General features: G+C 46.6%; 2 protein-coding genes and 2 pseudogenes across 3 annotated transcripts; 3 read left to right on the plus strand and 1 right to left on the minus strand.

Moving 5' to 3' along the window:
* Positions 1 to 3,789: 3,789 nt before the first annotated feature.
* Positions 3,790 to 8,573, minus strand: Ap-2alpha (adaptor protein complex 2, subunit alpha). Its single transcript, XM_077686739.1, has one exon. It carries the CDS (start codon positions 8,187 to 8,189, stop codon positions 5,373 to 5,375), a length of 2,817 nt encoding a protein of 938 aa, XP_077542865.1. The 5' UTR covers positions 8,190 to 8,573; the 3' UTR covers positions 3,790 to 5,372.
* A 184-nt stretch (positions 8,574 to 8,757) lies between these two features.
* LOC144155371 (zinc finger protein 341-like) lies at positions 8,758 to 69,444 on the plus strand. 2 transcript variants are annotated; one of them, XM_077686750.1, is made up of 12 exons: positions 8,758 to 8,922; positions 13,900 to 13,980; positions 14,988 to 15,211; positions 22,919 to 23,131; positions 36,436 to 36,573; positions 43,324 to 43,542; positions 45,039 to 45,203; positions 52,967 to 53,077; positions 53,181 to 53,297; positions 56,241 to 56,482; positions 57,190 to 57,406; positions 64,207 to 69,444. In XM_077686750.1, the coding sequence occupies exons 1-12, from the start codon at positions 8,892 to 8,894 to the stop codon at positions 64,945 to 64,947; spliced, it is 2,499 nt and encodes an 832-aa protein (XP_077542876.1). In that variant the 5' UTR covers positions 8,758 to 8,891; the 3' UTR covers positions 64,948 to 69,444. The 2 variants fall into 2 exon arrangements, with proteins under 2 accessions (XP_077542876.1, XP_077542877.1); XM_077686751.1 differs by lacking the exon at positions 22,919 to 23,131 and having other exon boundaries at positions 8,759 to 8,922.
* A 46,813-nt stretch (positions 69,445 to 116,257) lies between these two features.
* On the plus strand, positions 116,258 to 118,206 carry LOC144172302 (serine/threonine-protein phosphatase PP1-beta catalytic subunit pseudogene; annotated as a pseudogene).
* Positions 118,207 to 142,102: 23,896 nt separating this feature from the next.
* Positions 142,103 to 143,545, plus strand: LOC144161112 (serine/threonine-protein phosphatase PP1-beta catalytic subunit pseudogene; annotated as a pseudogene).
* Positions 143,546 to 144,179: the final 634 nt, after the last annotated feature.

A 144,179-nucleotide genomic window follows, 5' to 3' on the forward strand; every position in this document is an offset into this window, starting at 1 on the left:
CGTGGGGGCGTATTTCTTCAAAAGCAATAATACGATATTCAAACTGTTTCCTCTGATGCACCAAACGCTTCAAAGCAGTCTTATTGCAATCGAAAAGCAAGCTGCCTGAACATTGCGGCGGGTTTGCATCCTGCATTATGAAATCGAGTTCTAAATCACAGTACACTCTGATGCAGTGGAGTTGCTGGAGCTTCGAGTTCGGCTGCCGTGTAATATATCTGCCTTTTCTGTTTAGCTTTGTTCCTTTGTGAGGCTTTTTTTAGCAAGACAGACTATTTTGCCTGAATTCTTGTACTTGCATTAGTCGCCTAGCTTTTTCCAAACTTGCCCTGCTAAAAGTCGTTCTATTATAAAAGCATCAGTGTGAATGAACCGGATTAGTATTTCAGTGAACCCATTGATATTTCCAGAGGTTTCCTTTTTTTGTGTGGTTGTTTGTTTTGGGTGAAGCATGCCAAACTTTACGAGCAAAATGTATATGTCTGCTGTGTCCACAGGAAGAACTTAGTGGCCATAGGTGGAAATACCAGCTATAAAAGTGGATTAGTAAACATGCTGGGTTTTGAGTGTTCTATCAGCTTCTCAATGTTTTCTCAAGGTGTGATCTGAATGTGTGTACAATCGTTACTATGTGCTGTGGCATAGTCACTGAAGTTCTAATTAAGGTCAAAGCATTTGCACTGTAACCCACTGGACACGGGCACCTAGCTGAATGCCTACCTTTACTTGTCCACATTTCAGTGCCTTTGGCACTACAGTGACCACTAGAGTGACATTATTTCCTCATGCTAACATCGTTGCCACAGCTACTATGTTCTAATGAAAGGAGGTTGACATTGTTGCTATGGCCATGTTATTTTTGAAGAAAAATAAAGTAGACGTTCACAAGTGCATCAAGCACAACAGAAGTTGACAAATTTGACTTAATGTGCACTTATTTGTACAGTGTGTGCCACCTTTTCAGTGTCTATGCCACAGCACATGGCATAGACATTGTGTTGTCTTCCCTTGTCCCGTTTGTTAGTGCTGTTCTATTGAGTGTGCACCAACTAGACCAAATCACTGTCTACATATATCCTACACATCATTTTTGGGGTAAAACTCCACATATTAGCCCTATATTAGCTCCTTGAGATCAGCACTGACATGGACATATTGCTGTGTATATAGACAGACTCAGAAGAATAAAGACACTTCTAGAAATGATTTCAATGGGTTTTAACGTTTTGGTTGGGGAACGACTGTCCCTAACCGAAACGTTATAGGGGCCGTGAAGACAAAATACAACTTTAATTTGAAAGAATTAGCCTTTGGTAACTTGGTCAACTCAATTTCAACCCTGAAAGATGAAGATGGCTTCTGTTTTTAACCAAAAAGAAACCAGAAATTCCTTCAGTTAATCAACAGGTAAAAGTAAGTTGAGATTGTTCACGCCGCTCCAGGTGGTCATTTACTTTGTTGCTGGAAAACTCAACATTCCTAGTGTTTATCTTTGATCACAATTACATGAAACAGTCTGCAAATGCGTAGATAAATGTATAATCATTGTTCTTGCTTTCTGCTGTTTGTCTGTAATCGGTGGCTGTCGCAACAGCCGGTGCGACACCCTTGCTTTGTGGGGAACAAGAGGCACCGAGAAAAAGTGATGTGCAATATGCATGCAAATGCATCGCCCCGGAAGTATTAAATCTGCACTGAGCACCCAGGCCTTCCAGTAGCTAAACCTAGAAGCCCCAGATTAATGCACAGAAATGGCCTTTCGTCTCGGTAATTTCGTAGGCACAAGCTGGAAAATGGACACAGGTAAGTCACCGACTGTGGAGTAAGGATGTGTTGAGTTGGCTCAAAAGCCAATCTTTGGCGGCTTGACCCCACACTCTCTGAACGCTGCATATCACTTTGCCGAAGAACTTGGTTTCAGACAACATCCCTATTATGTGACCACAGATGCATTAGTGGGCAGGAATTTTCGGGGATAAATTGGGTTGCACCCTGTTTTGATCAGTACTTACCCCGTTAAGATATTTATCAAAATTGCGTCCAACCCAACTTTTTCCTGAAAATTCCTGACCACTGACGCATCTGTGGTCACATAATAGGGATGTTGTCTGAAACCAAGTTCTTCGGCAAAGTGAAAGTTAATCAATAAAGTTTGGCAGTAATTTCTAATCAAGCCCAAAAACGCCACTGTAGGGATTCAGTTTGGGAGCTGTTTGTTTCAAACACCAACTACAGAAATTGCTTCAAAGTGAGAGCAAGTGAGAATTACCAGAACGTGGCTACAGACCGCAGAAGAAGTCATCAGGCATCCTTGCACAAGCCCATAGCAAATGCCCCGCAGATGCTTTTACCAGCATACTGAAGTGGCTCTCAGTTGCACCTTGGGGAAGGTGACCAGTCAAAAACAATGCCGACGTTACAAATTGAACATCTTTTTTGTGATGTTATCCCTTCTTGTTTACATTACCAGTTTCTACAGGTATCAGTTTTTTGCATCTTAAAATATATTAATGATGTTAAACAATATCATGTTCATGAAGACAAAACTTAATATGAGCACAATTTTCCCCGATTTGCTACTTTCAAAATAGAGCCTCATTTTTGCCCCAAAAAATTTTGCAAATTTTAAAGCCTGAAAACGAAGGGTTTTATGCATTTTGTTTGTGGCGAGATTGGTATGATGATGTTCTATCTGGCTCGTCCTGTATGTCTGTTGTCAGCTTTAGTCAGCTGGCTGTAATGCAAGCTTTTCCCCCTCGCACGCTCTTCCTGATAGCTCCGAGTCCTCATCAAAGGGAAATCAGCATGACGCATGCAGCCTGGGGGAATGGTAGGCTGGTGTACAAAGACACAATGACAAGGTTGGTGCAAAGGAAAAGAGCAAAATGATAATCCGGTATGCACAACGCCACCGTGGCATTGAGAAAACCGGGGGGCCAGCACCTTGGTGGCCAAAATCCACTTTCTTCGTGGTACAGGCTAAGCAGCAGCTTTGGTGCTCTGTGGCATACACAGTGGGTAGTCCGTGATTTATGCATGTTTCGCATCAAATAATTTTTGTCGTGTTGGGCAACCCCGGTGCAAGGAATGCGACATTGCAGGGCTTGTTCACTCGAGCAGTGTCTCATAGCTTGGGAGTTGTTGTGCAGCACAATAGAACAAGGCTGCCCAGAAAAATACTGCTTGCCGGAAAACTGCTTTCTGGCAATCTGGGCTTTATGGTAAGCTGTTAAAATTGCACACATTACAAACAAGACAATGTGCCAAGAATTTGTCACTGTGGGCATTTTCAACTTTGATCCTGCCACATTTGAGTTCAATGAAGCAAGACAGGTGACTGTTTCCACCCTCTTGGCGCAGTTCGCCAAACTTTGGTTCTCAATTGCTAACATGAACATAAGTGAAGTATGCATTCAGGCGAATGCATATCTCACTTTTGTGGTGACAAACCAGGTGTCAAAAAGCAAAGACAGTACCACCACGTTAGCCCCAAGTTGGCAAGCCTACATCAGTTATCCAAGCTGCATGCTTCAAGACCTAGAGCTACGTTCCTTGCATTAAAGAAAGCTGCTAGATTTTTTGACCGGAGCCAGGGCAAAAATATCACTTGATGGTTACAATGTTTGGTTGACTGCTAGTGGATGAACTGGGCAGTTCTTTACATGGAACAGCAAGCCCTTCAGCGATCATGCTGTTCTGATGTGCCACATGCCAAACAAGGCAGCCTGCATACTCTTGCTGCAAGCTGTGCCTTGCATTGCGCAGAATAAATTGGGGCTGAAGGTCCAGTTTACTCATGACATACTTGCTAAGCATTTATTGGCTTGTCAGATTCACAAGGGATCTAGTTGAAAATCACATAAAATGAGTTTCCATTTACACCACAACAGCGACAAATGCCAACAGCAGGCTGCCAAGCCAAATGCCCGCACTGAAAAAAAAAATTGTGCCGTTTTACAAGAGTGCCAAGCTGAATAAGCTGAATGCACCTCACTACCTGCAATTGGCCCAACTGCAGTATGCCACTAACATGTGCTGCCCCCCCAAAAAACAACACTGCAGCTGACTGGGAGCAGCGTATACAACACTACATCCATGCACAAGTCGCACGATCACACAGTTTTAAACATACGCAACAAGCATATCTTGTTGCCACACATGGGCAAGGACCACTTGAAACACTGGTTAATTGGGAGGGAAATCAAATTAGGTTCCCAGTGCACTTCCAAGCTGGGCTGTGTACAAAGCAGAGTTCGGGAAAGTCCGGAGAAGCAGTCACTACAGTGGCCTGGTGTAGCAGTACTCAAGCACACATCGATAGCCAGGCAGTTACACTGGGAAATGTGCGCAGTGTAGTTCAAGAAATTTTGCCGAAGTGAATGTTCAATACAACTCCTATGAGAAGCACTTTGCAATGCAAGCATTCACACACATGGCACAACCTGTGCGTCTCACTTATGCCCCTGACAGCTGAACATGAGCAATACCTGAATATGGCTACACTAAGGTGTTTGGAATACATCTAGAGGAAGTCTGAATGTAGTGGCTTCTACAGATCCTGAGGGGGGGAAAAACAGAAAGAAAAAAAGCAAACATGGTACGCTGGAATGTTAGGGGGCCATTCAGGGGAAAAAAAAAAAAAAAAAAAAAACATGCCAATAGTCAAATGTCCGGTACAAAAGCTACAACATAGTCACAATGCCAGATCAAAAACCAACTTCCTCAATTTCGGCACTTGACACAAGACCTGCTTGCAGTTTCTCTTGCACAGCAAGGATCACAAAGTACAGCTCATTACAGCGGCCAGACAGCGCAGCCTACAACTACAACTACCGCACTACAAATGAACAAACAAGATTCGTTTCGAGGAAAGCATGTGACAGAACACAAGAACCAAGGACATGTTCCTAGTACAGGAAAACTAATGGTGACCATCACATGCGAAAGACCGCATCAAAATACAAATTATCACAATTGACCATAGGGTAGCACGGACAACACAAAAAACTGTGAATCTCAAGGTAGTGAGCTACTCAACTGGTTACAAATGAAAGAGAATGCCAGTGTGCTGGCTTGCTCTTGATGTGACTAGCATGAGAAATCTTGCCACAGCGTTGCTCGGCAAGCTCACATAGCCCACACTTGGCATCCCCTCTTCCTCAACTCTCGAACCTCACAAGGCTGAAGGACAACGCAAGTAACTCAAGGTAAGAAAACTGCTTCTGCCCATGCCACACACAGAACAGACAGTGACTGACAAAATCTAGACAAATCCAGACAAAAGAAACGCCAACACCAAGCTATATACCTTAAGTACATTTTCTGTAAACAGCAGAGAAAGAAACTGGGAGCAGCAGCCTCCACGACTGGCTTTAGAAGTGCTCCTGCAGCAGGTCAACTAGGACCTTGGACACTCCGTCCTTGCTGCTCCGAATGGTGAGCCGGTACATCTGAGCTTGCCGGTTGGGCTCGAGCCGTAGCAAGGAGCCAATCTGGACTCCACGCGTGTGGATGATTCCGGCGCAGACAAAGTTGTCGGGGTTCGGGTCGATGCCATCCAGGAGCTGCATGCCAAAGCCAGACAGCTTGCTGCGGATGCTCTCGTTCTCCATAGGGAAGCGTGCTTTGAAGATCTTCTGCTCTTCTTGTCCAGGGATGCTCAGGTTCTTCCAGCGGGAGAAGAACGATTCAGAGTTCATTATTGTAGGCTCCAAGAACTTGTTAAGGAACACGGGCAGCCGTAGGGTGAACTTCTGCTGCACACCACAGTAGACAAACTGTACCACCAGCCCCGGGGCTTCTGCAAAGTCCTGAACGCACTCTACGTTTACCATCTGTTCAACTTGTGCTCCTGCTTCAATGGCTGGCTCAACAGGCTTCACTTGGATGCTGAGTGCCACATTGTCACTTGTCACATTGGGTAGAAAGCTCTGGAATTGGGACGCCGTTTTGTTGCCATAGAAGAGCCCCACACGTCCCAGGTTTTGTCGGAATTCAGCTTTGACGCCGATTTGCAGAAGGTCATTTTCAAACAGGATGCCATTGTGCTTGCAGACAAATTTTTTTAGGCCCTCTTCACTGGAAACTACCACAGCCGTGCTGCCTGGGCCTCCCAGCATCTGGTCTTCAAATACATCGACTAAGCAAGCAGTGGTGCCATTGGTTGGTGCCTGTGGAGCCGTCTGGTCCAGAGACAGACCCAGAAGGTCCATTACCGGCGCCGTTGTTCCATTCGCAGGAGTAGTGCCATCCACCAGCAACGGTGCAGCCCGAAGGTTTTCCTTGTTACTCGCATTAATGCCTTCCGACATTCCTGGCTTCTTGCGCTTGAGAATGGCCAGGATCGAAGACTCTCGTTCAGGAAATGGGGGCATCTCCTCCAGCACGGTTGCCAGCACGTCTGGTGAAGCAATCTGGCTCAGGCTCAAGTATTCCACAGCACGCTGCTGCAACTCCGAGTCGGCGCAGCGTATGTTGCTGTTGCTGCGCAGGATGTTCTGTATCTCAGGCTTGATCTCTGGGAACAGATTGATGAACTTGACGTAAGTTGTGAGCAAGAGTGCTCGGGTGCTCGCAGAACAGAGGTGGTACTTGGAGTGCAGCAGCTGAAACTGGATCAGCGGACTGGAACGTTGATCACCGGCAATCAAGTTTCCAAACTCGCCAAGAATATAGCCGGCTACCTTGACCATGTTTTCATGGCAGGCGGGTGCTTGGAGAGCCTCGAAGACGGTTTTTGCCGCGTAACCCTGCACATCTTCCCGGTTGATAACGATCTGGATGACGCGATACCAGACTTCCTCACTGACGTAGTCACCTGCAATGCGGATGAGGTTGAGGATGACGTCGACGTACCAAGTGTAGTCCGAGGCATATTTCTCTGCCAGAATGGCCACCTTGAGGACCATCTCCTCGCGGATGGAGTAATCGGCGGTCTCGAGATAGGCCAGCATCTCGGCCACGATCTCCTCGGCATTGGACTTGTCACACATGGCATAGAGCAGGTCCACAGCTCGTTGGCGCACGCTCACGTCGCGCTCCGTCTTCAGGGCGTTGACTACCGTCTCCTGGTGCTTCTTCACGGCCTCGTGGGAGAACTCCGAAGTGGCCAGCAGGCAGAGGCTTTCTAGGGCCAGGTACCTCAGATTAGTCTCACGATGCTGTAAAAACTGCCCTAGCTGGTTGCAGGCTCGCACGAGTAGGTTCGGCTCGATGACGGCGCCCAGCCTGTCCATGTGGATGATCAGCGAGATGGCTTCGAAGAGCACCGCGTTCTTGGCGTTGGAGTGCTGCACTTTCTTGGACTTTGGCGGCTCTTGGGCCTTGTTGAGTATGGTTTCGAGGCATTCGTTGAGGCGGCCGCGGACGCCCGGGTCATCGGGGGGCGGGTAGTTCTGCAGCAGGCGTAGCAGCTTCATGCTCAGCCAGGGTGCCGGCACGAAGTAGTAGGTGTAGTCCTGCAAGTCCGTGTACGAGGCCGTCACGATGCGGCTGAGCCGCGACACGGCCAGCGAGACGCAGCCCTTGTACTCGTCGGGGTTCTTCTTGACCAGAGCGTCGATGAGGCTGACGGCGGCAGTGACGACGCCCATGTGCTGGTCGTTGAGCAGGTGGATGATGCGCGACGTCCACTCGCCGCTCGGCGTGATGTCCGGCAGCGTGCGCAGCAGCCGCAGCAGGCACAGCGCTGCGCTCTGCTTCACCACGTCGATGGTGTCTCCCGACACCAGCAGCTTGGGGATCTCGGCGCCGAACGTCTCGGCCATCTCTCGGCTGCCGATGTTGGCGATGCACTGCAGGGCCAGGTTCACGTGGATCGGGTTGCGGGCGCACAGGTCGTTCTTGATGCTCTGGATGATGAGCCGCATCAGCTCGCTGTTCTCGTTCAGCAGCACGGAGATGAACAGGTAGCCTATCTGCTTCTCCGAGTACTTGTTTGAGCTGAGGAGGTTTACCGCCTCCATGTGGCCGAAGTCAATGTCGTGGCCGAGAAGGAAGATGAACAAGAGCTTGCAGACGTACTTTTTCTTCTGGTAGCCATCTAGAGTCTTGTCCCCTTTGAACTTGGAGCGAATGTTGGCAAGCTCCTTGTTGATGCGTTTGATCTCCGCCTCCTTGCTCTTGCAGTTTCGGATATCCGATATGAACACCGCCAGGCCGCGGATGCCGTCCCCTCGCACTGCGGGCATTTTGGCGTTCAATGAACCGGTCGGCTCGTAGTCGGCTCACCTTGCTGGCTCGCACACGTGCGCAGCTTCTCGGGACCCGCAAACGGCGCAGTTCTCGACGAAAACGCACTAAGCGCGAAGGTAACGCAAGAAACCCTTGTGATGGGGCTCCGCGGAACAGCCCCTCGGAAACGCTGCGGCGATCAGGGTTGTCTGTACTGCCCGGGTTTATACGTGCCCCCTGAATTGCCTGAATCACACTCGTCTCGCAGGAGACAATTACTGCCTCAAAGCGAACCCGGAATGGCTGATGGAAACATTTCTTGTCCCTTAAAACTATTAATTTACCTGTACGGGCATATCGTGGTACTCCGGAACTTCTTTTTTGCCCTATGTGCTGCCGAATCTGGGACCAACCCAAAATTTTACGCGCCAAACAAAATAAATCGGATCACGTTGTTTAATAAAATTAATGTGCTCTTTGTCAAAATAAGAAAGATAAATACGTTTTTTATTTCAGAAAAACGTCAAAATAATAGTCAAAAATTTAGTGTCGTTGTTGCATTACACATACGCAACTCTCTATGAGTTGTTTACGGTGGCTAAATCGACTGAACGTTGTAAACGAAACGGTATCTGCGCTATCTGCGTTAGCTGCGTTTCGTGTGTAATGGTATCAGCTTCGTTTTTACCAGCCAGTTTTAAAAACTGCGCCGACGGCTCATGGCACAGCTGTTGATTGATGCTCTGACAGGTAACTGCATTGCTCGATTTCATCCTCCTTGTATAACCTACCCTGCATTGAACCAATGAGGACTTCACATAGCGTTGTGCCTGCATGCCCAACTTTACTATTCTCTACTTGTGTGAGCTTTCTTTGTGGCTGATGGTCGCTAAATTGAAAGGGTTATGACACTGATTTTAGTTATACTGTGTAAACAGATATATTTTTATGCTTCTTGTGTGCCAAGTAGCGCTCTGGGGGATCACACGCGTGGTGCAAGCAAGTGATCGCAACCCGTGCGATCAGAGTTGCATTGCCGGAAATATTGCCGAATATCTTTCCCCTGAACGTTTAGTTTTCACTTGCAAGTTATGTAACTTGATTCGGAAAACCCCAGATGGTGCTTCAAAAAAGAGTGTCTGTCGCTTTTTGCATTTCTTTCTTACCCCACAGGCTAGGCACGCCCACACGCAGTGTTAACATGCTTGTGCGGCTCGAAAAGTATTCGCTTTTTTCTTATATGTTTTCTATAAGACATCAGACCGGACACACAATAGCTGAAAGTCGCTTTCTAGTTGTCCTGCAACGCCCGGACAGCTCTTTTGAAGTACTTGCTAGAGACCTTGTAAAGGGGCATGAAAGGGCGCATGCCTGCGATCGTCAGTCGTACCGCTTTCATTAAGCATACAGATGCCCCTGTGAGACGTCTCATTTTATTATGTGTAATTAAAGTATAGGGGGCTAATTCAACATGTTTTGAAAAGCATGACTTCGTGTAGCGCAAGAAACGAACAAGCACAGAAAGAGGTGGCAGGTGCAAGCGCTAGACGGAGTAGCACGAAGCGCTTGTGCCTGTCATCTGTCTCTGTGCTTGTCCATTTTTTGCGCTACACGAAGTCATGGATCACCGATACCAACTAGCCCAAGCCCAAACTCTGTTTTGAAATGTTAACGCTGCCAACACAGAGTCAGCAAGTTCGGTGCCTCAAAAAGTGGCAGAGGCTTGACAGCATAGGCGCCGGACTGGTCGAATTTTTCTTTTTTTAAAGCGTGCTTTCATACGACGTTGCACAGTGTATAACCAAAGGTAGCAATCCGTATGTTAAACACGCAAAACATGAACATCCCCAAAAAACAACAGTCGCTATAATAGTAGTACTCCGTATGTTTCCTGTACTGCGATTTGCGGTATCACAAACCGTAGACGGTGAAACGTGATTGGCGGAGTTTGCTTGATCGTTTGTTACAAAAAAGAAAATGACAGGGTCAACACATTTATTGCATTTAAACATGCAATAAATGTATCTGGCAACTTCTGTTTAACACACGTTCCTGAAGACACAAGCTTCGGTTAGTAAACAAGCTTCGGTTATAAAATTGGGTGCCTCAGGGCTTCAGTTCGATTACAGTAGAACCCCGTTGATACGTTCCTGGTTCATACGATTTCCTGGTTACTACGCTCTCATTTTCTCCCTCGCGTTTTTTTTTTTTTTTTTTTTTTTTTTTTTTTTTTATCAACGAGGTTCTACTGTATACAGACAACAGGCAGTGGCAAAGTCAGAGATTATTAGCAGAATTGGCTCACTGTTGGGGCGGCTGTTTAGACATGTTTGCCGGCACATGCCACACCATGGAAGAGCGGTCAAACTAGGTGTATTGGGGGCCCCAAACATGGAGGTGTAGAACCACCACCTTGCGACGGCTGGACAATCTGTAAATCGTTTCTTATTCTTTCCGTGAAGCAGCACTGTCCGGCGGACACTATACTCAGGCCAGGAGCACGCGGAAAGTTTAGCGAGCAGGGAAGGGCAGGGAAGAGCAACAGGAAAGCTGCTGTTTGGCCATTATTGGCTGACGTGACAGGCAATGTTGTACAGGTGGCGTTGATCAAGCTTATTGATGGCCATCTATGTAAATGCTTTCTACACCTTCTTCCAGGTGGCAGCACCACATGGTAAGGGTGGGGCATGTATATGGCTTCCCAGTCCAGGGCCCCTATTCTCTATTTTACCCGAGTGCCTGATTGGCCTTCAGTCGTGTCACAAAAGGGCTGAAAGCCAATGAAAAAGTCTTTTTGGTGCCCAGCACCTGGGCTATGGGGGATGCTGTAGTAGAAAGCTGTCGGTGGAATCACGCCATATTTGCGCTGCTGAGCACGAGGTCGCAGTGGCCGCTTTTCTGATGGAGGCGAAAAGCAAAAACGCCCGTGCGTACGAGATTTCGGCGCACGTTAAAGATCCCCAGGTGGTCAAAATTAATCCGGAGCCCTCCACTACGGTGCGCCTCATCGCCTGCATTGCATCAGCGCATTAAATCCTACAATCAATCAATCAATCACGCCATATGAGGTAATCTGGTGAGCACCTAATGTTGTGTACAGGGGTGTTTTTGCAAAATGTGGGCAGTGTGGGAAAGGGACATGGTGTAACAAAACACCAGTAACAAGCACTGCACCGTCCTCCCTTTTTACACGTCCTATAATGACATGAACCGTAGCAGAGGGCCCCCCAACACAACTCTCATGTCAGTTGTCGACAATTATGGAGGAGATGCACCCCCTCTCGCAGCTCCTATGTTAGCTATGGATTGTTTCTGAGGGAGCGGGCATGTTTCCTCTTGTGACTTCTATGTCCATTATGGATGCATCTACCTAAATGGCTGGTAAGTAAAGTGTAAAAGCAAGTTTCCTATATCTGTGGATCAGAGAGTTTTGAATACAAATATATCGCTCAGAGCAGCAGTAGTTGCTTATTAGCACAGAAAATGCCTAAAGCGTTAAACGGGTGTTGACGCCCCATACACTTTCCCGTACCAAACTTTGTGACATCATAAACCATGAAAACGTTATGAAACGGGGTTGGTGGAGCTTGCTTACGCATTTTTTGAATCAAACATTGAGGCAGCAGGGATGTGCAAATGTAAAATAAGTGTATGCGGGAACTTTTGATAGTCGCGCGTTTTTGAAAAGACACAAACCATAGCAAGCACACATCATAAAATATGATGCCTTAGCCCATGCGGTGGGCTGTGTTTCAGTTTCGGTTTCATTGAAATGTGTCGTTTTGCATGCAAGCGCGGTCAAAGGATGCATGTGTGTAGTTGATTGCGACAGCCTACCGCACCTGCTAACCATTAGCACATGTATACATGAAACAGCCAGCGACCAGAGCAGATATTATTAGCGTTATCGAACATAAACGAGACTGCCGTGAAATTGTTTGATCCACTGCAAATGTATCTTCAACACCTGCTCCTAGATGGCACCATATCCCTGGCATTCCCAGGAAAACTTTCCCGGCATGATCCTTCCCCGCCAATAAAGAGTGGGGGCTTGGTGGCTGATTTTGCTGTACGCTGCCACACCAAGATGGCATCAAATACGCCCTTCCTGATTGGCTGTGACGAAATCGAAAGCCAGTGAGGACAAGGTTTCAGGAAGATGGCAGTGATTGAGTAATACCAGACTCGGCTCGCTCTGGCTGCTTTTTTACTGATAAACGTCGCGAAAAAATGTAGGGGAAATGGCAGAGTAATGCCAGCTATTATTATTTATTTTTCAAGAAACAGGCACTGTTGGCTGTTGAACAAAATCTGAGAAAGCTATGGAACGCGTGATCTTTCAGTTGAAACACAAAGTTACTCACCTGTTAGTGTCTCTTTAAAGTCTGAGCTTTCCATTCATTTACAGGTTGTAAGAATGGAAAGCTTGCTAAAGTGCCTTTGTCCTCTCTCCCTTTCTACTGTTCTGTGCGGAACAAATTTATTCCCATGTGTTATTATAAAATGTCTGCACACACTACACCAAGTGGTCCAAAGTAATCGCGCTGTCTGCTGCGGTGTGTCTCGTAGCCTAGATATAGCTTCCATTCTAGCTACCTGTTTGATTACTTAAATTGCAACAGCTATAGCGCTCTTCTTTTATGTGACTTGCTGCTTTACAAAATACAATTTTTCGATAATAAAGCACACAATGGCAGGATAGGTTTGTGCCGGCAAAAGCTGGTACTTCAATCTGCTTGAACTGAATAACTACGAATCTTATTTTTATATATGCCCAGATTGCTAGATACCCTCCTGGTGTTTTCATCTGTGTCATGTGGCAGAAAAATGTTATTAACTGGTCCACTTCTCTTGCTGCCATTCAAATTTTCATAACCTCATTACCAAAATACATATTGTCTTGTACCGGTAGGTAATTTTCACAGAGTAGTAGTAGTCTCATCTAACGTTATTTTTCTTTTTTAAATTGTTTCTGTGCACTAAAAATCGAATCAGCTTACAGCATAAACTGTAGCTTATCAATTCAACCAACCTCTTCGCACTAAGTGTATAAAATTGTCTTGGGGGCAATAATATGTTTATTTTGGTGTCATTGAATTTGACTTTTATGTAAAAAAACCAATTAAATCAGTAAATAAAACACAGAGATTGAGTTGTTAAACTGGAAGCAAGAGTAATAGTTTGTTGGTCTTGGCTTAGTTACCACAACTTTGGTTGCTGTCTGTTTTTTTTTTTTAATTCTACGCGTAAAGGAGTGTGGCGGGGCCACATAAATTCATCTGAAATAATATTGACGGCAAGCTTTTCATATACAGGGAGTTTGGACAGCGAGAGGATATTCAGATATTTTCAAGGAACTGCCCATTGAACTAGTGGTGTTTTAAAGCTGCTTGATTCATTCAATTTTGTAACCACTGTCATATCCTAGTTATCTGTCGTCAAGTTGAATAAAAATAGTCCAAGGGCACTGATGCATTGAAATGAAAAAGAAAATGGTGACAGTTGTCACGAAACAGCTCACTACCGCCAAGCCCATGCCATGCGGTTTCGGGAAGTGTTTCAAAACGAATGTATTTCATGTGCAACATAAATTGAGAATGGGTATTTACTATTCCTTCCAACCGCTTAGTGGCTAGAAAGTTGGCCACAAAAGAAAGAATACACATCCCAACTGCATGGCATTTTATCGACACAACTACCGCTACAAAAGGTTCTTAAATATTTCAGGGAACGTTTTGGATGCCCAGACAGTACTGGCTGTGCAACAGCTTCTTGAGACAAGCCAGCCTGGAAGTCACCATGAAAAAGGTGAGCGCAGCGAGCCTTCTTATTCATTTGCTTAGTTACGATCAATTTGCTGAGTCTTGAAACGGCCGTTTCAAACCTAATTCCGAGTGATGCAAAGCATAAATTTTGCCAGGGCTTATGGCATATAAAACTGATATACTTGACTCGTGAGTGCTTTTCAGGTTTCCTCACTGAATATTTATTTGTGCCATTATGTATTTACAAGGCCTGCGGGTAGGTGCAGAGGGAATGGGAGTCGCAGTCCTGTATCACTAATCTGCCCCTCACTTATCTGGCTTATCAATCGTAGTGCAACTGACAGAGAGGGCAACAAAGAAGGGATAGCGACAAGGCATACATTGACTCTAAACTAAAGTTTAGTGAAGTGAAAGATTTGCAAACACGCCGATGGGAATTTTCCCCTTTTTACGCCAAGCCATACAGACACACCTGGTTGCAGGACAAATGATGCTTCTATTTAAGCACTGAAAGTACAGCCTTGTGGTGCTAAAAAAGGCTTGGTGGCTATTCACATTGACGGACACACCCCTCCGTGAGACCATGTCAGTACGTATTTTGTAATGTGTGGTCGCAACGGAAGGTTGCACAGCCTCTGTTGTGAGCTCTTGTTCAAGTCGCATAGGTGAAATAATTGGAACTGACTGGTAGAATGCCTTAGTGCTGTGAAAGTTTAGTAATAATAATCAGGCTTAATTGGGTCACAGACATTATTAATGTATGTGTTTGTCAAGATAGAGTTCCACTTTTCCTTACGACCTGTTACACCTTGTTTGAAGGAATATGAAATGTATAGCTGGTGCATTGTAGCCCAATTTTAATTTTTTTGATGGAGGTGGGAAACAAAAACGCTCCTGGTTATGAAATTTTTGTGCATGTTTAAGATCCCAGAATAGTGTCAGTTGGTCTGTAACCCCCTCCACTGTGGCGCACCTCGTAGCCTAGGCGTGTACCGCCTTGGCGTGTTTGAACTTGGAGGCATGTCTAAGTGTGGCGTGTGGTGTGCGCAGTGGAAGTGGTTCCGGCTGCTGGTGAGGAGAGCGACGAGGAAGGAGAAGAAGACACATTCCGATGTGGCAAGTGCAAGCAAAAGTTCACCGCGCTGGCTGCCTACTTCGCCCACAAGAAGGAGCCCTGCACAGGCAAGCTGCCCACCAGTCTGTGGCAGCGGCCCGCTCGTGGCGCCTCGATCAGCGTGGGAACCATTGAGCGGCTGGCAGCTGCTTCTCAAACGGTGAGCACCGGGCGGGCTGCTGAGTGCTTGCTGCGGGCATTTTCCAGCACATGGGGCGTCCAAGATGTGCTGTGAGGACGAGCCATTTAGGAACACAGTGCTACTCGTGGGACAGAGTAGCAGGGAGGGGAGGCAGCATGCCCAGTTCAAATTTATTCGCAGCGCTTATGACGGGGAGAATGCATTGGCTTGTGCAAATAACTGCCATTAACACTTTCCTGTCTATGCCTATTCAAATCAATAGTATACTATCGACGCTTTCAAGTTCAAATTTTGACGTTTTCCCATTCGAATTTGGCACTTTCCGAGTTCGCTGTGAGAGCTGGCATCATCTGCTGAGCAGTAAAGACACTTATATCCTTGTTGTTTTGTTTTTGTGAGAGCCGCTATTTTTTAAAGCACCGCCGGTGTCATGAGACGGGCACTCAGTTGATACGGAGATCGTGTTACGGAGAACGCGCTACGTCATCGCGGAAACACCGCACTTTTAGCAGTTTGAACGATTTTGCATGCAACTTTTTGGATAACATTAGCAGAACTGACTCCGGGGACAACTTTTCGTCATCAGATTTCAGCAACGAAAGCGACAGTGCGCCAAACCGGCCCAGAACCCGAAATCCCATGTTCAACACAAGCCCCAGAAAATGCAAAAGTGTCAAAACTGTAAATTCTGCTACGGACAAAAAAGAGTGGAGAAGAAAACCAATGTCTTCTGCAATGCATGGGTAACCAGTCTACATTTCGAGGAACTGTTTTGTGCAGTGGCACGAAACCCACTCGGGCTAACATTCTTTTTGTAAGTCAAGACATTTTACACTTAGGCATTTGATATTTTCAGGAGTTTTGCACTGGTAGTATATGTACAAAATGTATATCTTAAATTTTTATGCGTTTTTTTCTGTATGGAGCAACACCAACCTTTTGCTTATTTATTTGTCCCAGAACTTTTCTGTACAGCTTTCTTTCTTTTATGTTCAAATAAATATTCCTGTTTGAAACAATTACTATTACAAAGGAAATTTGCTCTTCTACAATTCGATACGAAACGCTTATTATCTGTTGCATATTTTTTGTGACAAGGAAAAAATTGTTTGGTAGACTACCCAAAATCACCACTTTTCCCGTGGGCAGGAAAGTGTTAAATGAAAAGAACAAAGACTATAGGGGTGTGTGCCGAAACTATATGCGGTATTTGCCGCAAAGTTATTGTGGAAAAGGTGCCATCGGAATGCCGTTCTTAATTTTTACCTTTTGAAACTTCCTTGGTAAAGTAATTTTTTTGGTCTTCAAGGTGGAAATTATAAGGTGTAGCCCCCCCTTTTTTTTTTTCATGATAATCCTTGCATAGTAAATCAAAGCCAAACATTAAAGCCATACTAACTTGTTTTAAAGGCCGGCTATAGTTCAAAACCTACCTGCCTGTGTGCTCTGCAGGGGGGGGGGCTAGGGGCTAGTTTCTGCTTAAAGTATTTATTTAGTTTTCAGGTATATTTGGATCAGCACCAGAGTGCTGATCCTTGTTTATTTATTCCTGCAGCGCGAGTTTTTTTCTTGTGCCTGCACCTGCAGGTGGGCCCTTAGGAACTTGTGCCACTGTGGGAAACAGAGCAAGCAGGTAGTCAGGTTATGCTGCCTGCCACTATCCACATTAGTGTGTGTCAGCAGACAAGCGAAAAATTCTTTTGCGTTGAAAATTGCATTGTACGTGCATTTGTAGCATCGCGAGATACCGCGCCTAAATGTGTCCCACTTGTCCCTGCGCCTTGGGAATTCTTTTGCTTTTGCACTGGCTCTGCTGCTGAAGTCTTCTTGCCTGTTCTGTGGTGTACATCGAGCGTGCACCAGCGTGCTTAACTTCTCCTACTGAGTGGCAGCAGTGTCACTTCCAAGTTCTTGGGTGCTTCCTGTTTCGCGCTGGTGAATTTCTCCTCGGGAGGAAGTGGTTCACCACAGGTGCATAGCCAGGATTTTTTTCCAGGGGGTTTTGGGTGGGGGCTAAGGTTGCATATGCCCATTCGGTAGTTTACAAGTTCATGTAAGGCCTCTCATGATATGGGTGTTGATTATTATGGTTTTTTAATGCCAGGTGAAGTTGTAGACCGGATGAAAATCAGGTGCACATGCACGGCAGTGATACAGGACGTAATGCATGCACGGGCACCTTGTGCAGGTATTACCTTACATGGCAATAGTTCCATGTGACTACCTGCTTTATATCGATGTATTTATTATAATGAGTGTGACATCCACAATAAAATGACGTAGGACATAAGAACGAGGTTTTTTTACTTGGTTTTGTTCAAAATGCAGTATATAAAATCAAAATTTTGTGCGTACAAGCATTCTATGTCTGTACAGCAGCTTCGAGTGTAAGGCCAATTGACCCCCTTATGTGCTGTCCACATCACGACTCTGCACTTGCGTGACGTGTAGCACAAGTCATCTATTAAAAAATTCCTCAGGGCACTTAAGTCTGCTTATGTGTTTTGAAGGCCAAGGCCTTGTGATACTTGTTAGCATGGTATTTGCTTCTCTTTCATTGCTTTTGTTTCTTTATCTTTTGGCACACTTCGACCGGCTTTTTTTCTGCTACACAGTGTTTGCGTCTGTTTCTTCATCTTTTAGCACGAATTACTTTGAAATTGAAATTGCTTTATTTCCATACAGTATACATAATTTTATGGTGGATTTGTCGGGAAAAAAGTTGCTCTAGGCAGCTTGACAAGCTCTTAAAATCCATGAACAGGTCCTGCGTGGCTGGTGGGACCTGTTCTGCTCACGTGCCATCACATTCAGGTGTCATATGGCATGCACTATTCTTCAACTTTTGCATTTCCAGTTCACAGTTTTGCAAATTTTGTGAAGCGAGCACGTTATCCCCTCGACGCTTCTGATTCCGGTTCAATCCCCCAAATGGGCATGTGCTACAAAGAAAGGAACAACAGCAACAACTTTTGTTCTTCATGGACCAGATTTAGGGGAAATCCCCAAGGTGGAGTAAGTTTCTGCGAAGGAAAGTTTAACATCCACCTAAATGCAGCCATACGGCTACAAAGGAAAGCTATATACAGCTTCCTGAGAAACTTCGCAGTTGAAGAAAAATTCGTCCTGGTCCAGGACTTTTGTTCTACAACTTGCAACGTGCCGGGACAGCACATCAAAAGTTAGAACTAAAAAAAAGTCTGAAGGCACATACGTGCACGTCAACTTTCGACGTGTTCCCACTGTGAATAATTATACACTGCTTATAGAGTGCACCTTGTAAGCGCATAAAATTTGTATGATCACCATGTAATAAAAAGGAAAGTGCTGGAATATCACAGTCGGTACAGCGTCGGGCTGCTGCTCAAATTTCACTGGGTGACTCAAGTGTTTTTTTTTTTTTATTATTTATTTATTTATTTACCCTTTGCAGCGGCAGCCATTTTCTTGACTGGACAACAAAAACGGCACTTTTTCGCAGAATGGGCGCTTAAGGATTTTGCCTTAAAAACTGCAGGCTAGTAATGATGCATACAAGCAGCGTTATCATAAAAGCAATAATAATCTCTGCATATATCAACCCTAAACATGCACAAAACCAGTGCAGTTAACTCAAAAATTACACGAACATGGCAAAATGAGCCCTCACACGGCGTGGAATAGTTCATCCATGGGTATTTGTCAAACCATGCCAGCTGAAATTTCTGTTTCTGTTTTGAGTCTCAAATGCAGTACAACTAGCAGCTTCTGTCAGGGCTGCTGCTTAGGGAGAAGCTGGTGCTTTGTAACATCATTGGTTTAGTTCACATTTCGGTACAGCTCCCATGTCAACCTGTAATAAGTTCTTTCTTGGTGTCCTGCTGTAGTTGCGTTATTCTCTGTCAAGCTTCCCATGCTTGGTGCATAAGGGCCCTTGGTCTGCCTTATGGCGTGTTCTACCCTGTAACTTGCCTGGGGCAGGCATCCCCTTTAAATCTAGATTGCATCCCTGGATAAGGTAGAGCAAGTTCACTGTTGAATGCCGCTTTCAACTTTAAGTTAAGCAAAAAAATAACGTAAAGACGGCGGTGTCTGACCATGCCCTTGTGGTTAGGCATGTTGTTCTGGGAAAGTTCAGCAAAATCTCACTGATTTAGGAATTTTATCGTTAGATCTGACGAAGGAACTGTAATGTAGTCCTACTATTTTAGTGTAGAACATTGGGAAAGGTCAATTTTTACCGGACGCGGGTGCTCTTGTTTTTCAGTCGAGTACACACTGCCGGTTTTAAAGGAGTACTGACACCAATTTTCGGCGTTAATATTATTGCACAGTTTGCTTCCTTTACTCAACAGAATACCCTGGCTGAAATATGAGCAGCCTGCGACGCGAAGAACATACTTCAATTGGATCTCATTTATCGCGCCGACGAAGCAGAGCGCAGAGCGGCACTCCGCAAATGGACATCAGCGTGACATCAACCCGTAAAAGCCAAAAGAAGTGACGCGACAGCGCTCGTCAAAAACTCGTAACGTCACTTCACGCATGCGGCCCCGCGAGTGGGCGCCGCCGCATTCACAAACGGGTGCACGTACCCCGATCTACAGGCATAACCGCTGCCCAGAAAGGCACTGTTGACAAAAATAAAGTTCCACACACGGGAAAGGTAGCGATAATATAGCCCGGAATCGCAATAGAAGTCGCCATCAGGACTTTTATTGAAAGCGGTCATCGAATTTCCGCCGCAATGGTAGGCCTAGCACCTTCAGGCAGCTCAGCCGTTCAGTGTCGGCAGCGGCGCGGTCAAAACAACGCCCCCACCAGCCTCCGCAGTGTTTTGACGTCTGCACAAAGCGGTGAGGTCACGCCGGGATTCTGTCATATGCGCCTTTCGGGATGAAAGCGCAGGAATTTGAAACAAATAATTTTCAGGCCGTTCAATGTAATTAATTAGCGAGCGCTTAAGTATTTAAAGTGCTGTTCCGGGTTCGCCAGACTGTTAAGCATCGATAAAAGCAAGAAAAGTGGAACATAAAATTTTCCTGTCAGTACTCCTTTAAAGCTAAACGGGTGTTTGAGCTTGGGCAGTTCTTGTATGTATAGGACACATCAAAACTTCATTGTTTTCAAGAGTGACGCAGGGAATCGAAATTATCTTGGGCACCTTCTTTGTTTGCTAGAAAACAGGGAGCATTAGGCAGCTGTACAGAGCCAGCATGAGGTTTGGGCGTGGGTCGGTGCGCAAAATGGGTGAGCGTTTTGTTCCCCGCTGTGCACCAAGAAAAAAATCTGTAATGGCATGGCCCGGCATACTTAAATGGTACGGACCACAGTATTTCAGTATAAAATTGACTGTAATGGCAGAGTTACAGTATAGCCTTGGTTGACAGCAACCGTGATTTTCGAACTGAAGCATGGTTCCAGGCTACTCAGCTAAGACATGCGATATTTAAAAATTGTTTACAGTGATAATTCCTCAGGGTAATGCTTACAATTGTTCAGAAATTCCTCCATGTGACAGAGAAAACGTTTTAGAATATGTTAGTAACAGTTGTAGATGCAGGCAGGGTCACATCATTGCGGACCCAGGGTGGTGGGGGTGGGGCTGAGGTGGGCTGGTGCTCTTGAGGGGGCCTGTGCATGGTCTGTGGCGTATTTTAACTGTGACATTCATTTGTCATGCCAGACTGACTGAGCATTGAAACGCCCACAAAACTTCAAAGACAGCAAAGCAGAGATTAAAAGGAAAATCTCACCAGAAAGGCATGTTCGTTTCCTCACTACCAATATGACGATTCTTCACTTGTGCTTGTGCTAGCTGCTACGACAATTTTAAAATACAGTGTAACAATAAATTTTCATGTCGGAATGAATTGCAGTAAGAAAATTCCCGATAACACACCATGCGACAGCAGCTACCTCACATGGAGTAGCGTCCCTATAAGAGCAAACTACTAAAACTGCAGCGAGAACAAATGTATATTTTTAACTCTTCATGTACTGATGCTAAAACTGTCTTGATAAACTCTGAAAAACCCTCTCTAACTGCGTACACCATAAATATGTTCATATGTTTTGTATTTATAGTTTCCTCATCCTAGGTTGCCTATACCCTTCATAAAAGGATCTCCTTTCCACAACAGTTCAATACATTCACAAGAAGAGGGGAGACTCATCTGCGACTGTGATTGTCTCGGCGACTGCAGTTGTTTCAGTGGTTGTGGTTATCAAACTCGATATTGCATTCAAGAAATGAAGCAAAATGCAAGTTTCCTGGCTCGCATACGCTAAGTTACTTTGACATCGTGTAAATATTTAAAGTTATTCTTAACTACCAGAGAATGCAGGAGTAACCAACACTGGTCAACTTAAGGCATATTGCAACCTCCATCATCACAATACAGCAGTGGTCATGCAAGGATAAATGAGTTGAAGAAAGTGACTTACAATTTGAGCCTCGTTTGTGTGTTGGAATTTCGAGCCTAACCTTCCCCAAAAGCCTATGAGTCCAGAAGTGCTTCTGTCCTTGTGGCATATTGTCATTGTCAGGCCCCTCCATATACACAGCTCTCATTGGCCACCGCCCAGGAAAAAAGCGGCTGCAGATGCAGTGGAGAGGCTTAAGTTGTAACCGAAGCCAGAGATGGCCATCAAGTTTTTATAACCGTCGCAATTGCCGTCTGCCTGTAGCAGGGCCGGGGACTATCGTGCCTTCAGGTTTATTCAAGTCTGAAACTGGCTTGGTGAGCCATAACACGGCCTTTTTGTCCACCCGCAGGTACAGCAAAGCAAATCTATCCAATCACAGGGGCGGAATTGAAGCGACTGTGTCTGCAACACCGCTTGCAGACATGCCGTGTGAACACGCTGGGACCATACAATTACCCCGCACTAACACCACCCTCTGTGCCTCAACAAAGAAAGAGAGAGAGGTGACGTGCAGAGGGGAGAAGAGGTGACGTGCGGAACACCGGCATCCCTTCCTGTGCACCTCATTCACAAAGGCCATCTGCCCCACATGATTCTCACCCAGCGAAACTGCAGATTTTGCCCAATACATAGACCCATCGCTTTCTTCAGTCACCTTGCAGGAGTTTTGAATGTCTGCCGCCGCCACTGTGCTGCATAGACAGGCACAGATTGCGTGTTTCCTTTCGGGCCTTCGTCTTAGTGCTCTTCACACATCAACCGCCGGCGATCTCTGTTTTTCCGCCACCAATTACTGCAGGCAACTCCTTGCTTCCCCCGCCATACTATGACGAGTCAATCTTCTATGCTAAGTTGAATTCACCTGTGGTTTTCCTCTTCGGCTCTTCTGGAGGATAATGACCCAGCCAGCCAATTATTCTACATGTGGCGACATGTCGCCACGCACTTGAGTGTCAGGCAAGGCATAGTATTGGGGAAAATGGAAAGGAACCACCTTTGGCACCCCACACGCTGAGCTTCCCCAAGGGGGCCATCGCTTTCGGGGCTGCACCGCTCCGCAAACATCCTGACTGAGGTGCTTCGTTCTATGTAAGCGCCCAGGCATCGGGCAGGCATTGAGGTGTATCGGCACGCTTGAAGGATATGCATTTTTGTTCACAAGTGCTGTACCAGGCCTAACAGGGAGCGCGGCACCAGCTGGAAAAATTTTCTGGGGAGGGGAAGAGGCTGAAGTCCGGTCAGCCCCCCTGGCTACGCCACTGGCTCACCAGCATGGGTCAAGGCTATTCACGCTGTGACCCTGTTTGTGTGTTGTAGTTGACAACGCTGCGGCAGGCCCTTCCCCGCCATGCCCGCGTCGTCCTCAGTGAGGCGGACCTCTTGTCTCTCTCGGGCTCGCTGGAAGGAGTGCCCCACATTCTCGAGGGCCAGGCTGCCAGCGGTGGTGAGGAGGCCATGGCACAAGATGTCCTGCTCTCGTCAGACTTGTCGGAGGACGCCACCTGCTCGGCGGTTGTCACTGTCTCACAGGTCGGTGTGCCCACGTTGCAGCACTCGCAGCTGTAGATGCTCACGTGTAGGCCACAAGTTCTCTCGTTTTCAAATACGTCTGATTCTTGGTGAGACTTAGTGTGACATGTTGTTCAACCACTTGACATTCAACGACCAATGCCAAAGGTCTTCGCTCATTTTGGTATTGTTTGCAGCTGCTAGTGACACATGCAAAGTTTGGCCGTATGTATCGGATTCCGTCACCAATTAAATGGGCACTAAAGAGGGCGTGGTGAAATTGTTTGAGACTGCTTTTTGTAGAGTGAGTCACGTGGGTCTCTGTTCCATGTGTAAATTTACTTCTGACTTCCAGACTACCTTTAAAATGGAAACGAAACAAGGTTACCGTTCCTTTTCACCAGCCAAGAAATGAAGCATTCAGTGATGTACTACTGCGTGTGGATTTCACACTCGCTTGGTCTTTCTGAAATGAGGTGAAACAAACAAAAAGAAAGTTTCACGTGCTCTTCAATTTTAATTATTTGTATTCACTGGGAAATTCCACGGCCACTGCCCTAAAGGAATTTAGCATATCATATTCATGTTTATGTTTGCGGATGCCATTTAAAGTTGTGAAATGCCAGGGGCTACCATTGCATCGAACAGGGAACACACAGCTGGTGTAGTTTTCATGCAACGACATTTGCTCGGCACAGGGTGGGTGGTGACCTCTGACAGCTTAGTTTTTAACAAAAGAAATGAACATGAAATAACTAACTAGCCAGAACTGCAACTTTACTATGTGACACTGCCGTTTATGTTTTCTGTCCTCCATGTTGCCTTGACAACATGGAGGGGTGGGACTCGTGCACCAATCGCGCTGTTTTTATACAGTGAAAATTTTGCTTCAAACTAAGCCATGCATAGAAAATTGGCTAAAATTGCACCAAACAGCTTCAACATCTGCACCGCAGCAGCGGCTGCGGTCAACAAGCAGATTCATTCACTGAAAAAGAATGCAGCCGTGCACATTCCATGCAACGGTGCCTCCCGCACAGTTTCTCGGTAATTTTTGCACTTATATTACAGGGCTTTTCGCTTCCAGCACTTAGCCAGCGTATGCACGAGGACTTTCGGCCATTGCCTCAATCGAGCTTTCTTTCCTCCATGATTTGGACAGTACAGGCATGGCCTTCTGGATACTTAGAGTGCCAGCCTTATTGCACCAAAGCTACTGTATAAGTCAGAATATAGGGCAAGATTTGTCATTAAAAAGTTTGCCGGAAAGCCAGCCCTCGTCCTATGTACCGGTAATTGGCTTAATTTTTTTTCGCATTTCTCGGCTGCAAGGTAAGGGGGTCGACCTATATTCTGACTTATACGGTAATTGACGGAGCCCGTTGTCTGTGGAGGCACCCAGTTCCCAGGTTTTATTTATGGCTTTGTTGATGCTTGCTCCTATTTCAAGTTGAGTTAACTCGGCGCCATCTGCTACGCAAAGGCATTTCTCTGCTTGCAAAAGCCCACGAATGGGCAAATTCAGGCATTGTGAGCCAGCAATGAAGTCAGATGCTTCATGCGTGGCACTAAGCAGCGTTTTGGTTTGCAGTTTCCATTGGAGTTTACCGCTTGGGGATGTTCCAGTCCTCACCCACCCATAGGAGTTGGTCATTTACTTCCACCCCTGCACCTCGCCATTCCCCTCCCTCTCTCATACATCCTCGCTCCTATCGCAGTTCTCCCCCTCCATTTTTCCATTCCCTTCAGGCTCCTCCCTTTTGCCCCCCTGCCACTACAATCTCGGTTCCATCCTCCTCTTCTCCTTCCTCCCTGTGTCCCACTTTCCCCTCTCCTTTCTCCCACTGTGCACCTCCTTCTCTCACCAATCACTTACCACTACCTCCCAGTGGGTCAGTAACTCAATATCACTGCTTAGCAGGCTCTCTTGTGGCTGATTCGAATGACCGACAGGCAGACTGACCAGTCAAAATCTTCACCTTTAGGTTGCCCAAGAAAGAGCGTCATCTAGGACTGTGGGGTTCCAGTGTCGTCTTACCCACTTATTTCCCTGTTTCATTTCTACCACGTTACATTGTAATCTTTTTAGGAATGGACCTTCACTGCTTGTTTGCATCACCCCTTCATGCAGTGATTGCCTCATTACATTTGTAAAAAGCCTTGACAACTTTTCCTTACAACCGCTGTTGCTGGCTGCCAAGTTTGAAGGCAGACGGTTACAACACCCTCGTAAACACACGGGAACCTGGGAGTGTAGTGCCATCAAAGTTAACGGCAAGATCCCTGGCATGGGGCAGGCGCAGTCAGTAATAATGGAAGCTATGGTACAGGAATATGATTGAGTAGGCTAAGTGCAGGGGCGTAGCCGGGTTTCGTGCCAGGCTGGGGTGCAGTTTAACTATCCTGATGAACCCCTCGAAGTCTCCTGCAGGCGCGGAACCTACAGTATTAAGGACATTTTTGCTCATATAAAGCTGAAAACAAGGGCTACGTCAACATCTAATCCCTGTTCCCGCTCCAGATTCTGTACATGTCAACATATACAGCCCGGCTGAATTTCGCACCGGATACACCGAGCAGCGCCGCGAAGCTGCCGAAAGCCGATCGAGGCAGGTTTTGCTGGCGGAACAGCACAGCCGGGAAATGGCGGAACAGCAGGAAAGGCCTCATGTAGGCATACATGTTGTCTGGACTTTAGCGTGTCATTCCTTGTCTTTACACTGGTACAAAGTATAATCACGTGACAGAGCATGTCACTGTATTTTGTTCAGTAAACTATCAATCCTTGATATGTATATTTTTCTACCAACATGGCATTTCATTGACTATTGCAGTTCAATAATTTCTGCTCTATGAAAAGCATTGGTCTGCCCATCTTGTATTTCCTCTACATCAACAAAAATGTACAATTCTGTTTATTGCGGAGCTTTGTCTTTTTGGCACTATTCCAGTTTCCTTGACCTCCCTCTTCGTTAGAATCAGCATTCTGTATTTGCTTAACCGGAATTTTACTGAAGCCATGTCTGTTCGATTCAACGGATAGAAATAGAATGAAATTTAAGAAACGTGGAACAAGCTCAACATTCAACAGCAGTGCAATAAGGTGTTCTGCTAAGCACAAGTTTACTATTCACGTTAGTAGCACAATAACAAAAAGGCGACTACTTAAGGACGAAGACGCACGTTTGCTAGCTTCACCGCCATAATATACGAATGTGCCGCATGTACAGTCCACTGCGATTCGAAGTTTATCGCGGAAAAGCTACTCTTTCAAATGAAGCAGACCGAACACCAGCTTTAGCAAATCTTCAATGCCAGTTTCATTATCGTTGGCTTAGATAAAAGGCAACCAAGTCCGTGCTTGATAACAACGAATGTAAAGCTGAAACCCAAAGGGTGGCAAGTCAGTCGTGCAAGCCATTGTTGTAGCATGGAACAGGCAACAAGGGAGAGAAGAGGGCGAAATCGTTATTTTCATGGTTCCGAAACGAAACCGTAGGACAGTGGCACGCATGGCCGCTCGATGCTGGCGCCATAACCTTCAAATCGTGCTCGACTGTACTTCATAGCTGATAAGGAAACTTATTAGTCCCTGTCCTAAAGGAAAATCTAAAACACACGAATCTTGATAGTAAACACCTAGTGTTGGCCTCCACTTCCGCCTAACAAACTTTGGGGACCGCGCGCCACTCACGAGCACACTCATGATCACGCTCACGAGTGCGTACCCGCATAACCGCCTGCTCTACAGACGAACAAATCACCCGTGGCCTACCCATAGACCGGCGAACAGGAATTTAGGTGATCATCATTATCATCATCATCATCTAAGCTCCTTAAGGTGGGCTTTACTGTTAGCGTTCAGCATACAAAAATTGCATGTTAAAGTCAGTTATTTCAAGCTGTGTTTGAAAAACAACGCGCAAGGAGCCTTGCCTACATATTTCCCTGTCCCATCTTTTGGTCGACCGCGCCCCCCCCCCCCCCCCTCGAAAAAAATTCCTGGCTACGCGCCTGGCTAAGTGGCATGGCGGCCTCTAGCTGAGGGCACTGCGAGCAAACTTATATATTGGTGGTGAGATGTTTGAGTGGCGCCCCCTGGCTCTGACGTCAGCTTAAAGGAGCCATGAAGAGAAAACACAAGTTTGGTTCATTCAAAAGATTGCCTCGTTAGAATCATACTGACACCACTTTTAACGTAAACTTCGGTCGAATAAGCCACATAATTAGGAAAAAAGGAAATGGCCATGCGACCCACTAGCTCATTTCCCGCAACAGAACCTATGATGTCACACGAGACAGCTCTGCGATTGGCGGAGGGCGGCAAAAGCAAACGAAAATTAGGCAGAGTATAAGCCTGCCGATCGAGCTATTTGCCTTAAATTTAGGGCACATTCTTTTTAAAGCCGTAAGAATGGTGGTAAGTGTAAGTTACGAAAGCACATGTTAACATAGAAGTACCGCTGCGTACTGCTGCTGTTGGTACTGCGCGCACTAGTCTTGTTTAGCTACCCTCCGCGGTGGCTCAGTGGCTAAGGCGTTGCGCTGCTGAGCACGAGGTCGCGGGTTCGATTCCCGGCCGCGGAGGCCGCTTTTCTGATGGAGGCGAAAAGCAAAAACGCCCGTGTGTACGAGATTTCGGCGCACGATAAAGATCCCCAGGTGGTCAAAATTAATCCGGGGCCCTCCACTACGGCGCGCCTCATCGCCTGCGTTGCGTCGGCGCGTTAAACCCTACAATCAATCAATCAATCAATCAATTATTCTTGTTTAGCTGCACAGGACTGCGGGGCTTTAGGGTTGTCTCAGAGGACACTGGCCGATTGATTGACGTGACGGTGTCTTACGTGAACATATTTGTCGAGCGAGCAGTATGTTTCACGAAACGATTTTTTCCCAGAACGAAAAAAAAGGCAGAAAACGACACGCCATGGTATGGTGGCGCCATCTAGGTTGAGTAACGTAAACAAACGCACGAATACCTCGATACCAACTCTGCCGTACAGGGTGGAGACACCCTTTGAACGGTCCCGTGCCGCTGCGATTGGGTCAACGTGCTCAGCGCGTTGTTCGTTTCGTTTCCCACGCGACCCAGCAACGCGAAACAGATACGTTGATTCAAACTTTGCCAGTTAACCGCGTTGCGGCGATACTTTTTTTGATACAATGACTTGCTTCGGCGGCGAGCGAGCGATCCAAAATGGCGGCCCCAGCGTGTACGTGTCTCTACCCTGTACAGCGGACGCGCGAATCAAGGGATCCTAGGCTGCAGAGCGGTCTGTGATGTCATTGCAGCTACGAAAACACACGATTTAGCGGGAAAATCAAAATTTTAACATAAATTGATTAATTTCTCAGTGAATAAAGCAGCGTTTGCATTCGAACAAGCGCTGGGGGCACTACAAAACACGAAATCTTTCGAATAACACAAACTTGTATTTTGTCTTCATGGCTCCTTGACTCTCACCGCTGTCATCTGCTGCACTTGCGCCACTGTCATCCACTTGTGAGGAGCAGCAGTGCCTGTGCTAGAAATCTCCCGCTTTGATGCTTTAGTGCATTGAAAAGCGCATTTCCAGTAATTCAGTTATTTTGCCAGCTTCTGACACCTCTGAATAATTTAAAGCTGTATCCCGCAGAAGTTCCCAACTCACAAGGTGCGAAAGACCAACTTTCTTCAGAGCATCGGTCAGATGATCATGTGTAACCCATCTTTTCTAGCTTATTTGCAAGGTTCAGTGCTCAAAGCTTCTCGATAAGTATTCAAAATGCATAGGCTTCCCTAAAGTATGTTTGAGATGCCCTTATGAAGACTCAACAGTCTGATGCTATGCGCCAAGCAGTGGGCCCCTACACACACACCGCACAGCAGGAAATAAAATGGCTGTCTTCTATTTCTTTCGTTGTTGTTAATTTGTACCAGATGAATATTTTTTCTGTGCTCAACGCATTAATTTTTCTGCACCAGCACAACCGCCTTAGACTTGGGGATGTTTGAGAAGCTCACAAAGTTCGTGTGGATATTTTCTTCAGGCTGTAAAGCATACAGTCATACCTCGGCAAAACTGGGCACCACTCACTCACACTCACACAGAAAAATATATTTTTCCTCAGGCATTCACTCACACTCACCAGTCCCCCTTACCACTCGCACTCACGCTTGCTACGCGCCTTCCACCAACTTGCACCCACTCGCGCTCACACTCACCAGTCGCCGTAACCAATCGCACTCACTCGTGCTCACGCTCACCACTCGCACTCACTCACACTTGCCATTCGCTGTCACCACTCACTCGCGCTTACCACTCGTCGTCTTTCCTCACATGCGAGTGTGTGCAGCAGACCCTCCATGAGTCATGAAACCGAACAGTATTAGTGCGTTACGGCGTCAGAAGGCCATCCAAATCATATTCCTAAATCAACACGCCACCAGCGAATTATTTCTAGGGTGCTCATTGGCAAGAGCTCAGTGACGACGTATTTCTGAAGCTAAATGCAATCCCGCCATTAACAACTATCACAGCGAGCAGCTCCTGCGACGAATAGCCAACAGCGAATACAAACGCAATAGTGGCACTCACACTCGCAAGTGGTGAGCAAGGCTTGTCGCGAGTGGTGAGCGGGGCTCACTGAGTGTGGTGCTCGCACTCACTCGTACTCACACTCGCCGGTCCAAAATGATGGTGAGGCTCACTCACCACTCATGAGTGGTGAGTGGGGAGTGTGAAGTGCACTCGTGAGGGAGCCTGCCGACCTATGCATACAGTACCATCTTTCGGTATGGCTGTGTGCAAAAAGGTGCATATCTGCAGCGTGCGTTGTTTATTCACATGCAAATGCAATGAGAAGGTTTGTGCTATGCCCCCCCCCCGCGAAACAGCGCAGACGACATTGTCCAGAGTACTCGAAGGCGGCTTTTGTGCCCCGAATTTCTATCGTAACCATCTTTATAGGAACAAACTGCATCTCAACCCAAACAGTTATAACATGATTATGGTGTTGAAGGCTTGATATACTCGCTAACAAATGCAATAAATAGTTACGTGCCAGGTTTCAGTATAACAAGAATTGAAACCGATGATTATGTCCAAGCAGCTCTTTATTGTTTTCCAACCCCTTCAGGCGTAAAGGACAAATCCTGGCCTACTCGGGATGGCGCTCGATGAATTGAAGAGAATTACTCTTACTTTCTTGTCATGGACTGAGAAGCCCGCCCACTAACCAGCTCGATTTTACTGTTAAAGTTTCCTCCTCCCCCTCCTCCTCCTCTTCCCACACCCTTGAGTGCAGTTTTATTATAATGCATATCTGAATATACGGAAGAGATGGCTGTGGGAAGTATTCCTCAAAGTCTGTGGGAAGAAGTATTCCTCAAAGTCTGAACAAACATAGTGTTACTGTATTTTTACTGTAGACGTGACTCGTTTGGCTCAATAAGCCTCCATACTGGTTAGAAGCCTGGTATAAAACGTGCACTCGACTGCACACACAGTGGGTTATTTGGAACTCGACCTACAAATTTTTTGCGCCTTGTAGTGCATGTTGGCAAACTTTCATGCCATGACAACATAAAGTGATGTGATACAATACTTTTGAGCTTTCGGCAAGGTTGCAAAAACTGTTTTACCTTACATACGATTACCGGGAATCGTAATACCTTCTGCCAAAGCCGACAACCCCGAAGGCCTGGAATTTGTTTTGGTGTTGCATTCTCGCTTGTCGGTTATTAGACTCTGGCTGTTCTCTTTGTTCGAAAGATTGCTGAATACAGAAGCTGATGCCTAGCTCCAACTCTTCGGGCTCCACACAGGACCAGCTTCGCAAGGAATGGGGCGACACCGGCAATGTTTCTTCCGGAGCGGTATCAAAACCTATACTTCACAACACCTATAAAATCTCGCCTTGAGCTAGTGTATGCGATTTTAAGTCTTTTATTGTGATAAAGAGTTACACATACGCAAAATCTGGCAATGTTCGCATACACAAAATCTGGTGCGGACAAGCATCAAAAGTTAACCGAGCGCAAAGAAACTGCCAGGAGAGCGAGCCCGAGTGAAGCAGATGACAAATGCAAGAATCCCTAAGCCAACGTCACGAAGACGCGCTTCGCAGAGCCGCCCATGGTCGCACTCACCGCCAATAGTAAGGAGTTTCATTCGTAGCTACAATATAAGAAGTTTCACTGCCTCGTATTATAGCCCGAACAAATGGCAGCACCCGTGAATAGGGTGCCTCGATTCCTGCGTGCATCAGAACTGTCGGAACGTCGGATCCGATTGACACGGGCGGCCTTACTGCCTGACGTACCATGTTAAGATTGGCTCGTGGATCGATGGAACTTTGCGGAGGCAGTCAGTGCATTACAGCAATTTTTACTGTTGAGAGCTTGTGACTATGTACGCCTGAACAGTAAAGATTAGCAAACGTAAGTATTTTTTTGTTCAAGGATAGAAATTGGGGCTTCAGGATGCCGTTACATTTTTGCGCATCCGCTTTTTTGTGCTCCGCTGTTACGAGCTGCAAAAGTAAAAGGGCAAGGGTCGACAAGGTGGTTCTAGATGGTATCGGTCATCACCGCTTCGTACATTAAAAGCTCGTTAAAAGAACCACAAGGGGAAGCCATCTCAGTTCGAATAAAGAGAGTTCAAACCATGTAGTAAGATAAAGAGGAGCGCCGACTGTGGCCCAGGAGAAATCATTTGCGGGGTCCGATAATGTCCTCTTCGGCGCCGGCCACCCAGCATTCTCTTTGCTCTCTTCCTCCTTCACACCCCCTCTCGTCGTCGGGTAATCACACGCTGCCACATACGTGACGTCCGCGTATTTCCTATCGGGGAGCGTTTAGTCAGACATAATCAAGGCCGGCTGAAAAATATCTTTCCAACCAGCACATCTAAGATGCAATCACACCACGATGATATCGGCAACACCAAACAAAAAATGAGCAAGTGTAATATCACACACCACAACATGCAATCTAGCCTGATTCCTATTTCAGCACCTGAAATGGACAACTGCCGCCTTCTAGTGAATATAGTATGATGCTGTCAGCGTGATTAAGCAACCCAAGAATATCCAACTCAATCGTCATTTTAACCCACTTCGTAACTTACGGCTCGATGGTTACTTTCACTGTTCGGTCGTGTAATGTTGTCAATGCCGCCAGCGGATAACACCAGATGCATTGCTGAGCAACGTGTTCTGATGTACTGGTTTGTGAAAATAAAGATGTTCTAAAATATAGAGCCAAGACGGATAGTGACCTATATTCCGTCATAAGAAGTGCTTGCATATTTTGTCTTGCGCCTTTAATTATTTTTACACTTGCTGATACCTATGTGCGTGCACATGCTCCTTAATCAATCCTTATCGTATCTTTGCCGTAAGACAACTTCATTTTGTCAGGTACCAGTTACCCAGGAGGTGCTGTCAAGCAAGCCCATCAAGCCATGCATAGTAGGCGGGCGACAGATGCGAAGCAGCACCAATACGTGCCCAGAACAAACGTTGCTGAACCAGATGACAAATTCGTCCGTACCGCGTCCCGCCGTCGCGGACAGGATGAGATCAAGCGCTGGCATGCAGGGAAGGCTGGGTAATTGTGCCCATTCGTAGCGCCATCTACCTGTGCTCCGTAAGTTGGGAACATTAGCGGACCGTGTGAGATAGCCGAGTCGACGCTTCTGTTATATCTATCTTTCTCCATGGTTCGAATTCATTGAAGTGAAGAATAGCAACAGTACAGTGTGACTGGGAAGCACTAGGGCATGTCAACACTTCAGCCATCATGCTTGAAAATGTCCGTGATTTCAATCTGCTTTTAGTCCTTGAAGGCGGCAGCCAGAACTTTTTGCCCTAACGAGCGAAGGTAGCAGATAACCCCCTCTCCGCCTTCCTCAGAGCTGAAGGAGAGGCTAGCGGCATTCCATCCGGCCATGACTTCCGAGCAGATGGTTGCATTAATTCGTGCTCCGTCCTTCTTTTCCTCGTCACTGATAGCAACAGGTTCTGTGTTTCTGACCTAAAAAATGGTGTGCCCATCTGTCCGCGCTCTACTAGAGTATCCTTTTAGTACATCCTAGCACTAAACACCACTGCACTCACGCCCACATTGATGTAGTCTTCAAAGAATAAGTCCTCCAAGACGTAACATACACCAGGGTGACTTCAGATTGGTTTTACCCAACTTTCTGTTTTGGAGGCAATGCAGCCTCGTGTGCAGTCAGCGGGAGCATTTCTCTGGCCTTCTGGCAAGCACTAAGCCGCTGGCGCATTGACGCGTTGTTTGAATTATTCATGGTGGAACCTTCTCGCATTAATTGATGGGCTTTTTTATACATAGACTTCTGTGGAGCTTGGCCGGGCCAAATCGTACAGTTCGAATTATCCATAAATTCGAATGATTGAAGTCCGAAATAAAGAGCTTTTTTTTTATATGTATCAGATAGTGGGTCGCCGTATCTTCGCTAGGACACTGGTTTTCGGCATGCTTAGAGGTTTACGAAGGTGTCACCAGTCCAGAAAGTGTAGTAGCACCGGAAATGTGGCAAACATTTTAATGCAGGTGCGTCGTTTATGCTAGCACAAAATGTGAGCTGGTTTTTTCTGCTCTCACAAATGTTATTGCAGTATACCTATTATATAGAAGCTTAAGGTGAATTTCTGCTGTCGTCACCAAAATCGCCATGATGTTAGTATTGTAATGAAGGGCAATAAGGCCGCAGATGCTGTGGATATGAGTGAAAGTGTGCAGAGACCGTCAAAGATGGTGGCTCGATCTCGCGCGCTTCAGAGGAAAGTGGAATGAAAGCGTGCCATCTTCCATCATCGACAAAGCTGCTGGGGCGTCCTCCAGTGGTGGCTGCATTTGGCACAGCCGCGAGTGCCTAATCTTGAAAGTGATAGTGCCAGGGGCTCGTGGCTTCTTGTGCACTATGATCTCGCTGCTTGTAGCGAGGGGCAGCGTGATGGACAATCTGCTCGCTGCTTCTACGTTCTTCCACACGCCGGAATGAGGTGTTATCGTGTTTGTCATTCCACACGCCAGAGTGAGATGTTATCATGTTCGCCTGTGGGTGCGAGACACCATGCTCGTTAAATTTGTTAGTAAGCAAATGATTACCAGGTTTTACAGCTTATAAAACTATCATCTTTGTTTTGCGTACCTGTCTAGTGAATTCTTTAGCGCAATCGATGCTTTGCCTAACTGCGGCATTTTTTGTTGAAAGGAGCATAACTTTATGGTCTCCTTGAGTTCGTCTGAATGGAAGTTGGCTGCATATGTGACAGAAACTTCTTATAGAATTCACATGGTTGTGTGTTGGTTTTTGGTGACCAAGCTCAACAGAACTGTGCTAGATGAAGGGTGATGGAAAGAATGGTGCAATACCTTTGTGGTGTGAGCCCGGTGTGGACGAGTCTGAGGCCGTATGCATAAATTTTAATTCCACAATTTCATGTGTTCAAGGCTAACTGCTCCATAGAAACGTTTATTCCTCCTCCAGCTATGTAGCAGCAAAGTGCCGTACTTTATTTTTATTTTTTATTTATTTATTTATTTATTTTCATTTTGTGGTGACTCAAAAATATGCATATTAATATATACACTGTCATCAAAATAAAATGCTAGTTAAAAGTCAGCACTGTAATTTGCTTCTTTTCTGCTTTGTGTGTCATCCTTGTGCTGTTCTGTTTGAATATGTAGTTACAAATGGGTGTTATCTTTAATAAAACTGAAATAAAAGAACAGCCAGAAAGCTAACAATCAAGTCGCTTCTGAATCACTCCTTGAATTGACCAACTAGGGGCTGTGAAAGTCGCATGATTGTGCCCAATCATATGGTTTGCACTGTTTTTGTGTTTCTCACCTTGAAGAAGCTGAAGATTGCACATGCCCTAGTTTGAAGTAGAAATTTTGTTAATGTACATTCGTGGGACGTGTTTGCATTGGAAGGGGATTTTATGCCTTTCTTCGCAACCTGTATCAAAGTTGCCTTAAATAGTAAACAAATGGAGTGAGAATGATTTGCACCTTGCAGTAACATTTTTTTTCAATCTGCTCTGGTTAAAGGGGGCACATGGGTTTTTGGGAGCAAAAAATTGCCCAAAAAAGCATTTTTTTAGGTATCACTCTTATCTTGGTATGCACAGTATTTCCACCGATAAGTTAGTACTTGAACAGTACCAGGTACTTACAAGAGCAGTACAGGCTCGATTACTACTAAAAAATAATTTTTCCATAATTTCCCACTTCTTCGCCACGGGTGGCGGTGTCTCAGCAATAGGAAATTCTCAAGAGGTAAATCCCAGCATGTGGTGCAGCTAAACAGTTTTTTTTTTTTAGTGAAGCTGAATGAAGCAATAAGGGGAACAAATTTTGTATTTTATGTTTCAGTAATTGTTTAATTAGCAATGTTTATACTTTGATAGCAGCAGTACTTTAGTCCAAAAGTTAGAATTGATGTAAGCTTGTATGTGATTGTCAAACAAAAAGCTGCTTCCAAAATTGCATTCTTCACAACTTCGAGTATCTATTCATGCCTTGCTGTTGATTCCTTGTTGAATTGTTTTTTTTTTTTCTATTCTCAAGAACAATCATGAAAAGATTTTTTAATTATGTTGGAAGCTAATTTTCTTACATCAAAACTTATTTGATATTTGAAATCAGTTAAAATACTGAACCAGTGCATGAAGTTTCATTGAAATTGGGTTGAAAGCAGAAAAAAATTTTCTAAAGGGCTGTTAAACAGGTTAATGTAAAACTTCGGGTGCCTTTGGTAATAAGGGGCATTGTCCCAGAAATCTCCTCTCACAAAAATTTTTAGAAGCATTCAGTGTTGTTGGAGTCAAAAAAGATACCTTTTATGGCCTCTGTGTTGGGATAGTCTGCTCATCAGGTTACAGAGCAAAGCTCCACTCATCGGGCCCTCCAGTATTCCCTCACGCTGCATTTTCTTTTTCTCCGTGAGACAGGTGCCTTTTACTTTCGGGCACTGCAGCGCTGCTTGCATAGCTCGGGCCTCTGTGCTTCATGCTAGGCTGACTGCAGCGTGCTGCATAGTTTCTTTCAGGAAAGTCCTGTGGAAGGTCTTATAGGTGAGGCCTTCAGAGTTGCATTCCCATAGGAAGTGCAACTTTGTAAATAGTGAAGGTAGTTCTGTGCATGTTGAATAAGGCCAGGGGGGCCAGGGGTTAATGTGTCACGCTTTATTATTCATGTCTTATTTAAAGGCAGCCAAGCTGTCTTTGTAGAGGAAACCCCACGTGTTGATGAAATTTAGTCTGTGAGAATAGCTGCCTTATGCTGTGCCTGGCCTTCTGCACAGGCGACCATGGAAAGCAACCAGGCTGAGCCCAACAGCAGCCCAGCTTCCTCCCTCTCTGTCTACGCTCAGCCACTCGGCACTGGGACGGCAACAGGACTTGCACAGGACTTGGTATCCGTGGAGAAGTTGGCCGCTGGTGTGAGTTGGGAACAGTGGCCTTGGCCTTGTTGCATTAAACCTCCCTTGCATTAGTAGCTAGCAACCAGCACGAAAGTTTAAAAGAGAAGTGCAGGAGTGGAAGTGCTGCTCCATTTGCTCCATGCTGCTCCAATTTACTTCTCTTGCTCCATCCTGCTCCAAAAGGCAGTATTGCTCCGAAATTGCTCCAAAGTGCCGCCACAAGATGTGAGGCAATTTTGAGGTGATGTTCAATGCCAATCGCATTGAGCACGGAGCAGTAGGGACGTATCCATTCAGCTGTCATTCACAACGGGGCGTGCTCCAGCTAACTCCCTAAAGGACCTACCCTGGCGGCGCTGTTTCACTGGACTTGGGAGTGACCTTGGGGTGTGGGTGATGTGCGAACTTTGGCCCAAAATACAACTTCACCACACAGCGTGCTGCACCGTGGTGCATGCGTCAGCACCAGCCGCCATTGCAATCTTTCCGCTTAGTGTAAAGAGCAAAAATTACAGTAGTTTTTATTGTTCAGTCGGACCCACGCCATTTTATCTTATCAAGAGCGTGCTTGCCATTCCAAAGGTTAGATGCCGCTTTGCCCTGTCCACCAGGATGAGGTAAAAGGCAATGCCCTGGCACAAGTGAGAGGGGAAGGTCTGTTAAAGGGACCCTGCAGCACTTACCATCGACTACTAGGGATGTCTTTTGGGGTAAAGTCTATTGTTCCAGCAATCTCCTCCCGCAAGAATTATGAAAATCCGTTCACTATCACCGAAACTACGCACGATAAGAAATCGCGCATAATCGTTTTCTCTCAACTCGACCCCGGACAACGCGACGAAAGCTGCGCGCTCTCTCCCGTAGAGGGGGGCGGCTTGCGGTGTTCTCTTCGGCGGCCTTCAATATATCACAGGCCGGGGAGTTTTCTCCTTTTCTCCGCAACATGGAGGGGCCTATTTCGGGTCTGGTGCCGCAATAAAAGCAAGCATGGGTGCCTGCTCGCAAGCGCGCGCTCGGGCTGTTAGGGCATTTTTGAAGCAATAAAAATGTGTTGCCGAGTGGTCCCGTTGAAAGGGAAGTATTGAGCTCATCACTCAAACTCCACGCGCACTCAAAACACAAAAGAAACGGCAAAACTGTGCCTACAGGTTCAGGCATAGAAGAGGTCCGTACACAGCCCTGACGACGGCGAAATGGGAGAAATTAGCCGCGAAGTTGACCAGTGACAGCCGATCGGACAGCCATGGCCTCAATGGCGTCATTTAGGCCATGCCAGGGGTGCATAATGAGGAGAACTGAAGAGAGCGCGGTTGGTTTTTCCACGTCTTTCACAGCGCTTTGCACGCTAACCGCTTCACGTGCACGTGTAATATTTGGCTCAGGTATTCCTGGCAGTGTAATCTAAACGTCGCGCATGTTTACTTGCACTGCTCAAAGAGTGTTGCAGGGTCCCTTTAAGTTAGCAACTATGTGCAAGTAATCAGCTCCGCAGGTTCTTGCCCAACGCCGCCTGTTTCTTGCCGGTGGGGGGTTTAATGGGATTGGTGGGAGGTGCATCCTCTCCCCCGTGTCTCCCTCCGGAAAGCCTGCTGTTTACGCTCGAAAAAAAAAGTTGATAAACACTGGTACATTCGTTATTTGGATAAACACCGTGCACTTGCACAGTATTTTTGCTTAGTTAGAAGCATGTACCTATATTACTTGGTCAATAGTTCGAATAATATGATAGGATATTTTTTACCTTTGTTTTGTGGCGGTGAACACATAATTATTTTTACTTTCTCTGGAATCTAGTCAGGTTTAGTTTATATTGTCTCTAGTTTCCTTTTAGTTTCTCTTCCCCTTAATTTCTTCCTTTCTTACATTTTTTTTATTCCTCTATAGTCTTGTTAGGTGTAGAATGAAAGTAAACTTTCTATCTCAAGTGCAAGACAGACCATTGGGCCTAGCTCTGGTCTTAATTGTTTCACATGGCTGCACTTGTGTTGTTTCTCACTTGTCTGAAGTCTAGTTAGGTGCAGCTGTTTAAAGCATTGCTTATCTCTATAGTGTTTTCTTGGTGATTGCTCTGTTAGCTGTGATGCTTTTATTCTGGTAACGTATACTTTTCTAACTTGCCGAAAAATTGGCCTGCTCGGTATTAATCGAATCTTGAGTAAAAGCCCCCCCCTTTTTTTTTGTGCATACCAGGAATGAAAAACTGCAAATAAATGATGTTTGGCTCTATAAATCTGCTTCAGAACAGACTTGAACTGCTTCAAAATTCACCTTTTGGTTCTCCAGAGCTGCTCCAGAACTACACTTTTTAGCTGCTCCAAAGCTGCTCCAAAACCGCATTATTCTTGCTCCCTGAGCTGCTCCAAAAGGCTCAAGCTCGCTTCCACCCCTGGAAGTGATAAAGCATGCATGGTATTGCTTGTTTCTTGCCCCAGTAAGGTTCATTTACCACCAGCAAACTTCTGCTTACTACTGGCGCTAATACTGGAAATAAATAAAGAGCTATTGGCGGTGAGCGCGACCACGGGCGGCGCTGCGAATCGCGCCTCCGTGACGTCGGCTTAGGGATTCTCGCATTTGTCGTCTGCTACACTCGGGCTCGCTCTCACTGCTGTTTCTTTGTGCGAGGTCGACGTCTGGTGCTTGTCCGCACCAGATTTTGCGTGTGCGTAACTTTTTATCATTATAATAGACTTAAAATCGCATGCACTAGCTCAAGCGTGAGTTAGTGTATAGTTTTGGGTACTGCTACGGAAGTAAGCATTGCCGGCGTCGCCCCATTCCTTTCTAAACCGGCCCTCTGTAAAGCGCGAGGTGTCTGAGCTACGCATCAGCTTCTTTATTACGCAATCTTTCGAATAAAGGGACAACCAGCTGATAGCAAGTGACAACAGCGAAAGTACAAGACCAAAACAGAATCCAGGCTTTCGGCGCTGTCGACTTCGGCAGAAGGCATTACGATTCCCGATAATTATATGCAAGGTAAAACAGTTTTTGCAACTTTGCCGACTGCTCAAATGTATTGTATCACATCACTTTACGTTTTCGTGGCATGAAATATGCCGATATGCACTATGGGCTGCGAAAACCGTAGGTTGAGTTACACCAGGCTTCTAACCAGTATTCATGTTTATTGATCAAAATGAGTCACGTGTACGGTAAAGATACAGTAACACTATGTTTGTTCAGGCCTGCAGGGATATTTCAGTATATTTAACACAGCCATATCTTCCCAATATTCAGATATGCGTTATAGGAAAGCTGTACTCAAGAGAAAGAGGAGGAGGATAAGGAGGAGGAGAAACTTTATGTACACTAAAATCGAGCTGATTAGTGGACCGGGTCCTCAGTCCAGGACCAGAGAGTAAGAGCAATTTTCTTCCATTCCTAAAACGCCATCCTGGGTAGACCAGGATTTCTTTACGCCTGGAAGGGTTGGAACAAAATAAAGAGCTGCTTGGAAATATTCATCGGTTTCGATTCTTGTAATATATACACGTATACTATTTGTTGCGTTCTTTAGCGAGTATACCAACCCTTCAACACCGTGATCATGTCCTAATCGTTCGGGTTGAGAGTCAGTAAGTTATGATAACGATGGTTACGATATAAATTCGGAGCAAAAAAAGCCACCTTCGAGTACTCTGGACAACGTTGCCTGGGCCGCGTCCGCTGGAGTAGCATAAACCTTCTCATTGCATTTGCATGTAAATAAACAACGCACGCTGTGGATATACTCCTTTTTGCACACAGCCATAACTAAAGCCAATTTGTGAAGAAGGGAATGTATGCCATACAGCCTGAAGAAAATATCCCCACGATCTATGTGAGCCTCCCAAACACCCCCAAACCTACTGATAAGACGCTTGTGACGGTGCAGAAAAATTAATGCGTAGGGCACAAAAAAAAAAACATTCACTGATACAAGTCAACAGCAACGAGAGAAATAGAAGACAGCCGCTTTATTTTCTGCTGTGCGATGGGTGTGTAGGGGCCCGCTGCTTGCTACGTAGCATCAGACTGTTGAGTCTTCATAAAAGCGTCTCAAAAATACTGTAGAGAAGCCTACGCATTTTGAATATTTATCGAAGAGCTCTGAGCGCTGAACCTCGCGAATAAGCTAGAAAGGATGAGTTACACATGATTTTCTGACCGATGCACTGAAAAAAAAATGTTCTCTCTCGCATAGTGTGTTGTAAATTCGTGGGGGATACAGCTTGAAATTATTCATAGCTGTGAGAAGCTGGCAAAATAACTGAATTACTGGAAATACGCTTTACAATGCAATAAAGTATCAAAGCGGGCGCTTTCTAGCACAGGCGCTGCTGCCCCTCACGAGCGGAGTGTAGCAGACGACAGTCGCGCGCGTCCCTAAGCTGACGTCAGAGCCAGGGGGCGCCACTAAAACATCTCACCGCCAATAGGGCAGGGTGTAGCTGAACTATCAGATTTTTTTTGTGTTCATGCAATGTAGTGCAGACTTTTTATCCATACGAAATTGTTTTCAGGAATTAGTACTGTGTTGCGTAGAAGACTGTAGTTCATACCACAAGCTAGCTGCAGCACTGTGGAAGCTACGTTGTTGTCAATAGTGCGCCCACTGAGGGCGACTAACTCGCCGTGAAGGGGCTCCTGAAAGGACATTCCCTTCTCCCCTCTCGGCAAGTGGCACCGCAAGGCCCCGGCGCCTTTTGTCGTTTCCTTCGCGGTGAATTAGGCGCCCTGAGGGGGACAACAATGTAGCCTCCACAGTGCTGCAGCTAGCTTGTGGAATGAACTATAGTCATGGGCTGTTGGAGGTGTCGATAAATAGCTGTCACGTAGTTTTTTTTTTTTTGTCACATTTTCTTTTAGCTTTCAGTGTAAACAAAATAGAGGGACGATGTAGGAACATGTGTGACCAATTGCACCCGCGAAGTGCCGTTTCATCAATCATTATTTTTAGGAGATAAACGTATGATATCCAACAAATAAGTGTTTCGCTACCTGCACAGAGTTGGGTTTTTAAAACTCATCTATAGCAGAATCTCAATATACGAATCACGCGGGACCGCGAAAAATATTCGTATCATCCGAAATTCGTATGAACCAACACAGACCAAAAAATTGAGCACCAAAAAAAAAAATGTTTTCGTTTATTTCTTTTATTACTTTCACGTGAAGAAATCTGTGGTGTTTTTCTGTACTATTGTGTGTAACCTCTTAGTAGTGCATTGAGGCTCTCACACTTTCATTCTGTTTAGCATTTACATGCTCAACCATCATCTTTGACCTACTATATGCTTTATTTTATACACCTGCTAATGTAAATGAATCACCTCTTCAGTGCATCTTGTTCACAACCATTTCAGATGTTTCAGACAGCCATATGCACCTTCAAATGTAAATGCATGAGTTTCAGGGCAGTGCAGACCGCAGTTAAACGGGACACGTGAGTGTATCTTATGCTCAAAAGGTGCCTCCTACAGGCACTCAGAAGCAGCACATGGCTGGCGTATTGACTTTTTGAGTTCCTCCAACCGTGCCGAAGACCAAAAAGGCTAAGCACAGGAGTGCCCCTACACATCAGCCTTAGCAAACATTCTGAAAGGGGCAATTGACACACTCTTGGGTTTCTTTTAATGGGGGACTGCACTGTACAGGTCCGTGCAGAAGTAAACAAAGCATGGGAGCGGTGGCCGAATGGCATTGCAGCGCCGCCTAGCAAGGCTGACAAAAAACAACGCCCGATGTTCTGGAGATGCGTGCATACGGCCCGTCTGCCTCATCTAAAACGGTTAATCAGTGCTCTGCTGGCGTGTCTGACTGGGTGTGACAATTTTTAAAGGATAGGGCTTGGGTGTACAAGGCCGCTCACAGCCATTAGCAGTGACCAAATCTGCCACTGTTGGGTTCGGGGAGGGTACGCACTGAAAAACATGCCTCGTTGCACCTTGTTGAAAACGTGCCTTGTTGCAGAAATTATAAAAAATTGAGTGCTTTTATAATGAATGGGCTTCTTTTTTTTTTTAACAAATTGTAAATATAATGTATACCTGGCTTAAAGAAAAAAATTTGGGTATGTTCGTTGTATATACAGGGCGTTGCAACAGTAACTGAGTCACTTTTAAAGTTTTTTTTTTTTTGTTTTTTTTTTTTTCTTCCCCAGAAAACCACTCATTCATTCGCAATAAACTGAAATTTTGCATGGATGTCTCATTTTATGGTCTATTTTGTTTAACACCAAGATCTGCGATGGCACTGACAGGATTGTTGAGAAACTGAATCAATGCGATTTTCACCTAGTAGAGCCCAACCTCTTTGAGGGGAAAATGAAGGCCGCTTGCCTTCACCGAAGTAAAATGCTTTGTGAAAGGCAAAGCATTTTATCTCAGCAATGATAGGCGGTGCTGCCATTCCACATCGTGGGTGCGTTATGTCTGAAGGAACGAAAAGGTGGGATTGACCTTGACTTCTGTTGGTTCTGCTGATGATGGAAAGCAAAAACATCCGTGTGCATACAATATTTTGGCCCCATTATAGAACTCCAAAATTGTCAAAATTTATCCGTCTGGCTACAATGAAGGTAGCAACGCCAAGTTTCCCGCTCTCCTACCTTCTCCTTGGCCCCTGTAGCCTCACACATCTACCACCCTCCCCCGTGCCGTGAATGCCACTCCGGGTTTGCCCACCAGAGTAGCCAGAGTCTCCTTTCCCGCTTATGAATGCTTCCACTCGTTTCTTTCTCATATGCCTACCTGTTGAGCCTCGGCTGGTGCCGTCTTGGTGCAGGAGGGCGCAGTGATTGAGATGCTGCCCTCGAGGAACCTGATGTCCTCGGAGCTGCAAGTCCAGGTTGACGGCAAGGGCGTTGAGTTCATAGTATCCAACACAGCGGCGGAGCTCAAGGACACCCCACAGCCTGCCGTCCACACTGCCACCATGACTCTCGGCAGGGGCAAGCGGCGCAACCAGGTGGCAGCTGCAGAGACGGCCACTTCACAGAAGGGGGTGAGGGTCTCTCTCTCTCTCTCTCTCTCTCTCTCTCTCTCTCTCTCTCTCTCTCTCTCTCTCTCTCTCTCTCTCTCTCTCTCTCTCTCTCTCTCTCTCTCTCTCTCTCTCTCTCTCTCTCTCTCTCTCTCTCTCTCTCTCTCTCGTGTGTGTGTACGTGCGTGCACGCGTGCATGCTAGTACTAATAGTGTCACTTTGTACAAACTTGGCTTTGTCTGTGCGAAGCCTCAGCAAATGTAGACAAGAGGACAGAATGGTGAGGAGGATTGAGAGAGGGTGGTGGGTGAATTCAGTCCATTAACACAACTCCGTCACTCAACCAGAATCACTCTGACAGCGCAAACCCCACTGCACCAGTTACAATGATTGCCTGCAATTTTTTTTCTTTCTAAACATGTGGTACAGATACATGTAATGCTGACCTTATATAGCAATTAAGCACTGAAAAGGGGGAAAGAAGGGCCGACTTAGAAGGGGGAAGCTGGGGGAACAAAAGATAGCAAAGAGGTATTTGTGGGTGTAAGGCAGGGATGGCGGATATATAAGTGAAGACTCGTTTTGTGTTCAGCCTGTGGTATGAAATGAAGTGGATGGTTGTCACATCCTCCTGGTCTATAGGTGCTTGTATCTGTATTTGCTCCAACTCAACCCATAGGCAGTTACGTTTGTTTGCTGAAGTGCAAAGCTATGAGGCTGTTTGTCCTTGTTGTTCTCGCGTCATTCGGGTTGGAATGCAAAAGCTTTGATTGTAGACTTCACGTAGAGCATAAATTGGTTGTGTGCTCGCATTATTAATCGGGTGTGTGGGAAGCAGTGCTTGGGTAAAATGCGAGGAAGGACGCTCACTATTGAGACATGTGCCACAGTGACTCAGTGGTTAAGACGTGCGGCTAAGCTCAAGGTTTGATGCTGAGCCCAAGGTGGGTTCGATCCCAGCCGTGGTGGCTGCTTTTCTGATGGTGCGGAAAGTGGGAACGCCTGTGTGTTGAGATTTTGGTCAACTAAGGCGGTAAGTTGGGCGAGTTGGTTACTAACTAAGGAATTCATCATACTAGCGAACACACACAGGGACATAGGTAATAGAGACGACGAAACACACAGACGACGAAACTGAGTTGAAGTCTAGCGTGTGTTTCGTCGTCTCTATTACCTTTGTCCCTGTGTGTGTTCGCTAGTATGATGAATTCCTTAGAGACTTTGGTACGCGTTTAAGATACCCAGGGGGTCAAGATTAATTCAGAGCCCTCCATTACGGCATGCCTCATAGCCGAAGTGTAGCTTCGGCACATTAAACCCCCAAAATTTGAATTTTCATTATCGAGACCAGATTATGTCGATTGTAACATAGTGATATTGTCTTATGGAATTATAGCATCCAGGTGCTATAATGATGTGAATTCTGACCCTCATGAAACTTGTTATTGCCGGTTTGAACATCGCACTAAAGCTCTGAACAAAAGGCCTGTGTGTGTTTTTGTTTCCATTTGTATACCAGTTGAAGACGCAGAAGTGCCCGTTTTGCAGCAAGGCCTTCAGCAAAAACTTTGACCTGCAGCAGCACATCCGCTCACACACGGGCGAAAAACCCTTCCAGTGTGTCATCTGCGGCCGGGGCTTTGCCCAGAAGTCCAACGTCAAAAAGCACATGCAGACGCACAAGGTGAGCCTTGCTCAAAGTGGTGCTGCCCTTGCTTTTGTCTTTGTTCTTCATGTACATTAGTAGCCAACAGGGTTAGCCATTCGGTGCTTCCTGGCACTCCTGTGGGACACCCGTAGCTGTCCGGTCCCCACTTTTCGGGGTGCTGTGGTATCCACACTGGTATGGAAATGGGTCCAAGGGAATTTCCATGGGCTGTTTGGCTACCTTATTGCATTAATTGCTGTAGCCCATCGGATCCAGCACCTTTACATGTTAAAAGAATTTGATGTGTAGCATAGACTGAAGAAACCTAGACTGTTTTAGCTGCTGGATAGATTACAACTGCAAATAATGTGTTGTGTTGAAGCAACAAAGTCAGGAAAAAACTGGAACTTTTAGTTTCATGTTGAAATCTATTCTTCCAGGTAAGTTTTTTCTGAAGTCCAGCGGCCTCATTATGATGTTATTACGCCAACACTTACCTTGTTATATCGAGGTTAAATATATATGGTTTCCAACGGGCATTAGGTTACTTACTTATACCGTATGACTTCATTGTATTGAGGTTTTACTGTAGTTGTTGATAACGAAATGGTAAAGAAAATAAATGTAGTAAATGGTTAAGACAAGGTCGCAACACAGTGGAACAAAATTTGGCATACATTGCCATGAAGAAATGCAGGTTTTTCAACATTCTGTGAATAGAAGCAGTATGTTGAGTGGTCCCTCTAGTGATTGAAAAGATAGGCTGGTATGTCAAGTACTCTACTGCAAGCATTGCCAACTAGTAATAACTGTTGATTCCTCACTCCACATGTTAAGTACGCAGGTTCGTTTCCCGGCGGCGGCCGCCGCTTTTCTGATGGAGGCGAAAGCAAAAACGCCCGTGTGTTCGAGATTTCGGCCTGCGTTAAAGATCCCCAGGGAGTCAAAATTAATCCAGAGCCCTCCACTGTGGCATGCCTCATTGCCTGTGTGGCACCGGCACGTTAAACCCCACAATCAATCACTCACTACACGTGTTATATTAACAGGATACTTTTTTTCATCTTATAAATGTTGCAGAAGTTGTGTTCCACTTGAGCTAAAATACACGGAGTTAGCATTCACAACATACATGTTTTGTGCAATGATTTCACGTGTTAAACTTTGTTGCACAGCTTCCGCTTTGTGCGGTAAACGTGGAACTAAATGGTATGCCATGGGCTGGAGCTTGAAATTCGTGTGTCATGCGGCAGAGCCAACTTCTGCTGCCCTATTATTCGTAAATTTCGAATATTCGAAAACTTCAAATGCCTCAGCCAGCAAAACTGCGCTGTGAATTGAATTGAATAGCAAACACTATTCGCAAAGTATTTGAAGTTTCAAATATTTGCATGCCTCTCTTGTAATGACGTCACAATGGTTTGTTTGCAATGCGTTTCCATGCTATATCAGCCTTCGAAGTTTTTATTTTTACCAATTTCGAGGTTTACATCACTTATCAACTTTTGTTGTTTAACTCGTGGGTTTTTAGAGGGTAAGCTTGCCAGTGAACCTTTTAATTTAATCCTGCAGAGTTGCCATTGCGTCACTGTAGCCAATATTGAGTGAATCGTTGTGGAGGAAGATGCAAGGGAAGCTGCACTTTCAAATGCCCTTTTTTCATTATAAATTTCTGCAAATCTAATAACGACTCTGAACATGGCCTACGCATTCTGTGTAGACTTTAATTTGTGGAGGTAATGAGGCAATGTTCAAAATTTACGGCAGTGTTCCTTTCGGCTAAAGGAACACTGAAACGTCAGTGTGATTAATTACCAAAATTGTATTAGCTTTTAATTCCCAGTTTTAGGGTGCATGTTTCTATTAGAAAATGGAGCCAGGTAGCAAATAAAGATCCATTTCCAAAGTTTGCCCTCAGGTACATTAATTATAGTCTTCGGTCTCCTAGTTTGAAACTGAGAGTAGTTGCACGAACAGTGTGGAGCATTAAAGGTAATCTGAAGAGGATCTAGTGTCAACCCAAAGCAGATACACATTGAATAGTTCCCATGAACAAAGTGTTTTTGCCGTACATGATAGAACCAACACAGTACACAAACAAAAATTGCCCAATGCTCTGCCCCACTTGGTAAATGTCAAGAAAGCAAGTGCTGTACAAAACCATACTAACATTCGTTGGAAGAGGATTTGTGGCTAGAGTGGCCTCCTGTGTTCAGCTTGTACCGCTTTGTTTCCTTGAGAGCTTGCCATAGAAAGTTCTACTGGTTGGTTTGTTATTCTATGCAGTTATTTGTACTTACAAGGCTGACCTTGCCCTTTCAATGTTCTTGAGCGCCAGTTCAGTTCTATGTAGCATCTCTACATTTTTATGGCATGAAGGGGAATTGAAAGTGCAAGCAAAAGCAATGGCCAAGGGTCCCCCAGAGATTGCTCCTGTGATCATTGGAAGGGAGTTTTGCAGGGCGATTCCACGAGGACGAACATGCGTGTACACGGCCATTTTTTGTTCTTTCTGGTTTTTTTATGATATATGCGCAAAATATGGAAACCCCCGAAGATCAAGTTTGTTTTCTCCGGAGGTGCGTAGTTCGGGAGAAAAAAATGTTTGAATGTGCCCGGAGTGCAGCAGTGGTTCCGGCAACTGCAGATTTTTTCAAGTTTGCGTCTTTGTGTACGTCAAGGAGTAAAAGGGGTGTGTATAAAATGTTTCGAGCCATAAACTAGACCGGAATGCTAATCAATGTAACGCAAATTCGGCGCCCAGCAGCGAACAAAAAATTTTTTTAAAAATCGTGAAATCGGCCCAGACAATAGTTTGTTACTGTTCTTGACGCCCCCTATCTGAATTTCTTCTTGTCAGAAAAACCTCTAAGTTAGACATTTTGTTGGCCATACGTGTCTGAACGCATCAGCAAAAGATGGTGTGTGTAGAAAATTTATAAGTACGTCAAAAAATTCAATACCTTCGGCTCTTTTTCAGAAATTGCGCAAATTCAAAACTCAATATATAAAAAAACCCATATTTGATTTTCTTCAAAATTGCGGAAACAAGACCCCTTTACTTGGAAAACAAAACTGCAGAAAAACATGTTGCATCATTTTGTTCACAACAAAGTTATGAGGGGCCAAACTTAAGGCTCGCGCGATGCGTCTCGGCGCGCCGCAGTAAGTTCTGGCCGCTGTTGCCGGACGTTGCGCGGGTATACACGAGACGTAATTCGTAGTCCACTGTCACATATCGGAACGGTCAATCTCTTTCCAATATTCCCAAACAAAAACACTATTCTGGAGATTCTATATTTTTCTTTTATTGCCCACCTCTGTTTCCCTAATGTGTTCTTTAACGAGCTAAGTTTCTGAGCCATACCACCTCAAAAGCGCTCCTTTACGGCGCCAGTGTTTTGCGGGATGCAAAACAAAAAATACAAAGGTTCCTCCGATGCGCAGGCGTCCGAAACAGATGGCGCACGGGCGGTTACAAGGGAGGGTATGGATTGACCTTCAGACCCTAATCAGTTCCTCACCACGACGGGCGCATTTCCGCTGGCGGTGCATGGTGCGCAGGCGTCAGCACAGAGTTTCCCACCGCCTTTTTTGAGGCAAACGTGAGAGAACGACCTTAAAAATAACTAACCAGGAAACAAACACCTGCACCACGGCTTACGAGGCCGTAGCAGGCTTTTCGGAGACGCCACGTGCGCGCGAACCTATTTTGCTGCAATGAGAATCAGGTGTGATCGGGTACCTGGCTGCTTGACGTATTACTAAATTCCAGTCTGTTGTCATATTATTGCCGTATATTTATTGTTTAGTCACATATCACAAAGGCGAAGCGTACATTACAGTATTACTAGCTATTTTTCTACGCTTGCGTACGAAAATTGCAGAAGGGGAGGAGCTACTGCCCCGTCCTTTTCTGACCTTCAACTCACTGGTTGATGGGCTCTCAACGGATGCTTCCCTTTGCTTGACGCTTGCCATATTTTTGTTTACTTTTGACTCCTTCCCTTAAAATTTTGTTTTTTTCCATGGGTGGATGCTTTCGTGTGTGCCTAAGTGTTTGCACGTGTATTTGTGCGCGTGTTTGCTTGTTCGACTACCAGCACACTCCTCTCCTGATAGATGTAGCAGGGGAAACCTAGTGGATGTTGTTCATAAAAAAATGTGACCTGTTCACCCACCCACAGTTCATTCCTGTCCGAAACTGAACTGAGCAAGTTGATCGGGGGTGGCTGCTGCCAAGTGCGCGCAAGATATGTACCAAGTTCACAGCTCCGAGAGGAGAGTTTGTGCGAATTACTTGCACGTCCACAAGAAGAAGATACTTCGACAAAGAAACTTCCGCAGCATGAAAGATTTAGACATTGAATCTTTGCGGAAACGTCTGCGCCGTGACATTGATGACAGTGATTAGATCTTCCAGCACTGCTTTCGTCGCCTGACCGAACTTCTGTGTTCTCCTGGTGGTTCTCCTGACGAAGCCGACGATACATTTAGCCAAGAAGATGAAGCAGTCCTCCAAGTGAACAGGTATGTTCAACTTTCCGAAGTTTTACCATTGAAACCGCCTTCTGCTCTACCTCCACGCAGCCGAAAATCCTACGCAAAAAGGAAACGCGCTGAAATTGAAAAGGTTGTCGTTGAAGAAATACATTCAAGTCTAAGCACCGCCTACGGAAACTCGAGCAATCCCGCCCTTCCGAAGGATGACTGCCACATGTGCGCCAGTTAGCTGCGAAACCTTAATGAAGCTTTGGAGGCATCGACATCTTATCAAGAACGCTTGCGCCTGCTGACTCTCCTTCCAGCTGAAGCACCGTCAAAAAAAATCCAGGATATGCTTCCCAATGCTACGAAGTACATGATCATAAAGGCTCAAAAGCTGCGCGGTATGAATGGCGTGTGGTCAACGGCAAACCTGTACACAAGGTCAAGGCTCAGTCCATCAGATGTGCAAACGGCGCTCGAGTAATACACAAGAGATGAGCTCGGGTGCTCGCGGCAGAGCCCAAACAGGAAAGATGTTGTGTCAGTTGTCGTAAACGGTACTCGGGAATACGTGTCAAAGCGCTTCATGACACGCTCGATACGGGAGACTTACAATGTCTACAAAGAAGCCCATCCTGGTGTCATGATGGGTTTGTCGAAGTTTTATTCTTTGCGCCCGAAATGGGTCTTGCACTCACCCCAGCACAAAGTGTGCGTCTGCGTTTATTGTGCAGATGCCGACCTGTCTGCTTTGGCCCTGCAAAACGTTACAGGGATTGACTGAAGGATGAGCACCTTAAAGGAGCTTTGTCTTTGCACCTCACCATCGACGCAGTGTTTCTTGGGCGAGTGCCGGCAATGCCCAATGGCCGACAACCTTACCATGTCAGCTTTGAGCGTATCGGATGAAGAAGAGGTCACGTATGCTGTGTGGGAAAATGGCTCTCTGATAAAAAAGACTGTACCGTCAGCTGCATTCGTGAAGGAACTAGGCAAATGGGTCACCAAGTGGATTTCCCATGACTATACTAGGCGCACCCAGGCCATTGCCATAAACGAAGCAAAAAGATGCGAACGGCGATCAAGCATTGTACTGCACTTCGACTTCGCTGAAAATTGGACAGTTATTCTGCCAAATGAAGTCCAGTCGTACCACTGGCACAAAACACTGGTTTCACTGTTTACCTGCGTTGTAACTACGAGAAAATCAGTTCAGAGCTTCGCAGTAGTCAGCGATGACATGCAACACGATACCGCACATGCATGCTATGCGCTCCACAAGGTGCACGAATGCCTGGAAGAAAGTGCCCCTGTCTACAGCCACGTTGTTTACGTTAGTGACGGTGCAGCCAGCCATTTCAAGAACAAATATCAGCTGTACGAACTTTCCAGAGCAAACTACACGTCTGCGAAGTGGCTGTTCTCTGCTACCGGACACGGAAAAAACTCGTGTGATGGAGTTGGTGGTATTGCAAACATCACGCTTCGTTACACAACCTGAGGGCAGGCAGCACCAACGTCATTCGGTCAGCAGCTGAAATGATTGCTGAGTTGCAAAGCAAGCTAAAGAAGGTGACCCTGATTCACGCAGTTTCGCATGGGAAAGCGCGAAGAACGGAAGCATCTGCCACGTATCCGAGGCATCCAGTCCTGTCACGTGTGGTCCATCACGAAGGAATACCCAAACGAACAGCGCTTAACCGTCAACAGAACCGCTGAAAGTGAGCCCACTGCCATTTACCTGTTTTCAGTTTCGTGTGCTTGACTTTATGAGCGCCCGAGGGAGCTGTGGTGTACATATTACAAACATTTTACTTAAGTTGTATTCCCATACGTGTGCTTTTTTCGGTGTTCCTGACTGTAAATAATTAATCATGGTAGCCTGCCAGCCAATTCCCAAACTCCAGTGTCTTTTTACTTGAATAAATAATCTTGTGAAGAAAAGCTGAAATCCCTTCAGTAATTTAGTCATGCTGTGGCCAAAGCGCCATAATAATAGAAAATTTCGACCCTTCCTACCACTTCTACCCGATCGAACCACCGGAAAAGCGTTTCCTGTTCTTTTGCATCCCTCTTTCTTTTCCCTATAAGAGGAGTGGCGTTCGCAAATGAGCGCTTTTGAGGTGGTATCGGCCGGAAACAATAAGAGGAGTGGCGTTCGCAAATGAGCGCTTTTGAGGTGGTATCGGCCGGAAACACATTAGGGAAACAGAGGCGGGCAAAAAAAAAATATAGAATCTCCAGAATAGTGTTTTTCGTTGGGGAATACTGGAAAGAGATTGACCGTTCCGATATGTGACAGTGGACTGTGAATTACCTCTCGTGTACACCCGCGCAACGTCCGGCAACAGCGGCTGGAACTTACCGCGGCGCGCCGAGACGCATCGCGCGAGCCCCATGTTTGGCCCCTCATAACTTTGTTGTGAACAAAATGATGCAACATGTTTTTCCGCAGTTTTGTTTTCCAAGTAAAGGGGTCTTGTTTCCGCAATTTTGAAGAAAATCGAATATGGGTTTTTTTTTATATTGAGTTTTGAATTTGCGCAATTTCTGAAAAAGAGCCGAAGTTATTGAATTTTTTGACGTACTTATAAATTTTTTGCACACACCATCTTTTGCTGATGTGTTCAGACACGTATGGCCAACAAAATGTCTAACTTAGAAGTTTTTCAGACAAGAAGAAAATCAGATAGGGGGCGTCAAAAACAGTAACAAACTATCGTCTGAGCCGATTTCACGATTTTTTTTTTTTTTTTTTTGTTCGCTGCTGGACGTCGAATTTGCGTTACGTTGATTAGCATTCCGGTGTAGTTTATGGCTCGAAACATTTTATACACACCCCTTTTACTCCTTGATGTACACAAAGACGCAAACTTGAAAAAATCTGCAGTTGCCGGAACCTCCGCGGCGCTCCGGGCACATTCAAACATTTTTTTTCTCCCGAACTACGCACCTCAGGAGAAAACAAACTTGAACTTCGGGGGTTTCCATATTTTGCGCATATATCATAAAAAAACAAGAAAGAACAAAAAATGGTCGTGTTACACGCATGTTCGTTCTCTCGTGGAATCGCCCTGCATTAAATTTCATCAAAGAATATTGCCACGGTCTAATAACAATAGTGAGGAGGGATTAATCCCATAAGAGGACTCAAGATGCTCCTACTTTGTGAATGCGATCCTAGTAAACCTTGCATTTTACAGGCTCAGCTTGACTGTGGCAATGTTTTTGCGATTTCCAGCACATGTTTACCATTCTGTTATTACTCTAGCAGGCGACAGGAATGACCACGTAATTCTTTTTCAAAACAGGTATGGCCCAATGGCTTGTCGTGCACACTGCCCCCGCAGCTTGTCTCAGATGGTTCACAGTCGTCTGTTGACGACCCAAATTCCAAGGAGGAAAGTGCAGGAAACAAGAAGGTGAGAAATTGCAAACCTGCCTGCAATTCCTGTCTCATTTGCCCCTTCTGCTTCTCGAGCTCCTAGCATGGAAAGGAGTTGCAAGTGCACACCCTACTTTCAGATCGTGACTTCTGATGATGTGGCCCTGGTGAACAGCTACAGCTGTCCATTCTGTTCCTTTGTGGGGAAGACTTACTTTGAGCTCAAGAGCCATTTGACATTCCACAAGCAGGAAAAGGTAACTACTAGCATTCTCATCAAAACAGTGCAAACGTATGCAAACTGTGCGTGGGAATCGTCATGGAGGAACTAAATCATTAAGGAGGAACTAAATAGCAAGCCTAGTGTTATACCTGAGCCCCCAGGTCGCTCAGCCTGTGCTCTTCCCTGCGACACGTAGGGCCACATAGGAAAGGGTCACACAGATTAAACAGATTGATGCCTTATTGACTTGACGATCTGACTTGACGATTGGTAAACTTTCCATTTTGCGGAAAGCGGCAGAGAACATTTGAGAAGGAGTTAGAAAAACCGAGATACCAGGCACATTGCTATCCCCGAGTTGCTTTCAGATTATTTGTTGCTTTTCTTATTTGAGGAATGCTTTCACTGCTTTCACAATGTTCACATAGGCTTCAACCAACAGTTTTATGCCTTTTTGCTTCTAGCACTGCTTATGCAGTCGGCCTGGTTATTATCAACAGGTTAAAGGAGCCATGAAGAGAAAATACAACTTCATGTAATTTGAAAGAACTAGGACTCAGTATCTCACTTAGCTCCATTACAGCCACAAAAGATGTTTTTTAACGGAAAAAAAGCAAGAAGTATTTATAAACTTTCAAATTTTGCGCCACAGTGACGTGTTATGAGCAAGAATGACGTCATACGGGCCAACAATAAAACACAATTTTCAGTGCGTTAACTGCACGTTAGCATTCAAGTGTTGCGGTCAAATGAAACTAGAGGCCCATTACAGACGTCCAGTCATGTGTCGTCCCGACAGGCCAGTTAGGCGGCCGCCAATCGCACAAACAAGGTTCCGTGACGTCATAGAAAAGTTGCGGGAAATTGGCTAGGGGGTCGCAGCTGCTTCACACATTTTCTTTAATATCTCCGTTATTTGTTCGGAGATTGCGATGATATTGATATCATTTTTATGGGAACTAAGCAGTCTTTCTAATAAACCCAACTTGTATTTTCTCTTCATGGCTCCTTTAATGAGCTAGAAGTGGGTTGATACGTTGAATAACATTAATACACCAAAACCTGTGTAAATGAACTTTGATGAACTTCTATAATGTGCTTATTATACAGGTGTTTGTTTTTGGCTGCATCAGGCATTTTCAAAGAAGTAGCAAAATCAACTGTATCCTGTTTTTTGTGCAACTCACTTGTTCCAGCAGCCACCAGAGAAGGATAATCACATTAATTAGCATAATTACCTGATATTAGTTAGCCAGCTTTTAGATGCAAAGCATCTCTTGCTCTCGGCTCTGTCGTCCGTCGTCCGTCCGTCGTTTGTCCACAACTCTCCCCCTCTCCCCACCAGCTGTGCGATAGCGCACGCACTTCTCCTCCTCTCCCTCTCTCCACGCCAGCTGTGCGATAGCGCGTGCTCTGCTCCTCCCCTCCCCCTCTCCACGCCAGCTGTGCGATAGCGCGCGCGCTACTCATCACCGCAGCTGCGCGATAAGCGCACATGCACGTCTCCTCTCTCATCTCCTCCTCTCCACTCCATCTGCTCTATATAATAAACCCGGTCCGTGCGCCGCTCCCTCAGTTGCTGCTTCGGTTGAGTCGCGCTGCGCCGTCCGATGAGCTGAATGGACGCCAAAAAATTCTGTCATTTTCCGTTATTTGGATACCCAATCTCATGAACGTTTCGGAGCCTCCGAGATGCTTCGCATCAACTCAGGGTTCCCTCGCGGGAAGGTGGTGTCATTTTTAATTGCTGGTTTTAGGACACATACTTATGCTAGGGAGTTAGAAACAAGTACTAAGCGAAGTTAGTCTAATTGATAAAAATCTCACATCTTTTGGCACATAATTGTTCCCCAGCATCACTAATAACAACATTCTCTATGTGCAGGATTGTGTGGATGGGCTCCAAGCCACTTTCCTCAATGTCAGCGCAGTACCAGTGAAAACACCTGGGCAATCTACACTGCCTGAAAACAAGCAGTCACAGTTTAAATGAAATGTTCATGCCGAATGAGAAAAGTCCTCCCCTCTATTCCTCGCCTTTCTGAACGCCGAAGTCTTGCTGCCAAGACAAGGCAGTCCTGTCCAACTTAAATATTTTGCACTTTTTAGCCACAGCTCCCCTGTCCTCACATATGCCCTAGTTGATGCCAGTGATGCTGATAGCGCCTGTTTAGCCATGCACTGCCTTGCCTGTTACCAATCTTTAACTGTTCTAGCCACCCCGATACCAGAGCCACCCAGATACTGCCTTAGCCCCCCAGAACGTCTAAAAAAATGAGAATAAAATTGCCAGGCCTTTTTTGGTTTCCGAGGAGGCCTAAAGCATGTAATGCTTCGTAATTGACCGCATTTCCACCAAATATGGCACTTCATACTGAAGCATGCTTTTTTTTAACATACTAGTGTTTGTTGTTCTGGTTTCACTTCGTGGGCAAGCTTGGTGTGCTGCTTCTTTCTACATCTTAGCATGCATAGCAGCCACTCGCAAAAAGCGAAAGCACTGTGGCTGAGGAGGTACTGCCATCTGTCTTATCTATGCACAAGCTTGCTCTTTTCTGTGCGACAAAAGAGCTCCATGTCCAGGGTCACCTAAAACCAGCATCCTAGCACGTTGACGTCGGTTTCGGGACGGTTTAGACAAGGTTCCGTGCATTGTTTTATGAGATGCACTTGCACTGAGGTGCTGTGCGAGTAGTTCATAAAAAAACATCGCCTGCCTAAGGAACAGGCAGCTTTATGGCACTGGCAGTGGGCACTCTCGGAACTTGATGTGTGCGATCTCCAGTTCGTTATGAGTGAGCTAGTTAGTAATGGATGTTAACAAGATAAGTTTTGCGTGTTCGATATCGTGACCGATTCGCTGCTCCCAGGTTTGTTATATTTGGGTTCAGCTGCATTCGAAAATTTTTATTGCCTCTTTGGCTCGGTCACTATAAAGATTCCCCGTACTTTCTCTAACCTTTATTCGGCTTTACAGGTGTTCAAGTGCATTGTGGGGAAGTGTGGCAAAACATTCACGGAGTTGGACTCCTTCCTGAGCCATGCCAAGAGCCACGAAAGCAACATGATGTACCGCTGTGGCCACTGTCCACGCACTCTGGCTTCGCTGTACGAACTCAACGTCCACCAGCTCACCCATTCCCTGTGTGTGACCAGCGACAGTCACAGCATCAGTGTCACCATTGGCTCCAACAGCACATCAGCCAAGGCTAACAACAGGCAAGAAACAGCACCCTAGCCATGTAGTCTGTTGTTGCTCGATGTAGCTAGTGTTCTTTTGTAAGTAAATACACATTAGGCAGTGTTGAAATGTGTGCCACACAGTAGACGAGTATGAGCCAGTCCCCCCTTCAACAGCCCGCATGGCTGCCCCTGTTTTATCACCTCGCTTGATGCAGTAGCGTAGCACTTTAGTGAGACTATCTGGTTGCATATCAAAAAGTATAGTGTTGGCCAGCATTGAGACCAGCATTGAGATTATATATTGTCGAAATAAAAGGTGCACCTGGGGGCTACCATTGCTAGCACCCTCAAAAGGGCTCTCATATAAGCTTTCAGCATTTTGGGTAGTGAAAGAAGGGATTTCTTGGCCCCACAAATCAAGCAAGTTTCAGGTGGTTTATGTGTAGTACACATTGAAAATACATATAGCATAGTAGTGTAGGAAAATAAATGAAAAGAGTAAAACAAACATGGTGATGTGACAACTTCGTGCAGGTGTCGCGCATTAAATGAAGGCTCAGCCTGTGATGTGCCATGGTCTGCAAGCTTTACTCAGTGATTGCATCGATGAGTCTGGTTTCATGAAAATTCTATTATGTACCAGTCCGGTGGTTTGTTTCTGTTTTTTTCCCCCCTCTAAGGGGTGGGAACATCTGCCGCAACAGCTGCCGGCATTGCAGAGCGACTGGCTCTCCTCCTTGCAGGCCCCACCAGTGTCCTCACTGCCTCAACCGCTATGCGACACTGGAGGCTCTGGCACATCACCAAGCCACCTGCAGCCACAACTACCCATGCCCAGTCTGCCGCAAGGTCTTCCCCTGTGAGCGCTATTTGAGGCGTCATTTAATTGTTCACCGAGCATCAACGCCTCATGTCTGTTCAGTTTGCCACAAGGGTTTCAAGACGGACCACTACCTCAAGGTGCGTACTGTCAGTGAGACTAAGGTTGCTTTTGCTTTGTGCAAAATAATTGCAAGTGCGAAATAATTGCATAAAAAAAGAGGGTCAAAAATTTCGCTCCACGACTTGGCACGAGGTACAACCAGTGAGCTTCCAAAGAGACGCATTTCTAATTTCAGAAGCTGCACTTTTAATATACTACTGCATTTTATACAAGCCTTTCAGCAATGATCTAATACTCTCAAACAGGGATTTATGGCATGTTGGCTCTGTGCCTTTCCCTGGGCAACTCCTCAAAGCTAGCACAAGGTTTATGAGAACTCTGGAAATTGTGAAATGAAACTGCAAAAATATGCTTTGATGACACAGTTTGACTTTAGCTGAAAGACCTTGTTAGAAAATGTGGTATGGTTTACAGCTTTTACGATAGCAGGGGGCCATTGAACTTTGTTTGGTTAAATTACATTATCCATTGCAAAGGCACTGCTAATGAAGCCACCCAGCTAATGACGGGTATATTTAGTATTATGTAGTATCAATGATTAGAAGGGAATATTTACATTTTGTTTGGCTTTGCATAGACTAAATGCAAAAAAAAATCTGCTTAAGACGAACAGCCTTGCACACACACTTCGGTTGAGACTAACACTTTCGGGGTGACCACCACTGCTGGCAAATCTCAATAGCGTGGCAGTCTTGTGGGGTGCGGCGAGGCATTCACACGACCAGAGGGAAAGAAAAGTTTAAATGAAACAACAGCATGAAGTGAGTTTACGCCACAGAAGGGGGGGGGGGGGGGAGAGAGAGAGAGAGAGAGAGAGAGAGAGAGAGAGAGAGAGCAGCCACTTCTCCCTCCCTTCAACCCGTGGGGCAAGCGCCAAAACAAAGAGAACAAAGAGTGAGGGCGAGTTTTCTGGCCGCTCTGCTCTGGAGGAGAAAGGCGCAAAACTAGGAGGGTAAAAAAAAAGTAAAGCAAGCGACAACAGAGACTACCTATTGTAGCAGCTCTCCTGACCAATGCTGTTTCTCAGCGCGATTGTGTGAGTTCGCGTCGGTTCACTCCCACCGCGTCATCACCGAGAAAGCGAGGAATTCCCTCATTGTCTCTGCTGTGTTGTCACTTGAGGTAGCGGGTGTACACTCTCCGTCGCCGCTTGGACTGGATAAAACCAGGCAAGAACACTTGAAGACAGTCTGCTATCAACGAGAGCGTAAACTTGGGCTTGTTGGGTATGCATTCTTGTAGGCAATGCGCGAGGCAGACACAGGACGAGACAAGAGACCCATCGTCCTCATCCCATCTCTTGTCTCGTCCTGTGTCTGCCTCGCGCTTTGCCTACAAGTCTGCTATCAAGTTGCGCAGTTAAATTAATTTCTTTTTTTTTTTTTGTCTTTTTCCTTTATTTTAGGTCTACGTCATTGACCGTCTTGAAGAATATATTTACATGCACCTGGGCATGTTGCCAAATATTTTTTTGGGAGGGCTTCTCATAACACGGACTTCTGATAAGACGAACAAACCATCATGGCCCCTTAGAGATCGTCTCAATGGGAGTTCGTTGAGTTCGTCTTAACTGTACATGCAGATCTTGTCACACGTGCGTAGACCAGCACCCGTAAGAAGCGAAAATTCTAAAATTAGCAGCACTTGGCGTGACAATGGCGAGGTCTACCCGTGGTACATGAAAAAAATGAAACCGTGAATGAAAAATCATCTGTGCCCTCTTCCTGAAATGCTATCTCAGTGCCATGAAGGCTGAGGGGAGGCTGACTTGTGCACTCAGGAAGTGCATCAAATGAACAAAGACTTCTTGCTGAGGTATACGTGTTGTGTGGATACAATTAAACCTGGATGTAACGAAGTTGACAGAAGTTCGGAATTTTTCATTACATCCAGGTTTTCGTTACATGCAGGTTTCGAGTTAAGGATCGCGGTAATGAAGCAGAAAGGAAGCCAAAATGCTAGAAATCAGTGAAGGTGAACTTGCCCTTCATAGATTTATTTCACAGTGAAAAACTGTGCGAGTTTCGCCTCCTGCTTTCGCGCGAGCTTAGGCTCTACACGGCGCTCCAAAGAAGCAAGGTCACTTACCCCCGTGTTAACAAACGTAACTTAAGTATCACTTTTGCCCTTTCACACTTTTCAGCACCTTAACCTGTTAGAAGAACCAAACGTATGCTGAAAGGGGGCCTTTTTGTGAACGTGATGCTCTTTATCACACTCAAGATCGTTGAGAGGGTGCTAGCTGGGATACTATACCACGTGGCAACATTCTTCTTTCTCGCCAGCAGAGACGGCATTTAAAATTGTGCGTTTTTCGTTTTCTAGCAACCGCACTAGTCACCTACGAACTGATACCACAGATAGAAGTGGAGACGTGCGACTGCATGCCGACAGGATGGCCCAGCACCTCAAAACTTAAGTCTGGAACGGAAACTGCACTCACACGTGGAAACGCACGGTAGTTTGCGGTGTGGGCGAAAAAAAAAGAAAAAGAAAGTGAGGGGTAGTTACTCTTGCCAGCTGGTGTGGTGTCTTGCTAACCGAGCAGGAGCAGCAGTGACTGCTACATTAGCTACGGCATGGTGCTAGCCTCTCCGTTCATCATCATCATCATCAATGCAAATTTCGTGTTTAGACAATTCCAGACGTTTTTATTGCTGCTGGCTCCTTACAGTAGTGCTAGTATTCACTAAATCAGTTCGTTTCTCCGGCCAATTTTTCAGTAAACGTGAAAAAAACAATGACTGATCAGCTCGCCGGCTTCGTTACATCAAAGTTAACCGCGGTGACATTTCGTTACATAGAGGTAGTGTATTAGGCCCATTACTTTATCTAGTCTACATTAACGACCTTCCCTCGGGTATATCATCCTGTGTTCGCCTATTTGCTGATGATCTTGTAATTTACCGTACCATTTCTTCTTACACCGACTGTTGCAGTCTCCAATCTGACCTAAATACTATTAACTCTTGGTGCTTAAGATGGTTGATGCCCCTTAATTTATTCAAAACAAAGCAAATGCCGTTTTCAGGTGGAACCCCCATTTTTCAACTTATACTATAAGTCATAATGCAATAGAGGTAACGAACACGTACAAATATCTTGGTCTTCATTTCAGAAATGATTTAACATGGCACAACCATATTAACGTCATCCTTGCCTCAGCAAACCACTCTTTAGGACTACTCAGGCGTAATCTAAAACAGGCCCCAGCTGATGTAAAAATGCATACGTCACCCTTATTCGTCCAAAAATAGAATATGCCTCTGCAATGTGGGATCCTCATCAAGCATATCTCACAAATAACCTCGAGTCATTACAAAACCGTGCTGCTCGCTTCTTTTTTGATTATTCTACATTTTCAAGCGTCACAGCATTAAAACAGCGGGCTGAACTGGATAAGTTATGCGTTCGTTGCGCATATGCTCACCTGTCCCTTTTCCATAAAATCTACTTCCACCCAACACTTCACAGCGATTTCTTTCAGCCTCCATCAGCTATTTTTATACACAGGGATCATCCCAACAAAGTTAAGTGCCCACTATGTCACTCGTTCTCGTATGCACACTTATTCCTGCCCCACACCGTAACTGACTGGAACGATTTACCCTCACATATAGCAACTCAAACTGACATAACTAAATTTCAATAGTTGCTTTGCCAATTGTGATGATTTGAATTGTATTGTTCCTTGAAATGTATTATTGTGCACTCACTGCTCTTCTCTTTTTTTGCCCTTCATCGCTTTTCTGTATTTAACTGTATTTAACTAGTTCCGTAGAGTAATTTCCTTGTCATCTGTAAGTGCCTTCTTGCGTAAGCGCAATCCGTTTATTTGTTCTAATTATTTTTCATAAAACGCATTGCATTCCTGCCATATTTTGTGGTACTTAAATTTTCTTTTTTCGTTCCTTTCTATCTTTTTTTTTCTTTTTTAATTCTTCTCTGTCATTTTTCTCCCCTTTTTTTTCTAATACTGCTTTCAACATGTGTATTTTTTTTAAGTTTGTGTATGCACCCCTTATGTAATATGGTAATATGAAATAAATAAAAAATAAATAAATAAACACATGGGCTTCAGTGGGGGTGGCAATGGGGAATTGAAAAACTTCGTTAAAACCAGGACTTTGTTACATACAGTTTCGTTACATCCAGGTTTAGCTGTAGTACAAAAAAAATGTAGTTGTCAGTTAGCATTTAACCTGGGCATTCCTTCTCCACTGTATTTCTGTTACATTGTTGAGACCACTTTCTCTTCAGCGCACTCAATTATTGTCACTACACTGCTTCTAGTGTTCGGACTTTTCTTACTTCCATTCTGGCTTGTGTATAACAGAGTGAAACATAGTAGTAGCATTATAACTAGATAGTTTGCATTTGTGGTTAACATTGCAACCACTGATAAGTATACTAGTATCCAAAGTTTTAAATATGTGATACCTTAAAATGGGTGAGCCCAAATCAGCTGATGGGCTGTTCTGGGGGTATTTGTTGGTGGCATTCTCACGCAACTCCAAGGTGGCTACCTCTAACATCCTGTATTTAGCTAGCTTTATAAAAACTAAGCTTCAGGGTACCATTATGGCATAAGTAACATGCTGGTAGCTTTTACAGTGCATTGCCATGTCAGCTTGCCTATTTCAAATGCAGATGCTGAGTGTGCATTTTCCTGACTGCGGGCTGTGTTAACAAGAAATTGCACAGCTTGCACTAGTGAGTGGTGCAAGGCTAGAGAAACAGCAGAGCTGGCCGCCCCTCTCCCTCCATCGGAGACCTGGCTGTTGCACCTCACATGGATTTCCAAACTTGTTGCTGGAAGCTCTCCATGGCTGGCAGGCCCGGATTGTTTTGTCTGCAGCCTTTCACATCTTTCCTAAAGTGGACCGCGTCAGCACGCGCTAAAACTCGTAGCAACCGACTCTTCAGATTTTTTCTCCTAGTGCTGTAAATTTTTTCTATGTTCCGAACTGATTTTATTTTCTTCTCCCTCTTATTCATTGCTGCTGCGCACTTCTTCCCCTTTTCTTTTCTTTTTTTCACCTCACTATGTTCACCCCCATCTGAAGTAGCAAGCCCCGCCGGTTGTGGGGCTAACTCTCTCTCTCTCTCTCTCTCTCTCTCTCTCTCTCTCTCTCTCTCTCTCTCTCTCTCTCTCTCTCTCTCTCTCTCTCTCTCTCTCTCTCTCTCTCTCTCTCTCTCTCTCTCTCTCTCTCTCTCTCTCTCTCTCGCTCTCTCGCTCGCTCGCTCGCTCTCTCTCTCTCTCTCTCTCTCTCTCTCTCTCTCTCTCTCTCTCTCTCTCTCTCTCTCTAGCACACACACACACACACACAGGCAGGCAAACGTTTACATACACTTGGTATTTCTTCTTGGGGTCTTTTTTTTTTTTTCGAACGCCACCAAACCAAGCGCAAGCTTAAGCAGCTCTGCTGTTAAAAGGGTATTCATTACTGAAGAAAGCTGAGCAATTTAAATGTGAATTTGTGGGAATTGAAGAAAATGGTCAAATTTGACGAGGCATTGTGCTACTACGCACAAGCTCACAGTTTCGGTCCCTGACTGTGGCAGCTGTGTTTCCAGTAGAGGCAGAGTACAGAAATTTATGTGTGTAGGCAAAACTGCCAGCACTTTCATGGTTGTGTTAGTTCATCCATAAATTTCCACTATGACATTAATCCTCAAAATTTAGGTGCAGCTTTGCATGTTAAGCACAAATTTTAATGTAGTTTGTAACCTCTTTGGCCATTTGCTAAAATGCCAGATTTCTTCACATTTAAAAAGGCCATGCAGGTGCAGACAAAATACTAGTTTGTTTTATTCGATGGATTTAGTGCCCTCAGCACTTGTCTGGCAGCAAGCAATGCTTAATTCTCTGAGAAATTAAACATTTTAAGCCGAAATTTTAATTATCCTGCTGAATCGTGTGTTTTCATGTCGACAATGACCTATCCAGAGCTGGGCCTTAAAACTAAAGATAGCCTGCTGTCCAGGGCTGCTACCATCTCACAGACAGCCTTTCGGTTATCTTGTTTATCGCCCACTTTCATAGATGGCGCTGCAATACCGCTGAAGTGCCAGTGTTCGCACTTTTTATTTTGCCGGACCTCTATACCTACCGTATTTTTATTAGGGATCATACTAATCGTTTCCTAAAACTTAAGCTGTGACTCGACAAACATGGTCATGTAAGTTACCGTGGCACTTATGTCAGTTGGTCAGTGCTGTCAGACAAGTCCAATGCGCCCGACAGCTGTGTTAGCAGGTTAGGCAGTTTCAGCCAGCAAAGTGCCGCATTAACTGCTTCAGTGTTTGTTTGTAACTTTAATTGTTCACCCCAATACAATTATTGAGTGATTTTTAAGGGGAACGTTTACATATTTGCTGAATAAAAACAGAAACATTTGATTGTGAAAAAACACAAGTAAAAAAATGCTGAACACTAAAAAAAAGTAAAAGCTGGAAGCAGAACCACAACTGCCAAAAAAGTTGCTCTTGCTACAGATTGGTTGAAGTGAAATATTTCACTTGTTTACAAATTATGTTCTGGCTGTAGGAAAGAAGTGAACAAATAAATTGCGTAAAGAAGACCGCAGTAAAATTGTCATGTTGTATTGTCAGCATGCTGTCCCCTCTCCTTGTTGCCCCCTGGCAACCCCAATTTCTGCCAGAACTGCACAGGATTTTTGCGGGTATTGTTGGGGATTTCATTGTGCACTGAAGAATGGAAGTTGCACAAGTGTTTGATCAGGAGATGGGGTGGTCTGGGAACAGTGTTGGTGCGAGACAGACTGCTGTCATTGCCTGCCTCCTCCTTGCCCAGGTTCATGCAGTGGTGCACTCCTCGGAGAAGCCGTTCCTCTGTTCCCAGTGTGGGGCCACCTTCAACCGGCAGGACAAACTGAAGCGGCATTACCTGGTGCACGACTCGGTCAAGCAGTTCAAGTGCCCCTTTGCTGCGGCCTTGGGTTGCCGCAAGGAGTTCAGCCGTGCTGACAAGCTTAAGTCGCACCTGCTGACCCACACTGGGGTCCGACCCTACGAGTGCCGCACTTGCGGCCGCGGCTTCACGCAGAAGCAGCGACTGCACGAGCACGAGAAGCTGCACTCGGATGTTCGCTCGTACCAGTGCTCGTCCTGCCAGCAGAGCTTCCTGAACCGCAAGGCCCTCGACGACCACACGTGTACCGGCGTAGCCCACCACAGTCGGCAGACGTGGTCGGTAGCACTTCGGGGTCGGCGGCGGCGCTTCAACAACTCCCGAGCTGCCAAGGCCCGCACACGGCTGGGGAGGGGCCGACCTGCCGCCAACGGAAACAGCACAGGCGAGCTCGCCACAGGCAAAGGTGCCCAGAAGCAGTCAGGAGCTGCGATGGAGGCGATAGAAGATGTGGAAGATATTCCCACAGCACACATTGAAATTATTTCGGCTACGGGCGACCTGGACACTGCAGTTGCCACACAGGTGTACCGGCCTGTAGAAGAAACGGTGGTGGACAATGGTGTGGAAGGGACGACTATTTTATATGAGGCGGTTGAGGAGCCGTACAGTGAGGTTGCTTAGTGTGAAGCAGAAGACATGTCACCGCGTTGGAGTAGGACCTTGTGGCAGGTGTTGGTAGGCAAGCAGAGTGCTTTTAAGTGACCAAGCATGTAGTACAGAATTTTTAACACGTGTACTCCCCTTACCTTTATGTCTGCTGCAAAGTTCTTGTTCTCTGTTCTCAGAGTAAGAATAGTTCTGTGTGTCTGAACGCTAGAAGGGCTGTGCTAAGTTAGTGACTTTGTGGCTCGACATCCCGGTTGTGAACACATCATGGCCACGCCACACCTTTATTGTATGGTTTTATATTTAGCAAGCATCACTGTACAAATGCTGTGCATGTCTGCCTGTGCTATAGTTGTGGTGGAGTCTGCGTGGCCGTGAAATTTTATTCCTAGGATGCATTGTTTATGTTTAGAAGTACTTTAAAAGGACACTGAAGCGATTTGTTAACATTGCGGGATTACTAGCGCAAATTGTAGTTCGGAGTCCACAGGCCATGTTTCGACCACTCTGAGTGCGTTTACGCAACCTTATTTAGTAGAAAAATCAATTCGAAAATGCTGTCCTCCTCTCTGCAACCCCGCCCATTTTCTGTGGCGTTTTTGTGTGACGTCGGGAGGAGCCGAGCTCGCAATTGGCTGCGCTACTGCACGGCTCCCCGGCCTTCAGGCAGTCAGTCGGCCCAGCGTTTCGTCCGCCGGCCGCTGACGGGTCGTCACATTTCGGTCGCTCAGTTGAAACTAAGCCACGACACGTTTGTGAATGAAAGAATGTGCGTTTCTTTAGTTTGTTAGTTTGTACACTGTATCAAGCTCCAAGTCCAGGTCGCTCCACACAAGCACTGCACAAGCGCACATGCGACGCTTCACTGACTGGTACGCTAGTAAAAAAATCTAAGGCCGCTTGAAGGCGGGAGAAGCCAACGTAGCCAATATAGGTACAAAGGAAATAAAATCAACTGAAACTTTTACCGTACAGCGTAAAACTAGGGAGCAGGAAGCACTCTTTTGCGCTGGGTGAACAAGCACAGCGGTCAGCAGCACGGCTATGCATCTGCAAACGCTTTTCCGTCTAAGAAATGCATTGCTAGACGTGAGATATTGTGGATATTTGGGACGTGAGATATTGTGGATATTTGGGGGACGCTTACTGCACGAGCCCTATACAACAAATAGTCACCTAAGCTGCTTGAAATGCTAAAACTAAATAAAAGTGTAAACTGGTTATACATTATATACCTCATATTTCCAACGCTGGCAGCGCTGGCCCGTGGCCAGGTGGTCTGGAGCACTAGGCATGTTATTTTGCTAGTTGTAAATTCAAATCCCCGAGGATGGGTTTTTTTTTTTTTTTTTTTTTTTGCAAGTTTTATTTTCATTTTCGGTCTATGTTTTCTATACTGAGTTCAACATTTTTGTGACGTAACGTTCACTGCTCTACGAACGAGTTTGCAGAACGCGCGCAGACTGACACTGACACGCAGACTGAGCTGAGCTGACGCACTAGCAAGTTCTCGTTGGCGTGCTGTTGCCATAATCACCAGCTGCTTGCGGGCAATGGGCACAGGCCAGAATCAGCAGACCCTTGGCGAACACGCTTTTTACGATACAGGCACGAGTGAGGCAAGCTCCAAATATGGGGGGAAAGCGCATGGCATTTGAGCGTCGGCGGTGACACGGAGGGCGTTCATCCACTGCGTAGGCCTCGGCTAGTGATTGCTACGATTCCAAGCCGTCCTGGGAGGCTTACATCTCACGCATTTTACAGCCGACAACATGGCAGAAGTGCAGTATGACGATTACTGAGATATCGAGAATGCTTATCAGATAACGTCGAATGTCAAGCATGTTGTTTTACAGAACCGAAACCGAAACTTGTTTGAATGCTAATCGTGGGCATCGTCCAATCACGGTGCACCTCCTCCCGTCGTCATAGCGTTTAGTTGGTGCGGCCGCCGCAGACAGTGCATGGTAATTTTTCTTCTTTCGAGCTTTATAAAATAATTACCGACTTGTCAACTGGATAAATGATGAAAAGTGTGTTAATTTGAGCCAGTCTGCGCAGTGCAAGCAAAAACGGGAGCTTGACAAATTCACTTCAGTGTCCCTTTAAAGTGTGCCTGTCTCATCTCTGCTGAAAAATCCGAGCTGTGGGAAATATCATACTTAGTGAGTGCCTCCCTCCCCCCCCCTCCCCCCCCTTTTTAAATTTCATGTAACCTTGGTTGCATTTCATGCTGTCCTTATTTTGCTACAAAGTCAGAGCTGATGCTAAACTTATGCTCAGCATGCATCATTTTAAAAGGGCTGTGAAGACAAAATACAAGGTCAGTTCGTTCAAAAGATTGCCTCGTTATAATAACTCTCTTAAATAAGCTATATAATGCAGAGAATGGAATAGGCAGGACTCGCCAGCTGCTTCCCCACACGGAATTATGATGCATTACAGCACACTTGTGCAATTCGCTGAGACCTACGGAATAAACCGCAAATTAAACAGGAATTATAACCTTGTAAAATGAGCTGTTTGTGCTTAAAATTTTGCGCGTTTTTTTTTTGTTTGTTTGTTTAATGCAAAAGCATTAGTGGAGAAAGCATTGATTAACTTTGTAGGTTGAAAATCCTTCGTCCTTAGCACAGCAACACCACACAAACTGGCCAATGGCTCAAAGAACAAAAATGGGGTAATTTGCTAGAAAAGGCTATTGGGTAAATTTGGGTCTGTGTGGGGTTTAAACCGGGAAGCCTCCGGTGTGCGAGGCAAGTACGCAACCCCAGCACCACAACAGCTCAATGGTTCTACCCGACTAAAGGTGGATGGACCCTGTCAGTACATTGTGACCTTGTGTATTGGAGACGTGGAGACATGTGCTGAGGCCTGCTTGAGTAATTTGAGCATGCTGTTTACAGCAGCAGCAATTAGGCAAGTGGGGTGATGCCAGTGCGTAGAGCATGCGCCGAGTCATACTAGCTGAGAGAAGAAGATGCAAAAAGAATAGGTTAGACGTGGAGCTAGTGAATGTGTTGTGGTGTTCGACTTGGAACCTGCATTAGAGGTGTGAATTTGAGCATGCTAATTACAGAAATAGCAATGAAGGGATTGGGAAAGTAAGTTCATGCTAAATGTCCACTTTGCTTGGTGATGCCAATGTGGGTGTTTGCTGAGTAGTGACCGAGAGAATAACAAGAATCAAAAGAAAAGGGGTAATGAAAGGACATGTTCTTGAAAGGACACCATGAAAGGACACTTTGGTGACCTTGTAATTTTTTATAGCAGTACGAATGGTGGGGTACTAGTAAACATGGAGTTCCATGTGAACACATAAGCAATGTATGCAGCATACAGAACTACTGCCAGCCAGCGCTGTGTAAACACGCCGCCAGGGAAGCAATTTTTTGTTACTGCACCGGCTGACTGGCACAAGTAACTATGCCACTTACCTTACCCTGCTTGTTGAGACATACTCAGTGTTTCCAGAAACGGTTAATATGAACTGTAACAAACCAAGGCACGCACAGGTCTTGTAAATAAACTGAGCTCAGGAGCAGTGGTCGAGTTGCATCACTGTACCACGTAGGTAGGCCGACGATAACCAACAGACGTCTTTTGGATTGCAGCGTTTGGATGCTACCTGAAGTCAACATGCTATCTGTTTTAGGTAACTGCCTGTATTACATCATGCTGACTTAAAAGAGTACTGACACGAAATTTCAAAGCTCAGATAAATGTGTAAAAAACTTCCTTTGTATATGGAGATACCTCCTCGGAAGTTTAAACCGTAACCGTTCAGGAGATCACATTTTAGACCAATTTTTAATCCTCGAGCGCACAAGAAAGCTCATCCACACCATCGAGCAAGCTCATGACGTCATCTGCGCTTCGACCCAAACAGTCGACGTCTGGGCTCCCGTGACGTATCGAGGCGGCCACGGTGCTGTTGGCGCGCGCTTTTCCGCCTTGTGCATCACGTCACAGTTTTTAAACCTGACGTCACGTGTGATTACAAGCAGTTGGGCCGATCTGGCGCGCACGCGTCCGGACCGGCATCGGTTCTGGTGCGACAGTAGTGACGTCAAATGCGCCTTCCTGTCATTGCGGCTGCCTTGGTGTTCACTTTACCGAAACTGAAAATGACTTGAATAAATGAAGCTGTAAGTAATTATTTATGCTGCGTTCGACAATCTAATGTGCCATTCTATGATTAGTGGGCTCGTAGGCACCTATAGCCGCGAGAAAACCGTAACACAAAAATTTTGTGTCAGTACTCCATTAACATAACTCGAATATGCCAGGAGAGTTGAAATGTTGTCAAATTGTTGAATTTCTCAGTGAATGAAGAACCATTTACTGCCTGGCAAGCACTGAAAGTATTACAGAACAAAATGTTTTGAATACCACAAAGTTGTATGTTGTCTTCATGGCCCCTTAGAAGTGCCAGTGCAGAACTGCTGTGCTCTTTTTCTTTGTTTGCCAGAAAACAGAACTGCTGTGACAATTAAACTGTTTCTGTTAGCACATTTCTCCTTTTAATTAGCTTCAGCAAACATCTGTCTATTGAATGAGCTCTTTTAGAGCACAGTTCTTCAGTACCCATTTGTGCATTTGGCGTTGCTGTCAGCATAACCAAGTGAATGATCTATCGGCTCAGGGGAGGATGAGTGAAAACGGAATGCAGCGGATAACAAATGACTAAAGCATGAGCATGAAAGTGGAGGAGAAAATTGTTGGATAGTGAGAAGGAGTGTGTTTTTATTCATACACTCCTTTCTGCTTGTGCTTTTGCGAAGGCTTGACCAAGCTGTAACTACAGTTATGAGTACAGCGCGCACTGCAGATCAAACGCAGCGGTACGTGCGCAGAGGTTTGTCTGCGGCAGCTAAGATATAGCACCAGAGGTCGCCGTAGCCCCTTCACTGAGCTCTGCCTGTGGCGAATGCTGTGAAACATGTCCTGCGCCCACCCTTTCACAGTCTCTTGATTAGCGAGGCAGTAATGCCACACCACTCAGTTTGCAGTGTACCGCACGTCACATTGTCTTCGCCAGCCACACTGCTCACACCGTTCTCTTAATCATAGTGCAACACCCATCTGTTGGAGATTTCGGCGCACATTAAAGATCCACAGGTGGTCAAAATTAATCCAGAGACCTCCACTACGGCGTGCAAAATTATTTGCCTCTGTATATCGCAAAACTGAAGCACCTGAACAGCTGCACTCAAATTTCACACCACTAAGGAGTATCATAATTGTCACTGAATTTTTTTTTTCTGGCTTCTTAGAACTAATGTGTAGCTAGAAGACAGCATCAAGGTATGGTTGCATTGGCACATGCACTTCAGTGAAGAATTTCCTGGCAAGGTGAGTTTACCTTCTTGAAGCAGGGGTGAGACAGCTGCGCATATTGCGCAGACTTGATACAAATTTGTTTTCCTGCGCCAAGCTGCTCCGAAAGCTTGAAAATTGCAAAAATTGCGCCAATCTGCTCCAAAATAGTCTGAGAGCCAAGGATTTTAACGCTGCGTCAGCTTCAGAGGGGAAAAATGTTTACTGACGGCACATATTTTTCCAGCAACCCCAAGGGGATGCTGTTTGTGAAGGTTTAGTTGATTGATCATTGAATAAGAAACTTGCATAAAATTGTCCCTGAGATAGTTTTTTTCGAAAGTCACAACGTCGGGTTGCACATGTTGTATTCTGTACGTTTTTAAAGTTTTCCCATCGAAAACCATTGCAAAGTCCTGTCATACAAATACTTATGTGTACTGAGTCGTCAAACTACTTGTGCAGGTTCATGAAAAAAACCGCCATTTTCGGAGCGCCGTATCTCCGGAACGACATTACTGGTCGCCGCCATCTTTGTGTGGTGAAAATGTGAAAACGTGGCCGCAGGGCGAAGCAGTTGCTTGTGGTTCAGACAAAGTGCTCTTCGCCGATTTCTACCTTGGTTTTAAATATGGGGGTGGCTGGGTTTGCATTTAGTCGTTTGATCTGTTGCGGGAATCGAAGGACGGGAGTTCAAAAACAACATGGCGCCCTCGAATTATCCGTGTTTCGGCCTTTAGTGTGAGGCCGGTGCGTGCTTGAAGTGAAATTTCAGACTCATTGCGGTGTTTTGAAACGCCGACTTATTGCTGCCTTTGACAGCGAGCTTGCGAGCGGCGGAAATTGGACGATCGACGCTGCAGAAGTGGCGGCGCAGGCTACATCGCCGCAAAATGTTCAGCAGTGTCCGATAGCGGGGCGGGCTATTATTTCACGCTAGAAATAATGGTTCATTTATCTGAAGTGAAATTTAATGCCAAGGGGGAGGTGGCTAAACATATCAACGTTACTCAAATCACGATCGTAGTGAACGTGCACCTTGGTGATTGAAATGGGAGGGCTGGTGGGGTGCGACGACTAGCTGTCACCTCACTTAGCGCAACTTTTGCCGTGGCTCTACACTTGTAAACCCTGTGCGTAAACCCGAGCCTGGGATTACAAAAATAACAATTTTGGCATTCACATGATAATAAAAATTCCTAACGATTGCTTAGTTTTTCAATTCGATATTTTGAACGGAACTCCACGCTATCTATGCATAGAGCCTAAGAATTTAAAAATGGTTTGTAAAAAGGAAGTGCAGTTCGTTCCTTGTGATACTTTGGTAGAAAAAACTTTATGGAAAGGCTGTTTCAGTGTTATGTACGTTCAAAACCGATCAAAAAGTGCACTTGCCAAGTTTCCAAAGTTGCAACAAATTTTATTTTTTAGGCTCCTATAAGGTGACATAATAAATGTCGTTCTTCTGCTCCAAATCAAGGTTCCTCTGCTCCAAAATCGAGATTTCGCTGCTCCAAAAACTGCTCCCAAATCTGATTCAGCTGTCTCAGCCCTGTTGAAGGGATTTAGTAATGGCAGTGCATTGAGCCACTCATGTTCACTTGCTTGGTTTTTCTTAAGCTGTCCTTTGTGAAAACAAGTTGGCATCTATCTTTATATTGCAGTACAGTGAATACAAATACACCACGCATGGCAGCAGCTACTGCTTATTTTACCTGCCGTGGTGGCTCAGTGGCTAAGGTACTGTGCTGCTGAGCCCAAGGACGTGGGTTCAATCTGGCCACAGTGGCCGCTTTTCAGGTGGAGGCGGAAAGCAAAAACGTCCACGCATTACAGAGATCTCCGGGTGGTCAAAATTAATCCACTGTGGCACACTTCATATCGCAGGTGTAGCTCCACTGTGTTAAACCCCAATTTTGAATTTGAATGTTGAATTTGAATGTGTTGCTTATTTTGCAGAAAGCGCCAAAAGCTTTAAAAACAAGTATTGCCGTTCCACACACTTTCCGGCATTAAGATATATGTGATATCACTACCGTAAAGTTCCGAAAGAATGCCCGCCCAAACTACAGAGATATCAAGCGAAAAATACGGCATGGGCAAACTTTCAGGTCAGGCGCAAAAAAAAACTACAAAAAAGTGGCCGCACCGCCAACCAAATAAGTGGAGATATCAAGTAAAAAATTTGAGATGCGTGAACTTTCGGGTTTGTTTGTTTGTTTGTTTGTTTGTTTATTTAGGCAGAGTACAAGTACACCGTGGGAAAACAGAATATTTTCCAATCTTCTGCCAAGGCGAACGGGGCAAAGGCGTTTGAGCCCATTTGATCGAGCCCGATTGATCCAGCCCCATTGGGCCGCCTGACGAGGCCCCGTCCCTGTTGTAGCGCAATGACAGCAGAAGTGCGGAAAGGACAAATAAGTGACCGCATCGACATATGAATAGATTATTTGCGTTTATTTCGTTCACTCATCATCGCTAAAAGCATTGAATCATGTGCCACTGTCAGAGTTGAGCTGCATTGTTCGTCCACCCTGCTCTCCCGAGCTTTTGGTCCCCTCACCAGTTCCATGCTCACAGAGGCCAGGCGCTGGTTGAACTCGCCATCTTTAGAACCGTCAAGGCTTGTGTAGATGCCGCACTGCTTAAAATGATGCCAAGACGGTATTTCCCTGCTCTTCTAATCTTCCCATCCCCTTCTCCTCTTGCCATGCGAGCCGGACAGGTTGTTTCTCTTTTGTTCAAAATCAAGATATCGTCGGTGTTCGCGGCCGTGGGATGTTTCCGCGGATTTTGAAGACGTCGAAGCTAGCGCAATTTTAGGGGGCGGGCGATGTTTGGGGGCTTTTAGTAAATTGAATATTTCACCCCTAAAGGGGGGTGGGCGACGTTTCAGGGGAGGGCCTTCTCTCGGAACTTTACAGTTATAGGGATTGTGCCGTAATGGGATTGATGCAGCTTACCTAAGCATTTTTCTGAAATAAATGGTAAATCAGGGACATGTATATGTAAAACAACTGTATGCAGGAACGTCTGGGCTCAGCGAATAGCCAGAGTCACTGTTATTTGTTCATTGCTATTCGATACTTTGGCTGGGGTTTCATCCAGACTTGAGAATAATTAAGAGTGACTAGTTAGTCAGCAAGAAGTAGTGGTTTGGCTGGTTAGGCAAAAATCAAGACTGCCCTTGCTATGAGTCAGGAATCAGTCATGACACTGGGTTGCTGGAGTAGGGAGACATTTGACAATGCTTATGAGGCCCCAACGAAAATCTTTAAGCGACACCCTGCCGTGGCATGCCGTGGTCGCCCCTTCACTGAGGCTTTCGAACCTGTTGGGTTCAAAATCCTCCACATTTCTCCACTTGCGTTACAAACGCTAGCATGAGGGTCGGGAGGAAAATTAATGGAAGATTCAGTGGTGGATCCCTCTCCCTCACAAACTTGTGGTACGGCCCATTGCACACACCTCGCTCTGACTTGCGAAGCCTGCAACGCAGCGTTTCTCACACTCCGCTCGATCACCATGCCAACCATGCTTTGTGTTATTTGTCGCTATTTTCAGTTTCACCAGTACCGGCATTTTGTAACTACCATTCCCATTCCATACTTTTTTGTGCCTACTCACATTCGTGCCGCTTGTGAGTAGGCTTGTGCCGCTTCACATTCCATTTCAGGCTTATGTGCCATGCTGCTTGCCAAGCAATGAGGCCAGCAGTTGCACAAAGGCACCTGCTCGGCTCCCTGGCCTATAACCAAGTTGGTATCAGTCGCAAGGTTGTGGCTTCCGGTCTCGCACAGGGAGCATGTCTTGCCCACCTTTTTTCTTTGTTCGAACACTTGAAATAATTTATTTCAGTGTGAAAAAAAAAATGATGCTCTACTTCCTGTATGCCTTTTTTGGCATTCTGACATTCTGGCATTTGGTTGTTCTGAACACAGAAAGGCTTTATTTTCTGTGTTCATTAAATGAACTTGTTCAAAACACAAAACATAGAGACTTTGTGGTGGTTCGTCCTCTGTTTATTCCATTCTATGTTCTGGGGACTCTGATATGGTAGGCAGAAAGGTCCCGATATGACATCCCCGATATGGGAAGATCTCGATATGGAATCCCCGAATCAGATAGGGGCCTATAGTGGTCTTGGCTCATCGGCAGCCAATGCCACAGCAGTCCAGGATTACGGGGCCGCTCGCCTTTAAAAAAAGCTAATTTACTAAACTGTATTTCTCCCCCCATTCTCTCTCTCTCTCTTTCTCTCTCTCTCTCTCTCTCTCTCTCTCTCTCTCTCTCTCTCTCTCTCTCTCTATCTATCTATCTATCTATCTATCTATCTATCTATCTATCTATCTATCTATCTATCTATCTATCTATCTATCTATCTATCTCTCTCTCTCTCTCTAATACACCGATACATACAGGTGGCACTAATAACAACCGGTTTCAGCTTTGCATGTGAACGTTAAAAGAAGATTTTATTATAGGCTTGGCTCTAAAGACGGAAATTTTACGTACGCACGTCAAGGTCATGATCCGCTACTGATGCGAGCACTGGAATGATTATGAGGATTATCAAACTGCTTGTCAAGTAGTTTCATGTGTGTATGAATTCCTTTAGTCCTGAAGTGGTTCCTCCTAAGAATATAATTCCACCTAAAACTGGAATGATATGTTTCGAGACCTTTCAAGCAAGTAAAGCACGAGAAGACAGGGCTGAGAGGATGGAGCATGCCCCCTTTATACTGTGTACTCTTATGCCTCGCTATAGAGTATCACCCAGATGGCTGGAATATATATATATATATATATATATATATATATATATATATATATATATATATATATATATATATATATATATATATATATATATATTACACAGCCCTTTCATACAACCGAACTCCCTTTTTCGTCGTTCTGTTTTGTATGTGCACCGCGCAGTGCGTGCCCCACGGGTGCGATGGTCGTGTTCTCATCACTATAGCTCACTAGATTTAGAGCGAAATCTCTATTACTCCAGGTACAAACCCAGAAAACGGCTCGTTCCTCGTGGCGTCAATCTGACTTCCAGCTCAGCCAAGGTCAAGCCAGCTCGTCGTGTGGTTGCGCAGTGAAAGCGCCCAATCACTCGTTCGTTCGAAGGGCAAAGGTGCGGAGAGGGGGATACAGGGTAAGGGTAAGGGCGCGCAAGGAGGCGATGGATGCATTCAAGTTCACTGCGCGTTCGCGCTTAGAGCGCTGACTGCGCCAAGCAGCGCGCCTGTGTTTTGTTTTGCGGTGCGATTGTGTGCGCCATAGAGTTTCTTACTACAGTGAAATCTCGTTGATACGTTTTTCACGGGAACCGGAAAATTAAACGTATTATGCGAAAATCGTATTCCAAACAGGATAAAAACAGGAGGTAAATATGCATACACCGTCAGCAAGTCCATCTTACTGAGCAACGTTGAAGTTGCTGGTCAATTTGTGCGGCACTTTCTTCTTTTCAACGTCCAGAACTACGTTAAAAAGAAGCTAGCGGTATTTTTCGCTTCGCAGGGCGCTGTTTTGTACGACAATTCGTGTCGCGCCTTGAAATCTGTGAATCCAGCCACCGGACGCTTGGAAGTCTTCAGTGTGCAAGAAGAGCGCGCATATGTCAACTTTTCGCGTATACTGACCCTTCGACGTTGACTCCTGGAGCTCTAATTTCCTTGAAGCATGTCAGCAGGACGTCTTCCGGTGCGATTATGACACGTTTCGCTAGATGGTGCAGTGTATCGCCTGACGTATCATCATCATTGCAGCGATGTTTTCGCCGCAAAACTGGCACTGCCGCGGCCCCAGCGACTCCGTACCGTACAGATCGTCCGATTTTTGGCAAAAATGTGATCGTTTTAAACGCACAAAGATGCGTTTTTTCAAAGGCTCATTGGCCGGGAATAAAAGAAAAACGTATTAATCCGAAAAACGTATTATGCTGAATCGTATCAACGAGATTACACTGTATATACACTAGATAGGAATCTGGCGCTAACGCCTATGCGGCTCATATCAAGGCCGTCTGTCATGAGCTGCCATTATATTATAGTGTCTAGAATATATTCTAGGCACGATAATTATATCGTGCGCTCGCCTTAGTTTTGTCACTGGCTTGGATTGAAACGTTTTAGTGGCCGTATATTTGAACACAGTTCAACAAAAACGCAAAGAACGGTGAGTTATTATATACGCGGAAAATAAAAAAAAGGAAGTAAACCGTATTTTGGCAGGAACGGTTCTGGCTACTATGCCAAGCTGGTAGCTAATAACAATGTTAATATTTTGGGAGAAACTCATTGGAGACTCTTATTTTGTTAATTTTACCATTATTTCGAGTAATACGTTGTTTGAAGAGCTTGGAAATGTTTTTGAGCGTGCCTATGAAAACGTCGTCTTCGTGGTGAACGGGTGCACCGACCGTCAGCTACAGTTTAACAAAACTTGTTGCTGTGCGAGTTGGTTCATACTTGAAGAAAAAAGAAAGCGCGGCGTTAAACAGTCGTGGACGAAGGCAAGATAAAACGGATACAGGCGCCCGTATCTGTCGTATCTTGTCTTCGTCGAAGTACGTTTGGTTTCTTTTTTTTTTTTTTTTTTCGTCAGCTACAAGTTTCTTAGCGGTATATTACCCGCTCAGTCATACGTTCCTTCGACTCTGGCATGACCAACGTTAGGTGCGATCACGCACTGCCTGCTTTTTCACCGAACATGCAGTTGCCACGGCTAAGTGCTACCACAGTCGATTTCGGCTACCTCGTAGCTCGTAGACGTGCTAATGCATATTGAAGAAAGCAAATCCCAAAAAACCGCTAAGAATCAAATTGTCATGCCAAGCTCAAGCCAGAAGCGGTGGTCTTCCCATAACCCCCCCGACGACATGGATTCCCAGGTACAGTTTCCTCTCTAGTATACTTACTAAGAAACTTAATGGTGTGCGCGTTCACTGGCCGCTATCGGCGCGAAAACCAGCTTTCAGAGTTTCAGCGTGAACTAAATTCCACTACATTTGCCGCTCACGAGCATTTGACTATGCATTTCCCGTTTTGTACCAAACAACATGCTTACATTGCATGCCAGAGCTCTAAGTTAAAACTGATCGTTTAAAAAAGGAGACATTGCTGGACAATTAAGGTAAATTTTGCTCAGCGCCGGGACTGCTCAGGCCGTTTCTTGTTGAAAGCACGCGGACCAAGGTGCACCCGAAATACTTTTTTTTATATTGCGCAAGAATATATGCGAACAGGCTTCAGCCCTTCAGCCGCTGCCGCTTCACGTTTTACTAGCTCTTTCTCATAAAGTACATATTCCTCCCTTCCTGTTTTATGAACTGGATGGGAAGCGGTCTTGGATGCTTGTGGCTTGCGGGAACACGACTGTGGTTATTGGAACATAAATCCGGCGAAGTACTAAGGGAACGTTTTAAAAGAAATCAGGGTAATAAAGGATGCGAGGTCCGGTTTAATGGCATTGTTTTCCCTTTTTAACAGCGGAGCTGTTGTGGCTGGCCATGATGCGCGGCTCGTAACGCGTAACGCGTTAAAAATACCAAGAAAATTCCGAGCGCTCGTGAGCGCGTGCCTCGCGGTGACCGCCGACCGTCTCCGGCACGTGCAATGGCTTTAGCAAAAAAAAAAAAAAAAAAAACTGGCGAAAACCTCGAGGAGCGCCCCGCGTTGCCTAGCAAGCGACAACGCCACAGCTGGCGCAACACCTGCTCCATGGAACCTCGACGCGACTCCAAGAACGCCGCGCATGCGCCATGCACGTACACGCCGCCGCTGCGCCCCAGCTGTCGTCAAGCGCTATCGCGCATGTAATGTCTGGCATGAGGAACACGACGATATCGATGCGTATGACGATGACTATAGTAACTAGCCCAGTGCAAATCAACGACGGAACATGTAAATAAACAATTTCAAACTTGTACAAATGCGTGATGTGTCCTTCAGTGCTCACGTAGAAAGAAATCCTGCAGCTTCGCTATGGTTCAAACCTTGCGTGACTTAGTGGATGCTTCGCCAGTTTTTTACTCTCCGACTTCCAAAATGCCCTGCATATATTAAAGATTCCCTTTTTTTTGGGGGGGCCAAGGTTACATCGCCAAATTACCCTAAAAAGGGAAATTCCCCGCACGGAACGTCACTGCTGCCATCATGATGATCATCAACAGCACGTTTTGCGGAATACAGATGGTGAGGGGTCCGGGTTGTAGCGTTGAAGCGTAAGGTTAGGCACAGATTTGTACGTTGAAGGTCGCGTTGTGGGTGACGGTTCGTAATAACGTCCTCAGTGCTCTCTCTCTCTCTCTCTCTCTCTCTCTCTCTCTCTCTCTCTCTCTCTCTCTCTCTCTCTCTCTCTCTCTCTCTCTCTCTCTCTCTCTCTCTCTCACTCACTCACTCTCGCTCTCTCGCTCTGTCTCTCTCGCTCTCTCTCTATCTATCTATCTCAGTGCTCTCTCTGTCTCGCTCTCGCTCTCTATCTCTGTCTCTCTCTCTCGCTCTCTCTCCACTGAATGAACAGATTCGTTTTAAACGGCTGGCTTGAAAGTAAAGATCATTGTGGTTCTTTTGGTAGCTTTGGTAGTGAAAATATTGGGGCCAATTGGTTAGTTTGTGATAGAGCTTAATGTATATTTCTTTCCTCACGGTCCCGTCCAAAAACGTCTGTTTGCTTGAAAGCAAATGTGAGGGAATTGATCGCATGAGAAAGTATGGCCGAATGCTCTAATGTACAGCATTGTAGCAGTCTATGAAATTTAGGAGCTCCTTGCTGCATATAAGTAAAAAAAAAAACGGATATTGTCTATATACCTCTTGTACAAATGTGGCCTTCAGGTAAATTGAGAAAGAAACGTGGGTTCTAGCCGCCCCGAAAAGGCTGACATACCTATAGGCGCCATCTTATCTTGATGCCTTTAGCGGTTCCTCTAACTTGCCTAAAATACTGTAGTTCAATTCAAACGAACTAAGTTGCAAGACCAGTCTCACTGTCTGGTTGTTTATGAAGCGCGTACACGTTAACATTCTGTCATCAGGGAGAATATTCGAGGAAAGAATAGATACATCGAGACTCACCACATACGAGTTTTTAGGTACAGATAGATTCGCAATTTCTACGAGAAAGGATAGTGTCTCTTAAAAGGACTGTGGCGACGTGTCTTATTAGCTTTTTGACGCGTAGCCCGGCATTGTCCGGTTCGGTTATTGTACCTATGCCGGATATAATAGACCTTTTCCAAGACCTTCATTTACGCATGCACCTGCAGGCGCTGCCATTACTTTTGGTGGTCAGGACGAACTTTGAACAGATGTAGCATTCGGGGGCCACAGCCTACAGCGCTACGTCATTGCCCGGCCAATCATTGGCATTGCGAAATGTGCTAAACTTCGCAAACAGCGCATCCTAATAGCGACCTTTGTGCATGAAGTTAAAAAAGCGGAACGCGATAGCCATGCAGAGCTAGCCTATTAGCTATCACCATTGGCGCGCCCCGATATTAGCAATGTTGGACAGTGTAACCGGCAATCGTGGTCGAAAGAGCCACCAAATGTGATTTTCGTATTCGCCGCTATACAAGCGCTGTTCTCGAAGTGTAAATGTTCCATTTGACGCTTTGGACACGGAGTAAGATATTTCTCCGTGTCCTTGGGTTACCATGTTTTGTGAATTTTAAGGGACCCTTCAACACTTTTCTCTACTTCTTTCTAAATCTTAAAGGCCTTCAGGACGCTGTCAACTAACACATCCAGTATTTAGAATAATGGGTCGCAAAGTGCCTCAGCCAAAAATTACTGCTCTGCGCCCATCAGATAATGTAGAAACTTGCTCAAAAGATTTTCCTCTCTTTCTCGGTCCTTCGACCGCTAAACTTACGTCATTACCGTGGTGCAGTGCCTATTGACCGGCTTTCCATCAGTTGCAGCAATGAACGCATTCGATAGCCACTTTAAAAGGAAAGCCACAAAAGCAAAGCAGAAACTGAAAAGACAGATGTCTCTACGACCCAACAATTCACTTAAGGACCCGCCGCGGTGGCTCAGTGGCTAAGGCGTTGCGCTGCTGAGCACGAGGTCGCGGGTTCGATTCCCGGCCGCGGCGGCCGCTTTTCTGATGGAGGCGAAAAGCAAAAACGCCCGTGTGTACGAGATTTCGGCGCACGTTAAAGATCCCCAGGTGGTCAAAATTAATCCGGAGCCCTCCACTACGGCGCGCCTCATCGCCTGCGTTGCGTCGGCGCGTTAAACCACAGAATCAATTCACTTAAGGAGAATGAAGCACTTGAAAATTTGGCGTGTCGGCATGAAATTGTAATAAAGACCGCTGACGAACGTGGCGCGATACTAATAATGAACCGAGATGGTGCAATAAAGGAGCAGACCGACAGTTATCGGACACATCATTTTATAAAGCCCTTCAATCTCTGACCCCACTGATAAATATGAAGAAATTGTCAAGAAAGCGTCCAAGCGCTGCTGGAAGCTAAGGAAATCGACAAAACCACGGTCCGTTCTCCCATACCACTCAGCCCAATATCAGGTAGATACCGCATTTTGCCCAAAATTCCCAATACAAACGTTCCTGGTAGCCAAATTGTCTCTAGCACAGGAACGGTGACCGACAATATTTCCCTCTATGTTGACAGCTTAATCAACAAAATTTCTCCTAACTTTACTGAGTGGCTGTCTTCTTGTTACTTACTCTGGACGTGACATCACTGTATACTAATATTCCCCACTTTTATGGCATCCTAGCGCTAGCGGTAATCCACGCATACAGCGAATCACGGGGTTGAGAATTCCACATTGGCGACGTTACTAATATTAATTCTTGAACTTAATAATTTTGGATTTAACGGCAAACACTACATTCAGGTCAGTGTCACGTCAATGGGCTCAAGGATGGGACCAAATTATGCAAATATTTTTATGGCAGTTCTCGAGGAAGAGTTTCTTGCGAGCGTTGAATTAAAGCCATTTTTCACAAGCGTTTTAACGACGACATCTTCTTGATTTGGCCACACGGAAAATATAGCCTCGTGAGGTTTATTACGGAGTTTGACGCAGTCCACCGAAAAATTTTCTTCTCCCATCAATTATCCGCTTCCATTATCAGCTTCTTCGACGTAGCATTTTCTGCCTCGCATAACAGGTTAAAGACCAAGCTTTACCGAAAAGCCACTGACTCTCATCAATATTTTCATGTTCAAAGTAGTCACATTAAGCACTGGAATGCGGGCATACAGTACAGTCGAAGCTATCGCTTCCGCCGGGTATGTTCCAAAGAGGAATATTTTGTTTCCAACTTCAAGGACCTTAAAAACGGTCTCCTTAAAGGAGCCATGAAGAGAAAACACAAGTTTGGTTCATTCGAAAGATTGCCTCGTTAGAACCATAACGACACACGACACCACTTATAACGCAAACTTCGCTCAAATAAGCTACATAATTAGGAAAAAAGGAAATGACCATGCGACCCACCAGCTCATTTTCCGCAACAGAACCTATGATGTCACTCGAGAATGCTCTACGATTGGCGGAGGCCGGCAAAAGCAAACGCATGTTAGGCAGGGCTTACAGTTTGCATAGCGAGCTAAATGCCCGTGAAACATACTGCATGCACATTCTTTTTATGACAAAGAACGGTGGAGTAAACGGTTGAAGTTCCGAACGAACACGCAAGCGTGTATGCCAATGCGTACGAAACTACCGCCAGCCGAACTCGACATCTCGCCGTCGCCACCGTCGCGCAGACGAATTTTCGGGTACAAGGCTCTTCGAGGCCAACGAACCGTCCCAGCACGCACAGCCGCGACCTTGCTTGGTATCGTAATCCCTTCACAGGAGGCTGGCCGTCATACCGCCAACCAGCAAAGGTAAAAATAGAAACAAGGGGAGTAAGGAACACAGAGCAGCAACGAGATAGTGCCACTCGTCGCACAGGTTTCGGTATGGAGGTCGTGTTGGCTTGCTGCTGTCGTTACGAGCTCGTTTACAGTTTACAACCACTGAAAACTTCAGTTTGTTCGAGTACTTTACAACGAAATTTCGTTGCTGTGTTTTGAAATGCCAATGTAGTACGGGCAAATCGTCGAGGGAGTGCGACATCCCCGCCGGTGAGGAGATCTCCTTTCATGTGCTGCCCAACGACGAACCTCGGCGAAGCAAGTGGCTACGTTTTGTGAACTTTGCAAACGGAGGAGAAAGAGAGCTAAAACGAAGTACGAGTGTGCTCGCTTCATTTCCGAGGAAGTGATTACGGCAGGGACCCGGACATGCTGGCGCTCGTCGCCGACTTCGTCAAAAGCGCTCTGACCTTGGGGAAAAAAATTGCCGTACACACCGCGCATTGACGCTCGAATCTTTCTGGTCGGAGCAGAGAGCTCGAGCGAACGGCTTTCCATACACGATACCGGCCAACTGGCATAAGCGATACTGCTACTGAAATTGAAAATACGGCACATACGTACCAGTCTGTATTCGTCCGTCGCGACGGGGCTGACGAGGCAGCGGTGCCGACGGCTGGGCGTTCGTCTGTTGTGGCTATCGCGGAATGGTCGCTTTCCCGTCCACCGCGTATCCCACAACTCTTGCCGCTCGTGCACTTAGAAGCATTGAGCGTTCAAGTGGTGTGAGGTTGTTAAATGCAAGCCCGAGCTCCTCGGCGAGAGTTTTGTTCTCCGGATCAGGCGATTCCATGACTAGGGCTGCGGGTGCACTAGGTTTTACTAGTATTTTTAAAATGGCCGCCCTCTCGGTCGACTCCCGCGTGTGGGTGCTATATGGAGTCGACATACTAAGTATCTATTTCATGGACCGGCTCGTTTGACGCCATTGTTCACGTGACGAAATGTGCAATTTTAGCGGGAGATTTAAAATTTTGGCTTAAATTGCCTTATTTCTCAGTGAATAAAGCATCATTTGCTTCCGGGAAAGCGCTTGGGGTACTATGAAACACCTAATCTTCCGAATAAAACAAACTTTTGTTTTCTCTTCATGGCTCCTTTAAACAAAAATACGCACTCCAATTATTTAATTATTCCATACACCGAGCAAAATATCTGAGCCGCAATGACGTCCTTACCTCTACCAAAATTCGACCGACGGCTTCATAGTACCCTTCTTACTCGCTCAGCGTCTGTACCGAACGTTTCTAGCACACTTTGAAAATGTCCAGAATTTCGATTTTGAGGGGAGTGTCGAAGTCTTCCTGGGGGTGTTGGGGGTGTTGGGAGGGGGTGTATAAATCCCTGCACAACCTAATGGGCCTCCTCGATTACCAGTCCCGGATCATCCGTGGACTGCCCGAGACGAGATTCGGCGCTCGATTTTCCCACGTATTCCTGCAGGACTTCCGGTCCGTCCAGGACCAGTAAATCGAGGATGCCCATTAATTCAAAGTCCCCGACTGGCGTCTATATTTTTTGAACCAGGAACAAAAACCTCCGCGACATCTTCCACGCTCAGCCTTTCGTCAGCTACGGGTTGTGGCCCCTGCCACGGCCGCTCGATGGAAACCGTGCCCCAGCATTAAGCCTCGCTGTCAGGCCTGCCCCCACATGAGGAGAACTAAATTATAAAACAGTCCAGCAGTGTCTCGAACTTGTCTGTGGAAATTAAAGGCAATTTTTACTGCTACCACGTCAATGCAGTTTACTTGCTCGAGTGAAACACCTGCTGCTTGCAATATCGCACTTTCCAGCGAATATAGGTGGCACGACGGGGCACCCAAAATGGAGGACGGGACGATGATCGGGACGTCGCGTAAGCGCGCGCGTCTGGAGGAAAAAGCCGATCCGGGCCCATTAGTGTCTCTTCAGACCATCTTTTCCCTTGCCCATGATCGAGACACGAAGGTGCTTTGTCGAAGGCGAAGCAGTTTATAAATCCAGTCACACAGTGTTTTGCGGCATCAGGGAGGCCACCGATGACATGCTGAGCATCGATGGATTGTGCCTGCAACCGAATGGCGTCACCAGCCAACCGCACTGCGTGAACGCTTGTTGGCACTTCAGGTTCGGTAAAGGATGCTACACTTCCATCCATGCTCGTAAAATTGTTCAAGCACACTCTGCGAATATTTATTAGGCGCCAAGCAGAGCTCGGTAGACGCAACCGAGCACAGCGTTTTGTTATTGCCACCTGCGCAATTGTGTCGGGTTAAGTGCGAATAATCCGAGTAAATTATAATTTTGTGGGCTGTTTTTACAAGGAAAGTTCCAACGGCGTTTATGCAGGTAACAGGTAATAATAAAAATACCGAAACTAAATATGAAACACTGACGCCTCTACGGCAGGTCCTGTTACATCAGCCGTTGTGCTTTCAGCGCGCTGTCGGAAACGACGATGTCGCAGCAACAAATTTATTTATTTATAACAAATACCTACATGGCCCATTCCTGTGGGGGGCTTGAGAAAAAAAAAACAAGTTCAAAACAGTAATCACACAAATGCTAAAAAGAGAACGAAGCACAAACAACCCAACAAATTTGTACAAAATGCAACTGGAATGCAGCATTTATTAAAAGAAACCAGCACGTTAATAAAAGAGCAATGACGTTATCCTTTTGGTTCTTGGCTTTACTTTCTTCTCGTGCGTGCACATATAGAATGTTATGTAGCGGCACGGCGCCTTTCTTCAACCACGGTTTCAGTGGCTGCAGACCATCTATTAATAAACGACACACTCAACTTGCACGAAAAACACACCATCAATAACTAGAGAGCGAACTAAACTTACGGATATAGCTCCAGAAGAAGTCAGCTTTCGTGAAGTGACTACTGCAAACCCCTGTTAGGATCGGCCAACACAGGAATTCCTCGCAAGCAAGGTGTGCGTGGATGAATCACCCAGAGGCACGAGGAGGCAAGAAACCCTGGCGCCAACGGCGGCGGTTTCAAGTGGCGCTTCTATATCCTCGGTTCACCGGACGCTGCGGGCCACTTCTTTCCTTCATACACGTATGAAAGAAGGGTCCACCGAAAGGAAGCTGCGGTTTCAAGTGCCCAAGCTCTTCGGTTTCCAACCGTCGGCGAGAGCAGGAGGTCACTCGTCTTCACGTGCTGGGAGCCGAGTTGAAATTCCGTTCTCACGGGGCCTCCAAAATGAAGACTTGAGCGAAGTGGTGCAACTCCTGCACAAGACACGATCGATGACGTGGATATTCACCCTTTCCATCGACCGAGTGGTCCTTGTGCATCAGCCACGCCTCATGTCGTGGGCGGTACATCAAGTGTCGTCCACTGCCCACCTGATTGGACAACCTGTGTGAAGTTAAATTCCCTAGCCAGGGATCTGGGGAATACGAACTCTATTTAAACGACTGCATTCGTGTTATTCTTGTTCTCCTGTCTCGACTGTCATCATGTAGAATAAACCTTCTGTACAGTTTCCTCCTAAGCCGTCATCTCGAGTCTCTAGTCCGACACATGGCGAGCCGGGACCTTCGGGCCTGAACGAGTCAGACAACCCAAGGGCCCCTCATCTCTAACACCCCATTGTGTTGCTGACACATTTTCCAATGCGGAGCATAGTTATCCAAACCTTTCGGGCTTTTTATCTCTAGGAAAGGTATGAACGCTGGCTTTTCCCGGCACTGAGCAATTTCTATACTGCGGTACACAGAACATTCGACTGCTTTTCCGTTTTGCGTTCTCAATCCCTACGTTTCTGAACGCTCCGGCTGCCTTCGCCCGGGACGCCGATCATCTTCAAACAGCTTCGGAAAAAATGCGTGCGGCGGCGCCACCGTTGCTGGAAAGATAAGAGGTTCAACAATCATAGGTCGCACGCCAAGTATCTTCTTAACCTTCCTTTGTCTCGTCAGGTTGCCATCCACGGTCATATTCATTTAGTAATTTTAAGGCAACCATACTTGAATCCCATTTACCCAGCAACCATGAGCGCGAAGCTCGCAAATCGTATCATATTATAGAGTTTTAGCATAGCGGCTATCGGAGGCTTACTCTACGGCGGCAGGTTAGCGGGACCCGACTGCGCAGGCGCGCGCGGGGAGGGCGAGGAGGTTGCCCCCTCAGCGGAGCGAATGCGCGGGCATGGCGAAGGCCGGCCCGCGGAACTAATCCACCCTACCGTAACGAATTTGCACCTGCCCAGTCAGGCCCCGCTACCCGCGCGCCGTCAAAGTTATCCTGTGGTCAGTTTTCTCGCAGTGCTCGGCCAATGCACTGCGCTGGATGTCGGACTTGAGAACGTCGTTTTTGTGCTGGCGGAGGCGTTCCGGGAAGTTCCTGGTCTCCCCAACGTAACTAGCGGGGCATTGTGCGCAAGCAATTTTGTAGAGGACCCCTTGGGCTTTTTCTTTTGGCGGCCGCTCTTTAGGTGGAGGTATGAGCCGTCCAAATGACAATGCCTTCCTTGCGAAGAATGCGGGATAAATGTTTCACTCGTTCCTTTAACATAGGGGAGGGAAATACGGGTGGGTCGGCGTGCGCAGAGGGTGGGGGGACGAACAGCTAGAACGGACGAAGAGGTAGAACGGTGGCTCAACCAAATAATGCAGGCAAAGGAAGAGAACAAAAAACTTGTTATTCACCAGTTCCCTACGCCGATTCACGCATACAGCATTTGTGGGAGGCGTACCGCAGCATAGAACGCCGGTGGAGAACCCGCAAACACAGAAAGGCCCTCAAAAAACGCCTTGCCCAATTACAAATTACACAGGGACATCATAGAACATGCCGCGCAACTAACCCGAGCACAGTGGCACCAAGTATGCGACGAAATGAGGGGAGGGCTGTCCATGAAGCGCACCTGGGCCCTCCTGCGCCAACTCATGGACCCCGCAGCTTCTAAATCACGCACTACGCAGTGCATAACCCAACTACTGCATAAGCAGGCCACCACGGGACAACAACTCATGCAGACACTACGAAACATGTACATCCCCTCAGCAGCGAGTACCTCCCCACCCGACCAAATATATCGAGGCGATCCAAACCCCACACTGTACACAGAAATCACAGCTGCAGAGGTACACAGCGCCATTTTAAAGCTCCGACGCGGAACAGCTCCCGGCTCCGACAAAATCACCAACAAGGTACTAAGACACCTAGATGATCAAGCCCTCGACGCAATCACGACACTCTTCAACCACCACTGGACGGCTGGGACCCTTCCAACCTCATGGAAACATTCCAACATCTCGCTAATCCCTAAACCTTCCAAACCAATCGAACTAGAAAACCTCCGTCCAATTTCCCTTACGTCCTGCTTAGGAAAACTTCTCGAGCACATAATACATAACAGAATAACGAGACACCTCGAAGAACAAGACCTCCTCCCACCCAACCTCATAGGGTTTCGCGCAGGGCTATCAACTCAAGGCGCACACATTCAAATTTACCACGACATCATTCAAGCTCCTTCCAAAAAAAGATAATGCCGCGATCCTCGCCTTAGACCTACACAAGGCCTTTGATCACATCTCCCACGCAGCAATGCTACAAGCGATCACATCTCTCAACCTAGGGCAACGCACACACAAGTACGTGCTCACTTTTCTCACTGACAGGACTGCCACACTCAGATTAGGCCCCCTCATTTCTCCAACCTTCCCAATACCAGCGAGAGGCACTCCTCAAGGCGCTGTCCTCTCACCCCTGCTTTTCAATCTGGCAATGATACCCACTGCACGCAGCCTGGAAAACATACCGGAACTCAGAACTACAATATACGCAGACGACATTACACTATGGGTACCCCGCGGTAGCGACGCACATATCGAGGAAGTCCTCCAACTGGGAACCACGGCAGTCGCACACACAACACAGCAAGCCGGTCTCACATGTTCGGCGCACAAATCCGAACTCTTAATCCTACACCCTCCGCGAACAAAATCCCCCGCCAAACACAACATCCATATAGAAATTAATAATCACCCCATTCCGCGTGTAAGTAACTTATGCATCCTAGGCCTTACGATTCAAGCAAATAGAAGCACAACCCTCACACAACGCGCCCTTCGAAGTCACACTCTGTACACCATCGGACTCATAAAACGCATACCAAACAGACACCACGGAATATCCGAAATGGAACGCCTCAGACTTGTGCAAAGCTTCATAATAAGCCGTTTCTGCTACCATCTACCATACGCGAACCTACCGAAAGCCAACAAAAACGACTTGAACGCGCTACTCCGCAAAGCCTATACAGAGCCGAGCTGCTACTGCCCCCCCCCCCCCCCCCCCCCCACGCCCAGACTGCAAGGCTACTCGCCCTGGGTGTCCATAACACCATTGACGAACTTGTCGAGGCCCCCAGAACAGCTCAAATAAACAGATTGTCTCAATCCCTCCCGGGACGAAGGATCCTCCAGCGGATTAAACTCAACCCACCAGTACCCCTCGACCCACCTCAGGTCATTCCAAACGGCCGACGTTCTCCCATCAGCAGGTTACAATGCTCATACATGTATTATGACTATTCCGATCGTCTTGATAATTCCAAAGCTCTTTTTCTTTGTTTTCTTGTGACTTGAAAACTTGTAGCTAAAGCGCCTTTACGTCCTCATCGCAAATGTATTTCACTGTCTTTCTTATGTATACATGATGTTCTTGTTTGCTTGTTTGTTTTCACTTTTCCTTGTTCCTTAAGCTTCTAACGGTTTGAGTGTCAGTACTTGCTACACTGAACTTGTTTTTTTGTTTTTTTTTTGTTTTTTTCGAATTCCCTTTTTTTTTTTTGCGGTGGCTCAGTGGCTAAGGCGTTGCGCTGCTGAGCACGAGGTCGCGGGTTCGATTCCCGGCCGCGGCGGTCGCTTTTCTGATGGAGGCGAAAAGCAAAAACGCCCGTGTGTACGAGATTTCGGCGCACGATAAAGATTCCCAGGTGGTCAAAATTAATCCGGAGCCCTCCACTACGGCGCGCCTCATCGCCTGCGTTGCGTCGGCGCGTTAAAACCCTACAATCAATCAATCAATTCCTTTTTTTTTAAGTTTTTAGTTTATATGTATATTTTGTCTCTCTTAAGTGCATATGCTGTTTTTGTATGCTTGTTTATTTCATTTTTCTGTGTGCCTTGAACGTTTCTCCGGCTGAGTGCCATGGCTTGCAACACTGTTTTTTTTTTCTTTTTTGCTTTCTGCAAATTTTAAAACTTTTTTTGTTTTATTGTCTTTGTCTTATACGTGGTAGTTTGTGTGCGGTATCGTGTTGAGTTTCGTTTGTTTTAAGAATGTTTTGTATATGTCATGCCAGCACCAAGACCCTAGGGTTGTTTCTGGGCACCCAGAATAAAAATTGATTGATTAATCCATCGGATATCTTGATCTTCTGCCCCGAAAAGTCTCACCCAGCTCTTCACGCAGCGTTGCCGAATGTGTCATGTACACACACGATGTTTCCGCTATTTTGCACTTGCGGCGTACAATTATTGAGCTCCAGATTGCGTTGCTTTTTGGAACCACTTATCTAACCGTGACCGGTCCCTCATGATGAAACTTCCTTCGGTTGATGTCCAAGTTGATAAGCTTTCTACAACCGTTCAGCATAGAATGAGCATTTTTATGTCAAAAAAGTTCGTCAAGAAATCATTCCATCGGAGCTGTAAAGGCTCTAAAACGTAAATGCCGTGCCCACGGACAAACTTGCAGCACACAATCGGAAGCTTGGAGGCAGGAGTTCTAGCATTACAGAGCGCTGTGCAAAGATACGTATGCTCGCTATCGGTAGAACTAGATCAAAACCCATAGTCTTCCTTGGGCTGTCCAAACGCGAAAATTTGGGTCTGTCTGTCTGTCACTCGGTTCAATCGCCTGGCCAAAGCGCATTTTGAAGATTGCTTAAAGGGAAGGTGAAGCGGTTCTAGAATTAAAAGAAAAGTTAACTAGCAGCAAGTACACATTGAATAGTTCATGTGTACGAAATATTTTCGCAATACATGCAATAGAAGCGGCGCAATGAGCAAACAAAAGTGGCCCGATGCCCCGCCCCCATCTCGCCGCGCGATGCCGGAAGACCGAAGAGCGCGGGCGAAAACCGGCTGAAAAACGTCATACCTGGACTTCCGGCCGGATCGGCCGCCTCGGCCATGCTCTTTTCGCCGTGTTTCCTTGTGAATGATACTTGTTGTTGTTGTGGTTGATAGCACTCATTTGTACAATTTTCGTGTTCAAAAAGTATGCACGAACGCCAAACGAGGCATACGTTATCATGCCGTATTCTTAAGCAGAATAATGCCACGCCGGGATGCTTGATAACATACGGAAGCGACAGCCGAGGTGGCTGTGCTTGATGACAGAGAATATACTACACTACGTTAAATACTTTGTAAACCGCTCCAATGCGGTTTTTTTTTAATGCGACGGACGTGAATGTTCACATTAGATTCTAGATTTAGGAAGGATGGGGAATACTGCTGTACTTTGGCCGGGGATGCTTCGTTCCATTCCAGAAACCAAGTCACAATTGTTCAGGAAATACTTGTTTCTTTAAACGCGTCGCTTTTCTTTCCCTATGGGCTCAGGACAGTTCAAAAAAACAATTTTTTGGTGAAACTAAAACAAGGGGCCAATCCTAATAGAAGTTCTCTCCCGGCTAAGAGGTAAACGATATTCCTACAAAGTAAAAGAACCAAGACAACCAGATTACTTATTTTGCAAGTATACATGTCACGGTAAGGTGATGTTTGTCTGGAATTAAAAAAAAAAAAAACACCACTCCGAACCACCACCGTGCCATAATTTGTGTTGACTGCGGGGGCCTACTTTTTTGCCCAAGATTCCGTGTGGCTGCATATTATAACCTGGCAAGCACTTGTTGTCACTGAACCTCAAGTGTGCTCCAGTGATAGTCGGTGATATATATAATGATGATACTAAAAAAATTAGGAGCGAAGAGTAAATATACGGCCTCTGTCCGACTAGCGCGGTAAATGCTTAAATCTAGAAATGCTGAAACAGGCCAACGATTCATTATCACAAACGTTTGGTGATTGTTACCTAAAGTAACGTAACTACAATGTAACTGCCTTGTCCGACTGGTCTGTTAATAATAACGAGGTGGCCGTAATATTGTAGCAGAATGCGCAACGCACAAGCGAAAAATCAAGCCCTACTACAACCAATAATGCTGAGCAGGCACTAGTATGCTGCAGTGTTTTCAGAATAAATGCATGTGAAGCAGTAAGACGCCACTCATCGAAGTGCAGCTAGGAATCGCGGAGGCGCCGTAGCGCCGCTGCCGAAATGACGCGCGCGTGTGGGTCTGTGTACGGGGATGAGTAACGGGGCTGGGGTGGGCGACAACGAACACAGGAAATGCGGAAGCAGAGTCTGCTTGTTGGTTATGCGTGTACCGGCAAGATGTGTCTCGCATATACGTTTACAGCGCATGAACGCTATTTTTTCGCGCAGTGCACGTACGTGCTTTTCGCTGGTAGATTGTTTATAAAACGCCCATTAATCTTCGGCATAAATGGTTTTGTGTATAATAAAAAACAGTCAAGGCAGTGCTTAATATTAACATGAGGTATAAAATCCCCCTATGCTGGTTGCCTAATTCAAAAATATTTTGATGGAACCCACTAGTCGACGTCACAGTCACTGCTTTGGGGTTCTCTGTCGTGTAAAGCAAATTTAAGCTCCAAGATAATTGAACCAACAGCACGGGAAATTATAAAACAAACTTCCAGTCATGTGCGAAAATTAAACTGCAAGCTAAATTGCCGCAAAGGCAACCGTGCGATCGTTCGCAATGCTTCCGACAACCGGCGCGGCCGAAGGGTGTCCTCCTTTGACGTCATGACGGGCGTAACCAATAAGGGGCGTCAAAAGACGAAAAGCGCGCGTCTTTCAAACGGGGCCGCGCTTTTTCAAGATAAATGCCACCTGGACTCATGTACGACAAATTTCGATGTGATATTCGGAATCAGCGCGCACGAAACTATAGAACTGTTAATCTAACTCAATTTTTTTGGAAAGCGCTTCAGCTTCCCTTTAAACTCAAGTATATATAAGCAAGATTTTTCCAAACCGCTAAAACTGCTGGCATGGCTCGTAAATGTCCACACCCTTCATCACAAAGGAAACCTCAGACATATTTGGGGTAAAATGCGAGTGCATACATAGCGCGAGCGTTCTTTTAATTAAGAGCACATGTTGGATTGCTTTTTACAACCGCAAATGAAAAAAATAAGCGATCGACGCGTTATAAATTGTGGCGAAGAGAGGCGATGAAAAAGCAAACAGACACAAGAAAACAGCTCGAGCTTGAGCTGTTACAAGCACAACGGGAAAAAGGTCCCAACAAGTGGCGCGCCAACAGTGAAAACGCGGGAAAATTGAACTGAATTAAGTGAACCTCCACTTCATTCACAGTCACGAGGGAGCGAAAGCAGACGGGAAGAGCGTGAGGGGTTAGGAGGAGGAGAGAGAAGAGGGCATTACGTGGCAGGGGCAGCAAAAGACTATCGTATTTCGACGAGATTTGCAGTGAAGCAAACAGATGTGTGGACATTTTTTTAGAAGCCAGTGGTATACGCCCCGAAAAGTTTCTGCCAGCCCGTTCGCTCTCGATATGCTGGGAAAGCTGCAAGAACTGTGCCCCTCTTAGACAACAATGACAACCCCTTTGGCGCTGTATTTTATTCATTTGCGGAGCCGTTGAGTTTTGTTTAAAGTGGGAAGTAGACTCCCAATCCAAAATCTTTTCTCCGTCGTCTAAATTTTACATTCCCCGAATCGGGGCTGATGACGTATTGCTTTTGCAATATTGAAGGCTTACGGGCAACTGTAGCCAATCAGCCCCAGTTGTAATCAGTATATTTAGTCCTTCAATTCAATCTGCCGCATTCCTAGGCGCCTGGAATCATGCAACGCGCATCTGAAGTGGTTCATTGTCGAAAGAGCTATTCGCCCCGAGCGCGAACACAGTCGGCCCCTGGCGGCGGCGGGACGAACCGCTCCTAGTGTGGATGGCGCTCTCGCGTCGTCTGCTTTTTCACGTTGCGTGCGGCGCAAGACGCGTGCTGTACACGACGAAACAACAAAATGTGTGTGCTCGTTTGGCAGTAAGCAATGACATAGTTACGTGCTTGCGCATTTCCTCTAGAAACGCAGTAATCAGCGGCCGTTGCGGGTTAATCCGCTGGTTTAATTCCACGAAACATCTTCGCCCTGGTCACCGCTTGACTGTGAAACGTGTTAAAAACATTGCTTCCACACATTGCACTTTTCGTATTGTTGAGTGCAGTCGTCTGCCGTTTCGGGAACGTCGAAGGATGCTTTTTGAAGGTGGCGTGGTGATTATTTAAAGGATAAAAGTTTAGTACGCGAAACGGGTAAGAAGCGACAAGACCTCTGCATACGCGTGCAAATTCCACACCCTTGTAAAATTGCGCTGTGTCCTTATAGAAAGAAGAAACAAACAAAAACATTTCCACTGTACACGACCCGTGCGCTGTCACCCATACATTACCGGACACGTATTTTACATCTGCAAGCGCCTGTGTGATCGTGTCCTTCCCGTACCTTTTCTAAACTAAATACCATTTTTGGACAGTCGTTGTTTATACTGAGGAGGAGGAATAAACATTTATTCAACTGTATCGAGTTGCTAATTTTACGTATTATTTAAAATACGCTTCTATAGATGCGCAAGAGTATTTAGGGGGAATTTCTCGGTAAAATTAAGCAGTTGGGAGTTTGCGTCTGTCATGTGGCATTTCGTGTGTCATTTTCATATATATAATTTTCAAATCCGACATGAATCACCTTGTCCAGAAACGTGTCTCACTTAGCATAACCAAATGCCTAATATGGTCACGTCTAATTAAACTCGTAAGGTGGACCTCAGTTTAAAGAAAGAGGAGAAAACACGTAATATAATGCACGTTATTGCCCACATATGTGAGGGGTGTGTGCCATGACTCGCTGTTTTTTTTTTTTTTTTTTTTCATTTTTTGCCACAATGCTTGCTTTCAATACAATTTTGAAAAAGGCGAGCCACGATTCCTGGACAATCCCGGACCAAAGGGGGGTCATCAGTTTTGAAAATGCGTACTGCTTTTCCACCGCTACAGAACACGACGCCTAGTGTAGTTTTGATTGTAAGTAATACTGATAACCATAGTTTGGCTTTTCGCGTTACATGCGTTCTCTTCTCGCTGCTCTTGCAACGTTAGTAGGACCCCCCCCCCCCCCCCTCCCGAAAAAAAAAAAACGGTATGCACAGAATTTCATTTTTTAACTAATCCCTAAGAATTAAATGCCAAGACAAAGGCGATATTCAGTTTACAAAACAAAGTAGTTACAGGGAACCCGTTGCGCTGATTCGCAACGAGAAATAACAAGGAAATGTTTTACTACATCTGCAACAGCGCAGCTTCATTTATTGCCATCTTTACGGTTCGTAAGCGACCTTATACGCAAGAATGTAAACACATCTCGATGTTTCAGGCACCTGTTAGATTTTAAAAGGAACGCAAATGGTCATCAGAGCAGCCGTAACAGAAAATTTGTGCTCACTGTGAGGTCCTAGAAACTTGGTTTGCACACTGTAAACCTGCTTGTCACTTTGCGAAAACCTAGCTAAACATGAGATGTTGATTGTACTGCGTGCGTTGAGAATTCAATTGGCAAGTTCACTTGCAACTAAAGCCGTAAATAAGTGATCCGAAACCGTTATTCATCAAACCTTCCTTCAGAGAAGCTAAAATTTCATTTAAAAGACCCGTTAGAGCGGTTACATTTATATCTCTGCGCTGATCAAAATTCAGTAATTTTATGTTGCCTTTTGAACACACAAAAAATATCGTAAGCTCTTAGAAAGAATTTCGGAGCAGTTAAGTAGTGTTACCATTTCAGGGCATCCCACAAATGCAAAAATGCGCCATGCTACCAGTGAAAGCAATTGAGATTGCCGTTGTAAACTGAATTTCAGAGATTGAGGCTTCCTGATTTGTTTCTATTTATGCTTTTATTGAAGGCTCAAAGCCATAGTTTGGAAAGATCGAGCTTGCTACGAGCCACAGCGTACAAGTTCATTGTCACAATTACGGCCATTCTGAGATTCCCAATAAGTCGTCGCTTTTTTTTTTTTTTTTGCGTTGTAATGAAAACTGACTGCCGCTTCCATGCTATACATTGAACATTGAGGAACCGAACTACAGCATACCACTCTTGTTTGCACCTTTTGTGCGCACATACGACGGGAAAAAGGCACGAAGCGCGCCCACAGTGTGCATTCTTACGGGCTACTCAGCGGAGCATCCACACTAGCAGCGCGACGCTGTCGCCACCTACATGTCGAGCTCGCGGCGAATACTGTGCACTTCGACCCGAGAAATGCTTTTGATATCGCCAGTGACCACTTGCTAGTTACGGAACTACACCCTCTGAACGTAGACAGTTCGTTTCTTCCGCTGTCAATGAGCTACTTGATTGGGTGGGCCTGATATTATTATGCGTCAAGTGGCGTGCCGCAGGGGTCTGTTCTTAGCCCTCTCCTATTTTCTTCATTTTTTACGGACGTTTCAGCTTGTCTGAGACATCATTCTTTTTTTCTTTGCTTTATTCTAATGAAATCCCTATTGTTAACTAAGTTTCGCATCTTAGCGAATGTACACGCATTCTCAAAGCGACGTCTATGCGTTTAGTCACTGGTGCAAAGATAACGAACTTAAAGTAAACGAGGCGAAAACCATAGTATTGGAATACAAAGGTAAAACTTATCCTGCTTTTTCAGCAGTCATTTCAAGATTTGATCTTTGCCTCAAATTTGGACGACCACCGACCTTGGGCGGGCGCTGGGACTGAGCTGCGGTGAGAGGAGTTGAGAAGAATTGTGGTGGTCGGTGCCTGAGAAAATAGGCATGAACTTGTCGGAAAATAAATTTGGGGGATTAAGGGTTGATATAATTTATATATGTTGAGGCAAATAGCCAATAACTTTTACAATCGAAGCTTGTACGTGATGCCTGTTGTTTCATGCCATGTTTCATGTACAGAATTCCCGCTTCGGGTAGGTGGCTTCTCCATCTGCTACCTAGATGGCGCGAACAGCGCTACTCTTTTTTGCTTATTGCGTTTTTGTTATTTATGTGCGTTTCTGTCCGCTGCTTCCCTCTCCCATGTTTTGTACCTGCAGGCCTTGCCCGCGGGGGAAGCCGCTGTGAACTGTTTTCGGTGGACGTTTACCTTGCCAGTTGCAAGTGTACGAGAGTCTGTTCGGCATTACTAGTGGACATTTTCGTGCGTGTGTTTCGCAATGTGAGCGACTCTACCATCTTTTCCCGGCGCGCAAGATGAGTGCCGTTGATGTGGGTTACTCTTCGTCGGAGGACGATCATAAAAGCAGTAAGGATACCCGCAAGGATGCCCTCTTCAGGAAAGTTAGGGTGAGTGCGAGTGCCTGCAAAACGGCGTTATCTACCTTCGGCTGCCTTCGGTGGTTTGAAAACGGCAACCGCTCCGCCGCATCCGCTCCAACGCAGATGCGATTCCTTTTTCTCTGCGTACATCGAGGGCCGCGTGGTGACGTGTGTCGTGGACCAGAGGTGCTGTGAACAGCTGTGCATGGCTATAAGGAGTAAATGCTCACTTTATCTGCGGCGTTAAAATGCTCCCGCAAACAAGCGTGGTGTAACCATGGCGACAGGCACTAAACTTGAGCACAGCAACAAGTGGTTGCTCGGATTCAGCTTGAATCAACGTTATTATGACCTCTAACGTTGATTAGACGTTGGATCCGCAGTCACTCGTTTCTGTTTTTCTCGTACGTAAACTTACGCCAACTGAAAAAGCTGGATCACTCCCCTGTTGTACTCGCGCTGCGGATAGCAGGTGGACACTTCATTTTTGAAAAGCATTTCGTCTTAGTAGGTACATATATATGTTTGTGGAAGTGTAAGCTAGAAACCGACTGCCGACTTCGTAATGAAAGGACACAGTTTAGCCGAAAAGTTAATTCGCCGTGTTTATGACTGCGCGGATAAGCACTATGACAGCCTGATGTTGGCTTTGCTACATTGAAAATATGCATCCCCATCTTGCACGCGGATTCTTTCACTGTCGCCGTGAGACCTTAACATCAAACACAATACTCTAAAACCGTACGTTCGCATTCAGTCGTGGCTAACGTTAGTGGCAAAATTCGTTGGTCATTCGTAGACTATTTCCTGCTGGTTGTAAATTCAAGCTTAAACTTTTTACGCAGCTCTTTAGTTATAGTAACTTTGTTCTACATTCGCGGTAACTCTACTCAGCCACAAATCCGTCTTCGCAGTCCATGTTAGAACAAATGAAATACATGGCGTATGTGTCGTTGACACTTCGCACTACTGCACGCAGGTTGCACGTACCACTACGTAAAATGGACGTTAGCGCGGTCGGCGACATCTGGTTTCGCCGACAAGAGTCAGAGTGTAGAAGCAGATGGTAAACGTTAGAAGTCACTAAATAAGCCTAGAAAACGCAAGGGACACTTCGAAAAGGTACATAAATATTTAATCCGGAGGGGACAACTGAACGCCGACACCGTGTGGCCACATTTTATGGCTACTCGTGTCGTCTCGTGTTGTTTATGCTTCACGTTCATGGTTGGTTCGGCAAGCGTACTGCTCGTTTTGCCGCCGGCCCAGCAACAACCTTGCACGGATGGTCGGCTTGGGAAGCGCTTTCCGGCAGTCTGACTTGTTCTTCCTCAAGCATTGTGTTGTTTTTCGCTCTGCTCCGAACTAATGCTCTTCGAACGGTCAGGCTGATTGTGGTAACCTTGATTTTATGCATGTGTCCACATAATTTGTGCGAGTGCGTAGTTGCGCTGACTGCTTCGCGTGCCGAAAGAAGTTGAGAAAAAAAAGTATGCGCCTCCTGGACAAAATGTGCTGCGACGCGTCCAGCAAGCCAGTCCACACAACCGGGACGAATTCACGCATGAACTATTTGCTTACCGAGCACACAGTTCTTGGTTTAAAACGACCTTTCCTCCAGACTGTGCCACGGGATTGCATGCAGTGTGTTGTTGCACCCGAAGAAAACTCTGCGTAATGACAACAGTCCTGCGACGAGAAAATGCACCGACCGTCGAGGGTCGATTGATCGACCTAAATAATGGGCAATGGTGATTTGCGTCGCGTGGTCCTCATTGCTTTCTTCTGGGCTCCACTGGTAGACTGTTTGCTGCTTCTCTGCGCGTGCGTTGCACTAGTCTGCTGCATTCGCGCATCCTTTTCCACACTTTTCACGGAACGGAAGGTAGTTCGGTGTTGATTGTACGCCCCGTGATTAGCAAGAGGAGGTCTCTGCCGCCTTGTTGTTAGCGCGTATGAACTTGACCACATGGGCATTGTGGGATGCGGTGGGGCTTGCAGTGCCACGTTGCGCAACTGCGTGGGCCCTTTCACGGTGGTCGTATTCATACTAGGCGTATCTGAACACATCAAGTGCAGTGAATATTATAATGAGTTCATGTGCCCGCTTGCAGAACCTGTTCTGTTACGTCTCAGGGAGTGACAGTCGTGAATGTCGGTCATTTGTCTACACTCTGCTTGTAATAGCTGGCTGTCTCGCTCTGTGACTAGCTGCCACGATGATAGCCGTGGCCGTGGTGCCTAAAAACGTCATTGAAGACTTTCAATACTCAAGCGAGCTGTGGCTATCTGCTCTGCAAATGTTGGTCATTTCTTGTTTAATTTGTAAATTTCATTGCCATGTGACATTTTTGCGGTTGGGAACTTGCCACACCGTGGTTGCACGTACGCAACTTCGCTACAGTATGCACTGCTTGTTTAATGGGGTTTCTGTGACGCTGTTTTCATTATCGATGTTCGCAACTCTTAGGCGTGTCTTGTTGTTTCTATGCTCAATTCGTTTGTGTGATAAAAAATGTCTTCATGATCAAAGGAGTAGAACAGAGTACATCACCTTCAGTTTGAACCACTTGCCTATGCACTTCGAAAAAGTGCGTAGGCAAGTGGTATTCTAATAACGCTGCCATAGTGGATTGTTTGTGTGCTTCCTTATTTGCGTGAAATATTTGCGTATACGAGGCTACTGCATGCCTACGCCTCTGACAGCCACGTCCAGCTGGCGTGGAGAGCTTGCAGCAGCCGAACGACATTAGGAACGGTGAATTCGCGGAGATATTTTTTATAGTGCTTGTGAGATTGGTCTGTTAATAAGGCCGTGCTGTCGTCCGGACGCATGCAACGAACTGCTAAAATAAAAGGAAACTTTTAAAAAGTCATGCCAATGTTCAAGGATGAGTCCCCCTCTTACTCTATGTAATTTACAGGTTGAAAATTACAGAGCATTACTCCTGCAAGCCGAGTGTAGTAATAAAATCCTTGTGGGCATTTCATTGGGATTTCAAGGGGAACTCCTTGTTCAGCTGCACCAGAACACCTAAAAAAATCTTTATTGGGAGGGCATCGTATATTACCTGTGCTATATGATGTGCGCCGTGGTAGGGGGCTGCATGCGGTTTAGACCACGGGGATATCTTTATCTCCGACTCACGGGCGTTTCCGTCCTTACGTGAGTCTCGGTAGTTTTTTTTAGGCGAATCATTGGACTCCGCCTCATTTTGCTTGTCCGGCTTAAACAGTTACAAAATTGACTGTCTTCATTTTTTTATCCGTTGCATTAAACAGCCCAAATCTGAATACAATCATCTGTCTATGTTTTTAAACCTTTAGGAAGGTACCTGCCTGAAGTTTTTTGTTTGTTTGTTTGTTTACGGAGACAAGTAGGGTCGTTCTGGGCTTGTTGACCTTTGTGCTACTTCCAGATGATGTTTTATCCGTTCTCTTTAGCTTGCCGCTCATATCACGTGCCCTCAAAAATCTCGTTCAGGAAAGCTTTCCCGTGTCCTACCGAACTGCTTAGCTATGCTTGGCGGCTCAAATAAACGCCGACTTCGAATTTGAATGGCGCTCACTGCTAACATGCCCTGCGCTCTTAAAACTTTTTTTTGTGTGACTAGTCATCCACATTTTGCCCGCGTTGGGCGGGCTCGGTGCATGCTCTGTGCGGGCCTCAGGTGTTAGGCAGGGTAGAGGCACAAAGACTACCTCTGCCGTGATCTTCCGAAGTATGGAGGACTATATAAGCGCTTTGGTAGTAGCATGAGAATGCATTCTGGTTGCAATGATTTGTGACGTGGAGGGGAGGTCGTCATCATCAGCCTACTCAAGTCCGCTGCAGGACGAAGGCATCTCCCATTGACCTCTAACCACTCCTGTCCTGCGCTGCTCGGGTCCATAGTTTACCCTTGAATTTCTTTATTTCATCTCTCCATCGGGTTAATGGCAGTCCCTTTCTTCTAGACCCACCTCTTGGCATTCACCCTGTTACCCCAACTGTCCACCGGACGGTCGGTTTGTCTCACTACATGGCCAGCCCAAGTCCATTGCTTTTCCCTTATTTGAACTATGACATCTTCTACTCTAGTTTGTTCTCTGACCCAGGTACCTCGCTCCCGTCCCTGAGTGTTATCCCTAACATTATTCATTCCATGGCCCGTTGAGCCGACCTAAGTTTGCTTTCTAGCTGTTTAGCAAGGTGCCAAGCTTCAGCTCCGTATGCCATCACCGGCAGTATGCACTGGTTGTAGATTTTTCTTTTGAGTGACAGAGGTAGCTTGCTTTTCATTATTTGGGAGTGCTTGCCGAGTGCTCCCCAGCCCATACCTATTCTGCGCCGGATTTCTCTCTCGTGGTTGAAGTCAGCACTAACCATCTGTCCGAGGTAGTAGTTACATTTTTTTACTTCTTCTGGCGTCTCACTTCCTAAGCTGAAGAGGACGTTTTTGGCATGCTTATTCCTTATTAATTTAGATTTATTCATATTTATTTTTAGTACCACGGCTGTGCTTTCTGATTGTAGTTCCTCAAGCATTGTTTGCACGTGTTCTGCACTCTCACTCAGCAAGACTATGTCATCCGCAAACCTCAAATGGCTCAAGTATTCCCCGTTTATCCTCAGTCCTATGTTTTCCCAGTGAAGCTTCCTAAATACCCCCTCCAGACATGCTGTGACCAGTTTTGGCCGGATGGTATCTCCCCATCTTACTCCCGTTGAAATCAGAAATTTATCGCTTTGCTTCTGGAGGGTTATCCTGTCCGTGCATTCCTTACATGCAACTTCTAGAAGTCTAGGTTTCCTCTATTTCCTGGTCTTTTAGCCCTTCTAGCACGACTGCGGTGAATAAGAAATCAAACGCTTTCTCATAATCTATAAATGCCATGTAAAGGGGTTGAGTGTACTCTGCGGATTTTTCTATCAATTGATTGACATGGATGTGATCCATAGTACCCTTTCCTAAACCCAGCCTGCTCTCTGGGTTGTTGGGAATTCAGGCTGTCACCTATGCTGCTAACTATAATTTTGGTAAACAGCTTGTAAACAACTGAGAGTAGGCTAATAGGTCTGTAATTTTTTAGGACCTTGGTATCTCCCTCCTCATGAATTAGAATAATGATGGCGCTTTTCCAAACTATGGGCACATTTTGAGTCTTTAAGCATTCCGACAATAGTGCAGCAAGCTTTTCCAGTACAATATCTCCTCCCTCCTTCAAAAAATCTACGTCACCTGCCGCTTTTCCTATTTTCATACCTTTGAGGGCCTTTCCTACTTGCTCTTTAGTTACTGGTGGACACCGCAAGTTGAGCTTGTACGCTCAGTAGTTTCCTCTTGTCTAATGTCGCTGGCATACAGCCCGGTGTAGAATCGTTCTGCTGCCTTTGTTATTTCGTCCAAGCTGTGCGTACAGTTACCCTGCTCGCCTGTGAGTGCGTACATCCTGTCTTTGCCAATGGCGAGCTTCCTCTTAGTTGCTTTGAAGCTTCCCCCTATTTGCAGCGTTTCCTTGATCACTGCCATGTTATATGCACGAATGTCGTCTGTTTTAATTCTGTTTCCACAGCTAGGCTAATTCAGTCTGATCCGCCGTACTTGACACCTTCATGTTCTTACGTTTGGCAAATAGTTCCTTCGTTTTCTTTGTTTGTTTCCTACATGTTGCTTCTCCCACAGAGGCTCAGCTGCTGCTCTGATTCCCGCGGTATAGGTTGTCATTCATCCTGTCTAAACTTACCTCGTTCTGCTCGTTTAGAAGCGCGAATTTGGTTTGGAGAGTTATTTTAAACTCCTGCGATCTGGCTCTGACTGACTCCATTCGGAGTTTATTAGTGTTCACGTTTCCTTTCTCTTTTGAGATCCATCCCTAGCTTGCATCTTACCATCCTATGATCGCTGCTCCGAATCTTACTGAGCACCTCTATGCCTTGCACAATACCTGGGTTGTCACGTAAAATAAAATCAATTTCGTTTTGTTTTTGTACCATTGGGACTTTTCTTTGTCCATTTCCTATTATCTCGTTTGTAGAAGAATGTGTTCATCAACCTCAGGTTATTTCTCTCTGCAAATCCTACGAGTTGCAGAGTACCCCCCCCCCCCCCCCCCCCCCAGTCCCCGACTGTTGCGATTGTCTATTTTCGAAGTTTCCCACTGTCCTTTCTCTCATTTGCTTCGTACCGACCTTTGCGTTAAAGTCTCCCATCAAAATCATGAACTGTGTTATCTTCTTCATTGCTGATTCTACATCCTCGTAGAAGCTGTCTACGGCTTCATCAATATAGCTGGTTGTTGGCGCATAGGCCCGTACTATCTTTAACCTGTACCGCTTGTTTAGCTTGATCACAACAGCCGCGACTCTCTCGCTAATGCTGAAAAACTACTGTACGTCCCCTGATATTTCTCTGAATTTAAAACCCCACCCCGTGTTTTTGCTTCTCTTGGGGTCCACTGTAGTACAGAATATGCCCGCTAACGAGCTCCATGAAGCCTTGTCCTGTCTTTCTAACTTCACCTACCCTAAAATATCTCGCTTAATGTCCGAGAACTCTTCTAGTAGTACAGCTAAGCTTCCCTCGCCAGACAGGGTGCGTGCGTTGGACGTTGCCAGGGTCAAGTTCCAAGGAGAGGTCAATGGAGGGGAGGTCATAGTATGCGAACGAGTCCCCCTCCACGTTTTTTTTTTCTTCTTCTTTACGCTGCATTTTTTTATAGGCCTGAATTGGTTGACTAGCGTGCTCGCAGTAATACGTTACATGACCTTTTGCGTGATTTGGAAAAAAACAGGAAATACACCTTGTGGCCGTTGGCTTGGAGCTGTGACTGTTTTAGAGCTGTGAGCGCTGAACCAACTCCAAGACGTGGAACCCTACCTGCAAGCACGGAACAGCAAGCAAACGCACATACTTCTAGGAGACTTCAACGCACCCCACACATCTTGAGGATAGATACCACATGGGGAGCAAATCAGGGAGCGCGACCCTCGCCGAACACGACAGCCCGTACTATACGTAACACATAAGGACCTTCAGGAACCGGCGCGGCAAGGGGTTCTGTTAAAAGAGTCACATCCCTGGATCTCACATTCCAACAGGAGGACAACAAAATAGAGGGAGGAACAGGAACGTCTACAGAACGATCACAGCGTCATACAACTGAAGGTAAAATTCGCTCCTCCGCAGATACCGCACTGGGACAAAGTGGGAAAAGACTGCAGCGATGTCACAGCAGCAGACATAACCAAAGGGACAGGACAAATACAACAGTTGAAGGCGAAACACCAAAAGCCCCACAGAACACGAACAATCGGCGACGGACAAACACCTCCTTCACAGCTGTGCTGGGAAGCCCGGCAAGTGTTCACCAAAAAATGGAAATGCAATAATACCAACCGTTCCTTAAGAAAAAGAATCAACGAACTTACACCAACATGCAAGCCTGCACTAGCGTGGACAGCAGGGACGGCTTAGCTTGAAGAAAACAAGGCAACTCATCGGACACCTGCTCAATCCAGCCATATCAAAGAACAGGAACATTAGAAAATAGCAGAACTAACAAACAAACGTAACGACCCTCGGAAACTTCCGGAAGAAATAAAAACAGTGCACGTACCAGCCCGCGACTCGAGGACTGCAACGGCCACGAAAACAAAGAACTTGACAAGTCCACAGTACGAAACTGTAAACAAAACTAAACCCCTACCTTAGCGACGTAGATCAAGAACATCTGCTGCAGCAGGTTAACGACATATATGGACGAGCCAGACTCCCCTACCCAACGAATGGAAAACAGGCGCGTTGATTTTTAAATTATCCCAAAGCCGGGAAAAACAAGTCAACGCATTCAACCTCAGGCTCATCACACTCAAATCTAACGCCGGCAAGCTCTTCGAACACATGATAACTCTGATGCAAGAGCAGTTTAAAGAACACCAGCATATCCCCTACAAGTTACTTATCTTCTGACCCAGACTACCCACCAGGGTGTCGAACCGGACTTTTTTCGGGTTCGGTTCGGGTTCGGGTTCAAGCCTTTCGGGTTCGGTTCGGGTTCAGTTCCAGAGCACCATTCCGTTCCGGTTCGAACCGGTTCGAACCGGTTCAAACGGGTTCAAACGGGTTCGAAGAAAAAAAGCAGGCGTGTTTTTTTCTGTTAATTTTTTTTGTGCTCGTTTTTCGTTTCCTTATCAAGGCGGCATAAAACCAAGTCATAATGAATGTTTCTTTGAGCAAATATTTTGCCTTGGCCGAATTAAAGCGACCCTGCAACACTTTTTTCAACTTTTTTCTAAATACTTGCAGAAAGTAGTCAACCAAGACATCCTGTACTTAGATTAGGGGTCGCAAAGTGCCTCAGCGAAAAATTACTGCTCTTTCCTCATCAGATAACTTAGAAATTTGCTTAAAATATTTTTCTCTCCTTCCCGGTCTTGGCGTTCTTCGACCGCTGAATGACATCCTTACAGCGGTGTAGCGGCTATTTGACGGCTTTCCTTAAGTTGCAGAATAGAACGCATTTTATAGCCACTTTAAAAAGAAAGCCACAAAAGCGAAGCAGAAACGGAAGCTGCATCCGCAGCGACTAGGAAATCACGCACTGTTGCTCTGTGCTGGCAATTGCTATAGTTCTCCCAGTGCTTCCAGATGCGCAGAAGGGTGGAAGCGTTTATCGAAAGTGTTGATTTTTATTTATTTATTTATTTATTTATTTTATTTACTCTAGTTATTTTATTTATTCTGTTTATTTATTTTATTTATTTATTTATTTATTTATTTATTTATTTATTTATTTATTTATTTATTTATTTATTTATTTATTTATTTATTTATTTATTTATTTATTTATTGTAGGGTTTAACGCGCCGATGCAACGCAGACGATGAGGCGCGCCGTAGTGGAGGGCACCGGATTAATTTTGCCCACCTGGGGATCTTTAGCGTCCGCCGAAATCTCGTACACACGGACGTTTTCGCTTTTCGCGTCCATCAGAAAAGCGGCCGCCGCGGCTGGGAATCTAACCCGCGTCTGTGTTCTCAGCAGCGCAACGCCTTAGCCACTAAGCCACCGCGGCGAGTTTATCTAAAGTCTTCAATAGCTCATTTAACTGTACAAGCTACTGCAAAACGTTTTCTATGGTAGTTTGACGAGTATGTGGCGCCCCCGCCCCCTCCCCAATTTTCGTTGGCCGCTACGTTCGGTGGCCCTGCCAGGCTCGGTGTGAAAGAAACATTGTGCATGGCTGGCGAATAAAGTTAACACCGACGAGCAGAGCTGCTCGCGGTCAGTCACCGTCACCACCAGCACGCTGCGGGTCGTCCCTCGGGTGGAGAGTACTACGACCCTCCCACGTTCCCGAATGCGGGCCGAATCGTGACAGATAGGTCAACGATTACAACAATAACTGAAGCTAAACAAAAGGTTCGTTGGGGCACTTAAGGGCACTATTTGTATGAATGTGAAAGCATTGCTCTTTATGGCCGCAGGTTTACCGTTATTAATTTAAGTTCGTTCATTTTCATGATTTAATTTTATTTCATACTTGGCTTATACCACGGCAATTTTATACACCACAGTTGTTTTCCTGAGGAAACAAGAAATATGGCAGACGATTACGGTAGTCGCTAATGCGAAATTTGAGCGCTGCGCGAACTGTAGTCTTTTCGGCGACGGCGCATAGCTGCTGTGTCTTAGGAAGTGATCGCGTCCACAACAAATGCACGACGGCATGCGGTATACTCTTTCGTTATCTCGTAAGGCGTTGCTGCCGTGGAGCATGTCTCGCACGGTCTGGAAATTTCGCCCTCCCCTCCCACTTTCGCCATACTTTCGTCCTCCGCTTTCCTGCTCGCTCTATCTTCGGTGGCGTCTTCGTTCTCTCGGTTACAACGAGGCCGACGCTGAGAAACTACGCAAAACCACAGGAGCGGGCGCTTAAGGGCTGCGCTCTAACGCATGGCTCTTCAGAGCCACCGCTGTGCCGCCCTGTGATCCACTCCCTTCGCCGACCGGTGACTGCCGCACATCGTCTCCAAATAATGCGTCCTCGCCACAGTCTTCTCGAAGGCGAACATAAACCCTCCTGGCCAGCGGGCAGCGCTCCGGTGCCTCCAGCGCCTCCCCCATCAGTGCATCCTAACCAGAATCTTCTGGAAATGAGCAGCCTCCCTGCAGGCAGCCTTTTGCCTTGACCTACTAAGCAGACGACCCGCCCGTCCACAATCGTTTTTGGTACCCTGGAGTGTCGCCGTGGTGGGGCATTTTGCGTCTCCCCCCCCCTTCCCGGCAGCTCGTGACGGGCCGCCCCTCGTCCCCAAATCATGCATCCTCACCAGAATGTTCTGCCTGGCAGGCAGGCAGGCAGGCAGGCAGGTAGGCAGGCGGGCAGGTAGTTTACTGGCAAACGGGCGGTCTCTTTGGCGGGCATCTTTTTTTGGATCGATCAAATGTTACGCACGCACGCACGCACCCCTATTTTCGCACAATGAGGCAAAAAAATATGCATTGTAAATAAATCGGTTGGTCTGCTACGCTTTTCATCTACCCCAAGTTTCAACGGCGCTTTAGCTTTAACACGAAAGGATTAGCAGTGCTAGAAGTAGAAAACAGTCTGGCGTTGGCGTTAATTTCTGACTGCCAAGCGTGGCAGGTGGCATTTAGAGCAATTTCTTTCTGCTTATCTTTTATCTGCTAACAGGGCTGTTGGAAAGAAAGAATGGCTATAAAGGCTCATTGGACGGCGTGTATAGGACGGCATTGGATAGGGAACCACCGGAGATATGAACTTTCTAATGGCCCTTCAGCGACCGGAGACAGCGATTGGGCTTTAGGAGAGATAATAGCCAAGTGAAGTCACAAGCAGCAGTAATGATCACTTGTAAAGAGAGAGAGAGAGAAAATGAAGTTTAATTAAATTGAGGCAAAGGTTCAGAGAGGCGTCCTCATTCGAGGGGGCCGAATCGACAGCCGTTTCTATCAAGATCAACTGATCTTGAAGGCCGGAGCTGGTCATGGCTGTCTCCCAAATCTCTATGGAAACGTGGAGGTTGGGTGGATCTACGGTACACTTGTCGCAGCCGCCTACTATGTGTATGAGGTTCCCAGGCTCTCCACACAAGCGACGAAATTGAGAGATCTGTGTCCCGTCAAAGAGGTGGAGTCTGGTGGTGTGTGGGAAGGAGTATGCCCGCAGGGCGCGGAGTAATCTTTCCTGGTTAATCGGTAGCGATTTGTGCTGGGAGGAATACGTTCTACAGAAGAGGCTATAGTTCTGAGAAACTTCCTGGTCTCTGACTGCAGGATGCATGCACTCGGGCCCGGCTTCATCAGCTGGCTAAGCGGGTCAAATCTCGAGCCACGAGGTTGGTGATCTTGTTTGCCGGATATGCCAGTATGAGCTGGTGCCCATACAATCGTGACTGTCTCGTTGGTGGTCTCCGATTGATCATTGGAATTGCTGTAAGATGCAATCGATCGTTGGCAAAGTTGGGCCACGCCTGCTAAGACTCTGTTATAAGAGTTTTGGTGCCGCTTCCTTAGCTTGAAGGGGGCTGTGTTCGGGGGATGAGGTGCTACACCTGTGGGAGGCTGCAGAACGGTAGCAAAAAGAAAGAGAAGGTATTGAAGAATGCTTTCGGACGTCTCTTGCATCAAACCAGTTGATGGTTCCTCCCTTTTTTTCTTTCAGTTTATTTTCTTTCCAACTGTCGCACCTCATATATATACACGTTTTGAAAACCCTTTGATGAATATAAAATACGCATTAGGCAATTAGTTATTAACTTTAGTGCGAGATGGTAATTTTAATATAGAAACAACATAACAGCGCAATACGGGCACAAAGAAAGAATTTTTATAGCGTTCAGGTGGTCGTCACATAACTTTGCGGATACTTTGTGCTTGACAAAATTTCGTGATTGGTCGAGAAGGAGAATGCTGCAAAATTTCTAAATGCCAAAGACCCCAAAGATATCATGTGTGGTCCCACCGTCTAATCTGCCTGAACTGACTCGCTAGTTCCTGGAATCCAAATTAATCAACACACCAGTCCCACTAATCCACATTAGCTCATTCACTCACCTAACTAATCCACCCCAGTCTACCCGCTAACCCGCATTAATCGACTTAAATCCATCCGCATTTTAAGTTTAAGGCTGAGCAGATTCAAGATAACATGAAAATGCTATCAAATATAGTTTAAAAGTGGAAATTATAATCCCCCTTTTTTATATCTCATGTTCTCTTAGAGCAGTAACCAAATGACATTACGGCACTGTATACAAGAAGAAGGGAAGTTAATTTTGAGAACTACGAGTGTTTGCGTCTCCGTGCTGTTTGTATATAACTGCCCATTCAAACTAAAATAGGTGGAATATATGGATTTATTGTTGATGGTGTCCCTGAAGGCCTTCACAAGCGGACAGGGATGCATGCGAATTAACAACACATTAAAAACTTTACACGATTTTAAATCCCATGCAGATAGAAACCATGAAGAATATTCCATGATATGTTGCCTCGGAATATGCGTTCTAACTTAGGTTATGCTACATGTAAAAGATAATTGGGAGAGATGGGCAGTACCTAACGCAAACTGATAGTATATACGGACAACTTTACATTAAATTGAGGACAATAGTAAGAAGAGAACATGATGGGCCTTGGGAACTGCAGACTATGCGAAATATTTCATGGTTCTGTCTGGCGAGTGGCAAAGGTAGAGACCGAAATGGAAAACTGGAAAACTAGAAATCATATTTTTGAGGCCCCGGAACCGGTTCGGAACGGTTCCTTCGATTCGTTCCGGTTCGGGTTCAGTTCCAAAATGGCGGAAAGAATACTGTTCCGGTTCAGTTCCGGTTCCGGGCAAAAATTCAGGTTCGGTTCCGGTTTTCGGTTCTGTTCCGGTTCCGGTTCGACACCCTGCTACCCACGCAGTACAGCCTTCTAGCCCTATGTGAGGAGGTAATAGCGAAGTCCAGAAGAAAATACCATTCATTCATTCATTCATTCATTCATTCATTCATTCATTCATTCATTCATTCATTCATTTATTCACTCATTCATTCATTTTTTTTCTTTGCGCGTTTACTGATGTTCCTTCAATAACGATGCTGCATTTAAACGACATTGTCCGCGGAAGTGCATGTTGTGTCTGTTTTTCGTCCCTGTCTTGCTTCGTTTTTGCTATCTTGTTCTGGCTATCTTTAATGGTATCTTGAACTGTTCGCCGTTTGACATTGTCTTACAGTGTCATCTTTCAGTTCGTGTGGTTTCAGTTTGTTTATCGGTCATTTAACAAACGAGATGACGGGAAGGCAACGCGAAACTATGCGCTCATTTTCGACGCTCTCGGGGTCAAGCTGTCTGTAGTCACTTGACGTCAGCCTTACCCAACTCATGTGCACTCCAACGGCATCGCCAAAGGTTCGCGCGGTAGGAGTATGGTTGTGGGATGGTCAGCCGTTAGGTGAGCGCGTGGCCGCGAGGAGGGGCGAATAACCTGCCTGCTCGCTGATCGCTGCCGTTTCGTAAACAAGGTCGGCTGAGCCCGTCCTGGCGTACCGATTACTGCAAAGCTATTACGCCGCGGGCTGGTGCGGGCTCACGGGCGCCTTGTCAATTATCGTTGCTCCAGGGCAGCTTTTCCTGAATTGAATGGTAATCCGTAATTCTCGTGTACAGTCGACGACGTACATTTGCAGGACTTGGTAGGACCGACCAGAATGCATCCTTGTGACATCTGACGGTGCTCACAAGTGATGTAAGCCGGTGCCCATTTTCCCCGCTAGGCAGATTCATCGGGCGCGCTGCCAATGTACAAGGGGCAAGAGCATCACCCGGCGCGTTGGTGCCGTGATGAATGTGACGAACCTCGAGGATTGACGGCAGCTTCGGTTGCCTCCGTTGCCTCACGGGTAGTACTGGTGATGACGGCAGTGTCAAAGTGAGCAGATATGCAGCCAGCACGAAAGAAGGAACAGTACGCGAGTCTCTAATAAAGGGGAGCTGCGGCAGATGGCACAAGCGTGCATTTTGGTCGGCATCTTGGTTGGCTTTGACAAAGCCCGACGCACTCCTTAAAGGCAATCGAGCAACGTTGGAAACGTTGTACCCTGTTTTTTTTTTCTTTTTTCATTATACTACCATATGTAGCGCTACTCATGGGACGTGTATACTGAGAGGTGGTCCCCTACTGGTGACCGCGAAATAGAAATGGCAGCTCTCTCCGTGCGTTCAATCTTCTGAGAGCACCCATATATCTCCACACAACTGCGTGTGAATGTGCTGTACACCATTTCAAGACAGCCGTGCGGCGATTTCTGCGTGAAAATTTTAATCTCGGTGCACATATAGAAAGTCTGTATCAAATCAAAATAAATATGGGAATAAAGGAAACAGTAGAATGTCGCAAACGCGTCCACGCGCGAAAAGGTCAAGTGGTCGGTCAACTGCTGGCAGGTCGCTGTGCACCAGCAAGGGCTTGTTACCGGACGCCGTGCCGTTGTCTTTGTTTCTCGAAACTGACAGGTATCCTGGTGTAGCAGGCTAATGGTAGCCCGCACTGCACCCCGGGTGAAGCGCCACAATCCTGCTCCCCAGGGGCGTATAGGGAGGGTTCAGTCGCCCCCCCCCCCCCCCTTCCCCTCCGAGGACATTTTGTCGCGCTGTCATGCACGGCGACCAAGGCAAGCACCTGCGACGGAGTGCATCCTAGGATTTTCTAATCCTGTCCGGAATGCGCATCTACTCTCCCTTGGCGACGCGAGGCCTTCATTCACGGAGGTCTACTGCGAACTCGCGCCCCGCGACGCGACGCGACGGAGAGTCGCTGCATAACAAACTATGTGTTGCGTCCGCACAGCCGTGGATGGCTGCCGACGATTTATTACAGGAGGAGGAGGAGGAACAACTTTATTAAAATCACCGGCAGCTAGGACGTGGCCGCTACGTCGCGGAGACCTGCCTGGTGCCCGGGCCTACTCACGCTTCCCAGGTGGGGTTGCGTTTTCGGGCCGCTGGCGTGCCAGGGCAGCCTTCGCCTGCTGGACGGCCTGGATTTGTGCACTGCAGTCTTTAGCGTTCATGGCTTCTGTGATATCAGAGGGCATAGTTCCTTGCGCAGCCTCAGCAGGCTGTGTCCTGCAGTTCCAGAGTATATGGCTGAGTGTCGCACGCGCACTGTCACATACACGGCACATTTCACTTTCGTATACACCGGGGCACAGATGTTTTGCAAGCACTGGGGTAAGGAGCGATTCGGTCTGTAATTGTCTGTAGAGAACTGCTTCTTCCCGATTTAGATTTGGGTGAGGTGGCGGACGTCGTCTTCGGGTCTGCCGGTACCACTCCAAGATTTCCCCGTATGTGGTGAGGGGGTCGGGCATCTCTACGTCGCCGGACGGGTCCGGTGAGGAGGACAACTCAAGAGGTTGGGAACATAGGCAGTAGTTCGGGCGTTGGAGACAGCACTGGCCAGCGTTCCACGCGTGAGGCGCGCTCGTGCCACAGAACCCAGTGCCTCTCTCGCGCGCACATCATCGTTGTCGTCTTCTGGCGACATATCACTATGATTCGCGGGAGAAACCGTAGGCATGGCTGCTTCAGTACCTCCATGCAACCAGGGCCGCCGCCGGAAACCAGTGCGCTAGAGACTCTAGACTTCGTCTCCCCCCCCCCTCGCCTCCAATCTACGAATTTACCTGCGACTTTGCTGCTGCGGCGCCGTTCGTGCGGTAAAACGATCTATTGCCACAGCGACAAAAATAGGTCGTTTTGCCGCACGGCGGAGCGAATTCGCAGGTAAATTCGCACAATGTAGTACGGGCTTTGTGTATTAATGTACACTTTGTTGCCAGTGACACTTTTGTTGCCTTGACGAAGTATAATCTTGTCGCATTTTCCATCACAAGTGTACATTTTGACGTGTGTGTGTGTGTGTGTGTGTGTGTGCGTGCGTGCGTGTGTGTGTGTGTGTGAGAGAGAGAGAGAGAGAGAGAGAGAGAGAGAGAGAGAGAGAGAGAGAGAGAGAGAGAGAGAGAGAGAGAGAGAGAGAGAGACTAATTTTGGTGCTATTATCCACTGTATGCGACGGTTGACAAGCTGCTCCTACGCAATATAGTGGCTTAACAGACAGAGGTTTAAGATTTGTCCCTAACCGTCGCATGTGCGCAAAAAAAAAAAAAAAAAAGATTCGTGTATGAAAAATCGGCAATAAAATAGAGCGGTCACCCACAAGTTGTTTGTTTTGTGCTTTTCGCGTTTATAATGTCCGTTCCGTGCTTTGTTAGTTTTAGATGAATTAGTTCTTTACTTCCATGTTTCTTGCTTCCATGCTTTTTGTTAAGCGTATGTGTTTATATTTGTTCTACGTTTCCATATTTCTTTAAGTGCCAATTCCTCTTATGTAGACAAAACTGAAAATTGCAAGCAGTGATAGCAAGTCTGCCACAATTCTCGGAACAAGAGAATAATTTTATGAAATATTTTTTTTTCTTGCCAGGTAATAGCTGTATGTTTTCAGCTAATAGTTAATGTTTTCAGTTACAGTTATGCATATTATCAGTTAATAGTTATGTATAGATGATACATATTTTTAATCTCTTGAACAATTATATGGAGGCCGATCGAGGTGCAATCTCAGCTCCCCCCCACCAACGAAATTTCTGCCTACGCCCACGAGTGGCTTCGTTTCGATCATAGCTTTAAAGGCGGCAATCTTGGAGCGCACCGAGAGCAACACTTGGGGGATAAAAGTGGCGCCACGGAGATGCGCGGCAAAAGCGGGGCGCGCCGTTCTCCCGCCAACTCGAGGTGGCAGTCCCTGTTGCACGAGGGGCGCTGCCCCTCGACCGGCGAAGCTTTTCTGCGGCAGCCTTTCTGGCGCCGGCCTGCAGCCTGCCCGGCCAAGGATCGTGCTCCTCGGTGCGCTTCTTGGAAACACGCAGCCCGAGTGTGGTCGGCTCAGCAGCTGGCGGCGCGAAGGCGACGCGGAGGCTCGCCGGCAGCTGTTCCCGTTGCACGCGCGTTCTCGCCCTCTTGGGCGGCTGCCTCACGGATGCCGTCTCCCAAGCAGCCGCGGCGAACTGGGGCTCTTGGAAAACACGCGTCCTCTGCTTCCACCTACACCTATGGAGTCCCTCGTCTCCTCTCTCTGATCGCAAAATGGGGTCCAAAAGCTGCGCGGCCCGCAGGGCAATTTCCCAGAGTCCAAATTTGTTCCTATCTTCACGTGTCTACGATTCAGGAAGCGCTGTGCTTTTCTGCTGCTGTTTCCCTGCATGTACAGTAGGCCACAGATGAAACGCGAACAGAAAACTGAATGGTGTCTGGCACGCGTATGGATTATTTTTAGGCGCGCAAGCAGTAGGGCCGTATGTCTTAGTGTACACTCTCAATGCAGCTGAACGAATGTGCATCCAAGAGAACAAATTTGGTGCCTAACTATACCAGCTAGACGCGGTAACGAAACCACAGTTGGCTGGAAAAACGTGATCGCTTGCATGCGTGATGACTACATTTCTTGTGTCGACAATCGTACTTTGCTTAACTACCGTATTGGTCAACCAGGTGCCTTGTGGTGTAGCCGACACGCGGGATTCTAAGGGTGTGGATTCATTAGACTACGAGAGCACCGACTCACTTTCTGCAACCGCGCGCACCACTACTTTTTTATTTTCAGGCTGCCAAGACTGTCGATAATTCATCTCTACAGTCGTGAGCTTTTGTCTGATACCGTCCGTTTTCTGTTCCTCGTTAACATAAAAAGTGTAACGGGTATTGTACATTTGTCCCTTAGAACAAGTTATCCTTTTAAACTGTTAATGCAATTTCAGGTCTTTCGGTCTCGAATAACGTTGCAAATTTAAATTTGACGCCACTGATCGCTACTCATCGCCCCTGACGGACCAAACGATTGAGCTCAGTTTGGCTGCGTCCGCAGAAACCCTGCTCAGAGTCTCGTACGCGCGGATGCAGGGACAGGTCCTTATGTGCGATGCATACATTGTAGAGCGCGGCACTTTTCTCAGCCTTCTGAGAGGTGTTTTTGTAGGTACGCTGCCAGATCGCTTTCGAATGCACGTATACGTTTCTCCGCCAAAGTAATTCGGTAACGCTGCCAAGTTTCTGCTTTTTCTGCTTAATAGTTCATACTGAACTTGTAAATGTTTTAGAGCACTTCCCGTTTTCAAATACAATGGAACCCCGGTTACATGTCCCCGGGTTTTACGACAACCCGGGTTTTACGACGGACAAGTCGAGTCCGGGCGAAGTCCCGGTGTATACAATGCATTGAAAACCTCGGTTATCCGGCGCAATGTCATGCCTGACTCGCGTTATCCGACGCCCCACGCGAAGCGCGCACTCCACCGGCGGACCAAACGAAAGAGCCGTGGGTCTGTTCCGCGGACCTTGAGCCCGCTCAGTGAGTTCTCTCTTGCATAGCTTTATTCTCCGTCTCATCTTTCGTATCTCACCCTTCCAGAAGCGGCCTGCTCCTCTGCACAATCGCTTTCCCCCTCTCTTCGCTGGCGTCACTTGTCTTGTTGCGAAGTGATCGCAGGGGCAATGTGCAGGTGTTCATTTTTCCACTAAGCAGTGAATTGCCAACGAAGTTGCGCTGACAGGCTTAGGTTTCGACATGTGCTTGTTGGGATCGCGTGGGCCATGATTAGCAATGGCTGGCGAAAATAGCGGCAGTGGACTGCGGTACAAGGTTTGTTTTTTTTTACAGCGTGATTGGCACCTGCACTGCATTATTATTTTCGCATTTACTTTTTGTGATTTGGGATTCCGACCCTGCAGTGCATTAGTTCGTAGTTTACATCCAAATTTTCTGCAAATCTGTCGCGTGAAGCTGTATTTATAGGCCCAATTGTTGTTGTTCGGATATTATGACGCCCGCATTTTCACGGTCCTGAGAAAGTCGTATACCTGAAGTTCTACTGTATACCGGATTCCTCAAATGGGCCTCAAAACAAACCATATAAATTGTGTATGAGAGTACTGTGTAACTGTTATAGGGGATTTCTCGTTAATCTGGTGAACGGTTAGCTCACAGTGACGTTCTGAGTCTTTTGAGGCTTCTGGTATATACGGCCGACAGGTGATATCAACGCCCAGCCTAAAATTGCTTGTCCTGCGTATATACCGAATTTACTCGATTCTAAGCACCGCCTTTTTTCCACGATCGCGATGCCCAAAGTGAGGGGGGTGCTTAGATTCGAAAAACCTAAATTGCCTCCCTCCCGCCACTGTCAAGTTTGCGGCCGTATCTCGACGAGACGGGCGCAAGGAATAATGTTATTTGGTAGACATTAAAAAATAGGCACAAACAGTGTACCCAACGCTTACGTCTGGTATTCGGTCACCCTGCCTACCATTCGAGTCCGTTGCGCCGCTTGGCCCGCCGCTCTCCGTATTTCCCAACAGATCGTCTTCTGTTCCGTTGAAGCGGTTTGTGATTCAAAACTTCATAAATTACTTGGCCACAATGTCAACTCAGACCCGACTCCACGCATCCGAAATACACCTGGCGATGGTGCTTAGATAAGCGAGTGCTTAGGTTCGCATGAAAACTTTTTTTTTCCCCGAAAAAGGGGGGGGGGGGTGTTTAGAATCGCAAAAATACGGTAGTTCCGCTGTAAATACGGCTAAAATGTTTCAGAAATTCGTCATTATGTCGCAGGATCACTACAAACTAATTTCTGGGTTTGTCCTGCGCAAAAAGAAATCCGGCGAATCTGGATGTGCAAGAAAATTACGCATATTACTAACTTAATATGTGTAATACCCGCTGTTATACCGGCAAACCCGGGCATTGCCGGGTGCTACCGCTAGTTATCTCATCTGCTGCCCCTAGTGCGCTACGAAGCAGTCTAATTAGACGTCTAAACAAATAAGAGATGGAACAGCGCAGCGGTCAGGACGACGAAAGAAATCCTGGTAGCAGACATGTTAACAAACTCAAGCCACAGTTTCATAAACAAATGATAGCATTATTATTGTAAACATTACGTGAATAAAATAAGCAAAAGTATCTTTATCACTTGTAAATTATACAAAACATTTCAATAAAAGAACAAGTTAGTTTGTCACAACATTAGTGTGCAAAAAGTTGGCGTTGGCACCATTTAGTTCATACAGGAAGGTAGCCTGCATCGTTATTGACAATACGATGGTGTGTCCTCGGAGCAGCCTTCGTTACCGGCTTCGTTAGAATGGGAACAGGAGCTTGATATGGCGGATTGTCTGCTAAGACGGTAACGACGTCCTGTAAAGGGGGAATTGGAGCGCACCCATTATCGCATCCTTTGCCTCGAGCGACCATCATCATCATCGTCGTCGTCGTCGTCGTCGTCGTCGTTGGTTCCTACTGCTGCTTGGTCGGAAATGCCCCAATAAACGCCTCCCTGCTATAGCCCGCGTCCTTCTCTCATGTGGTCGGGAAAATAGCGTGAGCATCGTCTACATACTGGTTTCTGCGATGGCCATTCTGATCATCACTCACACCAGCCAGAAGCACTGCTATCATCGCCATCGTCTTCTGCCACGCAACGCCGGCCGTCGTCATCTCTTCTCTTGCCTCGTGCAACCGAACGCTTTCCCTGCCTTAGCCCTGCGTTCAAGCATCAGAGGGTGAAGATGGCGGAGGGCGGGCTGAACGTAGACGGCATCATTGCCAGGCTTTTGGAGGTCCGGGGTCGCCGCCCAGGAACGACGGTGGACCTGGCGGAGGCGGAGGTGCGTGGCCTGTGCCTCAAATCGCGCGAGATCTTCCTCGACCAGCCGACCCTGCTGGAACTGGAGGCGCCGCTGAAGATCGTCGGCGACATCCATGGTCAATACACGGACCTGTTGCGGCTCTTGGAGTATGGCGGCTTCCCCCCGGAGGCCAACTACCTGTTCCTGGGGGACTACGTGGACCGGGGCCCCCAGTCCCTCGAGACCATTTGTCTTTTGCTGGCCTACAAAATCAAGTACCCCAAGAAATTCTTCTTGCTGCGGGGCAACCACGAGTGCGCCTCCATAAACCGCATGTACGGCTTCTACGACGACTGCAAGCGCCGCTACACCGTGAAGCTTTGGAAGACCTTCACAGACTGCTTTGACTGTCTTCCCATCGCTGCGATAGTCAACAAGAAGATCTTCTGCTGTCATGGAGGGCTGTCTCCCGACTTGCAGACAATGGAGCAAATCAGGGACATCAGGCGACCGACAGACGTCCCAGACACAGGCCTGGTGTGTGACCTTCTCTGGTCAGATCCCGACAAGGACGTCCGGGGCTGGGAGGAGAACGACCGCGGCGTGTCTTTCACCTTTGGTCCCGACGTGGTCTGCAAGTTCCTCAACCGGCACGACTTCGACCTGATCTGCAGAGCCCACCAGGTGGTGGAGGACGGTTATGAGTTCTTCGGCAAGCGCCACCTGGTAACACTCTTCTCAGCTCCAAACTACTGCGGAGAGTTCGACAACGCCGGGGCCATGATGTCGGTGGACGAGACGCTACTGTGCAGCTTTCAGATTCTGAAACCGTACGACCAGAAGGCAAAGTACCAGTACGGTGGTCTTTACTCCGAGCGGCCCGCCACGCGACAGCAAGGTCCGATCAAGAAGAAATGAGGGATGAGGGGGGGGGGGGGGGAGCAGCAGAGTCCCTAGCATGTAGAATGGAATAAACAGAGGACCAACCAGAACAAAGTCTCCATGTGTTGTGTTTTCACGTGTTCCAGTGTATGAACACAAAGGAAAGCCGACAGTCAAGACCGCCGAGGAAGGCATGCGGGAACTAGTGCACCATTTTAAGTGCAGAGCACTTTATGGGCTCGCCTTGTCGTCTTAGCTCGCTAACGGTCGATGCGACTGCTGGAATCAGGCGGCGCAGCGAGATAACGGATCCAAGTAGAGCATTCTATACCGGGGCCAGGGAGTTACGCTGAGGCTTCGAAAACCACGTGATTTAAAGAGCCATAACCGTTCGAACCTCGTGAACCGCTGACGCTTGCCATACATCTCCCCGTTACTTAGCGCAAAGAAAACTGCAGGTACACTTCAGGCAAAATCTGTGTATATAACCGGCAGACCCTGCGTTCATTTAGTTAGGAGCGCTCGTTGGGTTGGTTTTTACGATAATAAGCGAAAAAAAGTGGCCCCGCAAGAAAGAAATGGCGCGTTCGAAATGCCGCAGAAAAATTCCAGTCGTGCAATTAAAAAATGGCGCGTTTGAAATTACGCAGAAAGGCTCCACCTGCGCAAGAAAAAAAATTCCGTGTTCGAAATGACGCAAACCAACTCCAGCATACGAAATTAAAGCAAGCGCAAAAAGAACAGAACTCCCGCTGGTGCAGTTTCGGGCAGGGGGCGCGCGAGCACTGCGAAGGCGGGAAATTTGAAATGCAGTGGTATGGCGCTGCAGCCCTATTTGGCGAATCACTGCTCTGCACTTCCGACAGCTTTCACATTGAGTGGAACGGCTTTGAGTTTTTTGTATTGAAATAGTACATCTTTTTTCAAATATTAAAAACAAAAAATATGGAAAAACATGCTCCCCAAATGGGACCCGCGCCCACGACCTTCGGAATACCCGACCGTTGCTATACCAGCTATAGGCGGCTGTGCTCCGGGATTCCCTTTATCTAGTATGTGTGTGAATGCAACTGTATCCTACGACTGCTCTTACAACTGCTGGCTTTCCCTTCTGTGTTAATTCAACGAGCTCCTCACTCCCAATTTTGGTTCACTTCATGAACAAATTGGATCGTTTCACCGGTAAGAAGGCTCTAAAACTGTGTCAGGTTTTGATTCGTCTATAACCGTATATTAGCAGTCGCCTAAAGTAATCGTCTGAAGTTGTGCTGCTGAGAACGTGCGCAATAACGCTCTCGTGGACGAGAATGCGGCGCACATTAAAGATTCCCCAGGTGGTCTAAATTATTCCGTGCCCCTTCACTACAACAGGGCCAAGAGTATCTTCGGCTCTTGGAACCAAAATTTTAACTCTAGGTCAGCTTCGAAGCAGACATGTACGTAACGAGTTACAAGGAACAAGTTACTTTTACTTAGTTACTACTTTCGGTAAAGAGTAATGCATTTGGTTACTTTTTAAAAAAGAACGGGTAACGTATATAGTTCTTTTTAAGGCCAAGTAACGAGTAACGGTATCTCGTTACTTCTGAGTAGTAACGTGTACAACACCACGTTTTTACTCTAACCTCCGTCTATGCGTCTATGCGCACATTGCGCTGATGTTCGCCTCGAAAGCAGCAGCGCCGTTTTCTACATTCTGGTGGTTCGGGCCGTCATTTCTATCGTGAATGATGTTAATCACGGCCTTTTGTCGCAGCATTCAATTTACAAAAATGTCGGCGCACTGCCATGGTATACCCGCAGCCGGGATTATCACGAGTCTAGCAAGGGTACCCGCACAAGGAAGGCATGTGGCTAACGTCATGATAACAAAGGCCAAGATAAACGAATGGTTTAGGTGGCGCAGATGAACAGGCGTAAGTCGTTGATATTGAAGCCAAAAGGCAGGAAGGAACCGATGCGTTCGTCATGGGCCGTGATTCACGGCCGAAGAAGCGGGGAAAGATTACCGATAAAAACTTCGAAAGGCGGCTACTTCTTAAGGGCAATGACTACTGAAAAGAAAACGAAAACAATGAACCATGAAGGAAAACAGTTGTGCGTTTGTTCGTCACAGTAACGTGAAAAGTAACTGGTTACTTTTGGAGTAACTCACGCGTTTCTTTCGAGAATCGGTAACGAGTAACGTATTTAGGTAATTTTTGAACCAGCTCGAGGTATTTAGCTGCTTTTTGGGGGGTAACGTGTATACATGTCTGCTTCGAAGTAACTGACCGGAAGCGAATAATAAAACGAAAAAGGAGACCAGATATAACGTTGTCAGCGATGATGATGATGATGATGATGATGATTGATGATTTCTATTGGTTTCCCCTTTGTATCGGGGTGATGACATGTCATCTTACCAAAAAGGACTAAGATACCTATGCTTTACACTCTTGGTTTAATACTAGCGCTGCTTAGGGCAGGCACAAAAAGCTTATTAGGCACAAAATACTTTTTTTTTTTTCTGTTACAGGTCGTAACTGTCTTAGGCAATATTCCCTCCCTGCTTTTCGTCCACCAGCATTGTAATCTTCTTTTCGTCCCCTCGACAGTCTCGAAGTTAACTTCATCTGTGATACCCTTAAATCCTAGCGCTTCTGGAAGCCGAATATTTCCTTCATGTAGATTTGGATGGATACCCTCACATTCTAACACTATGTGCCGCATAGTTTCTGTTTCTTTTCCGCAGACCGCGCATACCCCATCATTTTGTGAATACTTCCCCACAAAGCTTTTAGTTCGCAGGCAACCTGCTTTAGCCTCAAAAAGCAAAGCGCTGCCCTGTGAATTATCGTAGAAATTTTCCTTTCTGATGTTCAGTTTCTCGGCCCTGTACATCTCTAACGACGTTTTAGCTTCCATTTTTTCCCTCCATTGATTTGTTTCAATCTGACTTGCCTCTTTTTTCGTTACCTTCGCTGTTTTAGATTCTCCACTGTTCTTTCCGTATTTCATCGTTAGCCTTCTAACCACTGCGTGTCCACGCTTTTCAAGTATAGGTACCTAAAAACCTTAGCTGCCCACCTTCGTTGATCCATTGCCCTCAACCTCATCTCAAAGCATATTTTACTCTGAGCTTCTCTAACTTCAAACGACGCCCAGCCCATATCTCCCTGAACTGCTTCGTTAGTTGTTTTTCCTTGCGCGCCTAAGGCAAAACGTCCTACCATTCTCTGGTTTACTTCAAGGCCTGATAGAACGTCTGATTTTAAGCAGAGTACAGCATTCGCAAACGTGAGACCCGGAACCATTACTCCTTTCCACATTCCTCTTACTACTTCATATTTGTTATACCCCCACAGAGCTCTATGCTTCATTATAGCTGCGTTTCGCTTTCCCTTAACCTTAAAGGAGCCATGAAGACAAAATACAAGTTGGGTTTATTAGAAAGACTGCTTAGTCCCGATAACAATGATACCAATATCATCGCAATCTTCGAACAAATAACGGAGATATTAAAGAAAACGTGTGAAGCAGTCGTGACCCCCTAGCCAATTTCCCGCAACTTTTCTATGACGTCACGGAACCTTGTTTGCACGATTGGCGGCCGCCTAACTGACCTGGCGCGACGACAGATGACTGGACGTCTGTAATGGGGCCTCTAGTTCCATTTGACCGCATCACTTGAATGCTAATGTGCAGTTAACGCACTGAAAATTATATTTTATTGTTGGCCCGTATGACGTCATTCTTGCTCATAACACGTCACTGTGGCGCAATATTTGAAAGTTTTTAAATACTTCTTGCTTTTTTTCGTTAAAAAAAAACATCTTTTGTGGCTCTAATGGATCTGAGTGAGATGCTGAATCCTAGTTCTTTCAAATTAAACGAAGTTGTATTTTCTCTTGATGGCCTTTAAGCTGCTCCTCGTGAGTTCTTAAGTAGTTATCCCCTTCGTTTATCCACACTCCCAAATATTTATATTCCTTCACTCTAGGTAATTCGCCTTGCTGGATAGGCACTACGTCGGCGTCTTCTCCCTTCATTGTTTCTTTAATTTCGCCTCCGTAATCATAAGCTCTTCATTTTCTTTAATTTTATGTCTAAAGTTTTAGGCTGACCCATCTCAATTCGAAGTTAATTCTCCCTGTATCAATTTGAACTTACGACGAACTACCCCGCCGCACCAAGTTGGAGAAAACGGTTGTGAAAGGATTTGTTAAGCGAATTTCTTAAAACAGGTTACAGTGCTTTTTTTTTTATTATTATGACAAACTAATAAGCAGTTTCAGGGCGCTGAATAACCCAGAAGTGAGCTGAATAGCAGTTTGAGAATGACCGTTAGTTTGCATCTCGCACACGTTTGCTTCCCCCAGCGCCCCGGGGACGCCTCAATCGCTAAGCAGCTATAGGCACCACCCATTTACTTAATGCAGAAATCACATTTGGGTCGTGTGATGTCGTTGCACAGGTCACGTTTTTTAATCAATTAGAAAGTAGGGCTTCCTTATTCGTCGAATTGCTCCCTTCGATTCACCGATTACTGGATCGGGGGCACTGCGGAGAAGTAGACCCACGGAATTTTTTCAATGAAGAAGGAATGAGTGATGCTGTATTGAATAAGGACCACTGTCAATGTCATGAAGCATTTCAGTATTTTTTCAGTATTACTGGCCGATTTCAGTATTTTTTTTTAGCTTACCTGTTTTTGATCCCGAACTTGTGCTAGTACTAGGTGCAAAAAATCATTGATTTTTTTTCAACTGAAAGTGCACAATAATTGCTTGTCTCAAGTTTGAAGGGATATAATGTTGTGCTGCTGAGCACGAAAAGCAAAAAAAAAAAAACATTTTCGCGTCGAGATTAAAGATTTCCAGGCAGCTACTTCATCCGTAGTCCTTGTGGTATCTCTCCCTCACAATATGCATAACCCTAGCATTGCACAAGATCATCCACTACGGCGTGTTGTTTCGGTGCGTGAAACTGCAAACTTAATGTTTACCGTGGAGTTGCAATGACCGCGCGTCATGATCATTGTATATAAGTGATCTGTGCAATAATGCGCCGAATTTTTCGCTCCTTGTTCGCGTTTTTGTTGCTAATTGTATACGTTTCAGCGAATGATGCGCCTGGCTACAAACAGCAGGGAAAATCGGTGTTTGCAAAGACTCTTTTGGTCCCCTGTTGCTCTCCTGGCACGAGCAGAGTGCAGCGTGTTACATGGCATCGGCCATGTAGCGTGTTTGCAGTGGCGCGAAGCTGGTACGACAGACGATGCGAACACGGACAAAAACCTAATAAAGTGGGATCTGTCTCTGACCCATTTCTTTGCGCGTGATTCATGTCAGCGTTATTCTTTCAACGCGAACGGACGCGCAATTTTCTGTCCTGTGAAGCGATCGAAGTCAAACAACGCAGCGATTTCCACTGATGTCGCCGGCCCTTATAAGGAACTTTCACGCGGCGACTTGAAAATAGAACGTAGAGAAAGCGCAGCTGCAGCGCCACAGCGTGAGGTAGTTGCTCCGTTATAGAAAGCGATTCTCCCGACGTGTTTGTCCAACGGTTGCTTCCAGCATTTGTACCTCGCACGTTATGCCAGCCCGCCTTCGTGATCGGCGGCGGCCGATGAGCTCTCCCGTGTCGTGCGCGGACGACGAGGAAGGTCGTGACTCCTGGCCACGGCCCTCGCCGGCATGCGTGGCGACGCCTTAAAAATAATAACCGTGGCTGTTTTCGGCGATCGTGACGACACACCTGGACGCCGATCTTCACGGTAAACCGAGAGGTGGGACTCTCACCAGATCATGCGCGGGGGCATCTGGAAAGTGTTCGCGGGTTTTGTATGCGGAACATCTTCGCAAGTACAATGACCTCTCGCTCGAACTATACGAGAAAAAAATTAATAATAAAAGAAGCACAGTGAAGAGAGTCTGCAACACTTATACACTGCAGTACACGTACATCCTGGACACCCGCCGCGGTGGCTCAGTGGCTAAGGCGTTGCGCTGCTGAGCACGAGGTCGCGGGTTCGATTCCCGGCCGCGGCGGCCGCTTTTCTGATGGAGGCGAAAAGCAAAAACGCCCGTGTGCGCGAGATTTCGGCCCACGTTAAAGATCCCCAAGTGGTCAAAATTAATCCGGAGCCCTCCACTACGGCGCGCCTCATCGCCTGCGTTGCGTCGGCGCGTTAAAACCCCACAATAAAAAAATAAAAAAATAAACGTACATCCTGGGCTTTTCGGGCTCGACAGAAGGCTTGTATATAGGTGTAGCTTAGAGCCACTAGATCAAGCGTAGCTTATTTAATGGCTCTAGCGTAGCTTGTTTATGCATGCGTGTCATCAGAGAGCTTGGCGTGAGGAACCTGCGCGTTTAGCTTATGTGAATGACTGATAAAATGTGATAAATGCGGACAAAATGTGAGTCAGAGAAGATATGTACTTCGCATCGCGTTAACACCTGGCACAAGTGGTATCCGAAGGAAGCTCTTCCTGGACAGAATCCCTGTCTCCCGCAAGTGTCTTGCGTGGTAATTTCGACATTACGATTCTTATTGTTCGCGGTACCTCTGGCACGCGGGGTCGCGGTACACAAAAGCCTGCTCAAAGGAGCTGAATGGTTTCGATTTATACACAAGACAAGACAGAAAGTACTGAAGGACTTCCCCCCTCGCAGAAACATCTGCCACAGAAGTTCCGCGTTTCTAAAACTCGCAGGCGGTAATGTCACAGTGTTTAAAACAAATTTCATTGTAGACAACAAATGCGGTTAGTACACCGAGTTTTAAAATGTCATAACACTAAACCACTTCGATCAACATTGGTCGGTGTTGTACACTAACATCTTCATTTACGTGGTGTCTGCAATGACAGGTAAGGTAAAAGCAATGGAGAGAGAGAAACACTTTATTGGTGAGGCACCGGGTTCAGGTTGGGGGGGGGGGGGGGTGGCCTCAGCCCAGATGACCAAAATGGGAAAAACCGGCTGATGATTACACGTACCGGAGTGAAGTGGTCCACTTTGCCGATATCGAGTGCCATGGGTGTCCACGGCAGAACGAAAAAAAAAAAAAAAGGTGGCGACTCCCCTCTACAGAACGCTGATTTTGAAATCAAGTGCGTATTCGTTTTCCTTAGAAAGAATTTTCAAAATTTTCAGAGACAGTTAAGACTCCTTACGAGTGTCGAAGGGGATAGCTTCACTGGCCTATTACCCCCAGTGGGTATGTGTGCATTGTGGGTGGGCGTGTCGACGCCGCAGAACTGGGAATTGATGGTCCGGCCGTGTGCTTTTGGCGGCAGCTTCCATTGTCTCGGGCCAGTTCCCCTACATGTTACGTGAGGATTGGTGGTGGGTAGGTTGACATTCCCGCAGAGCTGTATTAGAAAACGCTTTATAAAACGGCTAATCTACTCAGTAACTTCAATCAACCCACAAGTTAAATAAATAGACGAACAACTGCGCGAGCACTAGGAGAGTCTACAGGAAGGTATTTGTGCTCGTACTCTCAAGCATGGCACAGCGTTACGTATACCCACACCGTAGCGCGTACCCACAGACGTGAGCTGAGCAACGCTGTATAAACAGGAATGTGCGCTTGGTCTGATGCACACGCGTTAAAGGGAGTTAGCGAGACCCATGTGGACGACGCAAACGAATCAAGAACCCTAACTGGGTGGCGTTCACCATCCCCATTTTTTCTCCCTCACGGACTGATTCCGAGAACCGCGCACTCTGAAACCCAGCATGGTTGTTGCTCTACACGTATGCCTGCTATCACTATACTCGGTTACAACTCAAGAACGGCAAAGCGCCGGACCCGTGACGTCAGTGCGCGCGCGTTTTGAAAGGGGTTTGCTATGAATGGGTGATATCGTCTGCCTTGTCTCATGTAGTTTGTTTGTCGTCACTGGAGTCGTTTATAAGCATATTAAGTCCACAAAATCATGGGAATGGCTCACGCCATGTTCAAAATATTCCCAGTAACGCCCTACTTGCGCCGCGCGAAGAAACATCCGGCTACGGTGATAAGGCACAGCGGCAACTTTCGGTGCCGTTCTTAAGTTGTCACCGAGTATAGCACGTGTTTCTAGTGGAGCCGCCGTTCTAAAGGAGACTCGATCGTTCGTTCTCCAAGATATCCGGTCTTGCGTTAACAGCCTAAGAGCACTTCTCGAGGCGACATCCAAGCCGCCGAACTGCTGCGAACGAAAAGAAAGCGATGCCGCCAAGGATGATGAACTGTATATAGGCGCAGAGGAAAGACCCATACAGTTCTTCCTCTGGAAACCACGCCTCCTGTCACATGCCGGCAGGATAACTAATTCTTCTGCTGGCCTGAACGAAAATGGAGAGCACGCCAGTCGGCCTTAAATTTCTCGCAACCGTGCCGCCCGAAACGCAGGGCATTCGATCTCTACGTCACTGAGCACGAAACTTTAGGCTTTCTTCGAGAGGTGCGTCGGGGCATCAGAAGGCATCTATGTCTGCATCTGTGCCTTTGCTGCTTTATTTTGTTCTTTTTGGGGGGGTGAATAGCCGGGATATAACGTATAAAGAGTCAGTGATCGAAATACTTGCGCAAATTTACGAACAGATGTTGGTTGTTCGCGCGAAGCTCGCCGCTTGACAAAACGGTGTGGGAGGAGCAAGTTGCTTGATGCCTCTTTCCTGCGGAGCACGTTTCGGTATACGCTGGCGTTTTGGTAGACGGACGCTTTTGTACCCGGACATTTCGGTGCACGGTCCATTTCAGCACGCATTTGAGCAACAGTGCATGTGTACGCTGTCTACGGCGTACGAGTTCGGGTATCAGTCACTTTTATTATTATTCGTAAATTAATTTTCACGTGTTGGACTCCTGCTATGGTTGTACGGGATGAGTGGTAATATAGCCAGCGCAAGCTATTGGTTTGCACCATTTTAATTTGTCAACACTGCTACGTAAGGTTAAAACTGACTAGCCTTAAAGTTTCCACTCAAATCCTTAACATATATGCTTCCATCAGGTCGCCGTTTCACAAGATTGTCGCTTCACATTTCTTGAACAAGTCGACAAAGGTGTAAGTCAGGCTTAGGGTGTTTTTCATGCGGGATTTGAACGCATAACACATGCACCCGTTTTATTTGTATTTTTTGTTGGCCTCCGTGTGTTTCTCTAACTCTGATTGATTGATTCATTGTAGGGTTTAACGCGCCGACGCAACGCAGGCGATGAGGCGCGCCGTAGTGGAGGGCTCCGGATTAATTTTGACCACCTGGGGATCTTTAACGTGCGCCGAAATCTCGTACACACGGGCGTTTTTGCTTTTCGCCTCCATCAGTTTCTCTAACTCTAGATACCCTTACTGCCCACTATTATAATTATTGTATCGACAGCAGGTTTAGGGCTGTCTCCAATGAAAACGACGGGCGGAAGGCACCACTGGTTCTGTACCATTCAGTGTGTCTTATTCTGTTCGCTTTACGTTGGAAGATCTACGTGAGTGGGAAACTGTCGTGTCATTTCCAACACTTAGCTGTTCACCGGATATTGCACAGAAGGAACGACACACGAACACCGCGAAATAGGTTTCTTATTCGCGCAGGTGTGCGCGCGGATGGACGCGGACAGACATTGGGAGGTCCTAAGGTACTCCGCACCGTTACAGGCGAGGGAGTAAGCCGTTTGACTTTCAGTTACCCACTCACGGTCGTAGCCCAATGGGTAAGACGACTGACGCTAACTGTCTTGCTTACCAGACACAGGCTCGAATCCTGCCGGTGCCTGCGTGTTTTTTTGTGCGGTTGTAAATGCTATGCGCGCGGACGCGGACGGACATTGTGCGGTTCTAAGGTACTCCGCACCTAATAACTTTATTAGCGAAAAAGTTGGCCCGAAGGGCTCGCATGGATAGACAGAAAGGCTGAGGCCCGTAGCCAGCCATCCAGCGCTTTTATGCGCCTCGCAGCGATGAAGTGCCTCCTCTCGAGACCGGCGGGGCCTGCGTTGCATTGCTGTGTCCTGCAGCCAAAGGGATGCTCACGGCCAGCTCGAAGCCATGGTGGCGAAACGGCGTGCCCTGCGCGCCTACTGGTCACGGACATTGAGTGCGTAGCCGCCTCGCGGTTGACCGGAGCGGGCAGGCATGCGCACGCGGGGCTTCTTGCCACCGGCAGTGGGCGAGCGGGCGAGAACGAGGCGGAAGGAAGCCCAGCCGCGGTCCACGTGCCGCTATTTTTCGGGCGGACCAGGGCGACCGGGCTAGCAAGCGGTCGTCGCGGCCCTGCCTCTTCCGGAGAAGAGGCGCGCTCCCCCCTCGGCTGGCGGCTCGGCCGTAAACTTGAACTTGGCTGGACGAGACGAGGAAGTGGAGGCAAACACGGGAGAAGGAAAGGGAACCTCTGGAGCAGCCCTTGTTGTGCGCCCCCCTTTCTCTCTCTCTCTCTCTCGGCTGTTTCCGCGATTTTTTTTTCGCGCAACAGCCGAAGGTGTGGTGGTGGCCCCCTTGTTTCGCGAAACGAACCAGCACGCGGGCGTCTCCGACGCTGTTGTCGATAGGGCAAACTGGGCAGATTGCCCTTGTTGGTGGTGGCCGACTTCACTTAGGCAAATTTCACGCACACCAGCCGCTTTGTGGGCTTCATAGAGCTGAATGAAGGCTTTGTTTTCGCACTGAACGTTTTGGGCCCGGCACGGGTTTTTGTCGTAAATTATAAGGTCTAATTAGTCCCGGACAAAAGCTCGCCCAGCTTGGGTTCGGGCTAATTGGTATGTATGTATGTATGTATGTATGTATGTATGTATGTATGTATGTATGTATGTATGTATGTATGTATGTATGTATGTATGTATGTATGTACGTATGTATGTATGTACGTATGTATGTGTATGTACGTATGTATGTATGTATTGTTATCTATATTGAGAGCCGTTGGCGGAACACGAAGAGCATATTCCAGCGTAGCTCCCGTTGACAAACTCAAACTTTGGGCGAAGGAAATCGACTCGGAAAGCACCGAATCGGACGAAGACAAAAGTTCCGACCGGGACGGTCGGTAATGCAGGATGGCCGAATGTACGCTGCCCTTCCGCTGGATGACGCCACCGAACTCCTCCAGGTGCGATCGTGTAAAGCGAGCCGGCGAGCGGAAGCCTCGCCCGCGCACCGCCGCGTCAGATAGCAAGAAGAGCGCTCTCCGATGGGCCACGCGAGCCACCGTTGTAAAAAAAATCAGTTATTTTAAAACGAATTGTTTCAGTTCAGCCAACGGCTCTCAATATAGATAACAGTATGTATGTATGTATGTATGTATGTATGTATGTATGTATGTATGTATGTATGTATGTATGTATGTATGTATGTATGTATGTATGTACGTACGTACGTACGTATGTATGTATGTATGTACGTACGTACGTACGTACATACATACATACATACATACGTACGTACGTACGTACGTACGTACGTAGGTAGGTAGGTATGTATGTATGTATGTGTGTGTGTGTATGTATGTATTGATAATTAGGAAGAGAGGAAGGTTCACGAGCAGGCGTAAATTGTCTCGCCTATAGGGGCGGATACCAGAACGTCTGGGGGAGGTGGGATAGGGAGGAAAGATTACATAGGAATAGGGGGATAGGGTAGAGGGATTACATGGAACATAGATAAAACACATAGGGAAGGTTAACAAGGAACATATATAAAACACAGGGGGGAAAAGATTTAAACAATCGTGCAAAGTAGGAATACACAGAGGGATGCTCTACACATATAAACTAGTGAAGGTACAGAACACAGTTGGCATTCCACATTTATGCTCTCATGGCAAGAAGGGCTTACGACAGGCAAGGCCTTGCCGAATCATTTAAATACTCAGTTTGCCTCGGACGATCATTTATTTTTCTCTTTTCGAATAGAGTGAGTCTAGTGGTACGAGTAGGCGAGCGTTTTTCGGACCCCTGGACACCAGAACAACGCAGGCAACGACGGCGCCCATGAGATGGTATGTGCAGCCGATCCCACCCTCCACGGCACATGTTCGTTGAGCCTCCTCTGGATGTCAACGTAGGTGTCATAGCGAGGAGAAGTCGCCGTCAAAGTAGGTAATGGCCACTGAAGGAAAGCACCCCGCGACCCGACCGGTCCATTCCTGTGTACACACTGCTGGACTTGCAAACCGTATACGCTCTAAAGCAAGGACTGGCTACGCCATCACGCCGGACATTGCAGATAGCTGGGAATGGCTCCGACGCTTTGGCAAGATTTGAGGGCACTACACCCACCCGCCCGTGCACCCTATAACATAACAACCAAGTAGCCAATGTTAAACACCTCATATGCCTGGACTGGGGCAAGCTACAAATAAAGAACACACAAAGCACACTATGTTCGCGGATACGAAGATTGCATCAGGCCACAACAAACCTAAACGGAGACGTCCCTCTCGCTTGTCGCAAAAGATGAGAACCTTCCTCAGTTGACCTGAATTTGTGAGCGTTTGGGGCAGACATAAAAACATACTCAAATACTGGGAAATTACTTTTCCGTGAAGTGGCCTGAATTGAGTGGTCTGTGGTGATCCAACCCCACCGGCCAAACGATTTCTTTTGCCCCTTCCTCTACCCATACTTGATGCATTCGACCTCTCCTGTCCAAACAAATTCGTTCATTCCTTCATTTCTACCAGCCTTGCGCAAAATGGGGGGGAAGAGGAAAGGGAGGGGGAGGGGCAAGCGGACCGTATTAACGTGTTCAGAGAATAGCGGCCTACACCACTACGCTATCCTTCAACACAAACTGAACATACTCGTATTCATACTGGCCCTCCATTACATGCATGCATTCACGCAACCGTCGTATTTATACTGGGGTTAAACGACATCTAGTACGTAGTAAGATTTTTTTTTAATGGCTTGCGTATGGATTATTTTTAGGCGAAAGCTTTATGTGCCTTAGTCTGCGAACATGGAGGAAAACCGACGTTGTTGCGGTTGTTGCTCTAGTTGTTGTCTGGTACAGACTGCTGCGAGGAGTAGATCAAAAACACACGCTAGTCTGCATGGAATTCGAACCCGGGTCTCCAGGGTAAGAGCCGAGAGCATTACCAGCCCGCTATCTCCGCACGTTGTCACCGGTGGAACAGAAGTTCGAATGGGGCGTGGCGCGTGACACGTGAACGTGACGGAACGTGAGTGGAGCAGGGGCAATCCAGCCGCGCAGAGCTGTGACTGTGGGGAAGCTGCGGCGTGTGTTGCCAGTCTGCTTGTCGAGCTCATTCGCATTGAAAGGTGAAGAAAGGAAGGCGAAGAAAGAAACACAGAGACTACATAACACTAAACGAGCCCGTCGAAGTAATCCGTGACAAAGGGCAAAAAAACAGTACTGCAGAAAGAGAGAGAGAGAAATTTAATGAATACTGAAGAGGTTAGCCCCACAAACGGCGAGGCTTGCTACTTCAGATGGGGGTGAACATAGTGAGGTGAAAAAAAGAAAATAAAAGGGGAAGCAGTGCGCAGCAGCAATGAATAAGAGGGAGAAGAAAATAAAATCAGTTCGGAAGGTAGAACAAATTTACAGCACTAGGAGAAAAAATCTGAGGATCCCAAGTTTAAAGAACATCGGTTAGTCCCGTGTCAGACAGAAAAGTTAAGAGAGCCTTTGTCCCTCGCGCCGCGTCAGCGTGATTTTGCCACGGACCAAGAAAGTGACGCAGCTCTAAAGAGTGTCCTCGTAGCAGTCGCACTAGAGTTCTTTTAGCTGTTTCGCGTTGAGTTGTATGCTGCGGGCAGTAACACAAGACATGCTGTATGTCGTCTCTCACAGAGCACAATGGCGAGTCCGCCCAGCCTATCTTAAAAAGAAAACTACCAGTGAAAGCAACGTTCAGGCGTAGTCGGTGAAGGACACCCTCAGTTTGCTTTTGTAGACCTCGCGGAAATTGGAAATTGCACTGAGGGTTAATCGCGTGCAGAGGCAAGGGTATCGTAAGAGGGTCCTGCCAAGCTGATAACTGCAGTTTTTATCCAAGCGCATTCACGGCCGTACTTCCGTCTTGTCTGGAATACGGGATTCCAATAGACACAAGCAGATTGTGCGCCTATTTCGCTGCTGCGTCAGAGACGACGTTCCCCTGGTTGCCGGAATGTCCTGGCAGCCATTGAAGCGAGATGCGGTGCCCGTCTCGTAGCCCTAGTGCGTGCAATGCGTGTATACAGCTCACGCACAAGTTGGCTGCAGCGGTGGGATGGCTTCATCAGTGCTTGCAAGGCAGGCCGCGAGTCGGTAAAAATCACCCATTGTCGAGCGGGACTATTGGTGATGTGAAGGAGTGCCGCCCTAATGGCAGTTAACTCAGTGGAGGTGGACGACGTCTTGTGACTGAGTTTCTCTTTCACAGATAGTCCCACCGACGGAATCCAAACCCCAATGGCTGACGAGTCAGACTTCACGGATCCGTCTTTATATACCTGAACGTGGCCAAGATAACGCGAACTGATATGCTCCAGTGTGTAGTATCGCAAGGCCGGCTCAGGCAGAGATGATTTCTTGCCTATACCTGGTATGGTGGGGCATATATACCATGGTGCAGCTTTCCATGGCGGAAAGGCAGGCTTGCTTGGGCGTTCGAAGTTGGCCGGTAGGAGGCTCCGTACATGAGGGTAGGACACCTGTGCTAAAGGATGGTCAGCACACCGGGTTACGTGACGGAGGCTGGTGCGAAGGAACTCTTGAGCTTGGAGTGTCTGGGCGGACATACACCTTGCTTCGCAGAGAGTTCCATTCGTGGATGTGCACCTTCGAAGGCCCAGGCAGATGCGCAGAACTTGAGCCTGTGCACACTCTAGCACTCTGATACTCTGATGTTTGCCTTAGACAAACCAATCAGCGCTGGGAGGCTGTACCGCAGAAGGCCAAGAAATAGTGCCTTATAAAGTCGCAATAGTGAAGGCACTGAGCAGCCCCATGTTTTTCCTGTCAGCATCCGGAAAATGGGCATAAATGAGTGCAGACGTTCTCTAAGGTTACGGATATGGGGGGCCCAAGATAGTGAGCGATCTATAATGTAACTCCGAGAAATTTATGGTTGTGAGCGTACGGTATTTCTGTGTCATTTATGAGACGCGAATACAGTTCAGCAGTAAATAATTTTATGATAAGTGTAACCAGCCTTTCGCCTTCAAAGCACGTAAAAGGTCCTGAATGTCGCGGGGAATTTGGCGGTATGTTTTAGTGTACATTTTAATGCACCTGAATGACTGCGCATTCAAGGGAGCAAATTTGACGAATAACGACACAGTCGTACGCGGTACGAGACGCGGCATCTATAAGGATACAATATTTGGCCCAAAAACGGGATGTGCGCTTGAATTGCGTGGTGACCACATTTTTCGTGCCGGCAATCGTGCGCTCGGCCTATGCTCGCTTGAACGCTGTGATCTGTCAACCTGCATGCCGCGCTTTGGTGAAGCCAACGCACGGGATTCTTAAGACTAATTTTTGCTACCATACGCACCGATACTTCCTTTCGTTTCCACGCTACCAAGGCTGTCGATAACTGCAGCACAACATTCGTGAGTTTCTTTTCGACTATTCGGTTTCGCGCATTTCGTCTTTCGGGATCAGTGCCCTCAACCGCCCGTTTCGTCTTCTCCGTTAGAGAAAAGGTGAAACATGCGAAGTAATATACCTTTTAAGCAAAAGTTAACCGTAATTTAGTCTTACTATCTCGAAAAACGCTGCAAGTTTATATTTGGCACCACTGATCGCCCCCGAGGAGTCAAACGCCTGAGCTGGATTTGCTGTGACAAACCGTCGGAAGAAAAGCGACGCTGTAGAGAACATCCCCTTGTTCGAAAAGACATGCTTGGCATATGAAAATCAAGTCGTAAAGTCTCGTACGTACGCGGGAGGTATTTTATGCGTGAGGCATACATTGCTGAGAGCGCGCACTGCTCACAGCCTTCTGAGACGTGTTTTTGTATGCAGATGTAGAGACGTTGTCAGCTCGCTTTCTAATGCACGTACGTCACGACTAGTTACCAGTGACGTGGCGTTTCTACGCTGAGACAGTTCTGAAACGCTGCCAAGTTGGTCGTTTTCCTGAATAATAGTTAGTTCGTAATGAAGCTGCGCATGTTTTAGTGCCTTTCCCGTTTTCAAATACAGTTTACTCGCGATAATTCAAACTCGAACGGACCTCAGGATTTTGTTTGAACTGACAGAAGTTTGAATTATCCGACGCTCTCATAAATATGACTGGGGGCAACAAACCAACTCGTATTGTAATGAAACATTCACCTACATTTAATAATACAACATTCACACACAATACTGAAGCGCTTATAGTCACACTTTGCAAAAGAAAATCACGAATGTACGACTGCTTTGTCTCTGCATGAGGGTTCAGAACAAAGTTTTCGATGTCAGCAATGGCGGCCAGAATTGACTGCGAGAGTTTTCTGCACAGGTCAAGAACTTGCGAATTCCAGCAACGTGCTGAAAGGCCTGTGCAGCTGTCCTGGGTGGCTTTTCCTCTGCTGGCTGCAGCTCTTCTCAATGTCACTGCTGCCCTGTCCCGGCAACACCCCCTTCAAAATAAGCCCCTCCTTCACAATATGCCTTGTTTTTTTTTTTTTTCTTCTTTCTTTCTTTCTTTCTTTCTTTCTTTCTTTCTTTCTTTCTTTCTCAATCCACACGTGGTTGTTGTCGAGCGCGGTTTCGCTTCGACACGTGTATGCAGGAAATCGGCTTTATTTGTGACTGTTAACGGTAAGGATGCAAATGTGCAACTAGAAGCGGCAGATTTTTTCCGGCAAGGACAAGAGGGAGAGAGAGAGAGTAGAGAACCCTCGGTAGCAGCAACGGTGGACGGTTTATCTGACGTTTCGGTCAGAGCATGGCCTTTGTCAAGAGGGCTCCGGACGAATTTAGGCGGGACTGAAGCCGAAACGCCTGCCCGATCTGGTCTCGTGCCGATTATGTTTTGTCTCGCACGATCTTGTCTCGCACCGATTACGATGAGAACTCCACTTCACCAGCTCATCGAAGACAATACCGTACGCATTACAACACGCAAATACCCCCTTTTAACGAAATACCACTCTCTGAGAAGTCCCCGTAGATCGTCTTCACCACAGCGCTGTAGAATGGCCAGTTGAAGTGACCAAGTGTGCAAATCCAGCGAATGATGAAGCCTAACATTTTGCCACAATTATGATTTGGGAGTTTACATAAATGGTCAATCTCAGGCTGAGTATGTTCTACATAAAGCCCCATTCATCGGCGTAGCCAAGTAGTGACAGCGATTAATGTGCCGACGCGCGCTGCTATTGGCTCCTGCCGAGGTGTTTCCGGTTCCGCCCTGCGTTTTCCGTTCCGGTCCGCCATGAACGATCAAGCTGGGCTCCGAAAATGAAGCTAGGGTGGCTACAATTAAGGATAGCCACCCCAGTGAAACATATCTCGCTTGTTCTGTGCGCCAGTCGTAGTCGCGGGTGATTTTGCGGCACTTTCCAGGTGGATATTTCATTTTGCGTACGGTCTGTTCTGCACCATAGTGCATGACACTTAAGAGATGACGGGCCGTTCTGCATTTAGCTGCGCGACACAGTCGGGTAACGATTTGTTTGCTGCGCCGCTTGGCAAGCTCAATGCCGAACGCAGGGAAGCTAGGATGCGTAAGATAGGATTAAAAGACTTGAATTCTAACAAATGGAGCAAACCCGGAGGCCAGCAGAAACCCGCAGAGACCAGCTAAAACCAGTTTGAAGATTTTCTCCCGCAGATCATTACAAAAATAGGTACGCGTGAATACAATACAGACATTCGGAATAACGCATACAATGCCTTTCTGGCTGTTGCTCTAACATTTTGAGCAGACGGCTCGGGGTTTTATCTTGGAAACGGCAACTGTCCGCGTTGTGCATGAACCGAACCACTTCAGCGCAAAACGTCGAGTCGAAATCATTCTTGTACGTTCTCACCAATATAGCTTGATCGGATAGGTGGTCATCGCAATTAACTTCCTTGAGAAGCGCTATACACTTGAATTGCGGCCCTGAGACTGGTGTGCGCAGATTTCTGAGACCCTAGCGCTGTGCTTGAGTTGTCAACGACTACTACATTGAACGTCCCTGTGTCGAATTTCCTGCTGCCACATGTCGGCTTGCCTTCCTGTCCTGCTAGGAGCTTCGTTGAAGTGGATCAAATGCCTTCACACTGAGCTATAGCTCTGTGAATTGGGCCTTACTCAAAAAACTTGGAAGTGGGGTTGCAGAGATCTGGTGAGCTCTAAAAGACAGCAAGTCTGGAGCCATTGACAGCTCTGGACCAGGCTTCTGGAGTGCAATAGTCGCCTTGTCGAACAGCTCAAAAAACCGCATGCCACATTGTTGCCATGAATGACGTTACCAGCGTGGGCAGCTTCTTTAGAATAGGGATTGTTTCCATGCGAGTGTCGCAAGTGTCTGCCTCTTTGGGCGCCAATGGACGGCGACAAGTCTCGATGTCTCAGAAGTTCGCTACATTTTTTTTTTTTTTTTTGCAAGAATCTGCACGCAGAGACCACCTTTTGTTCGACATTCTTTTCAGAGCAGAAATTGTTTTTCATTGGTAGACGCAGTTGAAGAAGCTTCTAGCAGTTTAGCGGCGTGGAAAATAAATCATACAATTACGGTGTTAGGCCGAAAAACCTTACTGCCTCAACAACGCAATCCATACTTTATGCTTCAAGTTAAGGCAGTGACCGGAGCACAAGACATGGGTGGCCAAAGGCATCTTATCCATTATGTGAGCTTGAAGTCCCCTTGACAAGTTACTTGCACTGTAATAGGACTGAAACTGAAATACCGTTACCCTGAAAAAGAGATAACGTGGTGTAAGCCTGATATTGAGCGATTCAATTGGAACAATTCCAACGAGTCTCTCGTGCACAACTCCCTGGAAGCAGTAGCGAAACAAAATAGAACTCTGTGCAGAAAACGCTGGAGCTCAGATCAGGGCTTTCGTCGCAACGAATTCAGCAAATCATAAGGGTCAAGGATGCCCAACCGTCCCCTCCCACGACGGGTTAGGTTCCGTACAGGAGTTGGGGTTGAGGCCCCATCCGTCGGTTTTTAATGCAATCGTAGGGAGCAAGCACGCTCCCTACATATTTATCGGTTGAGTGAGTGGGCCCTTGCAAGTGGGGGACCGAGGCTGCAGCCCCCAAAAGCCCCCACCTTAATCCGGCCTTGATCACATGGATTGTAAGCGGGGCAATTCGTACATATCTGAGCGATATGTCTGTGAGCGCCTTTGCCGTCTTGTTTTTGTTTTTTGCAATGTCGTCAAGTGGGAGGCACTAACAACATTATGCCTTGGACTCTGTACAATTGGCTCAAATGTCGCCTCACTGCACATCAATATAAAAAAATCGAAATCATCATGGATGGTCTTCCATATTTCTTCAATTTTGTAGGTAACAGTTGTCACTTGTTAAACGAAGTACACGATTTGTGTTAAACAACATATTCTAATGTATCTTTATGCACACAAAGATGGACAGCTACAGTTTCGTGCCCCACTTTGCGTGCCTGCACTTCGTGCCCCACACTCGCTTCTCGTGCTTTTTAGCGTTGCGCAATTTCGGCTCATAATATGTGGTGAAGATGGAACCCGTTGGCTGTGTTGGGTTCCATTCCTTGCACATTACTCGATAATCAGCTAAATGTACTACTTTGACAATACTTATTTGTTTAATGAGAATGTAAATTAAAATCACTCAACATACAAAATATTTTCTGTGTAAGACGGTTTCACTAGCTAATTCTTAAAAAAAATCACAATGTCCTAAATTTCCGAATGTCAGCACGTGTGGTATATCAAGTACAGCTACACAGATATACCTCGCAGAAAAATCTCAGGTAGCCCTTATTCACATAGCCGTTTTTCACCCCGTCACGTCACCGTCACGTCACCGTCTTCCGTCATGGGCGACGGTTTTTCGTGCGGTTTCTCGCCGAAAACGGTGTGACGGTGACGGGAGGCCGAGATCTACGTTTCCGTCCCGTCAACACGACAGAACCATGCCCCGCGGTAAACCAGCTAATCAGAAAACAAATTTTTACAGCTAAATTCAGCGAAAAGTGAGCACAAGCCATTTTCTTTACTTTTCAGATGAAGCACGCCAATTCTAGGCTAAACTGATCACTAGGCAGACGACCCTGTACACTGACGGAGAGCTTCAGTACGAATGCTACTCCGTTTACGTCTCCGTCGGGGTTTCTTGACGTGATGGTGCCGTGACGGAGAAGGTGACGGCTGTGTGAATGAGGGCGTACGCGGAACACGGGCAATATTAGGGAGAAAACAAACGCGCATTTTAGGCAGCGAGAAGAGAACGCAGAAGAGAGCAGCGAGAAGAGAACGCATGTAACGCGAGAAGCCAAACTATGGTTATAACTATTACATACAATCGAAACTACACTAGGCGCCGTGTTCTGTAGCGGTGAAAAAGCAGTACGTATTTTCAAAACTTATTAACCCCCCTTTGGTTCGGGATTGTCCAGGAATTGTGGCTCGCCTTTTTCAAAATTGTATTGAAAGCAAGCATTGTGGGAAAAAAATAATAAAAAAAAAACAGCGGGTCATGGCACACACCCCTCACACATGTGGGCAACAACGTGCATTTTATTACGCGTTTTCTCCTCTTTCTTTAACCTTAGGTCCACCTTAAGAGGTTAAGACGTGAAAATATTAGGCATTTGGTTATGCTGAGTGAGACACGTTTCTGGACAAGGTGATTCATGTCGGATTTGAAAATGATATATATGAAAATGACACACGAAAGGCCACATGACAGACGCAAACTCAACTGCTTAATTTTACCGAAAAATCCCCCCTAAATACTCTTCCGCCTCCATAGAAACGTATTTTAAATAATACGTAAAATTAGCAACTCGATACAGTTGAATAAATGTTTATTCCTCCTCTTCAGTATAAACAACTACTGTACAAAACTGGTATTTATTTTACAAAAGGTATACGGGAAGGACACGATCACACAGGCGCTTGCGGGTGTAAAATACGTGTCCGGTAATGTATGGGCGATAACGCACGGGTCGTGTGCAGTGTAAATGTTTTTGTTTGTTTCTTCTTTCTATAAGCACGCATATGCACAGGTCTTGCCGCTTCTTACCCGTTTCGCGTACTAAACTTTCATCCTTGAAATAATCACCACGTCACCTTCAAAAAGCACCCTTCGACGTTCCCGAAACGGCAGACGACTGCACTCAACAATGAGAAAAGTGCAATGTGTGGAAGCACTCAAGCGGTGACCAGGGCGAAGATGTTTCGTGGAATTAAACCAGCGCATTAACCCGCAACGGCCGCTGATTATTGCGTTTCTAGAGGAAATGCGCAAGCAGAGATAAATTGTGTCATTGCTTACTGCCAAACGAGCACACATATTGGTTGTTTTGTCGTGTGCAGCACGCGTCTTGCGCCGCACGCAACGTGAAAAAGCAGACGACGCGAAAGCGCCATCCACACTAGGAGCGGTTCGTCCCGCCGCCGCCAGGGGCCGACTGTGTTCGCGCTCGGGGCGAATAGCCACCATAGCGAAATGGTGCGGGGACCGCTTTTAACCGTTCTTTAAAATGTCGCTCAAGGCACACACGAAGTTGCTTGTGCGGTAAAGGACCTGATAATGTGGGCGAAAATGGTACTATAAAACATCATCCGCGCCGCTAGTGAAATCGCCCATGAAATATCTGCCGGGGTAGTAAGCCTAAACATCTTGGCTGGCAGCGAACAGCGCTGGCATATGACGCGAGGGGAGCAGGAGAGGGGTGAAGAGGAGGAACTTGTGGCTACTTGGCTAAAAGCCAATGAAGCGACTTTAGTTCTACCGACCGAACAATCTGAACTGAGCTAAGAAGTGAAGGAGAAGATTAGAGTGAGCCTTCGGCCATTTCTGTTCGCGCCGGTTCTCCACACACTCTTCGGTATTGTGCGGCCTGTGTGCGTAAAGCACTGTTACGCTACCCCGTATTTGTGACATAATGATTAGAATAAAAAAGTGCATGTGCGCAGGGACAGCACGCAAGACGTGGACGGCGTTTTGCATTGCCCAATGTCCCTGCATGCAGCGCACACTCCCTTTATCACTCAAATTGAATGCTCGGCCACGTCATCCATCGAATTAGCACTTCAGACAACTTTGTTTGGTCATTCTGGGGCATTGTGGTGAAGAGGCCCTACGGGGACTTGCTAGAGTGCATGTACCAATTTTTTTCCGGAGACGGTTAGTCTCCTGTGTGTAGTATTAAGTTGAGCTATCTCAAGCCTAACTTATGTGTCAATTGTAACTTAAAATAAGTCAACTCCGCCGCTTCCGCAACCTTTCCGGCTGCCGCACCGTGATTGGAAAAACGGCTGTGAAAGGACTTGCTAAGCGACTTTCCTACAAGTCTATGTCTCGAGCCTCCGACGGTACTACAAGTACTCCACTAAAAAGACGTCCATCGGCATTTCGACAAAAAAAAAAAAATGCCGCGTTTGGCACTACTTCGCCCTCTATTAGTAAAGTAACTACGTAAACTAACATAACATAACGAACAGAAAAAAAAATAATTTAAAACACCAAATACTAACCTAAGCAATGAAGATTAAGCAAACCTGAAGATGTAAAAAAAAAAAAAAAAACAAGGGAAGAGCCGGGCTCGAGCCGCCGCCCATCGTCACAGGAAGCTAACACGGAACACCTACACCACAACTGTTTTTTTTTTTCTTTAATGCATGTAAATGTTAGAAAACTTCAAAAGACGAGACACTTAACACACAATTTAAGCACTAACAGACAGTCGAACAAAGATCAAAACTCAGGCAAGCAAACGCACGCATCCAAAAGAGGCAGCCACTCTGGTGGATCACTCTGCGCAGCATAAACGCTCCGCACCAACGCCGCCTGTTCCCGAAAAATGCACTTGGTCGGCCTAGGGGGTTCCGCATGCCGATCAGTCATACGGCACTTCCACAAGCTAAACAATCCTAGGAGAACGAAAACGTCATATGGCACCCGATTAACATCTTCAAATGGCAGGAAGCGAATGGTGTACGGGGTGATGTCGATGTCCTTTTTTAGTGTCCGCTGCAAAACGTCCCAGAAGAACACAGCGTCCCGGCACAACACAAAACAGTGATCAATTGTCTCTGGTTGATTACAGAGGCGACAATTGTCCGACCAAGGAATAGACATTCCTTTTTCGCGCAGCCATGTCTTAACTGGGAGTGTGGAAGAATGAAGCTTGAAGAAAAATGTCTTTGCATTTGGTGGGATACACATGCTCATTACGCGTTTTAAAACATTGCTTTTCTGGTGGCCTAAGTAAGGCTGGCGATAAACAGGCACCGGGAATAGACTTTCAATAAGAGTGTTCGTCATAGATTGGCGCTCTGGCCTGCGTCAACCCAGTCTTAAATATTCGAATGTCGTCGGATGGCACTCCAGCCATGGCTGTAGCGCTGAGCTGGAGTGTCGTTGGGTGAACTCTAGACACTGCGTTCTTTAAACAAATGACGGTGTTTTTTTTTTTTTTTTGTCTTTCCTTGTTATGTTAAACGAATAACTACACTCAGTCCCCGTAGGTCGTCTTCACCACAGCTCTCCAGAATGACCAATTGAAGTGACCATGTGGACATATGCGACGACGAATGATTTGATTTGATATATTATTTGACTAAAAGGTGCATATGCGCAAAGAGTCAGGGACAGCACGCAAGCTGTTGTGAATGGCGTTTTTCACTCGTTAATGTCCCTGCGCAGATGCCCTTTTTAATTAATATTGAATGCTCGGCCACGTCAGTCGTCGAATTTGCCCTCTAGGTCACTTCGATTAATCATCCTGGAGCATTGTGGCGAAGACGCCCTAAGGGGACTTCTTAGAGTGCATATACTAATTTTGTTGCAGAGAGGGAAAGCCAGCAGGACGGGGAAGTTATTATACGGCAGACGTAGCCGGTGCCCAGGTACACTGCTCGCGGTACGCTTTCTTTTCGCACAGCGATTACGATGCGGATTCCACTTGCATATATACCCCTGAACAATGAACCCGGCGAATACCATCTTTTAACTAGATACCGGAGAGAGCTTTCCCGATATGAATTGTTACAATCACGCCCGGCGATCAAACGATTTTAGTAGTGGCCAATCTCATCATCACTTGCACCAGTCAGTAGCACTGCTGCCATCGGCATCGTCTTCATCCACGCCATCGGCATCGTCTTCATCCACGCCATCGGCATCGTCTTCATCCACGCGCCACGGGCTACCGCCATCGCACCCCTTGCCTCGCGGAGCCGAACGCTGCCCTGCCCCAGCGTTCCTCCCTCAAGCATCGGCGTGGAAAATGGCGGAGGGCGGCCTGAATGTAGACAGCATCATCTCAAGGCTCTTGAAGGTCCGCCCAGGGAAGGAAATGCCGCTGACGGAAGCGGAGGTGCACGACCTCTGTCTGAAGTCGCGCGACATCTTCCTCGCCCAGCCCATGCTGCTTGAGCTGGTGGCCCCGATCAAGATCCTCGGGGACATTCACGGCCAGTACGATGACCTTCTGGCGCACTTCAAGCACGGCGGTTTCCCCGAGCAAACCAACTACCTGTTCCTGGGGGACTACGTGGACCGGGGCAGGCAGTCCCTGGAGACCATCTGCCTGCTGTTCGCTTACAAGGTTAAGTACGAGGATAACTTCTTCCTGCTGCGGGGAAACCACGAATGCGCGTCGATTAACCGCCTCTACGGCTTCTACGACGAGTGCAAGCGCAGGTGCAGCATCAAGCTGTGGAAGACGTTCACAGACTGCTTCAACTGCCTTCCCATCGCCGCCATCGTCGAAGACAAGATCTTCTGCTGCCACGGCGGACTGTCTCCCACCCTCTACTCAATGGGGCAGATCCAGCGCATCTCGCGGCCCACGGACGTCCCCGACGCAGGGCTCGTGTGCGACCTTCTCTGGTCGGACCCGGACAAGACAGTCAAGGGCTGGGGCAAGAACGACCGGGGCGTCTCCTTCACCTTCGGTGCCGACGCGCTGTCCCAGTTTCTCAAGAGGCACGGCCTCGACCTCGTCTGCAGGGCCCACCAGGTGGTGGAGGACGGGTACGAGTTTTTCGGCGGCCGCCAGCTGGTGACCGTTTTCTCGGCTACCAACTACTGCGGCAAGTTCGACAACGCCGGTGCCATCATGTGCGTCGACGAGTCACTCACGTGCAACTTCCAGATCCTGGCACCCCGCGAGAGACTGGCCAGGTACCAGCAAGACGGTCTGATCTCCGGGCGGCCCCCCGCAACGCCGCCACGTCCGGTGGAGAAGAAAGGAGCGGCAGGGGAGAGGGCGGCAGAGGCACAATCAGGGGGCACGTAATAAACAGGGAACCAACGACGTCCACCAACGACGACTCCACGTTTCGTGTCTTCAACGTGTTCGTTGAATAAACACCGCTAAGGAAAGCCAGCAGTCAAGAACGCCAAGGAAGGCATGCGGGAAGTAGTGCATACTTTTTCCGTCTTGACATAGATTATCGTTTGTAAATTGTTGGAAGGGAGAAAAATAATGCGGACAAAAATAATGCGGTACCCCGAGTGGAACCTGAACCCACCACCTTCGGAGTACGCGTCCGACCCACTACCAACTATAGGCCTACCGGGGAGGCTGTGCTCCCCTTGACTTTCATGAGTATGTATGCGAATGCATCTGTATCCGTCTTTTATACGACTGCTGGAAACCGTGCGAATGCTCTTACGACTGATGGCTTTCCCTTCTGTGTCCATTCAACGAGCTACGCATTCTCAATTTCGATTCACAACCGGATATGTGCAGCCGCCTAAAGAGAATGCTCAGCCATGCTAAGGGCTGAGGTGATGTGCTGCTGAGCATGAGGGCGTACCTAGATTCCCGAACGCGGTCACTGTTTGTCTGGTGCATATACAAAACAAAAACGTTCGCCTGTATGAAATTGAGACGTACATGAAAGATCCCCAGATGGTGTAAATTATTC

This window comes from Haemaphysalis longicornis, unplaced genomic scaffold (genome assembly GCF_048455015.1).
Source record: "Haemaphysalis longicornis isolate Haplotype H1 unplaced genomic scaffold, Haemaphysalis longicornis Haplotype H1 scaffold_1, whole genome shotgun sequence".
In the NCBI taxonomy this organism is placed as follows: Eukaryota; Metazoa; Arthropoda; class Arachnida; order Ixodida; family Ixodidae; genus Haemaphysalis; species Haemaphysalis longicornis.

Bases quoted from the DNA above. Each gene is read 5' to 3' on its own strand.
- LOC144155371 (XM_077686750.1), top strand. From the start codon at position 8,892: ATGGCACAGCTGTTGATTGATGCTCTGACAG. The intron at 45,204-52,966 runs GTGAGCCTTGCT...TTTTCAAAACAG, and splicing joins AGCACATGCAGACGCACAAG to GTATGGCCCAATGGCTTGTC. The intron at 53,298-56,240 runs GTAACTACTAGC...TCGGCTTTACAG, and splicing joins CATTCCACAAGCAGGAAAAG to GTGTTCAAGTGCATTGTGGG.
- Ap-2alpha (XM_077686739.1), bottom strand. From the start codon at position 8,189: ATGCCCGCAGTGCGAGGGGACGGCATCCGCGGCCTGGCGGTGTTCATA.